Raw genomic sequence first — 107,576 nt, 5'->3', positions numbered from 1 at the left:
TTTAAGTAACTTTGAACATGGCATGGTTGTTGGTGTCAGACTGGTCTGAGTATTTCAGAAACTGCTGATCTACTGGGATTTTCACACATAACCATCTCTAGGGTTTACAGAGGATGGTCTGAAATAGAGAAAATATCCAGTGAGAAAATGCCTTGTTGATGCCAGAGGTCAGAGGAGAATGGCCAGACTGGTTCAACTGAACAAACAGGTTGGACCCTGAAGCAGATGGGCTACAGCAGCAGAAGACCACACCAGGTGCCACTCCTGTCAGCTAACAACAGGACACTGAGGCTACAGTTCACACAGGCTCAACAAAACTGGACAATAGAAGATTGGAAAAACGTTGCCTGGTCTGATGAGTCTGGATTTCTGCTGCAACATTCAGATAGTAGGGCCAGAATTTAGTGTAAACAAGATAAAAGCATGGATCCATCCTGCCTTGTATCAACGGTTCAGGCTGCTGGTGGTGGTGTAATGGTGTGGGGGATATTTTCTTAGCACACTTTGGGCCCCTTAGTACCAACTGAGCATGGTTTAAACACCACAGACTACCTGAGTATTGTTGCTGACCGTGTCCATCCCTTTATGACCACAGTGTACCCATCTTCTGATGGCTACTTCCAGCAGGATAACGCACCATGTCACAAAGCTCAAATCATCTCAAACTGGTTTCTTGAACATGACAATGAGTTCACTGTACTCCAATGGCCTCCACAGTCACCAGATCTCAATCCAATAGAGCACCTTTGGGATGTGGCGGGACGGGAGATTCACATCATGGATGTGCAGCCGACAAATCTGCAGCAACTGTGTGATGCTATCATGTCAATATGGACCAAAATCTGTGAGGAATGTTTCCAGCACCTTGGTGAATCTGGGACACGAAGAATAAAGGCAGTTTTGAAGGCAAAAGGGGTCCAACTCGGTACTAGCAAGGTGTACAGGGTAAAGTCGGGGCTTTATAAAAAGGTAGCGACCAGGTGCCGGCATCCAGGAGACACAGCACTGAAAAAATGCAAATACAAGGCAAAACACCAGACAAGAGTGAATCTGGGGTTGGCTTTCACTTTCACTTTCTCTAGCGAGCGTGTTTACAAACAGTAACTGACAATTCTGCATAGTATACCTTTAATACTTCATACTTCAGATCATCCTATGATAATATCAATAAACCTGGTTTTGGACTAATGACATGTCTCAGAAGACTGCTGTAGAAAATGACTCCAGCTGTAAAACATGATTATACGACAGCTCTGCTCCTGTCATCATCGTTGACAGGACTTTTTACCACTTTATTCTATGAAGTTATTCATCTCAGAACCACAGCACACATTTTTATGGTTAATTGAAAGCCAAAGCGAAAATAAACCCAAGGTTACTGTGGTGGAATCAGGACAACCACTACGGATTAAAAGCTGCAGAGAGGACTGTCACCTCTGGTTTGTTTAGGTAACTGCTGCCCTGGATGGAGTGTTTGGGTACATTCAGTGGGGCATCATAATATTTATTTAGGCTGTGCATAGCCTGCTCCCTCACTTATACATGAACAGAGCAGTAGTTAAAGTTGGGTATGACAGCCTGCAGCGTCAAAGTTAGCACTCGCTGTATAAAACACTGAAACCTTTTCTGTCTTTTGCTGATTACGTTGATTTCTGTAGCCTCGAATGTGCTAAAATATTCTCAGTCACCATCTCCCTTGAGCGTTACTGTTCAATTGTCTATGACCCAAAGAAAAGGCAAGTGCAAGTGCACACAGAGTTGTGAGAAGAGTACTGCTGCAGACTTTGGACAGTGCTGCACGATTCTTGAATCTGAATAAAAGAGCTTGAAATTATGTATAGTACATGGTGTGCGTCACCGGCTCACACACCTCAAGTAAACGAGGTGTCAAAAGGAAATGGCACAGACTCAGTGAGACACCTGGCATCCTGCAGGGTCTCACACAGCATGATGAACCCAGGGCCAACACATAGAAATGAATTATAAATCGTGCCGTACATTGTGATGATGATTGATATTACTACAGAGTTAATCTATGCTGGTATTTGACTGTTTTTCTAAAACAAAGATTAAAGATTTGCTCAACTGGCAACCCATAAAAGCTGCCAACATTTAATTTGGAAATACTGTGTTTCAACATCAATATTTTGATTTGACTAGAGGGAAATGTGCTAAGAGATTGGGTTTAATACCAGGATTTCTGCAGATGTGAAAACACTTGAGTAATAAATGTCAGACAGAAGTCAGTCTTATATCATGAGCTACTTGCCTGCCAATGGTAAGTCAATAACTGTCATGGCTTCAGTTCTGTGGAAAAAAAAGCAGATAACAATGCCAAATTCATCCTCATTCCTAAAGTGGGTCACTGCACCATTAGGGAGGACCTGTGGACAGTAGCGTGAGGAGGAATTTATACTTCTGCTTTGAATCGATGGTGTAGGCTCTGCGTTGACAAAAAGCCTACGCCGTAGCCTGTCGTGCACCTTCCAAGAAATGTACATGTCGCTATTTACTTTCATTTCACGGATTAGAAACAATAAATTGTGAAGACAATAAAGCCTCCACTAAAATACTCTTCAGGGATTTATCCTGGCTTCATATGAGTAGAGGAAATCTCTGCTCGTCGATAGGCTAATTTATACAACATAAAATGCCATTGGCTTGTGCTAATAACGTTAGCATGTTATATTTGTTTGGAAAGCGTGTGAAAATCCAGTATTTAGTGTAATAAAAGGTAGGAAATATCTCAATTAGCATTGATGAAGGTGAACATGTACAGTGTACACATGTAGCATGTAGACTATATGTAGATATTTCTTCTTATAACAATTGAGAAAAACATCTACAGTATTCAATTTTTAAATGTAGAGTTAAATCAGGTATATTCACTTCTGTGTGCAGTTTTCTCTGATCTCCTTGGTTGGAGGAAAACTTTTTCTTTTAATCATTGGGTGCTTTTTTTCAGCAGCCAAGGCCAAACACACAAACTTGGCAAAGCCACAGAGTTTGGAGACAGAGTGAGTTTTAACTTGGGCGATAAATAACTTCACAATTGGCTGCATGGCACAGACTTCCACCAGGAGAGATATTTTCAACTCATCCGGGACTGTTAGAAGCCTCTTCAAGGGAGCCGCAGTCAGAAACACTCTGCTCTGTGAGTCTAGCTGGGAGCAGCAGGGACTGAGCCGTCATAGCGCAACGTTGACAGTGATGTGGAGAGACGGATGTGGGTGAAGGGCAAGTTCGGAGGAATTAACAACACTGACATGAAGATAGCAAGAGGGGGAGAGAAAAAGCTTTGAGCAATGCAGAGACTGATGCACGGCGATCCTGAGATCAGAGGCCCAGAATCAAATGACATCTCATAACTATCCAGGGTTGTTGTTTTTTTCCCTTTGGCTCTGTTCGCTCTATCCTTCCCAGGCATGACCCCAAAAGGACAAAAATGATCAGCTTGCCTATGAAGTTCACATTCCTGCATTTCATTCAAGTTAAATATGGTTATAATGACTGTAAAAATAGATTAACTGTACATAGCGAAAGGCCTCCAGCGCTTCAGATAGTGCTCTGTTTCTGCATCTGTTGCAGCGAGCACTTCACTGTGGCACTCAAAAAGTCATTCCCCCAGATGTTCACAGTATAATCTCCATAAACCAAAAATAGCAGATTTATGCTACACGAAGTGACCGACGCACACACTCAAGAATAAACAGAACAGATTACTGTCACTATAAATACACATTCACACACTAAACTATGCTACGGACAACAAACACACAGATGATGATGTCAAAGGTGGTGAATTACTAGCAAACCCACACTCATGCTCTGTTTGTCGTATGTGAAGACTCTGAGTGGGATGTAATCTGTCATGATGTGCAGACATTAATCTGGTAGGGGCCATATTAGGTTCATGCAGGCCATCTGCGACTGAGGAGTAAGCAGCCCTGTGTTGATATTTGTTTAAATTAGTGAGGGATAGTCGGGCCTGTGCATCTCTGTGAGTTAAGCTGTAAACTCCAGATGTGTGTGTCTGTCTGTTTATGATCACTCACTCGTGCATCTATTTATCTATTCTGTGTGAGTAGACAGATTGCTGACAAAACTGCCATCGTCTAGCCAGCAGCTGTGCTGTGCTAATGACAATAATCCAGTCAGACACATCTGTAACGTAAAGAAAACCAAAGCTATTTCAGAGGAGAAATAAATGAAGTGCCATCTAACCACTAATGTCACCAATGGACTGGGCATAAAATTACGATAACAGTACTAATACCAGTACCCTTAAAGGTAGGATCTGGAGGATTTTCAAACAAAACAAAATATAGACATATACAAATGAAATCCTGCTTAATTATCACCTATGGGCTTCTACCCATGTGTGGTGGTGACTCTGTTTGCAGAGCTCCTGCCCTTTAACTGTATTTTGATGTTTTTGTGAGCTCGGACCGCTTCTGGGCGGAGATTTCCCCAGCCAATGAGAGAGCACAGGTGCCGTGTCCGAGCGTGTCCGAGCGTGCACCAGAGCGAGCCTTGCCTGAACCTCTTCTGTGAAGCCTTCTTCCGTACCTCCGGGCTCCGTACACCCGGGAGAGTTGAGCCTGATAGGAGGGGCCAAATTTGAATGTGTGTTTACAAACAGCAACTGGAAAATCCTCCAGACCCTACCTTTAAAGTGATACAGATACCAACAGAGTACTTCATTTGACACCTTTTCTTTTCTACTTCATTTGATATCCATTATGCCATAGAAGCATTCAATTGTGTAAAATATCAGCACACACCACAGGCACGTAGTTCAGCCATACTTTTGAACGTTTTGGCAGCATCTCAGCACAATGAACTGCCAACTCTGTGAAATACACCACTTGACTTTACCACCACAGACTGTAAAGGTTGTAGCTGCTGCAGTAATGGGCCAATCACATGTCTTGTTCAATCAAAGAACGCTTGCGGTGATTGGCTGCAAGCAAAACCATAAAAATAGCCATTTTTTTCTAGATCCGAGCACAAAAAATATTGAATGTGGGTATCATTTGACTAAAAAGATAGGATACTAACTGGTGCTGTGTTTTTTTTCAGTCTATACCTTAAAAGGGTAAGTATTGATTCTCAGCTCTACCAGTGGAGTTGCAAGGCTGCGACAACGTAAAGGTTCACAGCATTTTTACACAGTCTTTGGTCTCCCTCTCAAGTGTCTTCATAAACTCCAGTTGGTCCAGAATTCAGAATTCAGCCTCCCATATCATTACCAGAATCCCCTCCATAGATCATATCACTCCTGTTCTCACGCAACTTCATTGGCGTCCTGTTAAATATCGCATCAATTTCAAGATTCTGCTTCTTGCTTTTAAGGCCCTTCATAGTCAAGCCCCTTTCTAACCTGTCTGAACTCCATCATATCTACACGCCCTCCCCTACTCTTAGATCCTCTTATGCAATCCAGCTCACATCACCACCTGCCAGCTTGACTAACATGGGGTCAAGAGCCTTCAGCCGTTCTGCCCCCCGCCTCTGAACTCTCTCCCCCACGATGTTCATTGCGACTCCCTTTCCACTTTCAAATCCCGTCTGAAAACACACCTTTTCAAGCTGGTATATTCGGTCTGATTTAATGGAGACACACATATTGAGGCTTGCACTGATGAAGATTTTATACCTAATATTTATAATTACGATTTTCGTCTAGTCATTTTATTAACTTTATTAACTATAGTACGGTCATAGGAAGTGGTGGTCGTGCTGTCAGTTCAATTTATCAGAAACAAAAATGCATTCACCAAAAGTGTTAATGCATTGCATCCACTAATAAGGCTTAAAGAGTTAATAAAGTGTACCTGCAGGGCGCAGAACCAAGATACAGTCGTTTGTCACTTGTTTACACTTCTCATTTTTGAAGGACATTTCGGAGGGAGACTGAAGCACGGTTCCTGTGCATAAAAAGCTTCACCACATGAATTAAAAAGACGTAATGTAGTTGGGACGCTGAGGACTCAGTCCCATGGGTAAAGTACTTTCCAACAGTCGGCACAGCAGCAGGAGTGGATACCTCACAGTACAGACATCCTGCAGGAGTGGAAGTTTACATACATGAATAGAAATGAGAAAAATGCATAATTTCTGGGAAGGACTTTTCCTCCTTGTTCCCTTCCACTAGTTGGGAGGAGGAATCTGATTGCTGACCTTAGTCTGAATTCTCAGGCTAGCTCTATTAATAGCCCAGACACCAACCAGCGCAAGACTCCTAAGTCAGCAGCCAGAGCTTGCTCGCCAGGCCCTGCTTCAGTCTGGCTCTAGATGGACCAAGCTGTTGATTAGAAAGAAAAACACAGCTCCTGAATCACCTTCTCAGCTCATTCAAGTTAGTCATTCTTCAGTGTTCACAATGAAAAGTACAATGCAGCTAAAAATGTATCACACACAGTCCAAACATAGCAAAGATCTTAAACCTTTTAGTCCCTATTCTAAGATACCAACATCTGCAGCTGCACTGAGATTAAGCCTGTGTCTTTTTAAGCAGAATGGTATGTTTGCGACATGACAATGCACAAGCCTTCAACATCTCTCTCTCTGATGCTAATACTGCAGAGAAGGGGGCACCCCGTTTGGCACCACTCCCAGGGAAACTGGGCAGCGATGTGAGAGAGGCACTGCTACGCCATAACCAGACTGCTCATTCAGAGTGGGGAAACTTTTGTCTCCACAAACTCTGAGGTATTTAGAGAATATTGGTACGCTGCAGCTCCAACACTAACAAAAGCCGGTTGTAAATCAGTCAAAAACTTGCCTAAATCCAGCAGGAGACGAACAACGTTTGACAGGCTTCTGAGCTGTGCTTTTAGGCACGCCAAACTTCCGTCATGCTATAAACTAACTCTCTGTGTTTTATGGTGACAGAAATTTACCGCTCAAGCACCTTTATGTCACACAAGAATTCTCACTGATGCGTGTGTGAGGTTTGCTTTCTTTAAAGCACCGGGGGATTGGTGTACATTGTCTTGTGATGTTGTGCAATACCAAGATGTCTTTTTCTGCGGACCACTCGTGCTGTATCTTTCCCAGCGAAAACAATGTCATAACCAAAGCGGCTGAGTGGAAAAGGCCACAAGTGTCATTTTAGATAAACACGGCCTCTGAGCTGCATCTTACTGTCCGCCTACAAAGTTTCTCTCTGTTGTCTTAGAACCAAAATGACAAGAAAACCACCCCCAGTGTGACTCTGACAATGCCTGAAATACACTCTTTGTCTACTTTAGTCACAGTGACATTTGACACCTCTGAGAGCAGTTTTAACTGCTTAAATGAGACGTTACAGGGTGCCAAGGTCACATATTTTAAACACCAATTTTACAATGTCCTCCATGTGTGTTTTGTAATTTGATCCAATACATCATCAAAGGTTAAACACATTTCCCCTCCTTCAGGGTGCTCTTAAAATATGTCACATTCCCCACAAACATAAATATAACAAACAGGTGGCACAAGACGCCCACTGGCAGTCTGCTGTGGCAGTGGTTAACAGGTGGAGTGGAAGGGCAAGGGCACCAAGGATGTTAATTTACTGCCCTGTGGTCTGCTCTGCGGCGGGAGACTATAAGAGCCTGAAGGGGTCTTTAGAAAGTCTTTAACTCCTGGGCCTGATTTTTAAAATCGAGAGAATTTACTTAAACAGTCAGTACATTCAATAACATTCACTCTGGGTCCCAAAATCAATACCAAGTGCTTGTAAGACAACTTGTAGCACTGAATTAAAACAAGTAATAATCTGGCTACTAGTTAGTAAATGATTCTCCATGGGCACTTTAGTTAACTAGCTCTTTGCTGGTGAGCCAAGAAGCTGACTGTGCATACATAAAGCATTGAAGGCACCTCTAGTTAAACTATTACCCACCATCAGAAGCTCAATTGTGCTTCCATCCCAGTTTCCTCCAGCATCACTGCCAGCATGAAGTGAGTTTGGTTTCTGTTCTTTCCCCTGACATCTCAACAAGACAGACAGTTTCAGGTCAACTTATCTTTTGGTTGAAAAAACTCTTTTGAAGAAATACGTGCGTACATATATAGACTGAGGTATGATATGATAATATCTCTATCACATAGGTGCTGTAGCCTTCATTAAAATCCAATTTAGCATTGTTTTTTGTAAAGTTACCCCCTGCAGGAAGGAACCAGTGATAATGAGTAATGAGACAAAGATCACAGGAACAGCAACAGCCTCTCTATATGAATCTGCACTAATCTACAGTCTAATGAGGTCACTTAAAGAAACAGTTCACCCAAAAATACACCCAAATACAGTATCTGTAGTGCTATTCATGCATCTAGACTGTTTGGTGCGAGTTGTGGAGTGTTGGAGGCATCAGCTGTAGAGGAGTTTGCCTTCTACACTTTAAAAAAATCAATCATCAGGTTAGTGGATAACACTTGAAATAATGACAGCATAAAACATTTTTAGCCAGATTTTTTTAGACATTTTTTAATTTGAGTGGAATCTAAATAAATAAGTTGACCACTAAATATATCACCACAAGTTTCAGATAAATATTAAGTTAGTTCAACCTAATTAATAGTTTTTCAAGGTCAAAGCAAATCATGTGGGCTGTACTAAACTAATGAAAAGACCAAACCAACTAAGAGTTGGAACTACTTAAAAAGATGCATACAAATTGTTACCTTCATTATTTTAAGTTGAGTAAGTGAATTATGTTTTACAGTGTAGTGCAGTGACTAATGATTATTACTATTGTCGATTAATCTTTTGATTATTTCCTTGATTAGTTGATTAGTTGGTCTATTAAATGTCAGAAAATGGTGGAAAATGTTGATCACTGTTTCCCAAAAGCCTGAGATGACGTCCTCAAATGTCTTGTTTTGTCCACAACCCAAAGGTATTCAGGTTACTGACACAGAGGAATAAAGAAACTGAAAATATTCACATTTGAGAAGCTTGAATCAGAAATTTTTTACTTTTTTCTCAAAAAAATTATTCAAACCGATAAATCAGTTATCAAACAAGCTGGCAATTAATTTAATAGTCGATCCCTAATCAATTAATCCATATAGTCATGCTAATTGTACTGTCTTTTCTCAAATATAATGGAACTAGATGTCACTCAGTTTATGGTGCTCAAAGTGCAAAAGCAATACATTTGAAAAACTCAACAGCAATGTCTCTTTCCAGAAATCATGACCCAGTTACTCAAGATAATCCACAGACCTTGGTGTGAGCAGTTTCATGTAGGAACTATTTTTAACTACACCTGCTAATTGTATCACTTTGCAGAAGGAAGCGTGTATCTACTCATGCATGAGAGGCTCGTGACAGTGTGAGATGTAAATATTAATGGAGTCCTCCTCAGCTGAGCTGTAACTTTAGCAAGCTCAGTGGTGCTAGGTGAGGTAGCAGTAGACACACCCTTCCTACCATGCACCGATACATTTGGCAGGTGTAGTTTGGTAGAAAGAAAATAGTTCCTACATGAATCTGCTCAGAACAAGGTCGGTGTATTGTCTTGAGTAACTGGGTCATGATTTCTGGAAAGAGACATTACTGTTGAGTTTTTCAAAAGTATTTTTGGTGCTTTGAGCACCACAAGCCAAGTGCCATCTAGCTCCATTATATATTCAGGAGAAGGCAGACATCTTTACAGCTGATATCTCCAACAATCAGCAACCCACACCAAAACAATCCAGACTGATAAACAGCACTACGGGACTGAGGAAAAAATATATAGTTTTGATTTGGTGGTGAACTGTCCCTTTAAGGACTGATATTGACAATGACTTGCTTGCATCTCTCAAAGTCAAACCTGGGTCAGGTCCAGCAGGTGTGCATGCACAGCAGTTCGCAGATATGTGAGCTATTTGGGAGCTCGTTTGTTGCTGGAAATACAGTTCACATCTAGGGGTAAACATTGGTTTGACCTTGGAGGGCTCCAGATTTTATGGGAAACTGATTTGATTAATTTAGCTGGAAATAAAGCGGTCACCCTCAGCAGCACAGATATTCTGACGTTACAGTTATTTTAAGACAAATACAATGTTTTTTGGCTCTCCGGCCCTCTTCAGTTTCTGCTCTTACATCAGCGACTTAAAAATATCCTCAGAGGTATTTGTGACCCCGTTCTTTGTACAGACTTTTTATGGAAAGCTCTGAGAACAGTGGTCCACCTGCTGTAAAAACCTGGCTTCCTGTGTCATTGATTCATTAAAAACATAATAAAACCAAATACTAGGGATACTGAGGAAAGTCTGAATTAACACTGCCAGTGTGTATCACCCCATAAAGAGTTACCCGTGGCAACCTGTTAATCTGCTGAAACTACCGGATGTTTTTCTTGTTTCCTTTCAATGACCTGGAGTCTAAAAAAGAGACTGGGGGAGGCTTTCCAACAGTAAAAATAAGGAAGTCATTTGCTCCTTATGGAGCTTAAATACTAAGGCCAGCTCCATAAAGCAGTTGGTAATGGGCATCTGAGCTCTGTGTCCTCTTAACCTTTGAAGATGATCATATGTGCGCACACACACCACAAACACACACGTACAGGATAAGAAAGACACCTGTAATTAAAACTACCTCACACAGAGCAGCGTTAAATGAGCGTGTGGTTTCCTGCCTGTGAGAGGTTTTTAAACACTCTATATTTTAGCAATTTTGGTTAAATCTAAATCAATATCATTGTAAATTTATTGTGGATACCCCAGAATTAGGGAATATAAATAGCAGAACACATATACGGGGTGTAACAAGTATTTGTGACTCTTATTTTACTGCAAATGATCAAAATTTAACTGAACAGCTGATGCCTTCATCACTCTTTTCAGCAATTTAAAAAGAGGTGTGTATTTGTCTTATAGTGGATTCAATGGTTTTCAGCACAGCCTTAATTTGGCATTTCCTGTGCATACATCTTTGATAAGCAGTAACTGAGCATGTTAATAGGCCCCTAAATAACAGGGCCAATTCAACAATAACAGATACAATGACACAGCACTGATCACAAAAGGCTCATAAATGAGATTATTATGCAGGTAAAGTGCCAAAAAAATGTCTTTAGTGACTTTCACTATCTGGAAAGAATTCGGAAAACGCCTAACTGATGTTAAGTACATCACATTCATACTGCATGAGTTATGAAGATCTAAATCTGTCTCTTTCCCAGATCTTATACCTATTTCTTTCTGTTTATTTTTTGTGTCAGAAGCTTGGCAGTGAGGGTGGAGCCACATGGACAGAGATGGGTATACAGAGGGATGCCTGTGTGGTTTGAGCTTCTGGACAAATAGGAAGGTCAACAAGCCACAGGTATGTGAGTGTATTTATGTGAAGTGTAAAGAGAGAAAGAGAGTGAATCCTGTGAGTGAGACGGGCTATTTTAAAACAGACGGGGAGCTCCTTCACACACCGGAAGACAAAGAGGAGAAGAAACAAGTTTAGAAAAAAGGGGAGCACATGAAAGGGGAGAGAGGTGAAGGGAAAAAAGGGGGAGCAGGCTCTCTAGGGATTGACGGAGGCAGGAGCCACGTGTCTTCTCTTTGATCCTTCAGAGATGCACATGTTGTGGTGTTCACCCAGTTCGTGTGATCCTAATTCTCACAGGAGCCCATTTCAGACACCTCCGTCCCAAATTCCAACACTGGCAACAGTATCACTTTCAATTCCCCAAACACTTCATATTTCAAAGCATTTACCAGGAAACAGAAGAGTTAGAAATACCTTACAATCCTTTGATCAAGGTTGTAATGCCAGAGAGCAACACCAAACCAATCAATATCCCAAGTACCCAAACATGTCATGAGATGATCAAACACATGAAGACTCTCATCAAAACTGTCCACACACAGAATACTGAAGTAGCCCACGACATCCTGTTAGACTGGGAACATCAAAAACAGCTCGTATTTCTGTCCAACAGCAGTTTAAAAAAAAAAGAAAAGGTCTCGCTGCTGTCAGATTTCAAACATAGTTGTGCAGATATTTTGAAAGAAAACAGACTGAAGTGCCCAGAAAGATGAAACAGATTTTAGCCCATGTAGTAACATCAGTACACAGAAGGAGCAGATCACAACTGATTCTCAGTGAATATTATGTGCTACTTATATGTCTACAAAACACCAGTCACTAGGGGTGTAACGATCCATCGATCTGGACCAATATATCGATTCAATGAACAATCCAATATTATCGATGCAAATTCAAAACATCAACCCATATCACCATCTTTAGGTAACGCTTTTATTTTGAAAGTCCGTGTCACATGTGGCATGTAATTTAAGGTATGAGTAGAGGAAAAAAAAGTCTGCTAGCTGCTAGGCTAATTTATGCATCGTCCACATGCTAATGCTAATGATGGGTGACGAGCAAAAAACAACTGTCTTGTCTCTGAGATGAATTTGATACTTAATGTTAAATGATGTTCTTAATGTTAATCCCTGTTTTATGGCTCCTGGGAGAAGTTTGCCTTCGGAGCTTTGAGGCAGACAGACCTGAAGTTTTAGGAAAAATATGATGGTTTGGGTTAATATGAAAAGATTTCTTCCAGAAAGGACTCTCTGGCAGAAAGGCTTACTTACCCCATGTGCTGTTTTATGTGTGTTGCTGGAGTCAGTATGAAGTAGAATTTACTGCACTCAAGTGGTTACAGTTATTTTCATTATTTATGAGTTGTTTTTAATATCATCTCATATTGATCACAGGCTGTGGGATCTAGTTTCCCAGCGCAGCGTAGGGTGGCGAACCCCGCGCAGAGCTAGTTTCGAGCAGCGCAACCCAAGGCGCGCTCAGTTTGGTAGTTTGGCAGACCGAGGTGCGCTGAGATGGGTGTGGCGGCGCAGCAGGGAGAGGTGTCGACAGATGCAGCTTGGCACAGTGACAGTTTCGTGCCAAAAGGCTTCGCTGAAGGTGCGCTAAAAGCTCGCCAGCTGAAACCAGGTCTACTGTCAGCGCAGGCGGAGTGCAGCCGGTGGAAGTGGAAGTTTGGCTGACCGGTGGACAGTGCACACACACATCACCAAAACCTCACAGGCAGGTTTCCAGAATATCAGGCACATTAACGATGCAATAAATAGCCACAAAAACCACTATTCAATGCAACTATCTGCAATCAGTACATAAATATATCTCTATATCGACTGTCCCATCACATCTGATGTCAGATCAAAGGGGATTGGCACCATTTGGCACGTTTGGCAAGCGTAATGGAAACCCAACCTTATTTGATTAACAGAACTAATGAGTTCACATCCCTCTCAGCCAACCACAAACAGCCACAGCATCAGATAGGGAGTATATATTCAGCATCTGTCATCTTAGAAAAGTCAACAGAAAAGAAACAGAGTGAGACTGCGAGAGAGAAAGAGAGAGCGCGCACGCACGAGAGAAACGCAACACTGATTTACAATTGTGGTGACCTCCTCCCAGGCTACCTTTGCATCATCAGCCCGTGGAGGTCTGCTCGTAGTTCCGTATATTCGGACACTGCGAGCTTGGATCTCCCGGACCAAAACATCAGTTTCCTCCTGGGAGAAGTTTGGCCGTCTGACGCTGCTGCTCTCTTCTGCCATGGCAAATTGAGTAAACTGTCATTACGCCTTCATGCGGCATATTTAAGGGTGAGGAGAGGGGCTCATTTGATTGGTGTGATGTGTGTAAAACCCACTCCACGCCTTCTCTCCTCCCTCTTTCCGACTTGCGCAGGTAGGAGGGACGGAGGTGGGAAAGAGGAGTAGCTGCGCCAGCGTGTACGGTGTGCCAAACTTACAAAATCCGCCTGGCCACACCCAGTTGGCGAAGCGCAGGAGCCCACTGTCTCTAAACCAAACAACAAGATGGTGGTGAGACCAGCGATGTTGTTTGGTTTACAGACAGTGGCACTGAGGAAAAGACAGGAGGCAGAGCTGGAGGTGGCAGAGATGAAGATGTTGAGGTTCTCTTTGGAAGTGACGAAGATGGATAGGATCAGGAATGAGTACATCAGAGGGACAGCTCATGTTAGATATTTTGGAGATAAAGCCAGACAGGCCAGACTGAGATGGTTTGGACATGTTCAGAGGAGGGATAGTGAATATATCGGTAGAAGGATACTGAGGTTGGAACTGCCAGGCAAGAGGCCTAGAGGAAGACCAAAGAGGAGATTTATGAATGTAGTGAGAGAGGACATGAAGTCAGGTGGTGTGAGAGAAGAGGATGCAGAGGATAGGGTTAGATGGAGGCAGATGATTCGCTGTGGCAAGGGAACAGCAGAAAGAAGAAGAAGAAGAAGAAGATCAAAGGCACCTGAATTGCATTGAATCCAAATTGTATCATGGCAGTGTTTGTATTATCTGCAATTATTGTATCTTTGTCCAAAGAATCAATTTAATATCCTATCGGGATGAAACTGGCAATTTACATCACTAAAAGTCACAGGGGAATCATCTGAAGCTCAACACTACTGGACACAGAATCTGTTTCCAGATCGACAAAAGATCACAAAATAGTAGGGTTGTCTGAATACCATTTTGCTGCAGAGCTTCGGTATTAATAACAGCAAATATTCAAAGAGGGGTGCTGAACATCCGTCTCAGGAAGGACTCAACAAGACGTTTCTCAGCTCTCGACTAAGATGGACAGTATTGCACTGCAACACGTGTCCTTCATTTAATTTAAGGCATTCATTGACCTAACCTGCATGTGTCTGGATTGTGGGAGGAAGCCAGAGTACCCAGAGAAAACCCACGCTGACCCGGGGAGAACATGCAAACTCCACACAGAGGGGCTCCCCCACCCTGGGTTCGAACCAGGAACCCTGGATGTGGATGCTAAATTACTTAATAATAAAAATACGTTCCAAAAAAATATATATATTTATTTTGGTCAAAATACAGAATATTTGATTTTGTCTGTATCATTCAGTCCTGTTTTCCGAAAGGTTTGGTGTGTTTCATGCATGTTTTTCCCAAAAGGTTTGTTTGAACCAGGTCCTATAATGCACTTTTTGTGACATAATGACAGCTTGTGACATCTGTATCTTATCATGGATAAATTAAAAGCTCCAAATCTGAGATGACACCTGACAGGAACGACCCCGCCAATCAATTTTGACATTATGGAACTCCAGAAAATATTTGCATAAACCGCTCAAAGAATAGTAAATATTGACTGAATGGTGGTGTGTCAGTACTGTGGTTATTCCGGTGTCTGGTTTCAAAAGGCCTGCAGTGTGGAGTGATAGGGATTACACATGTGCTACCACACACACACACCAAAGAGGAAGGAAACGCATCATGCTCATGGTCAATAAAACTGCACCTGGTCTCTGTCTCACCCTGTTACATCTGCGACACTGTTTACCAACACTAGGTGAGCAGCTACTCTGCGTGTTTGTTTGTGTAGTGCCTATCTGCCCACTGCAGGTTGGGGTCTCCTGTTTATGTTGGCCGCACAGTCCGGAGGTCTGTGATGTTAGGAGAGCAGCAGAATCAAACGGCTCACTCAAATCCACACCAATAAAAAACTGGCTGATTGCTCAACCTTATTTCTTCTTTTACGTCTCTCACTGAACCACTTCCTAAATCGCACTTACAGTAACATTCTCTAAATATTGTGGTTTTGTCTTACGTGTCTTAAACTCCCAGCCTCCTCTCTGCTCCATGCATGTCACAGCATGCTAACACATTCCTTGCTCTACTTGCACCCAAGTGCTTAAATCTTATACCACCATCTGTATCTGTTTTGTCTGAGTGTGTGTGTGGCTGTGTGTGTGTGGCTGCTGGTTGTGTTGGTGCTGATGGTGTGGATAGTGTGCCATTTTGTATTTCAGATGCAGGATTTTCATCACTGCTCACACCTTCCACACATTTCTTTTTGGGTCATCTACAAGCCCTGCAGATTGTCTTCCCTTTTCCTTTTACTCCTCATTGTCTCCGTCTATCCAACATCCCTGCCCTTATATATCTACAGTCCAAATCCTGAAGATAAGGCGCTCATTTTCACTGATATGCTGAATCAAGATAGAGGATTTATGTCCTCCAGGGATGCCAGCCATCCTTTACTACATTCCCTGTCCTTGAGGAGATCTCCACCATCTCTCCTGCTCTTCCTCTTGGCGTCCCTGGCATTTCCTCTTGCTGTCCTGCAGCATGGTGGGAGCATCTGGAAGTGTTTTCTTAAGGGGAGTGGAGGGCGCTGCAGCTGAAGAGCATGCTAGCTTTGGACATGCACAAATGTCATCTCTATGCATTAGCACATATACAGACTTACACTCACATGCAAGAATTTTCACATGCAGACTTCAGCACTCATGGCTACCATCAGAAGATGTCAATATCTAAATCTAGAGTACCAGAAAGGGCTGGAGGCCATGTCTGCTACTGCTGATGGGTTAAACATGTTGGATATGCTGAGGAATAATTATATTAGTTGGTATTTGAAAAACAGAAATGAAGGTCTTGGGGGCTCACATGTGACCTGCAAAACATTATCCACCTAAAAATAAATTCATTCACAATATTTTTTGTACTGCCACCCCACTGGGTATGAAAACAGCTTTCTATTTTTCTGCAGACGTCCCTTTACATTTCAGAAACATCAGCTGCTTTCACATATGACCATCTGTATGTATCTGTTCTGATACCGATGTTCTAAAGACTGTCTTAATTTGTTATCTGCCTGATGGGTAGCCGTGTCTTCACTGCGCCTGCAGTTAAGAGTAAACTCTCTGACTTTGCTCCCAGAAGGACAAAGATTATATCACGGCATCTTGGCTCTCAGCCCAGGCTACTGTCCATTCTAGCCAACATCAGTCTGGTTGATACACCCGCCTGAGCTCTGTGGAACTTCCCTGCAACACTCTGAGTATGGGAAGTTGCAGTGAGTGACATAACTTCACAAGATAAACTGTAGTTCAGAGTTCAGACATTTCCTAAGATTTCTAAAACATCTTTCAACAACACTCACAGAGCATGCTTATTATCTGCCTCATCACACTCTGGGCTTTAACAGCATGACAGAGGCTTTGGAGAAAAAGGTCTTGTGTCTTGAGGGTACTCTTGCCTATTGAGCCTTAAGCCATAGGTTGATATGTTTAGGCCTTGTGCCATGGAATAGTTGCCATGTGCTTGTTAAATGTTGGTAAACAGAAAAAAAAGGGTGTTTACTACTGACATTGTATAAAGCCTTTTTCTTTATTTAGCTCCACAGTAGCTATAGAAGTTATACCTTTCACTTCTTCCACATCTTACCTTGAATAAGTGTGAATAAACCATCAAACAATGGAACATACAAAATGCTTATATTTGTGCTAATGTTTTAGCTGAGCTACAGTGTGTTATGGTGAATTTACCCTTTATAGTATTCCTTGAGTTATGGCTTAATGACTGCATTATCCACACACACACATACATCCCTGCATGCAAATATATTTTTAATTTCAATAGGCTGATCCCAGAAGGATTCGACATGACTACACTCCAAACCACAGATTGAAGAAGAGGAGGAATTTGAGAGCTGTCCCACGGGGTTAGAGGTTAGAAATGGATGCTGCAAATGTGCAAATACTAATTATGCAATGCGAACGTGGAATCTGTGCACACTAAAATTTAAACAGCCACACTGGAGATGTGAATTTAAGTGTGATAACAAAGCATGCAGTCAGCTCCACAGCTACATCATTTATTGTCACCACTGTAGAGGACGTGCAGTTCCTAGATGGATAATTCAAGTCTGTCAAACAAAAAGGAGCAGAAAACAAACGATAAACAGAAATAATTCTTTTCCTTCCTTTAATCATAGCGGCGAGACCGCTTTGATAACCACTGCCATGACCTCAACACCTGCCCCACTTCCTACCAGATAGCTAATCATCCCTGGGTTGGCAGGACAAGTTGGTGTCGCCACCGCATTTCATGCATTGCTAGCTGAGTGCAGGGACCTCGGTGGGGGCCATGGGAACTGGGCTGAGATTATTTATAGCGGGTGGGGGGCTTAGCAGGGGCCACTTCTATGAGGCTTCGGTGGAATGTCTGAGGTCGCCCTCTGACCAAAACTTCTGCAGAGTGCCGAAGCTGGAGGTTGGGAGGCTAGCTCGGGCTGACGTGGGACATCTGCAGAGATGAAGGCACGAGCCAATTAGCTCGAGGGTCTGGTGAGCAGGCCCAGCAGGGACAGGAAGGAAGCAGTGAGCATAGGAAGTTAGGATGTCAGAGGAGAACCAAATAGGGCAATTCAGTGAGCCATTTTAAAGCTTGCCGTTTAGGAAAAGGAGGCAGAGACTATTCAAACAGTCGTCAAGGGGTTATTCCAGAGAGGTTTGCAGAAGAATGCATACAAGCAGAGGGGACGTAAAACATAATATGTGTGGATGAAAAATATGCATTCTGTGGGTTTCTTTACTGCATTTGGCTTAAGTGTTTATGTACTGACTATTTGTGGTTTAACTGAGCATCAACTCTAGATCATTGTAAGGCTTTAGCATGTGGTGTTGTTGTTCAGGTCTTCTAAACAGCAGACACAGCAGGAAAACACCAGGTGTTACTCACAACATTGACGAAGGCTCTGTTCCATTCAAGTGAAGCGGTAAGTCATGACAGCTTGACAGTGAGCCACCATGCACAATACCAGGACCCTGCAACTGTCATTATTTACACCTGTCTTTTTCCTGCTGTGACACCTCAAAATGTCCTCCAAGAAAAGGGTGTATTGCATAAGATTATATTGATTATACTGCATGTTGTTTCTAATAATAATAGTTTCTAATCATTTTCCATAACCGCTTATCCTGTTAGGGGTTGCGGCCTATCCTAGCTGATGTTGGGTGAGAGGCGGGGTACACCCTGGACAGACTGCTAGACTATCACAGGGCTGACACATAGAGACAGGTGACTGTTTACGATCACATTCACACCTACGGGCAATTTAGAGTCACCAATGTGGATGTCTTTGGATTGTGGGAGGAAGCCGGAGTACCTGGAGAAAACCCATGCTGACAAAGGGAGAACATGCAAACTCAGCACAGAAGGGCTCCCCCAACCAGGGGTTCAAACCAAGAACCCTCTTGCTGTGAGGTGAGCGGCAAAGAAGAATTAATTTCTGCCATTTTATCTGGGTGTAAAACTACTTTAAAGTTAACTTATAAATGACATGGTGTTGGTCAGATTGGTGCATAGACCTGTGTACTCACAGATAGTCCATCCAGCATTTGAGGCAGTATTGGAGGTATTTCCCATGCTGGTATTGGTATCAAAACAACTCTAGTATTAAAAGTATTTCCCCTGTGATAGGGTTAGATGATTCCACCCAACATTAACCTACATAATTCATAATGACAGAAAGGTACAATCACCTTACACCACAGCTTCTCTTCCTGTGGAAAAACTAGCCCTTACAAAAGAATACTAAACACACGATGGCATCTAATGTTCACAACAAATCCCTCTTCAAGCACTCATCTTTCACCATCCCTTTATTGTTGTCTCACAGCGGCCTCATATTCAGTCAAGTGTTGTGTGCCTGCTCCCTAACCCGATTGTTTGCCCTTGCATCAAACTCAAAAAGCCCACAGGGCCGCCTGTCAAAGCTGAGCCCATGGGCCAAAACCCAGCCGCTACGGCCTCTGTGTCTGCACCGCTGTGCCATCCCACAGTGAATCTCACTACACGCTCGGAGAGTAAAGCCCACACACTTTACCCAGCGGGGAGTTATACAGAATGATGGGTCAGGTTTCACTGATGAGTGATACGCCACCCTCGCTCACTGAAGGGCTCACAGAGTAGAGTGGCACTATTGTTAGTGTGTGGATTCACTGAGATAATGTAATGGATGATAGGATTACTGCACAGGCAGGAGTATAATGCTAACATTTAATTCTGTATGGACGTTTGCATTCACATGATAACGAATACGACTAGATATATGTGAAGGAGGAGAAGTTTGATTGAGCCTCTGTCAATTCCTCCTCATGTGTTGAACGATGAAGTGAACAAACTGTAACCAAGTGTCATCAGTTCACGTCTCACACCCATTATCTGACATTCACATTAATTACTTGCAATGTTTCCTTCACAATAAAATGTACTGTATGTCTTTTCAACAATGAAATGTCAGTGCACAGACGGGTGTGGTGCAGCATATCTTCACATTCTGTCATTCCAGTTTGCAAATGAATGCAACGAGCGTGCACACACTGGCAGTGACGGCAAATGAGAAAAACAGACGCAGCTACAGGGAAAAGAGAGGAGAGGGGAAAACGGGCATCCACTGCAGTAGCTAGCAAGCTAATGGGCTAATAAAGTCCAAGTATAGACTGCCTACACTTTGGCTGCAGTGGCAAGCAGCAATTGAAGGCACAGGAAGCTAATGGCTAGTTGAGTAAAAGCCACAGAGGAATGCACCATAGTGAATGTGTGCGTTTGTGTGTGTGTGTGTGTGTGTGTGTGTGTGTGAGAGAGAGAGAGAGAGAGAGAGAGAGAGAGAGAGAGAGAGAGAGAGAGAGAGAGAGAGAGAGAGAGAGAGACAACCGTCCCCTCCTCTGCTTCTCTGTCCACAGCTGGCACTGCCCAAGAACAGTGACGCCATTCTGTGTGTGTGCATGTATGTGAGGTTATGTGGCATTTTAAGGCTAACAAAGGGAAGCCACAGCCACCCTCTCGCTCCACCACACCCCAGAACTCTGCGTGGTTTAAGGCCACGGGGTGTGGGCGAAGGGGAAGGGCACTTCAGTTATGTCAACCTGGACTAAATAATGGCTGCCAGAGGAGAGATACACTGTGTTTAATGAGAATCACACAATGGGTGTGGTTTGCAAAGCAGGAACTAAATTTATGTAGACTTGGACATCTGCTTATTTAATCACACACCCAGAGGGAGATGTGCCAAACCATCATAAGCGTAACCAGTGAATGCCGTCACCCAGCCGCCAGCAGCAGCAGCAGCAGCAACAGCTTCAGGGCTGTAGACAGATGTTGAAAGTTTCCTCACAAGGTGTTCCCTCTGTCAGCACACCCTGCAGCTTTGTCACATAGGCTAGGAATGTTGCTGAGGAAGGAACTCGGGTTTGTCACACCCATACAGATCCACTTCTCTCCACCCGGCTTGAAAACAAATAGCCCCCCCTTTCATCCCCACTCAGCTGAGCCAAACACAGCTGCAAGGCTTTGGGATGTACACAGTGACACGGAGAAGTGGAGTAAAGAGGAGGGAGGGGGGCAGTTTTGACACTGAGGTGGCAGGCTACCGGCTACTGGAGAGGCGATAACAGATGAGCACCATCACTCTGACACTACACGCATCAGGAGAGCTGCTGACTCTGCTGAAGGACGGTCCAGCTGTTTGCTGAGAGGAGACTATCAACACTAACACGTAAAGAGTGAAACTCTGCAGGTACACAAACAAAACTGACACACACACACCGCAGACTCTCAGAAGTCACTTTGCGAAACAGGGAACAAGAAAATCTGGGCTTTGAGAACACACCTAGTCTCACATAGCTTGTCCTCTTTGGTATCAAGTTAAACCCTGAAGCACATAAGCTCAGAGGAGTCACACCACTCAGAGTATTCAGGGTAAAATCACATGCTCAGCTTCAAGATCTTGTGAGAAACTACAACAGAAAGCCTGTGACTTCAGCAGAGTTTGAAACTCTAAAACCTATTCAAAAGTAGTGCATAAACTCCTTTTAAATGAACATTCACAACACAAAAACCCGCTTGTAAAGAGGTGGCTATCAGGGGTAAAATGGGCTGACATCAACAAACCACAATGTCCTCATTTTGGTGAGATAATCGAGGCCAAATCTCTCTTCACCACTGACCTACTTCTTCTTCAGTGGCAAATTTCAGGAAAACTCTGGTTTCTTACCTCATCGTCTGGTGAGATGATTGATCGGCAGAAATAATCCAAAATCCACATCCAATGGAGGACACACACATGAGAGAGAAACAGAAGAACAAGACTGTCAACACGCTGAAAACGAGTAAGGTGCACAACATTTATCATGTGAATAACATGCTGGTAATAACCTGAGATACAAGTGATCGATGCTGACATGATTCAAGATGGCATCTGACCTTTTGGTAGTAATCACATAATATTCGACACCTGGATTATCCAGTTTCAGGATCTGCCTGAGTGACATTATTTGTTCCAAGAAAGGGAACCCTACTTGTTTAGACATGTCACATAAAACAAGTCATGCCAGCTACATATTTACTTTATTAGTTGCAAATATGATGCAAAAAACAAACTATCTATCTTACTATACAATGACGAAAACTCTGTCTGTGGGTGTGTGGGTGTGTGTGTGTGTCTGTTCCACGTTTTTCTCCTCACTGACTTGGTCAATCCATGTGAAATTTGGCACAGTGGTAGAGGGTCATGGGAAGATGCGAATGAAGCAATATTACATCAATTGGCCAAAGGGGGGGCGCTATAGCAACCGACTGAAATTGCAAACTTTGAATGGGCATATCTCATGCCCCATATGTCGTAGAGACATGAAACTTTGCACAGAGATGCCTCTCCTCATGAGGAACAAATTTGCCTCAAGAACCCATAACTTCCGGTTATAAAGATTTTCCGCCATTTTGAATTTTTTCAAAAACACTTAAAATCAATCTCTTCCTAGGAAGTTTGACCAATCTGCATGAAGCTCAGTGAACATAATCTAGGGACCAATATCTAAAGTTCCCTCTTGGCGAAAGTTGGAAAACTTACTAAAACTGAGCTTCTATAAGGCAATGAATATTGCAGAGGGCGTGGCTCATCACATAAAGGTGTATAACATCTCAAGGGTTTCACCGATCACCACACAACTTTGTAGGCATATGACCACACATAATCTGAGGGGACCCCTCCATTATTGACCCCATCAAACAAAATGGAGGCGCTAGAGAGCTAATTTCCTATCTAGGCCTAACCGCCATATCGATTTTTACTAAACTTGGTAGATATGTAGAACAGGACGCCTCAAGGTGACTGGAGAAATTTAACTCTAATTGGCAACTGGGTGGCGCTATAACAACAGAAAAATGCTTAAAAATGGCTAAAATGCGACTGATCGCTGTGGCTCCCCCTGTGGCCCAATGTTTTGTTTTTGTTTTTTCTAATTTTTGGTATGACTAAGTCATGGTATGGTATGCTGTACATAATCACAAAAACTGTCAGTCAGTCATTCTGTCTGTCCCACGTTTTTCTACTCACTGACGTGGTCAATCTATGTGAAACTGCACATAAGCATTGAGGATTGGCATAGGTAGAAGGTGACAAAGCTACCAATGGGTATGGACTAGTAATTTATCAATGGCAAGACAGCCAAGTAACATATTTTTACACGAACTGGAGGCGCAGAAATACTTAAATATGCTTAAATAAGCAACTAGATGACGAATCAGACAGCCTACCAATAAATTAAACTTCTGCACGTCTCTAGACTTACTAAACACATGTCTGTAATAAAGCTTGAGTAATGATGTTGCGTAAGTATCCTAGTTTGCACACTTTAAAGACTGCATTAAATTTAGTTTTCAGCAGCTGAATGTGCTCGTGTTCTCCAAATAAATTGGTGCAGGGGCTCCTGGTTTTCAGATTCACACTGCTCGAGGTATTTGGATTTATTAAAGACAAGGACAATGAGTTTCAATGATACTGAAAATAAATTTTTACCAGACAATACATTTGGAGGACTTCCATTTCCACACCCTGCAGGTCATGTGCTTTGCTTCACAGCAGGCATGTGGCATGCTCCGTAATGAAATTGGCACTTGTCTCAAAAGTCTGGCACTTTCAGATCATTTGGCCTCTCCGGTATTTTTTAAGGGAGCAGACGCCACTGCAAATTATTCATGATGTTTGCCATTTAGTGATTCTTTCAGTTCTTAAGAGGCAAAACAAATTTCTTTACTCCACGCCGCCTGTCCCGGGAAACTTACTGGCAGTATTACAAATATTGATTCACTACTTTAAACTCCAGACCATCACTGGCTGTCAGCTCACAGAGCAGACGATGCTGAGACACAGGTCAGGGGATTGAAATATTATTATAGCCTCTACCACCATTTACAATCACTTCAGGAACAGCAGGAATGTTCCAGCTGACAGGCAGCCCTTCAGCAGTCCCTGCATATGGACAATTTATAATGTATGAGCTGCATATTGCTGCTGTTGCTCTTTAAAACAGAATTGGCATCAGTATGCATCACTCCAGATGCACTCTGAGAGGAATCACCGTGGCGGGATGACATGCAAATAAGACTACTGTGCACTGTTGACAAAGCAAACAAATGAACAGATAAATTAAACATCCACAACCGCAGCTCTCCAAAAATGGCTGCAAATTTACAGCTGAAAACATCTTATTACGGAGATGCAGAACATGTGATCAACGTCAAATTCCAGCGCTGTGCTATAAAGGTTGCTCGCTTGACTTGTTCATTTTTCTTGTGGTTTATCTCTTGACCTACATGCTGAGGTCCTCCACCAGTGATGCTGTCAGCGCAGCCACAGACAGCGGCGAGGATGGTAGCATCTCTCCGCAAGGCTTTCCCTGAGGAATGTTAGCTACTGCTGACTGTGCCTCCCATCCACACCACTCACTTTCCCAGTGGGCGCCTTACACAGACTTTGTTTTTAAGTGAGTCTGGCTGATGTCAGGGGTTTGTGTTGTCTTGTGTAGTAAAGGAACGTGTTGCTTTATTTGTTAAGTGGGTCATGGGCTCTCAGTAAAGCAGGCCTAGATCCTAGTTGCACCTACAGCTCCAAGTCAGTTCAGCTAAAAATTGAGTTTTATAAAGATATCATGTCTTTCTTGCAAGGTTTTCAGTTCCCTGAGAATGCTGATGAGATTTTCCAGTAAGCTGAAACAAGGATTAGTAACACATGAACGTCAGACGTGGAAAAAATAACATGTCACCAAGATGTGAAATCTGAAGTGGCTCCACAAAAACAAGAACTGACAGAGATGCTAAAGGTGAATCTCGGGGCAACCAACCAACATAGGAAATAAACTCTGAAACGTGCAATATAGATTTAAAATAGGTCTGTTTCTCATGGTACTTTCATGGTTTCAGGTAATGCAGTAATATATGCTGCTATATTTAGACTGATTCATGTACTTCAGTCATATATGTATGAATACAGGGCTAGTGCGTGAGGAGGAGGGAGCAACTGGACACAAGCATTCAAGCTCTCTCTAAACTTTGGTATATATTTGTTATAAAACACATTCATTACATCTGAGCTGCTGCAAAGATGTGATCAATACGTGCAAAGAAAACATGGAGATTCAGCACTATCTCTGTTTTCCATCTGCACAATAGTTCCTCTTCTTCTTCTTCCCCAACAGAGCAGCACTATACTGTATACCACAAGGCAGCTGCTTCAATGAGCCAGATGTTTCAGTGTGACTGCAGCCTCCAGTGCTCCATATCATGAGACCGATGTGCCTGGTAATAAAGCACTTCCTTTGAACAGACTGAGAGCTCATAAGATGGGGACAGGCTGAGAGCTAACATAGTTTTCAGACATGATAAGATACAGGTGATCTGTGTCTGATATAGTTTAAATTGCTTTGATGCCATCAGACAGGAAGTATGGAGTACAGCTAGCCTGATAGGCCCATACATCAACTGATGATAGTTTAATGCAGTGTACATGTTGGCTGATAAGTAAGAAACGTGACCACTTTTCCACCAGAGAGCACTTTTAATTATTTTACACAGGTAAAAAAATGTCCCATTAAAGGTCCAGCATGCAGGATTTAGGGGGATGTACTGGCAGGAATGGAATACAATATAATACATGTTGTCTTTAGTGTATAGTGCATTAACTGAAAATAAGAATTACATGTTCGTTAGCATAGAATGAGCTGTTTTTTTCTACATACGGAGCAGGCCCCAGGCCTTGAAGCCAATTTTGTAGTGGCCAAACAGTGGTACTGCAATTTCGTGGGGTTCGTCACGTGATGCCCTGCGGCCCAAAAAGACGTTTTCCATTGACTTACATTGAGAAAGAGATGTTTGTAAATCAATGGATACATTTTTTTTGTGTGACAAAACCCCGCAAAATGACTCGTTTTACTATCAAGACTTGATCCATTCAGTCTGATAACATTTCGAAAGTCGAGAAGAGCCTCAAGATTACATAATTTTTTCGTCATTCAAGTAAGCCGAGCGCTAATCGGTAGTCAGCCATTCAGGCAGTGGATGTATAATGCTCGGCTGCACTTGGTCGCGCTCGGCTGCAAGTCTCTAATGCGCCCGCTCTATGGGCTGCACACCGTGATGATCATCCGGGTAATTTTATAGGTGCCCATTGAACCATTTTGGCTTCATGCACCAATGAGCAACTCTCATAGGAAAGAACAGGGCTTTGACACCTATGCTGTATGCTTCTCAAAATACATTCATGGCGGGTCCTTATCCATGAATTCCACCATGTTGCATTGACATGTTTCTACAGTAGCCTGGAATAGACAAACCAACCAGCAGATCTAGATTGGGCCATTTGTGTTTTCACGCTGGCCACCATAGTTAGAAGCCCCTCCAGGACACGCCGAGCAACGCTGGAAAAACACTGATTCGTAACGTAAACTGCTTTATTCAGTGATTGAACCGGTTTAAATGACCAGGGGTCTAATTTATAAAAAATGTGTAGGATCCATACTAAAAATGTACGTACGGACAAAAGCCAAACATGGCAAGCACCAAAAAATATTTGACAATTTTTACAATCGGGCTTCCACCTTGCTATCTGCATCGCCGGTTTCCCTTCTCCAAAATGTTCGTAAGCATGTGTCAAAGTTTCTCTCATCAAATCTGTTTTTATGGATCACAACCTTTGCGTGGGGAAATGAAGTACGACCCTTTCAGCCCTCGTTTTTGCACATGCAGTTTTTAAATCAGACCCCTGGTCCATTTGTTGTGGAGAGGAAGAGACCTCTGCGGATAACTAGCCCTCAGGTAAAAACCACCTGAACATCTGGATCTTAAGGTCTCAGAGAAAAAAGGTGAGCACATATTAGCAGGTGTGGGGCCCATGTGCCAGGAGACAAAGTCAGAAAAACACTGATTTATGAAGTGAAGGTGCTTTATTCATTGTTTTTACCAGTTTTAACCACCAGGTCCATTTGTTTTGGAGAGGAACAGATCTCTGTGAAAGGTTCGGCTTTCGACAAAAACGTCCCAAACAATGAACACTGAAGGAATCCTAATCAGGAGCTCACGCTTGGCACACAGGAGAAGATTCAGCTGGTTGCAATCTGCAATCCTCACCGCTGGATGCCACTAAATCCTACACACTGCTCCTTCAAATAACCAATACATGTGATTGTCTGCACTCTAAAGTATTGATACTGGCATCTGATCCAAAGATCAGGTTTTGCACAGGCTATAGTACGGAGGCAGTGGAAGTGTAAAGCTTCCTGACACAACTAACTGAGCCAGAACAGCTTGTTTTACGACTACTGTAGGGTAAGAAAGCAAACACTGTGGTGATGGGGCGAGTCTGTCATGGAGCCCCATAGTTTGTCAGAGTGCTACCCAGCTAACACTATATCTCCGTGGGCCAGAAATAGTTTATTGTGGCGAGTCTTGGTACCACTCTTGCATAACTGTAGAATTACAGTGCTCTGCTGCTGCTGCCGTGTCCCGTGTGGGGCTCAGACTGCCAGGCTTTTCAGGGATTTTCGTTCAGCAGGACGAAGTGTACCTTCTGGTACAGTGAGTGGTATTTCTCTGCACACATAAACAACCTCTGCTCTTATCATCGGCTCACAAACACGGGTGAAATGTGACTTAAAGGCCCGATATGAGCACTGTGATGGGTTTTAACGGTGCATGCCAACGCTGCAGCTCCGTGTGTCCTTAATGGATAAAAGCAGGATTCACAGGGAGGGTGCAGGCTCAAGTGTGGGTCAGCCCAAATGTGCGACACCGGAGCAGCATCACCGGAGCAACTAATAAAACATCCCGCATGCAGTATGAGATGTGAGGATAGCCTACTCACCGTGGTTGAAGACTGCGGACCGAAACCGGTTGTTACTGGACGAGTGATCCATCTCTTAAAGTTTCAGATAGCGCTGACTGCGACCCTCTTCTTCTTCTTCTTCTTCTTCCTCCTCTTCTTCTTCGGTATTTCCTTAATTTCCTCTCTCAATCCCGACACAGCCGCGGTGAAATGACAGCCCGTGTGTAGTGTTTGACCGGACTAACCCGTCCCCCCTGTGTGTGTGAGTGTGAGTGAGTGAGTGTGTGAGAGTCTGTTTGGTAGCAGCAGCACACACACACACACACACACACACACACACACACACACACACACACACACACACACACACACCGTTTAAAACTGACGAGCCAGCCAGGACGGTGACGTCACGAGCCGTTGCAGCAGCGTCGGAATGAAAACAATCGCACGTGGATGCGATGGGAGAGGGGTCACGTGCACCTGTAAGGGGGAAAAAAAGCGCCATTCATCAGGAAAATGGTGGACAGGTAATTGTTAGCATCAGAGGCGCAAACAGATAGAAGATAAATGTATTTAAATGTCACATAAATACTATCACTGAACCTTCACACTGTGTTTACAAGGTCATTGTGTTTAGTACTATTAAAATGTATAATTTAGAATACAGCAATTAAAAAAACCCTCTTATTTTAATATTATAGCCAAGTTAACTGATATGCTACACTATATTCTTCTTCTTCTTCTTCTTCTTCTGCAGTAATAATAGTAGTAGTAGTAGTAGAAACACTGGTAGCTTAAAGTCAGAGGTTAAATTTGGCAAAGTACAAGATTTTATCTGAGGTATTTCAGTGTTTGGGAGTAACTAGTTACATGTAATTAAATTACATAATAAATGTAACGGTAGTCTGTTACAGCTAGTGAGAAAAATGTAGCCTAATTAAATTAGGCTACTTATACTAATGAAGATGTTGGATATTACAAAGAGGTTACATCCGAATATATTCTTTTTGGTAAACATTTTTTAAATGCAGAATATAACATTTATTCTGTTGCTTTGTATCTTTTCATTGTGGTAGTAGTAGTAGTGGTTGTAGTAATAGAAACCCTAGGCCTAGTGGTTTAAAGTCAGTGGTTGAATTTGGCAAAGTACAAGACTGGAATTTGCACCTGAGGTACTTAAGTGTTGGGAGTAGCAAACTACAAAATAAATGTAATTGTGATCCGTTACTGTTACTGAGAATAAAATGTAATTGAATTACAGATACAATCAAGATGTTGTTCTTGAGGCAAATTTTCTCTGTTGTCGTCAGGATGTCATTCACTTTACCTGCTTGTTGCATGTTTCAGAGTTCAAAATCTTTTAATCCCTCTGCTAGTCATCTTTTAAATTCTCCATAATTGATTTTATAGTTGTTTTTTAAATTTCTTTAATGATAATTTGTCTATTAACTTTTAATTATATTTATTTTAATTTAATTTTAATTTAAGATATTTATATATTCATTTATGCACTCCTTTATTTAACTGAACTCCTTGGCATATTTTTTATTATCATTATTATTATTATCATTATTATTATTATTTTTTTTTTTTTTTTTTACCATTTATTTATGTGTCACCGTGTTACTGTTATGTTATAGTATGTGTGTAAGGCAAGCTGTTCAAACTAATTGCCCCTGGTGGGATTAATAAAGTTGTTGAATCTGAATCTGAACCTGAATTGGAGAATACAAAGGAGGTTATATCCAAATATATTCTTTTTGGTAAAAAGTTTATACAGTATGTTGAAAAATACATTTATTCTGTTGCTTTGCATCTTTTCATCGTGCAAGAATCTCTTCTTTCTGCATAGCTTATTTCTGGACATTTTTTTTAGCTTTATTGCTCAGTTAAAACATTTGGCAAGAAAATGAGAAAATGTAATGACCTACATTACTCTGTTTAAGTTAATTAAATAGTAACATTATTAATTACATTGCTAACAGGGTAACTAGTAATCTGTAATTTATTACATTTGAAGTAACACTCCCAGCATTGCTTGTACTTTACTTGTGTACCTTTATTTTGACTACATTTTACTACATTATACTTATAATCTACCACATTCTAGGGGATAATGTTTTAGTTTAACTCCACTATATTTTTTCTGACAGTTATGAAATTAAGATTCTGCATAGAAAACAAATGATTAGTTTATACAATTATGATGCATTTTAAAGAAAGAAAATGAGCTCTAATAACATAAAATAAGTATTTAAGTAAAGTTAATTTAGCTGATAGTACCTCTGTACAAATAAGGATCACAATTTGAGTTCAAGGCTTTTTCTTGTATTCTTACACTGTGGTGTAGTGCCTTTTAATTCAGTAAAAGATCTAAATACTTTATCCTCCCCTGGCATTATGCAATGTGTGCGTAGTAGTAGAATGAGTGACACTTGATATATACATAGTGTCCACCAGGTGAGGAGATGAGCAGCTATATTTGGGGTTTTTATTACACTGTATGATATTCTTGCCCTTTTATTTTCACCATAGAAATAAACTGTAGAGATAAACAGTGACATCTGGTGGTCAATTTGTGAACACATTTCTAATAAATTTCATTTTTCTTTCCCAAGCAAGTACAAGCACTACTTTTATCACTTTCACCCACACATTTTCTCTGCCAATAACTCAGTGCTCTTCTGATGTGAACTCGGCAGATTCGGCACATATTATTGGAGCTGTCATACTTTCTTCTCTGTGTGCTTCAGTAGTACAAATGGAGAGGAAAGTTAATGATGGAGTGACTATGAATAAGCTAACAGAAAATGCGAGAGACATCATTAATGTACAAAAACACTTTGAGTCTTTCGTTTGTTTTAGAAGCAACAGTTTTATTTTTAGCTGTGACAAAAAGGGGAAAAAAAAAAAACAGTCACCTCCTCAGAGTCTAAATGTTCACGTTCAGGATTAAAGTGCAGAATTGTTTTCACAGCTTGTGTAAAAAAATTAAATAACACACAAAAAAAGAAATATTAAAATATCAAAACTAACAATGGAGATCTGGAAAATATAAATATGATACAGAACAAGATGAAATCTCATACAACATAGTATCAGCAATGATATTCAATCCACTAGAATCAGGCTTGCACTTATGATGCAATAAAAAAAAAGGAAATCAGTTCACGTTTTCGAGTTGTTGGCAAGGCTAGCTTACAACAAAGGCACAGCATTGTTCAGAGGTAACGATCCTTTGCAGAGAAGTGCTGCGGCGACATTCTCATTGATCCTCAACACGTCCTCACAGACACACCTAACATGCTTGACATGGCTCAGACAGGAACGGAGACAGAAACATGGCAAAGCCGCTCATGTACAGTACATGCCCATGGACGAACACACCAACCAGGAGGGGCTTGTTTTACAGAAGCATATTTTGTGTTATCAGCCTGTACACTAACAGAAGGTCACATGCTCTTTGAGTCTCACTATTACTGTTGAATGCTGCTTTCCTATTAAGCTGCTGAATTAACTGAATTGTGAAGAAAGCTCCAGAAAAGTACGGCCCTGAGCCAAAAGAGTGTGATGGGGAGGTGAGAGGTGAGACAGGCCAGTTTAAGTGCTCTACTATCAGAAAGACCAGCAGTGGTTGCAGCCTCTGTGGGCATCACATACGAAACCAAGCAGTCGGAAACAACACAGGACATCATTCACAAAGGACCGGTCTGTAGGCAGCAGGCAGAGCTGGGACATCACATCCTCATGGCAGCAAAGACGTTTCAAAGACTTCTGCCAAAGCTTAAAAAGTAAATTACAGTCATTTTCTCTAAAGATATGCAACTTTAAAATCACAGAGGGACCAAACAGGCTCCTGCCAATATTTAAAAGTTGAACCATGCACAAAAAATGCATCTAAATATTCAGAAACATTTTGCTATCAAGAGGATGCACTTCCCAGATCCCATTTTAACAGTTGAAAGGCTCTATCAGTGTCTTGCATTCATATATCAACCTGAACTGACATAATTTATTTCCTTATCACAAGTAGCCCAAGAGAGGAAATTAACAAACATGGCTACAACCAGCCATTTGGTAATATAGTGCAAATTAAAGTACTCAAATCTATACAAAAAGATTTCAGTGGTTTTATATATATATAAAAAACAGATGCTGTGGGGTTTTTTTTCTCTTTACATTTTTAGCTTGACTGTCTCCGTCAACTTTTTTTGTCTTTCATTCTTTGTTTTCTTATTTAAAATTAAATCATTTAGAGACAAAAAAGAGCTCGGTTTAGAAGCTGAGGAGAACTAGTACATCATGCAGCTCGGGAAACAAAAGCAGGAAATACAAACAGAAAAAAAAAATAGAGACAGAAAATGTATGTTAGAAGGTGCAAGAAGAGAGAAATCTGACAGTGGAAGAGATTATTTCTGAGGAGTGCGCATATTTATGCAATGCACGCAGACAGATGTGAGGACAGATGCTTATTTACAGTGATATTTACAGCTAGCATTTACATGTAAACAAACAGTGGGTCATCCACAGGAGGAGAGACACATATGTGGACAGACAGCTGACATGATGAGGCAGTACCTGGTGATATTATCCCCACACCTGAACTACTGTACAGTACATGAGACGAGAGAAACTAACAACAGATTCATCGCCCTAAAAACTCTCACGTCACACATAATTAGAGTTGATGTGCAGAATTAGCTCAGCACATCTGATGGGATTAAATAATCTAGTATTATTAAATTTACTCCAGCACACTTCTATGGATACATGAAAACTCCAAGATCAAATGTTAAGAAATACTTTTTGGATGGAGGGAAATGACAGGATGTAACATTTACTGAGCTTGAACCGAGGGGAGGAGATATTTTATGGTGATAAGATTCCTCTTATCTCAAATGCTAAAAGCCCCTAACCTGCCACAGTGGTGGAAATGTAGAAAAAAAAACAACAATAAAGCTTTCAGCTGTGCCCTAATGACTGCAGTCAAACTTTAACTCTCAATTTCAACTGGTCGGCCAATAAAAATATGGCAATGTAGCATACGTATATAAAATATGTCTGTACATTTACAATATTTAAAACATTTACAATGTCGCCAGCTACGTACACTGGTATGCGTCTGAAAGTTTAAGATGCCACGTCAATATAAACGAGATACACTCTTAAAATCGGGAGACAACGTACCAAATTTATGCAAAAGATGTGAACCTGTTAAAGTCAGTGCTACACAATAAATGAGGGAGAGGGGCCACAGACGCATGTAGGTAGGTCTCATAGTTTATGACCAAATGAGGTCAGAGCGACACAATGAACCAGGATATGACCTGACAGCATTATTTACACTCATGCATTCTTCAGTGGACTATTTAAAGCTTAAAAGGTTTTGTTTGACTTGTACAAGTGGACAGCAACTTGATCTAAATCTTAGCGTCTTAAAGTGGAGATCAACAAGTTTTTATGCTTTCGCTCATCATTATGAAGTAATGTTAACTGCACAATGTAATGGCTATAGAATAATGACATCATCTGCGTATAGCTTGATTCCCTATAAGCCTCTCTTAGGCTTGATTTACAGCACAAAAGTAGTGCGTTAAACATTGTGCAACCAAAACAGAAAGAGGACAGCACTTTTGTTTTCCCCGGTGGGTATTAGTAGTCATCCCCAGTTACCAAAGAGTATCAGTGTAAGGTCTTTGCAGTTACTGTCTGCAGTAGTGGAAATGGCAAATATTGGAACAACTGAAGTAACTGGGGAGAATAGGCTTGGGCGGTATCACAGCATTATGGTATACCAGGGTATTAAGACATTCTGACAGAATGATTTTCAATACTGTAAAAAAAATACAGTAGCTCCTCTTTTTATTAAACTCATATGGAGAGGCTGTATTGTATGTAGTGCTCATCATGTGCCACCAGAGGTCAGTCAATACTTAGGGAACAGGCGGCTGAGCTTAGGAACATGACAACTGCCAGCGGTGGGGATAACGTTACAGGACTGTCAACAACTGGCTAGCAACTGTAGAGAGACATTAGCGGAAAACAGCATATTTTAAGGGTTTATTCTGACCAAACCAGACTAACTAATGAAATGTCCAACAAGACTGACCAAGATGGTTTTGGTGACTTTTGTTTCTGTCGACTCTGAATGAAGTGTGTTTTACCATCACTTAACAAGGCGATTAAGCTAGTCTTAGTTTAGTGAAAGACAGTAACTTTCATTTAGAAGCTGTATGGTTGTGTTTCTCTGTTCAATAAGGAAAGTAAGTGTAAGAATTTCACCTTTCTTGACATTTTTGTTTGTTAATTTGACTGAAAAACCTAGGACAGCTTGCAGAACTTAGCAAACTTTCTAGTTAGGTTGGGGGGTGAGGGGTTAGGTAGCCGTATACCCTGTTGAAATTTCAGGGAGGTAAGGAGTTATGAAGAAATAGATACTACCCAAGCCTAATGTAAAAATGAAATGTAGTGTGTCCTGTGTTGTTGGTTGTTGCTAGGCTCTGAGGAAAACAGAAGGCGATTCGGTTCTCTTTGTGACAGTGGCGCCAACAATAATGCCAGTTGGAAACACTAGAGGGGGAAAAGTTAAAAAGTTGTCTGTTTCCACTTTAAGCGACAGACGGGCCCCTCTCCTCTGCAAGTCCAGTTTTGATATCCAAATCAAAAAGCAAAATCAAACCAAAGTCACACAGAAACACCTGCAAACACATACTGCACAATGTACTCTGTAGAGGCTGAAGGTCTGCCTTGTTTTTGGGACTTGTTGTCCACATGAATATACACACTACAGTAAGTACAGTAAGTATTCTTGAATGGTTTGACCACTAATGTGAAATCTACATGATTCAAGAGTTGAGTCATGATTTGAATGTTGGGTCTGATTGCATATGATATGTTCTACTTTAGCTTCAGGTGCAGCAGGATCAAGCTATCGTAGTTAATGTCTCTTGATTTGACTTTAAATGTGTGTGTGTGTGTGTGTGTGCGCGCGTCGTGCACAGGTGGCTTTTCAGATCCACGTTTTCCCCCTGAGTCTACTCGTTAAGCCTGAGCCAGCCTACGCCTGCAGCTCCAAACACGGAGGACTATTTACACGACGCCTCCAGCCACTGCACTGCCCGAGGCTGGCGATCGCTGCCCGTGCGGGGTTAACGTTAACTTCCCACTCCCTCCAGTCATGTTAAGCCCTACTCCGGCTGTTCGGGGTGAGTGTGCAGGCCGTTTTCAGGGCGTGTAATGCTGTGGTTCTCCCAGAAGGCCTTGTGCAGTTGGTCCACTTCAGACACCAGCGGCAGACCGATGTCCAAGTGCATCTTTAGGTTCTCCAGCCACTCCTCGAGTTTGGAGAAAGCAGGCCTAAAGATGAAGAAAGTAGACAGGAATCTCAGTTTAGAGTATTGTATCTATATTCACAACCAAAAAACAATAAGACGCACACTCATCCCAAATTCTAGCTATCTCTCCAGATAGTGTCAGTGTGATTTCCAGTGGTTTAACAGTTGCAGGGTGTCTGCAGGTATCAGAAACTTGGATTTGATGCTTTTAAATCCTTTTCAAGATCATTTTTAATCATATGTATGACAAAATATTGGTCAAATTATTGTTTCCCTACTCAAGCGTTTCAGGTTAGTAGTATATATCTGTACATGTGGTCCCATGCAGAGGCTGGTTCTACTGTGGGATCTTCTTTAAAAAAAAAAAGTACTGCTAGGTGCTGTTTTCATTTTTCGTACCGTTCAAACAAACGGGCTGTAAAATCAGACTATGAAACAGTTTAATATGTCGTGCATCATCTCTGTCTGCAGTTGGATCAATAAAAAAATAGAATAAGAAATGTAATCTCGGAAAATAAGACATGCATGGTGCATTCTAGGGGTGGGAATCAGTAGAGGATCCACTAGGGCTGGGCGATATGACCAAAATCTCATATCACGATATAGGTCATTTCATATCCCGATAACGATACATATCCCGATATAGTACATTTTAATCCAATGAATAAAAAGTAAAATTTATTTGCAATTGTAGTAAACTTGAATTGTAGTTAATTTAAATGTATAGATGTCTGACCGTTTGTCTGCATCAAGGTCACAGCACACAGCAGCCATGGGGAAGAAGGCGGGGGGACAATCAGGGGGACAGAAGTGCTCCAGGAAGCCAGACACGTTCAGTCCGAAGTCCATTGCCCTGGGGAGGTAGTCTGGGTCTGCGTTCACCCTGCCAATTATCTGGACACAGCAGGAGAAACAAAGAGACAGAGAAAGAGTTAAACATGGATCCTCCTGTGCCGATCTGCTGAAAAGCACTAAACCTCTAAACTGAGGCTGATCGTTGCCAGCAGACCACAACTACCGTTTGTGTGCCTGTCAGAAGCCACATGAAGACAACTTTGCTTTTCTGCTCCCTCTAATCCCTGAAATATTCTCTGGCTAATGGTGTCCATCTGGGGAAGTCATATCCTGGGGCTTCGCAGTGACTGAACTAAGCTGTTGAGTCCAAATTATGTGGATGGTGTGTGTGGCCAGGCCCAAAGCTCACCACACTTTGGGGCTGGATTTTCATTTGGAAAGCAAATATCTGGAATTTTGGAGGAGCGAGACTTTCCCTCATAAAAGGAAATGGGTGTTTTGCAAATAATGTGAGGAGCTAACATTTTTGACAGGTCACTGAATTTTCCTTAATTTACAGAAAAGTTTAGTTAATGCCAGACTAAGACGTAAAATGGAGAGAGGAGCAGTTTTGCACAAATGAAAGTCTAACTGAATTTGTGCCAGGAAGAGATAATAAAAGAGTTTGTAGGTGATAAACGTTGGTAAAATTCAATGAATATTAAATAAAACAAAGCTTAATTACGTCAGAGTTCAGAGGGTTTGAAAGGATTTAATTTTAAAGTTACAAGGACAGCAACTTTTACAAATGACAGGTTGGCTGAATTTTAAGCTTTTGGGACAAAGCTATGAGGTGCTTTAAGTTCTGCTTATCAAACAATTGCCTCTTTCAAGAAATAAAAAAATGAGTTGGGTTATGATGAGTACTGAGAGAGGAAGGTCACTCACCTCACAGAGCATGATACCAAAGGAAAAGATGTCGACTCTCTCATCGTAGCTCTTCCCTGGGAACAGAAATGACAAAATGGGGCTGTTGTTAATTTTTAAAAGGAATGCAATGTAAAGTCAACAGCTGTCACACTGCAGTGAGAGTAGTTTTCTTCATCTCAGTAAAGTGTGACTGGGTTTAAAGGTCCAGTGTGTAGGATTTAGTGGCATTTAGAGTTGAGGTTGCAGGACTAAAACTTTGCCCATGTGCCAAGCGTGTAGGAGAACTATGGTGACCAATGCTAAAATGTGAATGACCCTGTCTAGAGCCAGTGGTTAGTTTGTCCATTTTGAGCTACTGTAAAAACAACAGGTGGACTCTGAGGAAGAGGAAACGTGTGGTATGTACATGTAAATGGCTCATTCTAAGGTAACATTAACATTATAGTTATGAATATTATATGCCATTCTGCCAATAGATGCCCCTAAATCTCACACACTGGATTTACATAAATTAATTGGTCCATATATTATTTAAAACAGCACAAGCATCCCAGTAGATCACCATTTCTCAAACGGGGATATGGGTACCCCTAGGGGTACTTTGGAGTACTACAAAGTGTACTTCAGATTTAAAAAAAACACAAAACAAACAAAAAAAAAAAACAAAGTTAATTAAAAAAATGTATCATGCATAATTCCTTAACTATACTATAATAAGTTCAATAAAAATGTAAATGTAGGTTTGATAAACCACATTTTGTATTCATTCGTTCATTTTCTACAACCGCCTGTCCTGTTGGGGGTCGTGGGGGTGCTGGAGCCTATTCCAGCTGACACTGGGCGAGAGGCAGGGTACACCCTGGACAGGTCACCAGACTATCACAGGGCTGACACATAGAGACAGACAACCATTCACACTCACATTCACACCTACGGACAATTTAGAGTCACCAATTAACCTGCATGTCTTTGGACTGTGGGAGGAAGCCGGAGTACCCAGAGAAAACCCACAATGACACAGAGAGAAGATGCAAACCCCGCACAGAAGGGCTCCCTCACCCTGGGATTTTGTATTCATTATTCCTATTTTCAGTGCAATCCTTAACTGCCGCAACGACCACAATCAGGTTTTAATTTGCTCACTGTGTGTCTCTATTAAAAATGTTTTGCGCTGGCTACAAAAACACATTAAAGGTGGTACAATACACAAAAACGTTTGAGAATCACTGCTGCATATCATACCATGGATCATCTCAGGAGCCATCCAGTAGGGGTTTCCCACTACGGTGTACCTCTTCCTGCGGTCAGGCTTCTTCAGGCCGGGCAGTTTACCCTGCGACAACTTCTCCTCGTGCTTGTCATCCACCATGAGCCGAGCCAGCCCGAAGTCTGCCACCACCACTGTGTTGTTCTACACAAAGGCAATTTAACATAAAATGTTATTAGACTGAAAGGATATATGCTGCTTGATACTGCCAGAGAGAGTGATATAAGGAAGTTTAACATTTTAATTCCTCTTAGTGTGGATTTTCCAAACACTTCAGATGTAGGCTCAACAATACAAACCTTTTGTTTTCATGTGACACATGCACTTCCTCTGTTTGAGTAGCTAGAACTTTCTGCTGCAAGTCAGTGGAGTGTGTTTTAAGAAGGCTTAGTCTCTTATAGCTACTGCTAACAAGGCTCTCCTTTGTTTATTGTCTCTGAAGTGGCCCAGCAAGTGACAGGTGCACTGTGTTGAACTCTTAAAAGAAAACATAGATATATACATAGGTATGTCCACACACACTCACACACACAGAGGAATACACAAGTTCTTACCTCTCGGACTAGACAGTTGTGTGAGTTCAGGTCCCGGTGGATTATGTTCATGGAATGCAGATACGTCTGGATGACAGACAGATAGACAGAGAGGAGAGGACAGAGAGGCATGAAGAATACAAAATAAATAAACAGAAAATGGAAGTGTTTTTGTGATGCCCTACTCTCCATGCCAAGTGGAACAATCCTGCTTTGTTTCATCCCAAACAGCTGTCGTTGTAAATACAATAATTCAGTCATACATGGCATTCATCATTGTACTCATATCAAGGGAAAACATTGGGAACTGATGGCCTAATCTTGCAGGAATTCATGCTCTAATTTCCATAGCGGGGGATAGAAAAGACTGAGCACACATTATTAGTGGAAGTGTTGCAGCTCGCTATTATGACCACTAGAGGGAGACAGCAGACAGGAACAGGAAGCAGTGCACCTTCCTTCACTGCTGCATATTAAGGCAATTTGACTGTCTGAGGAGGTTTCATAGGTGCACTATTTTAATGAAAGAAACTACCAAAGTTAAAAACACTTTTCAGTCTTTGAACTCACCATCCCAGCAGCTATGTCCTTGGCAAAACTGACCCGCTGGTTCCAGGGATAGTTGCTGTCCTGTGAGCAAAAATTACAAATATCTTCAGTGTCACTTTAGCTGCTGATTAATCCAACACAAAGACTCCACCTGAGGCAATGCAAGATCGCACCACTTCCTCAGTTACTTTAAGGTCTACTGAATGCATTTTGAATATAGAACAGGAAGTAGACACACTTGTATGTCCACAGGCACACGCTGCCCTCTCACCATTTTCTTGATGATCTCCCTCAAGGTGCCTCCCTTGATGTACTCTGCGATGAAGTTGAGTCTCTTGTCCTTGTAGAGGACTCCGATGAACTTGAGCACGTTGGGATGATCCAGGCAACGCATGACCTTCACCTGATGAGACAGCGTCAAGACATTTTTACACACTCACACTGAATATTAGCTTTGGACAAGTTGAAGACACTTTGGTAAATACACTTATTCCCTCTATTGCCATTGGATGAGAAGATTGATACCACTCCCATATACAAATAAATACCAAGCTAGCCAGCAGCTGGTTAGTTTAACTTAGCATAAAGACTGGAAATAGGTAATAGCTATCCTGGCTCCGTTTAAAGGTAAAGAAATCTCTAAAGCTCACAATCTAACATGTTACACCTTGGTTGTGTCATCTGTACAAAAACCGAAGTGTAAAAACAACAAGTTGGGTTTTTAAGGGGGGTTATGTGCTGGGTTATGAGCAGTCTTTGGGCTAAACTAAACTTCATATTTACAGTACACACATGAGATCAGTATTTTCATCCTGCTCATTAAGTTATTTCCCAAAATGTCAAACTATTCCTCTAACTTATAATCTAATGATACTATATTGGGTATGAACATTTGAGAGTCATGATTAAGTTAGACGATTTTTTCCAGCTGCAATGAAGTGTACCAGTTAATTTCTGGGAGTCAGGTTGCTTGAGACTTGTCAATTAAATGTGCAGACTAAACTTCAGGGTTTCCCGTGTTCTTAAACATCAAACTCAATGACCTTTAAGGACTTCCCAGGCCCAATTGCCTCAAATTCAAGGACCACACATGTCATAGTTTGAGACACGGATCAATGACAATTACTATCACAACATGAGAATTTTTGTTATGACGACTAGCAGGATTTACATAAGCTGAAGAAACACTGATGCCACTGCGGGAGACGCGTGCAGACAGCAGTACGAAGCCTATTTAATGGAGCGACGCCTGTGAGCTTTTCAACATGCCTCCACAACAAGGTCAAAAACTGTTTGCCTCCCCATCCGACACCGGAGCTTACCTACAGTACATGCCTTTCACACAGAAGTGCTCCACCCTGTGTTCAGTTTAATAACTGCATCTATTTCACATGTAGTCACCAATATTTAAACGTGAAATAAAGCAAATACAAAGATATATGTTGATGTCTTCACAAACTGACATTTTAGTTTCGGTTTCAGTTGAACCAAATCCTAAGATACAAGGTTTGTTCTGGCCTGAGTGAGCACCTTTGCAGATTTCTGCTCTCTTTATTTTGATTTTAAAGGCAACAGAGAAACTTCCTGCATAGTTCAGACTGCTAAATAAATCCAGAGCGCTGAGCAAAGGCAAAGCTTCCCAGCACATGTGGTGTGAGAGGTTACAAGTAGTCCTCACAGCATGATGACAGTATGACACCTCATAAAATATTTCCCTCCTGGAGGGCTGTGAAGGAGGAGGAGGAGGAGGAGGAGGAGGTCACTGCTACACACACATAAACCTGAAATATTACCCTTCAGCCCTCATGATGTCTTTGTCTGACATGTTCGGTGCATTCTTTCCTCAACAAGATCACAAGAGACTCCGTAATGTGAGACTCCGGCCACCTACAAACAAACAGCCAGTGGGAGTAATAATCATGCCTCATTGTGGTCGGGGTTTGTTTTATAGCCGCTCTTTCTACTCTGTCGTTGTCTGCACCAATTACAAAGCAAAGACTCTGTGATATCGTAACCTAAAAATAAATCCAATACTCCACGCATATGGGAACGATTTTCCTGAACTTCAAACATCCCAATTATAAAGCTGTTAGCTGGATGAGCGAGTTTACGACACTGAACATCAAACAGGAACATCAGGAGTAATTTGGATCAGTTCAAGGGTAAAAATAACCCAATAAGTCTTAGAGAAGTCTAAACTTCTGTGCATGAGTCGGTCTCTGTTATCTCTTTAGATTAATGGAAGGATAGGAGAAAGATGAAGCTCTGTGTGGGAGGTGAAATGAACTCTGCTCATCCATCATTCTTGGGAGGAAGGATTGTGTTAACACTCCCTTCTGTCCCATTTCAGAGGTAATTTCATGTATTTTACTTTCATTTATTCAGGCGAGAGAACTCTTTCTTTTTTATTCAGTCATGCCCTACATTCACACAGAGGCGCTGCTAATTTTAACTACATTATTCACCTTCTGGTCGTGTACAAAAAAATGTTTTTCTTTTACTTTCTCAGCACAGATTTGCCCATCTGGTCCTGAATTCAAACCTGCAACAAACTTTCTTCAGCTCTGCGGTACTGACTGCCCTCATTTCACTGACTGTAGCAATGTTTGTATTCAAGGAAATGATTTATGAACACACTGGTTGTTTTATAATCTGAGGTCGACACGTATTGATTGCAGATTTCTGTTTAGGACAACGAGTTGATTCAGGCTTTGAATACACTCCTTAATGACGCCATCTGGGATTGTCCATCTCCACTCACCTCTTTCAGGAATGTTCTCTGAGTCTCGTCATCAAAGCGAATCAGCTCCTTCATCACCATCACCTCCCCCGTCTCCTTATGGGTCACCTATGACACCACACAGTGATGGAAAATACAAACAGAGTTGAGCAACAAACTGGTATTCCACCTTCTATATGTCAGCATGGAAAGCAGACATTTTGAAACTCTGCCATCTGCTGGACAATGTGAGTATGACTACATTTGATGCATGCTGCACATGTACTTTACACACAGACAGGAGTGTCCCTGCCCCCAGCTCTACCTTGATGGCCTGTCCGAAGCAGCCCTTCCCCAGCACCTCTCCATGGATGAGGTCAGACGGGCGGAAGATGCGATGCGTCTGATTGGACACGACGCGAAGCGACTCTGATCGATTGATGTCCTTCCTCTGGGAGATGGGAGACGCCGCATTGCTAGAGCCTGGTGACTTATCAATACTGTAGCTCCTCCTGAAGGGTGAGAGGGGACATGAGAAGAGTTAGAGGAAGAGAAAGAGGAGAAGGAAAGGAGTGCAAGGTGTGAAGTTTCATTGAAGCTTTTATTGATGAAGGACAGGTGCAGTATATTTGGGCAGGAAGAAGCTAAAATACTCTACAACTTCTCCATCATGTTGCTACCTCAGTCTGAGCTGAGCCTAAAGGAATACAATGAATTTTCGGCAATTAAGGGGAGACACCCCAGGTGAAAAACAATATCTCTGTTTCTTACGTGATGATGCGGGACCTCAGACTGTTGATGTCAGGGTGTGGGGGTTGTGTGATGGGCAGGATGGGGCTGGGGCCCTCTGACAGAGGAGTCGATAGGGGGCCATCGCCTTGCTCTTCAGCCCCTGAGGAGCCTCCCTCCTGCTCCTGACTGTGAGGGTCGTGTTCGATGGTGAGCTGCAGCAGCCGGCTTGTCTCCTGGATCAGCAGGTCGATCTAGAGACGAAGAGTTCGGAATTGAGAAGCAAAGATTGTTTTTGTAGCTAGAGAAATGCTCTAATAGATGAATACTTGAATACTTCACAGTGCTGCAATGAGTAAAGAACGGGATCAAGATTTCCATTTGCATATTTACAGTAAGGTGAAATATTTCAGTGTGGTCATTACCTCATCCAGTGGGACATTGTGGATGGGCGTCCCGTTGATTTCTAGGATCCTATCTCCAACATGAATGGAGTTCTTCACATCTGGACTGATGCAGTCTGCGTCCACCCTGGATACAGAAGAGCAATGAGATGAGCAGAAAAAATTAACACCTTTCTGCACACAATGAAACATGTTCGTTCAGACGCAGGCCTCAGATCTGATAAAGCCTCGGCTCATTTGAATAACAGTGACTTAGATTTCTGCTCATTTCCTTTTCCTTCCCCTCTATTATACATCCCAAATGAATCTCATCTATCACACTGTCTGCCCTTCTTCACTCTTTGTCCTCCACCATGCTAACCTCTACTGGAGTCATTGTCTCTTCTCTTCACACAATCCACAAAATATGCATAAACACACACACAGGAACACGGAGAGACGGACTCACTGGGAGACTCTGACGGTGTGTCCATGTTCAGGACTGTAGCCGTTGGTTGGGCTGAGCGGCTGGTCGATGGCAACAGAGAAACCTCGCCCTCTGCGGCCGTTGTTGCCTTCGGCGGAGGCCGGGATGGACACGAGTGTGACCGTGTGAGGGATTCGTGAGCATGGCGAGTCCGGCAGCGACACCGGGGTGACGATGGTCTGGTAGTAACAGTGACCGCTGGAGCCAGAGAGGAAGAGGAGGGAGGATAGAGATATTTTAAGGAGGAGAGAAGTTAAATGGGAATCCTGGTGAGGGGTCTGGCTCTAAAGTTGTCCATGCAGTCATGAGGGGAACATCAAGTTCTCAGTTTTTACGAGGGCTGTACGAAGCTTCTACTGAGGTTTTTGAATGAAGCTGTTGTCACATTTTATGACAGTATCACCCCCCCCCCCCCCCCCCCCCAAAATAAAAAAATCTCAAACAAAATCCTCAGTTTGAATAAAATGATTCATCAGATTAAATGGGTTAGTCTTCTTTAAATCAACTTATATTAATTAATAAATGCCATATGTGGTGCTGTTATATTGCTGCTAGACCACCTTACCTGCGGCAAGCGGGAATACAAACAGTTTTCTGACCTGAGTGAAACTTTTGTTTTTGAAAGGCTAAATGCCAACAAATATGGACTAAAGCAGAATACTTTGATAGTTCAAATGATGATTACATTTATCTTTTTTCAACTAGTTTTGACTTATGGTCTTTACAAAACTTCGGAGCTTAGGGCTGCAAATGAGGTTGGGTATGTGAACTCGATACCTCTTAGGTATCTACCGAAATAACCCAGTGCCAAGTTATATTGAGTCAAACAATACCTACATCTGATCCTTTTTGTACCTGGCGCAATGTATCTGATGGAATTGGCAGCTTGGGGGAATTTTATGCAACTTAATGCTTCTGTTCATATAATGGGTATCAAAGTAGAAAAAATATATCAAATGAAGTGATCTATTGGTACCGGCATCACTTCAAGGGTACTGGTATCATCATTTTTCAAATGATACACAGCCCCAGCTGCAACTATGTAACTAAATTATTTTCATTGTCGATGTATCTATTGATTATTTTGTCGATTAACCCTTTTAAACGTGAGCAAATCAGCTTGATTTCTTTCAAAAACATGGGAAGAAGGCAATGAGCAATGAAAGAAGAAATGAACCCAAAAACTTGCAAGAAATTAGTAAAAAGAAAGAAAGTTAAAAACAAACAAGGAAATGACTTGGAAAAGATGCTTAAAAGTTATTGAAAAAAATTCTGTAACATAATTTCAAAATGTAACACTAATAAATATAGTTTTCCCTAGCTTTTTTTCTTGTTTTTTAAAAATCATTTTCTGACCGCGTTTTTGAAAGAAATCGCACCAGTTTGCTCAGGATTCCAAGGTTTACACACTTGCAAAAGGCATGGCAGAAGACATGATGCTGCTCCTGGTTTTAAAGGGTTAACTGATTAGTTGTTTGCTCTACAAAATGTCAGAACATGCTGACAGATGTTGTTCAGTGTTTCCCAAAGCTGAAGATGCCGTCCTCAAATGTCTTTTTTTCCCCACAACCCAAAGATATTCAGTTTACTGTCACAGAGGAGAAAAGAAACCAGAAAATATTCACATTTAAGAAGCTGGAATCAGAAAATTTTGACTTTTTTTTTACTAACAAAAGTAAAGCAATTAACTGATTAACAGGTATTAGTTATTATTAGTTAATGATCTAATAGCTGAAAACAAATCAATTACTTAATTTATTATTGCAGCTCTGCTGGAGTTATTGGATATATTTGGATCATGAGTCGGAAACATGTAGGCACTACTAAAATCTATTTCTACAAATAGTATATGTAGCTAAATCTTTATCTGCAACTGTCCAAGAATACAACAGAATGAATACAATTTTTTTTAAAAAGCTGCGCAGCTTTCAAATGTTGATTTAAGATTTAAATGTCAGTGTTATGAATGAATTTGCAAAGCTATTCTCTACAGGCCTAGTTTTTACAGCATCACATGATGTTGACAAGATGTTGCTTTAGCTGGGAAAACACTGAGCTGACTCTCACTCCCCAAACACATGAAGAATGATCAGAATGTACGGAGGACTCATGAAATACCTATCAAATGATTCAAAACTAACACACCAGAGCTGAAATTTAATTTGGATGACTTTCTTTTTAAAGCGCACCAATCTGACCCAAACTACTAAACCTCTCAATGAATGTAATGATCTGAGACAATCACACTGTCATCATCCACTTCCACTCAGAGACCAGGACAAAGGCTCTTCTGTCCGAATGTATCTGTTTGTGTAGTGCAGCTTGTTGCACACTGAACTCTCTGTTTTTGAAGCCTGAGGCTTATGACAGTCACACTAACACAACTGCAGAGCCACACGAGTCAAACAATCTGAGCCCCAAACAGACACAAAAAGACCTGAGAGGGAAATTATTTATAATGTACTGGATTTGAATTTGCAGATTTACTATCAGAGCCATTAAAACAGAGACTTTCAGAGCTGTTAATATACAAAAGATCCTCTCTGAATCTTCTTTACCACAGTTCATCTCTGCCACAGCGTCAAACAACTGTACTTTAAGTAGTTTCTTGTACTTTTCCATTTGGAACAAAATGCCAAAAGCACCAAATTTCAAACAAAAAGTCCCAACATGTCTGGTAAAACCGTGATTGCTGTGAATTTCCACCATTCACTCACTCAGTTGTTGCCACAGTTGGTAGTAACATCGAAAAAATCCTTTGAAGCTCAAAATGAGCTGCATAAATTTAAGCTTTTGTCACTCAACTGCAGCTTTGTCTTCTTGTGCGTTTTATGTGGTTTTATTGCACTTCAAAGGGATTTCAAGTGAGAAGAGAAACTGGAAAAATGGACTAAAAAAAGAAAAAATAGTTTGGTGAATTAGCAGGGAATTGGAGCTACCACACCACAAACTGCAGAAGCTTTAATTGTGTTAAAAATGAAGCCAGTTAAAGACTGAGGAATGTAACAACGTCTACATCTCACAGTCTGATTTGACTGTGATATTCAGTGGGTGCAAGTCTTGTAATATTGTGCTTGAGGCTCACCAGTAGAGTTTGGATCTCTCCACCAGAGCATATGTGTCTCCATCTCCGATGAATGCCCTGCAGTTCAGACAGGTGAAGCATTCTGGGTGATATTTCTGTTCCCCTGCGACCTGTTGGGAGAAAACCAACGACACAGTTAACAGGACATTCTGCTTTTTGGTGCTGTGGAAATCTGATGTACAAAGGATGTCAAAGGGATTGTTTTCTCTAGTGGAAACACTGCAGGGCAGGAATTCACAGTGTATTTGATGTGACCAGAGCAACAGGCAGCGTGAGGCTTTAATAACTGGTCGAAGAAGTAGGGCGAGGTCTGGTCGCTGAGGGTAATACTGAGAGCTGGGAGATTGAATTTGCTGCTGCCAGATCCCCCTCTGAGAGCTTAGAGCAGTTTTGCAAACAAGAGGGGGAAATGAGTTATGGCCAAAAAGCAGAGCAGGCAATGAGCAGATTAATCACGCAGGCAGATCTGAGGACGACGCTGCCGCTGGAGCTTTCAGCTCGTGGCGTTCTCCAGACCAACAGCAGGAAACCAAACCCTTAAATGATCCGATAAATCACAAAAAAATGAAAAGATCAACTCCAATCAGCAACAACCCTCTCATTGTCATTGTTGCACATTAAATCTGTTTGTCCTTGCTTGTTGCGACTCTGACCGACGGAGAAATCGATTAAGTGGCCCTCACACATACATCATTATCGACCTCTTTTAACTCCTTCAGGTAATTTAGCGCCCGGCGATGCAAATGACCCGCCCACTCAAATACCTGATGACTTCTATGATTAAACATGAGCAACGATGTTAAGCACCAAAGGTCGAGTTCACCAGAGCTGTTTGCTCCCCGGAGGCTGAGCTTGTGGTTTCATTTTGTGCTTTGAGTGGCAGAAAATTTTTTGGAGGGAGTGGGCCCTCTGACAGCACGTCTCAACTGCAACGATCTGCAATGCAAATGCAGTGTACCAACAGTGAGGAGGGGCATTTCACTGAGGAGCACTGAACAAAGACCAACCACTTAAATGCAAAAGGAGAAAACAGAACATTTGTATTGTTTAGTGTCATTATTTAAGGAGGAAGAAGATATTTGCATAATGTTTCTTTTCAAAAAGGCACATTTAGACTCTATTACGGCACATAATTCAGAGAACATAACAGTTTTACTCATTTATATTTGTAAAGATCAAACCTGCATAACATATGAGCTCATGGACACAGCCACAATTCTGAGACGCACCCTTAAAGGTACAGTGTATAAGATTTAGGGGGGTTAGTGGCATCTAGTGGTGAGGATTGAGGATTGCAAGCAGCTGAAACTTCTCCAGGTTTGATTTCCTTCAGTGGTAATTGTTCAGGAGGGTTTTAGCTAGAACTGAATTACCTGCAGAGGTCTCTTCTTCTCCAAAACAAACAGAACAAGTGAATTAAACCGGGAAAAAAGGTTGATTAAGCAATGTCATGTTAGAAAAATTTGTGTTTTTCAGACACTCTCGTTGCAGAGAGGCCAGTGGCCAATGTAAAACCGTGAATGACCCTATCTAAAGCCTGTGTTTGGTTTGTCCGTTGGGGGCTATGGCAGAAACATGGTGGTGCAACACGGCAATCTCCATAAACAAGGACCTGCTCCCTACGTAGATATAATTAGCTCATTCTAAGGTCACAAAAACACAACAGTTCTTATTTTCAGGTGATTATACATACACAACATACTTGTATTTAATTTCTGTCACTACATCCCCTGAAATCCTTCACACTGGGCCTTTAAAAGTAACTGGAAAATCACAGCAAACCTATCAATTGCCCAAATAAAGATATGTGACTTCTAAATGCTCCGTAAAGCCGAAACAAAACGAGACAAAAAGGAAGAAAATGTGAAGATCAAAGAATCAATAAAATCAATGCATGCAGCCATATGTCTGCTGCCCCACCCTCCTGGGAGAGCAGCAGTGAAACCACGAGTGCACACACACACACAGATAAACACATGCTGACGGCCCTCAGGCTGCAGGGAGGAAGACACTGTACAAGCATATTAATTATCTGCTTTTTAAGTAATTAATCTGAGCAGCAGCCTTCAGCCAAATGTGAGGAAAACATGCCACCACTTGGTTTTCATAAGATAACATCCGGACATTCTTGTATTTTCTGAGTTAATGGTTTTATATCCTCAGTTGGAACAACACAGACTGACCCTGCAATGAATAAAATACACAATATGCAACTTGCTGATTTAGGATTTTCCTCCTTTTGCAGTGTTGTTTCAAAGCTTTCATGCACGACAGCAACACAACATCACCGCAGAGGGACGGAGAGGGAGCGGGAGGAGAGGGCAGATGTAATGATTTTGTAATGGACAAGGGAAGAAAGCGGCTGTAGGGCTTAATGACCGACATAATTTCTTTATTTGTCCTCCTAGCTGCCTCATAAAAAGGAGTCATAAACAATTACTGTCTGACGTTACAGGGGAGTGTAAACAGAACGCATCAGAAAATTGAAAGTACAAAAAGGAGATGAGTTAACAGAAGGATCTAAATTTTAAAATAACCATGTTACCATGATTTATTTGTGGATAGCTGTGAATTTTCTGTTTGTGTGTGTGTGTGTGTGTGTGTGTGTTGGTCTGCGTGTGTGTGTCACTTAGGTGCAGCCCTACAAATGGGAAAGATGGGAAAAGAGGACAGCTGGACGGAGATGAAAAGGGTGTGTGGCTCTGCACAACCTGACACTGTGGCTGCCATTTGCTTGCCAAGCAGGCATGACACACACACATTCACCCACACACACACCCACACACACACACACACACACACACTGCCACCCACACCCTCTTTAAAAGCCCATTTGACAGGCGACAGCTGCTGTGCTCACATTGAGGACATGCTTCCTCTCCAAATTGTAGATACAAAGACAGGCAGGGAGAAATTTCAAAATAAATCTACGTGGTACCGACACCATGTGACTGCTCAACGGTTTTCAGAAGACGGATACAAGAAACATCACATGTATTAACACACCATTAGCTCCACTGTGTGTACATGTGCCCTCCAGCCTCGGAGACTGTATTTAATTTTTTGTGTATTGCCTCATCGTGCTCATGATTGTGTGACTCAGTGTTAGCCGGTCACGTAGCCTCGTGGCTTCTTCTAGTGCAACAAACAAAAGCTGTGTAAACATGTCCGCCCGAGGGAAGAGAGAGTTGACAGGGTCCAGGAGTAAATGGATCAAGTGGCAGCACAATGTTCAGTCGCCATTTGTGATGAGGAGCTCAGTCACAGTAACACTGACTTCAGAAACTGTGAAAAGTGTTCCTGTTTATGGGATAACTGATAGAAACAGAAGAGTACAAGAAGAGACACTATGTTTCTGTAGCTGACATGCTCAAGTTATTATACTTGACTTCTTACTCAAGTATTTCTTCAACATTTTTAATCTATTCCCTCTGTAAGAACAGTTTTTAGTGATAAATGTATTAAAACACTTTAGTTATGACTAGGCTACGTTTGAACTTACGAAGAGCTGGTACAACAGACTCTTAGAGAGTTATACATTATTTACAAGAGAGGAGTCAAAGCTGAGAGAAAAAAGTAGTAGTAGTTTTGTACACCAGTTTCGTACTCTGGTGATCATCCTAAGATCCCTTTGGCCCTGTCTACATGTATACAGATATTTTGTGATTCTGCTAATTCTTGTCCACATGCAGACAGAGATTCAGGTCACTAAACACTAAAACAGAGATTTTTTTTTTTTTTAACAATTCCTTCTAAGGTGTGTATTTTTCAAAACTCTGATAACTGTTTATCTTTGCTTATGTGTAAAACGGAGCATTTGGGAAACAATGACGTCATTTTGTCAACTCGTGCATGTCTTTTGTTGCTTTGCATTGCTTTTAACTACTTTTTTATGTTTTGTTTGCACTTCTTGGACGAATGACTCCCTGACACTTAAACTTAGTACTGCTGCACCCCTTCACAGACGAACGGAGTCATCAGCTGCACCCAATGTTATTTCCTCCACCTCAGCGTCTACGGTTTAAAGTCTGCCAGAGACGACCGTTTTGGATCATCAGGACTGGTTGAACCGCTAAATGGTGGGACACTTTAACAGTGGGATTGTTGTCAGTGAGGAGTGGAAGGAAAACTCAGCATTGCTTGAGCTCCTTGGTCTTTATATTAAAGGGGAATCAACAGTGATGAGATCTGCTGAAGACAGCTAACACTGGCGAGCACATAGATACGTTTTTGCGTTCCAGTGTGGACGGAGACATTTTGTAAAGCTAAGGTCTTGTGGACAAGAGTGCTTTTTCAATCTGAAGCAAAATATTTCCATTTTAAAAAACTTCTGTATACATGAAGACAGAACCTAAGAATCCTCTTTTAACCTCTTATGGGTTCCTGACTACCAGGTTAAAAAGCACCCAATCTTTTATTTAGAGCATGACAACGCTGACGGCGGTCATTCCTCAAGCCCTGAAAAAACTTCAGGCGACAGTCCTCCACAGAGACTGTCGGCTTGGCGTGTCAGGGCCCTTAAGCTTTATTTGTTTTTAATGATTTATATGTGCGACCTGAAGTTAGCTGTGGAATGTGAAAAAACCCTTTTAAGCCATTTGGAGGAATTTATGGTGGTCTGATGCTCTTAAAGACATTAAAGAGCTAAGAAACATGTGGTAGTAAGTCAGGGATGTTGACGACTCATTTTGGTCCTAAGTCACCCATGTTGACTTTTCCTGAGCTGAGGTCACCTCTCTGGACATTATTATTAGTTAGCACCTAATGTTAAATGTTTGGATGTGTTAAAAACTATTTACTCATACCAGCTGAGTCGAAATTCAAACTCACTAATAATACAGAGGTAAATGATCTAATTAAATGTATTTATCTTTTCCTTAAGCAGCTGGTAAAACATGTCTGACCTCTACTTGTTACTTTCTTTTTGGTTTTTAGTTTCTGTTTTGCCCTCATGACATGTTCACCACATTTCAGATTTTCCCTCTGTGACATTTTCCAGTTACATCACATCTTGTCACATTTCCTTTGCTGATTATCTGGTAATGAAAGGAAGATGAATGTGTGTCTGCCAAGCGTCAGTAGTAAAAATCACAGATAAAAAGCAGCAATAGATGCCAACTGTTCAATCACAAATGAAAGAAATTAGTTAAAAAGAAGGCAAGATAATTATCAGATGTAGGCTGAGCGCATCAGGGAGCTGATACATCTGAGGGATCATTCATAAAGAGAGGAGGAGATCACTAATGCCTTTATAATAAACTAATTTCCAAGTGATTACACTGTCATATTTTCAGCGTGGGAATAAAATCACTTGAGTTAGTGCATGCTCCTGTGATCTCAATCATTTGGTGTAAGTTGGTCATAAAATTCAGTCTGAGCTGTTTTGAGTCTTGGGTCTTTTGCTCATCTTGACGTTCTGACAAAATCAAACATGTTTAAAATTATTGTCAGGTTTTTGCTTTGGCTCATGCGAATACCGAAGTTCAGTGCTGTGAATATTGTCAACAACCAATAGGTATGCTCACTCCAGCACCAAACAAGAAGCAGCAAACCAGGTAGACAGTAAACATGGAGGGAGGGAACGGAGGGGAGGCGCAAGAACACATCAGTTCTCTTGGAGAAACTGGTGGAGTTGTGGAGTGAGCAAGGGTCAGTATTTAATTCAGCATGCGTTTGATCCACCAACCAGTACTTATTTTAGTGAGAAATCTTAATTAATGAGATGATTCGCCTCTCTAAATTCCACAGTCTCCTCTCACTAAAATAGCGCACCTAACCAATGGAGGCTGGTAGCGATTCAAGGCAACCAAATTTCAAAATGTGAAATTTGTACGCAAATACAGTTTATTTTTACAGGTCATAATGATGCCGAATTGACAAGAATGCTGTCGACATATGACACCTTTTATCTTGTGTTTCTAGGGTAAGTGTTTTTGCGCACACGTAAGGAACCGTTAATATGTCGTATTTCTTAAAGGGAGTTTGGTGTAACATTGGTGCAATCTCAAAAAGACTTTAGCTGTATATAGTCTTGCAAATATTGACCATGCAAGACCTCGAGTTTTTGCAAAATCTTTGCATGTGTGATTATTAACTAAGAATATCACACTTTAAAATACTTTAGTCTGTAAAAAGTCTTTTCAAAGTGTATTATAGGCATAAGTTGAGCTAAAACCTTTAGTTAATTACCAGTTAGTCAATTCATTTACTATCTTGATTTATAAATCGTTTACAATTCACTGCTTTCAGCCTCTAAACTAGATATTTTTGTGTTTTGGGCATTTTGTGACACTAAAAACAAGTTTAAAACAGTTTAAGGGTCAGGTGGATGCTCTCATTCAACAAAGGGATTGAAAGTGATATAAAACAGTATGTGTCAGGGATGACTTAAGTGTGTTAGTGCACATGTGTTTATACACAGCAGGACCTCATCAGGAACTCCTGCATACCCTCTGGTCTCTTTACCTCAACAAGTCCCACATAAACACCACTTGGACCCTCTGACTTCACTGGCTCTGGCTAAATGTGGAACCATGATCTCATAACAACACTGCTGAAGGTGCTTCTGAATGGCCTCGCTAAATTATGGGAGATCTGGCTCTGCTTAACCTCATGTTTGATGTAATGAACTTCACTTAATAAGCCTCCCTCATTGGCTAAACTCATAAACACAGTCCATGTGTGACTGAGCTCCCAGAATCAACACAGAGCTTGAGGTTTAAAAATTATCTCATGCAGATATTTTGAAGAAATAGTAAAAACATGTGTAGTGGGTATCTGATACTCCCCCACAGAGAGAGCTAGCGCTGGTTCAGATCTCAAAAATGTGTCAAAGGGAATTCTTAAAGCGCCAATAGACAAGATGTTTCACACTGCTGCAGTCGAGGCTGTTGGAGTAGGAATAAAGTCAAAGGACGACATGATCCTGGTTCACTTTTAGACTCTCTACAGCACACATCATTTAGGCAAACACAATTATACTGATAGCCTGAGAGAGAAGACAGAAGGCCACATTGATGCTGTCTGAATGGAAACCCCCCTTCAGCCACAAACAGTACAGTATCACAGTATACACAGGCCTCGGCTTTAGAAATGCTGTTAATGTATTCAGCCTCTTCCCTCCGCTCTGCAACTCGCACTTCCACTGTGGTTTCCAGCAAGTAGGTGGTAAATAAAAATAACATGATGCAGTGACACAGTTATTAGAAATGACAACTGTTGTCCGTCCCTGAATGTGTGCACTCACACACTTTAAATCCTACTTTTATCTGAGGAAGAATGCTCCCTATAAATAGCACACGTGCCATGGCTCATCAGTTTTTCATGACATGAAAAAAAGATAAAGCCAGAGCGCCGGACAGAAAAAGAGGAACAGATCTGTAATTACAAGGCAGTACGCTGACCCAGTTTGAAATGACACACAAAATACTCCAGCGTACAGTGTCATGCTTCAGCTTCAGTTTTAAAAACACAGCCTCATGTTTTCACTCCAGTTTCAAAATTAAAGAGATATAGATGGAAAGAGTCTCTGCAGGAGCAACCGGCAAACCACCTCAGCCAGCTTGAGACAGTCTGCCTCCCTGCCTCCTCACCGGCTCCCTGTTCATCACCCACTGGACCCCCAGTCACCCCGAGCAGCAGCCTCACCTTCTTATCCCTCTTCCACAGCCTGAGACAGCAGAAGCTCCAGAAAAACAAATCTCCCACCATGTCAGCGAGAGCTGGCGACTCTCCTCGCTGTTCTAGTTCATTCTAGTGAGGCAGGCGATTCCCCCGCTGTCACAACAAAACACTGGCAGCAGCCAAACCGGCCGGAGAGCAGAGCTGGCAGGGGGAGGGAGAAGAGAGAGAGAGAGAGAGAGAGAGAGAGAGAGAGAGAGAGAGAGAGAGAGAGAGAGAGAGAGAGAGAGAGAGCAGCCCACGCCTTTGCAGCTGAGCTCATCTCTGAATCAGTGTCACTCCTCCTGGCTCTCCCCCCTCCCACCCTGCCTTCCTCTTCTCTCACACTTTTGCTATGACCTCATCGTTTCCTGTTTGGCCCCGCCCACTCTTGCACACGCGCCACCCGGCTGCTTCAACCACACACAAACACACACACACTGCTCTACCCCCACCCCCTGGTGTCTTCAGTAAATTCCTCGCTCCCCCCTCTTCTCCCCTGCTGCCCCCCATTCCTGCAATCACATTTCTAAACCAGAGAAAGGTGACAGTTACAGGGTTGACTCATGGGACCTTTTGTGAGGATAATAATTTGTTTATGTTTGTGTTGAATGTTATTTTATAAAGGTGAAACAAAGCCATGACAGCATTGTTTTAAGCCTACATAGTAAATAAATACAGTGCTGTACATCATAGGTTGTAGCCACGTGGCCACTTTTGCAAACTGATTGCAAAATGAAACAAATACTGATAATGTGTATAAGTATATAATATATATATTTATGTATAATTATAATAAATAAATTGCCTGTTTTCAATCTTTTGACATTTGCTGTCCTCACTCATCTTTGTCAAGAGGCTTATCCAGTCGCAGCAGCCCTGCACGGCTCAGGTGTGTGCAGGGGCATTTATGGGTTTTGAGGACATTCGTGGCTTAGCCCGGACCTGGGGCATCGTCAACCCGGCACCTTTTTTTGGATAAATAAGCTCTTTTATGATGCTTTTTAAATGCACCCTGGCACCTTATTTACATTCAAAGTCCAAACCCCCCCAGCATGAATCACTTTAGTTTCGTTGTGAATTAGGAAATGGAGCCTTGTGACAGTCTGGTGATCTGTCCTGGGTGTACCCCGCCTCTCGCCCACTGTCAGCTGGGACAGGCTCCAGCCCCTCCGCCACCCTGAGGAGGATAAGTGGTTACAGATGATGGATGGATGGATGGATTAGGAAATGGTCAACGAGCCACCTGGCACCCTGTCTCAACTTGAGTTAAGTATCACTGCTGTATGTAATTCTGTTCTGTTCCTCTGATCACTATAACGTGCTTATTAATGCTACAAAATGATGGTCTTTATCATCAATAAGTCTGTCCATTATTTTGGCAATTAATCGATTAATCATTAAGTCAATAAAATGTCCAAAAATAGTGAACATGTCTGAGAACCACTGGAGTTGTCTCTAAGTTGCTCTTTTTGAGTGCTTGACAATCAAAAACTGAAGGCCCAGACACAGCAAACAGACTTCAGAGAACTTGTGTAAGCATCGTCTCATGTCGCTTGTGTCAGAAAGTTGCACATGAACACACTGCAAAGACAAAAGTTGACAGCCAAGCAGCACATACATTCTGCACCTGCGTGAGAGGAAAGAACTCCATACCAGCAAACGGCAGTCTTCTGAAATCGCCATTCAAAATGGGAAACCGGAGGACCGTCTTGATGCTTGTTAGCCAGTTAGCATATTAACAACACAATCCAATGTTGAAAGAACAAAGTATATTTAAGGTGGGCCAGTGAACAATAACACAAACCATAACAAAACGTTTCTGCTAAAGAGCTCAATGGCTAAAGAAAAATAATCTTACCTTATGTAACAAGTTCATTTTAATCTCATCCTCCCTTGACTTTAGCCATATGTTTACTTTCCTCACTGCCATTTATCTTCTTGTGTACTGAGCTAAACTGCCAATCACAGTGATTTCATTCACCCACAGGCTCCACTGTTGCCAACACTCATTCAACACACTGAATTGTCCAATAAATGAAAAATAAAAAAAAGCCAACAGGGCTGATGAGGGCCAACGATGTGGGGCACACCCGACGACAGCCCAACACCTACTATCGGCTTGGTGTGTCAGGGCCTTTACACTGATGAGAAACCAGGGGAAACTACAAACTTTCAGAGGGTGGAGCCAGGCAGACTGTTCTCATGTATACCTAAACTACTGCACCAGAATTCATATGTAACCCATGTAATCATGAGACATTGATTTGTGTGATCAGATGTAATCACAAAGGCTCCAATCACAAGACTAACATGTTGACCAGAGTCAAGTAGAGCAGTGGTTCCCAAATGGTCCAGCCACGAGGTCCAAATTTCTCCCTAGTCATCAGTTCAAGGTCCACACAGTTTAATGTCATACTTGTGTTTGGCCATGTTGTTGAGCTAGTTTTCTGTCTCTGTCAAGTAGCTGTCCGTTAGTCACCCAATCTACAGTAGGAAACAGCCCTTCAAAATAAAAGCTCTGCGCCACTGTACTTCAAAATACAGTGTGTATTCTACCAACCAGACAGATTCACAAGTCACTTGTGGTCCATTCAGAATGACCCCCGACCCATCAGTTGGGAACCACTGAAGTAGGAAGTTGTATAAAGAGCGAAAGTCTGCATAATGAGGCAGGTTGGGGTGGTGGATAGGTCAAATAAACACACTTCTTTCCCCCAGGAGATTGGTGTTTGTGTCCCATGTGTAAGCAAGTAAACTCTGAGTGATTCAAGGATACATCATCACATAACATTAAATACATAACTTAAGGTAAGGTGATGTCACCCAACCATGATTCTTTTCCTAAATCTAACTCGTAGGGGTGCTCATCTGATAGATATCACACAAACTGTTGTATGAGAATCCATTGAACCAGGACGTGTGTCACATTTATGTCTGATAAGTGATTTAAGTGATTTAATACAATATTGTTGATGATTCAATCTGCGTTTTTACGTCTGGGACCTCCTGTCTACAACGGGCTTGAAGCCTCCATAAGGAATCTGATCCCGTTTGATTCGGGGAACCTCTTGTGACCGCATGCCTTTGCTGACGCCTACCCCAGCAGGATTTGAACCACGGACCTTCCGCATGAGACGAGTGCTCCAACCACTACACTAGGGAGGCCCCACAATATTGTTGAATTGACAAATGATCTAATTTATAAATAGAAGTCCTTGTATGATGTTTTGTTGATTGCTTAATATAAAAACTGTTCCTAGATCTTCTTGTTCCACTTGAAAATAAAACTGAGAAAATGCCAAACATTTCCACTTTCAGGAGGAACACAGTGTTGTGTCTCATGCAGAGTTCATGTAGTATCACTGTGTTCTTTTCAATGTAGAGAACAGATAACATTTATAAAGCATTGAGCACAAATCAAGACATGATGTGCTCCTATGATCTTTATTAATAGCGTTCAGCTGACTTATTACCCTGTCTTGCTCTCTGCTCCCCCTGCCTTGTATAATCTCTTTATCTTGTTGCTGCCTCACTCTTTCTTCCACTCCCCTCTCCCTAGCTCCACGTCTTACTCGCCCTTGTTGTCTCACTTTCTTCATGTCCCCAACACGTCCTGCGTGCCATGTGTCGCCCCCTCAGAGGACCATCTGAGTGGGCGGATATTAATATGCCATCTTCTCTGCACGTAATGTAAGGCTGCAGAGAGAGAGACAGCTGGCACAGAAAACCTGATTAAGTTACTGCATGGGAGCTGCACCGGTAACTGGTCCAGAGAAATCCACACACATCCAGGGGAAAGGTCAACAAACAGAAACAACAACAGTGGTGTTTACGTGCTGTTTGAATCATCAGGTTGTTTACAGAACTTACTGTATGGTAACTGCAGCACTCAGCAGGTATAAATCAGTTGTGACTGTACTGACACACAACTAAAAATATTAAACTGGACATCAGCTTTACAGAGTCTGAAGCAAAAGTCACCAAAAACTTTGACCTTTTATTGTCTTATTAATGACAGTTCCACTATCATATTAAAATCCCTCTACAGACATGTTTTCCTGACACTAATACTGACATTTAATGTATTTTCCCACCTAACAGTTAAAAAAAAGTATCAGAGGAAACATCAGAGATTCAGCCATACATGTTTGAGCCTCAGTCAAACCCAGACTCAGATGAGGAGTCTGTTGTGCACCAAAATTGGCAACTAGCAAATGTGCCAGGATGATGAGGGTAGTTAGCACTGTTTATTTATCTTGTTTATTGGCTTGTTAGATTAACTAGCAATGGCTGACACCACACTACTGTTTGTAAGACACAGAATAATATCTGCTATGGGGTTTTGGTCGAATAATGAAGCTCAAGGGTCCAGTTTCTATCCAAAAACTGCACACTCTACCATGTTTGCTGTTCAGACTCTCACTATGCTAATGCTTACTTCCTCTGTCAATACATGTTTCCTATATTAGACAGTGACTGGGTTTTGTGTTAGTGACATGACTAATCTGGCTTGCCTGGGGTACGTTTGAATTGCAGATTTTAGGGAAGTGCACAGATGTCGGCCCCTTCAGTAGAAGGGGGAAAACAACTTTGCATGTCAGTATAGTCAAGGTCAGATATTTTAGCCCAGTGGTTCCCAACAAGTCCAGCCACAGGGTCCAGATTTCTCCTTCATCATTAATTCAAAGTCCACACAGTTTAATAAATTCAGCGTCATACTTGGATTTGGCTATGGGGTGGAGCTACTTCACTGGATTTGGCTATGGGGTGGAGCTACTTCACTGTATCTGTCAAGTAGCTCATAGCAAGTAGCTGTTAGTGGTAAACTCCCCAAAATGTCTGAATTTCTCAATAGTAATGACACAAGAAGGACAATATTTGTATACAATCTATAAAGTCAGATTAAATTCAAGTCACTGAACCCAAATCTCTCAGCGTTCAACTGCTCTGGTTTCATCTTTTAAGCAGTTTAAACAGAACTCTGCACAACACATACCAAATGTTAGGTGTGTCTGTTATTCGCTCACTCTACAGCAGGAAACGGCACTTCAACATAAAAGCTCTGTGCCATAATGTCACTGTACTTAAAAAGAAGTGTGCTTTTTACAATCTTGACACATTTGTGAGTCACTTGTGGTCCAGTCAGAATGGACCCACAACCCACTTTTGGACCGCGACCCACCAGTTGGGAACCACTGAAGTAGGAAGTCGTATTAGGGAAGTTTTGGGGGACATAAACTGAAGAAAGGCATATTTCTGAGCGGAGAGGGACTGAAACTTTTAAACATTTTCTATTTGATGTTCAGTAAGTTCGTGCATTTTTAAGTATGTTGTTTCATGTGCAAAAAAAAAAGGAACTTGGGAACTTCAAATGTGCCTTTATCTCAGAGCCAACATGTCTGTGATAAACTGGAGCAAATGGTAATATCTTGTAAGTTTTTTCTAACAAGTCTGTCTCCATGCAGCTGATAATTTGTCTCCCATTACCGCTGTTCAGTGGATGCCATTATAAATATCTTGCCATCATCTTTATTTGGCCAGTGATTTCAAGTAAAGAGAAAATACACAAGACAATAAAACAGATCCAAGGATGCAACTCTTATCACCACTGCACCTGTCAAGTATTGACATGGAGTAAATCTCTTTTAAAACAAGACTATTTAACTTCTGAAAGAAAAAACAAGACATTCTTCTTCATATATTCACAAGCAATAACACAAATTCATACTCAAGTCACTACACTCAGGGTTTTTACAGCTTCAGCTTTGTCTGTTCTGACATGACTCATATGTTATGGAGGCTAATTGAGTCATTATGTTGACAACTGTAATGTTATATTTGTGCATTTTATCCTGCAATAACTGAGCTATTGGCTGCTTGGTGGCAGCACAAACAAGCTGTGAACACAACATCGATATTATCATCTTTGGCACCAACAGTAAAAAGTTGTACCACTGACTTCATGTTCACTGAGGTGCGGTTGAGTTTAGTCAGACCTGCTGGCAGTCAGCTCAGAAGTGAAACCCAGCAGCCCACAGCCTTGCCATGGGGGGGATTTCAGCCTACAGGGGCTGCTGCTTTCGTCAGAGCTTCCACTCTGGAAAGAGGAAATGCTACACAAGTTTCAAAACACACTTAAGTCAAGGTTAGGTTATGACCTCTCTAAATCCCAGTGTTAATACTGATTACAATGTTTAAAACATAAAAGAAGATCAGCATAAAGCCTGAAGTTTGACACATCCATCACAAGTGCCCTCGAGCAAATACACTGAGGCCCAGGCAGCTGCATGAAGACCCCTCTCTGTGTGTGACCTCTGACCTCCCTGAGGGGTTTTATTGAAAAGGCAACTCTTATCCTAAATATCATGCAAAACAAGTTTTTACACTGTAACAGAATGCTGTGTTCAGGCTGCGTTCAATGTCACTGATGAGATCATCAACACTTGATCCTGTTGCTAGGAAAACAATGTCCCAACCTGCACGGCTACCACGTCTTAACAGAGAACATTTCCCAACACTTATTACACATGTGTCTGTGTTCACTTAGAGGCAAGACGATCATCAGGCATTTCTAGAAACAATTTACAGATTCCCACTCACCCACAGAGCTAACTCACACCAGTGGGAGGTTATAAAGAACATTTAAAATCTGGGACTTTCCATTGGTGGTTTGATCAACCCCCTAAAATGTCTAAATTTCTCAACACTAATGACATAAGAGGGACAATATTTGTATACCACTCATAAAGTCAGAATAAATTCAAGACACTGAACCCAGATCTCTCAATGTTCCACTGCTCTGGTTTAATCATTTAAAACTCTACACAACACATACCACACGTTGAGTGTGTAATACTGGGAACTTTATGTAATAAATAAAAATTCAGCACTTTTTAAACCAAACAAACTTCCCTAAAACACTCAAACATGTAAGACAATGATGTCCATGTTTTAGTTATTTCATTTCTTTGGTGCTTTTCTTTATGTTTTCCATTTATTACTGGTGAAGAAATGTCTGTTTATTAACAGTGTATAAGGAAAAGACCCAAACACATCTATCAGACTGAAACAGAAAACAATGACTGGTGTAAAGATGTGACGAGGGGAGAAGTGCAGCACATGATGTAACTTTCAAAACACGTGATTTGGATTCATGCTGACAAAAAGTCCCAGACAATCATAAGATCTTGCGATTTCTGGGAAACCTCTTGGATTTCACCTTCAGCTCTCTGAGCAATTCTTGCAAGCTCACAAACAAAGAAAGTACAAAAAACAAAACAAAGAACTTCCCTGAGATTTAGCATAATGCCAGTAAGGCCCAGATCACAGCCACCTGATAGCAGCTTTTCTGGAAACACTAACATGATTGAAATACACAAAACAGCAAATTCATGATTGATCATGACAAAGCACCCGGTGTATAATCAGACAGATGTCTGGCTACAAATGTCCTCCTAGGGAAACTTTCTGAAAATGTGTGCTGTTTACTCCGTATTTAAACAATATTGGGTCCTTTCCTTCTCTGTCGAGTGAGGCAATTTAATACAGCTTTTAACACTTTTGCTTTTCACTGTCTTCTGACAACTAGTTATATGAACTCATGCTTTCTAGCATAACCCGGCCTCTAGAATCAATCAATTGGTTATTAATTTGTCACACAGAAACATAAACGGTACAAGTATCTTCAAATGCGTCTTATCCCTAAAATCTGTACAACCTAAGCTAAACGTTTGTGTAAGTCAATAAACCATAATAACTGATAAAAGTATTGAAATTCTGTCCTAAATACATTTTTTCATCAATTTTACAAAATAAAAGCACACAACATGTTGATCCAAAGTACTTTCAAATGTAGAAATATGAAAACAATATTTCTTAACACTTCACAAGTTATTTGGATAATGTACATTATTTAGTTTTTTAAATATCCTCTTTTTTTTTGAAGATTATTTTTTGGGTGTTTTTGCCATTAATTGATTGGACAGTTAAGTGTAAAAGAGTCAGACAGAGAGGGAGTGACATGCAGCAAAGGGCCGCAGGCTGGAGTCAAACCTGGGCCACTGCAGCAAGAACGAAGCCTGTGTACATGGTGTGCCTGCTCTATCCACTAATCCACTGACATCCCAATATGCTAATTTTTATGAGCAAAGTGCAAAAGGTGCTGAGATGGATGCATAATTCATTCCTTTGGCACTACCGCACGTTTTTGAAACACATGTAAGGCAGCGCAGTGATGTCATTACCAGTGTACAACATGAGAGAGAAGAAGAATGAATGTTGTTGCTATTATGGTTTTTATTTTAGATTGATATATACAGTTTATGCAAACAACAATCTCCTGTGGCCATTACAGGGAAATTCCAGCATAATTACGACAAAACACTGTTTTTACACAGCACGTAAGGTAGGGTACGGTAACATCAGGTGATGACATAGTGATGAAGAAGACAGAAGCCTTAACTTTCTGCTGCTCAAAGAATGAGTGTTCTAGGTGTTATGGTTCTTATTTTAGATCTGCTTAGAGAGAATTATTTACACAACAATCTCTGGCAGCCGTCCACGGGTTGTCTGTTTTTTAAGGGTTAACTTGTGCACTGTAATTTAGTTCTTACTGTATCTTCTTACATTGTTTGCTGCTGCTTTACAATTGTCTGTGTTTTCAGATGGTTCTGGTGATCCATGGTTTCTAATTGTAGAATAATTTAACTGTCCACACATCCCGACCTCAACAAGCTGGCTGCATGGTTCCTCTTGTTGAACATGGGCAGTGTTGCTCTGTAGACACCTCTTAACAGTATACAGCAGTAATCCGAAGTGAGAACGGGACAGCACCTCAACTTCCCGCTGACACACAAATCCTTATTTACCACAAAGCACAGGCCTCCTCCTCCCCTTCTCTTGCCAGAGTCCTCGGCTCTGTCAGATCGGCATATAGAAAAAGAGTCACATGGTTGAATGGTGCTGTCCAGAATTCTGCCAAGTTTCCATGAATCAAAGGATATTACAGCTCCTGAAACTGATTAACATTAAGGTCACCCAGTTTATTATCTGACACCTGTACAATGACTGGCAGGATCCTAGTTCAGCTGGTGCCCATCTTCTCCATCTTGTCCTCGATGTTTAATTATGTTTACATTTGAATCCTCCACCTGGCTAGCTAGGAGGCAGGAGCAGAGTTTAAAGTCTGGTGAGCTGATTATCTCATCCCGATGAGTGACTCAGCCATATGCCACCATAGTCCAAGCCAACCACAAAAAGCACCACCAACAATTGCAAAATAGACGGGGAACGTCATGCCTGTGTCAAACACTTCGACTTTTCTCCAATCAGACTGCTTGTAATGATTGCAGGAGTTAATCTACTTCTCCATCTATTGTTACTCCTGAGTCATTTACAAAACCAATCGTAGTTCCATCTCAAATTCACACAGTATACACAGCCTCCAGGACTTTCACTGGTTTACCTCAGAGATTACACTCTCACACTTTAAAGTTCATAACCTCACCACATAAATTCACCTACATCATCACTCCATCATTAAATCAAAGAAGGTTTGACCAAAGGCCATGGTATTTAATCCTTCAGGTCTTGCTGGTCAACAGTGAACTGACTCTAAAGACATGCAGCAGTGTGGAGAGCAGGCTGGCAAAGAACACTGCGGCAAAGATAACGCAGTGAGAGTGAGAAACCGTGAACTCAGAATCTTCTCTCAAACTCTGGAAGTAAAACAGGCCCAGGTCGATGTCTGGCCCCGCTCCCATCAGCTGGCTCTTGGCCCTGAGTTGTTTGCAGAAAGACAGACTGACTCCAAAGTGAACGTGGAGATGGCCGGGATTACTGCATATTCATCAGTCAGTACCAGGTGTGCCAGACGGACAGAGAGGCAGGAGAGGAAATTAAATTAGATCAGTTAACTAGTACTCAGCACATACATCAGTCTGAGTGGAGAGCAGTAAATAACTGAGGAACAACGTCAGGCTGAATTACAACCAGTTTACTCAAGGCTGCAGGTGCTGACAGGAGCAGAAGCAGCAGATGACACAGCACGCTCAAACACACACACACACACACACACACACACACACACACACCACACACACACACACACACACACACACACACACACACACACACACACACACACACACACCAGCATGCTCATACTGTACAAACTCACAGGAAGTGCTCTCAATACAAGATTATACTCCAAGACACCACATTCAGTTAGGGCAATGGCCCCATCCACAGGGCAGCTGTGGTCACTGACTAAACAATGTAAATAATTTACAATCACACTCTCAAAAAGAGAATTTTGTCTGTGTTCACTGACATGTAAACATGTTATCTGAAGCTTAACAGCTTATCCTTGAGCTTGGAAACAGCAGTCGACAGAACAATTTGCATTCAAGGTCCATTACTTCCTCGCTTGAACTGAACAGTTCCGCAGTTTTGCATTTGGACCAACATGTACAAGAAGTCTGTTTCGAAAAGGATAAGAAAAATGGTTAAATACAGCCCCCATATTTCCAACATCAAACCGTTGCAGGGAGAGGGAGTTTCATATGCAGTTAGATAATCATAATAAGAAAAGCACTTTGAGAAATTCTGAGGCTCTGAGGCTACATGGGCTGCGTCCTGATCCACGAGAGCAACATGACACCCTCAGTTTTATGACCTGAATTTAAATCAACACATCTTCCAATCCATGCCGCCGCATAAATTGTTCCTGCCCTCTGAATACAACTCACAGGATCCTTTTTCTAAATTAGCTCACCTTCTGGTGGACAAATAGCTCGTAAATGACCATTAACGTTCCATGCGCTTAATGTTGTGAAACAGTTGCAGTTACAACTAAACTATATGGTTAAGTTTAGGGAAAAGCCGCAAGGGACCATACTTGGACAAGAGGGTGGAGCTGTGGAGGAGTGAGGGCTGGATCTGACTCATTGAATGGGTCAAGCACAGGACTTTCACACACAAGACTGGGCTTTGGGCTCCATGTTAGTCAACATTGGCTTATTATTTTTAGACTTAGCTGACCTATTATTTTCAGTTGTTAGGATGTATAAAGCTGCTGATTGCACACTGTGTACATAAACTTTAGCAGAATAGCTAAATAGACCGGCTCGTATAAACGTCATATTTCGATGCTGCGAGGACGTCCAGGAATACACACCCGTGTGTAAATAGCATTGTTGGCTACATACACCTTGGTGCTAATAGCATCTACCACTTAAAATTCAATAATCAGTACACTGATTCCTCAGCTTCTGTATCATGACTGTAGTGATGCCTCACAGACAATTATGTGTAACTTTAAGCCTTAATAAAATGTAAACAGGTGAGTCATATAAATATTAACCCCCGTACAGTTGACACTAATGTTGAAATTAGCTGTAGAGACAAAAACAGTTTTGTACCAGGCTGTAAACATGTTTATTTCTGCTGTGAAGTTGGGCATTTTTAACACGGGGGTCTATGGGGATTGACTCGCTTCTGGAGTCAGCCTCAAGTGGCCATTCAAGGAACTGCAGTTTTTGACACTTCAACATTTGCTGGAAATGAACCCAGGACAGTAATGGGGCACGCATGTAACCACTCGGCTACCAAGGTGCTCTACAAAGTGCAGCTGTGAGCAAATGATAAGAAAACTATTTCCAAACGCTGTTATCTTTTTTAAAGAGCAAAGCAAGGCTCATCTTGTCTCGTGGACGTCACTGTGTTAGGAGTGCTGAAATCCCATATCTTACTCATTTATTGTTTCCGTCTGGCTGACCATCAGTTCCATGTGTCTGCCTGCAGACTCTGACTCATCTCTGCATCATGGAGTGTTTTCTCTGACTGTGACAGCAGCATTTTCAGGTGCAGAGGCATCAGAGAATTTTAAAAAATAGGACTGTGTTTCCCTGCTTATGTGCACAGATGTCAGAGTGACTGTGCAGCACTGGAGTACACTTCTTCTTTCTGGGCGTGGCGCTGACGCAGGGAGCTGACCTTCATGCCTACACAGTATTGTCCTGGACATCTTGGCCGCTAAAGGCTGATTGGCAGACGGATCTCAAATTTACTAAAGTAGAGACAGTCAATCAGTGTCTTTGCACTGTAAGAGGAGCAATAAACCAGAGAAGGAGGAAAAGGGAGGATAGGTGGTCTTGCAGTCTCTCCACCTAATTCACTTTAGAGTCTCCTACATGTTTCATTACTGAGATTGCACTGCAAAGGGCAAGCTGTCTGGAGGCAGTGTGAATGATAAAATACAGACAGACACACACACCCACACCCACACACACACGCGCGCGCTCAGAGATGCCGAGAAAGGCCGGGCCATGAATGATTTCTGTTCATTGTGGCCATGACACATGACCTGCCAGAAGCTGCTGGCTGCTGTATCTGACCTGGAGGCAAATGTGTCAGAGAAGATGCTTTATGTGCAGCGAATGAAGTCAGCCTTTTATTTTAACCATCTTCTCTTGATCAAAAGACCACCAACAGCCACTGAATTATTGATTTAGTCAAAAGGCTGGGTTTTGGGTGTTTTTAGAGGCTGTGTATCACCTCTACTGGCCATGATACATATTCTAACAGCTACATTTTTCTTTATTAAAATGATCTAAAAGGAAATCCAACTAAAAATTGCCATTCCTAAAAAATATAATAAGCATAATTGCACACAATTTCAACACAAGTTGAGGTACTTTAAATTAAACACCACTCCAAAAAGCTCTTGAACATTATACTCCCTGGTACTAATGAATCCCTCTAAAATGCAAATGATTAGTCACTGTTTTCTGTGGATAAATTCCCTGTCATACCGGCTTCATGCTAAGTAGACAGGCGGTAGTTTCCTTGAATACAAGGCTCACATATTCCCCCACACAGCTGACATAGTTTACATATCGTCTGCTGCCATGTCTGATAATTCTAATTTTACCTCACTGGGTGGTGTGAACACAACAAGGATTACCAAAACCAACTCTGCAGAGTTTACCAGTGAAGACTGAGCACGGAGGAATATGTTCGCCATAAATCCTGCTGTTGCCCAACATTAATAAACTGTACACACACAAACCACACAAAGCTTCCTTTATCTGGTGGTGAAACTGTTTGGAAAGTGAGCAGCTGCAGGCTTTATAGACAGTCTGACACACAACCTGATAAGTGATTCAAATGCATGAAGGGCCCTGGATTACATTCAGTGACATGTGGAAGACATTAATAGCATTCTAGCCACCATGCAGTCTGGCTTTAGAACTGGCCGTGGGTGTATCTCTGCAACACTTACAGCGTTATATGACGTAATGTGTGCCATCGACAGAAAGGAGTACTGCACGGCCGTTTTTGCACGGATAGGTCAAAAGTCAAATTTGTCAACAGTGACATATCCCATGGTATAAGTTAATTTATAAAACTATCATTTGCAAAAAAAACAAAAAACTCCACATCTCTGCCCACAACTCAATAAACAACAAATTAGACAGTAACCACAATTTACTCTCTGGCAAATTCATACATTCCTAATGTCCGCACCTCCTTCAGTCATCTCTCATTCCACTTTGCCGCTCCTGGTGACTGAAATTAGGTTGAATAAGCTGCTAAACTCCACACCTTCATTTGTTACCTTCCTTTATCATCTCAATACAATCAATAGTTTCTTAACACTGGACCTGTATTTGAATTTGCCTCTCTGAAGCACTGTTGTTGTATATACTGTAAATATTGTGATGTTTTTATTTTGTCCAATGTTTTGCTCCAGGTGTATCTGTGTTTTAATATCTTGTATCAACTTGCCTCCTGCTGATGCCTCTTGGCCAGGTTGTTCGTTTGCAATTGACTTATCTCATTAAATACAGGTAGAATAAAAAATAAAAAGTACGAAGGGCTGCAACTGAGGGTTATTTCTTATATCAGTTTGTTTATTTTTCTCTGAATTAATCAAGTAATTGTTTCACCTTTAATACAGAAAAATGGCCATCACAATTTACTAATGCCCAAGTACGTGTCTTCATTCATCTTATTTTGTCTGACTTACACTCCCAAATACAAATGTATTTTGTGTATTATTACATAAGACAAAGACAAGATGCAAATCCTCACAACTGAGAATTGATTAATTGACTGATTTATATCAAAATATCTGCATTAAAGCTGCATTTTAATGAACATTTCAATCTATAGTACAGGAGAAGGAAAAATATGAAGTAAACTAAAAGAGGCACAACTCAACTCAACATACATACATATATATATCTCTCTCTCTCTACATATATATATATATATATATATATATATATATATATATATATATATATATATATGTGTGTGTGTGTGTGTGTAGGTGAATGCATGTGTGCCTGTGTGTGCCTCTGCAAACTAAAGCCCTGAAAATGTCCTTGCATTTGTGAAGGTGGTTGAAGCAGGCAGAAAAGCAAGCCTGTCTTTGTGCTGAAAAGAGCACCCAAATTACACCGTGCTGCCTCATCAGCATTAACACAGCCTCAGCCGCACCTCTCCAACAACCTCAGCAGGGGTGACTTCATTTGGAGCCAGGAGGTTACCAAACAGGCACAAAATAATACCAAGGGAAAATTGCATTGCACCTACATTTGTGCTGACGCTGGCTTTAGATAAATCACTCGTATAAAGACAACATATCCTATTACACAGACATGCTTTATTAATCAGTTTCTTCGAGCTCTGAATGTGTGTGATTCCATCACTAATCAACAAATAGACACAACTCTCCTTTGATGCTAGTATCTTGTCTTCTCTATAATGCAGCAGCACTTATCAGCGGAGGCTTAATCTATTGTTTATCTGCTTTCCGGTGCTGTGACCACATCTATTCTGCACATGAACCTCTCTGCTCTCCTGTGTCACAACAACAGCTCAGACTTTCGCTGGTGGTCTGTAAGACAATCTGACGAAGCAGCCAAAGGCATCAGGGTCAGTTACAGGTCTGGCACAGGTCCTACGTGCATCTTCGTACGTTGGCGCACACAAACCAGTGACAGAGGCTGTGAATGTATGGACCTGTGTGCGTGCTGTGAGTGTCACGGCTGCAAGCTGTAACTCGAGGTGTATCAGCAAACAAAGCACCAGGGGAGGTGATGAGAGATGAGAGTCAGTGGATGGATTCTCTTACCATGATGAGGCCAGTGGTGATCGGGTCGTTGCAGCCATGGCACAGCTCCCCGAATTTGGCCCAGTAGTCCTTCTTACAGAAGAGCCGTCCATCTTTTTCGTAATACCAGTGGGACAGCGAGGCGCTGCATTCACAACACCTGACAGGAGAGGAGACACAAAGAGAAACATGAATTATTTGATGCTTATTTATAGATAAAATCATGTCATTTCTCCTTTAGATCAACACTGATCATGAGTGGCACATACAAATCCAGACATGTCAGCAGAAACAATACAGAAAATCATAAATAATGCATGATACAACATGATCTACACGTCATATTGTAACTTCAGCAGGTTTGCAACTATGTATATTTTGATTAATGCATAAGTAAAAAATAATAAATACCTATCAAAGGTCCCAGAGCGCACAGTGATGTATTTAAACTGCACAACTAACAGCCCAAAGCCCAAGTTATTAAATGTACAATAAACAATCTCCACATCATCACATTTGGAAAGGTGGGACCATAAAATAATTTGCATTTTTGCTTGAAAAAAATGATACATTTAATTAATAATGAAAATAGTTGATTAATTGTCTTTAAATAAAGTTACCAAATCAGCAACCATTATTTCCAGCACTAATTCGACCACTTTTCTACATTTTAGTGGGCAAAAAAACATCATCAGACCGCCATGAACTTCAGAAAGTGCACACCAAGTGAAGTTGTTATTGTGTTGACAGAACATTATGTTGTACTGCACTCTCTCAACCATATTTTAACCCTTCTAATGACAACCTGCAGGGCCCCAAATTATAGTTTTCATGGTGATAATAAGTCCCTCTGCGGATCTAACACACACCACCTCAACTGAGTTGGAACGGTCAGATGAGATCATACCAAAACACATAACTACTGTATGACTGGGCCTTAGAAAAACAGCAATGGCAAAAGGGATAATGAGTGTGTCTCCGAGCACCACCGACTCTCAGAAGTTAGTCAACCCCCTGGAGGCCTGAAACTTTGGCCCTTTTCCCTTTCAACAGAAACACCTAAAAACCACTCTGGCTTTCATATTTGCTGGGAAAGATTACAACTGGCATTCACTCCTGGGACAAATGACTCTGATGTAGTCACAGGTATTTATCAGCTCCAACACAAATTGGTTCCAGTCAGCAGTGATGGAAATACAACACCCAGGTGGACACCTAATTTTAGCCCCATTTGCCGGTGTGATGCAACAACAGGCTGCTATAAATAACAGTCTGTCTCCGTCCAAGCACGCAAATATTGTTCAACATTTAGTCACCAGATGTAAAAAAGATGTAATCATTATAACATTTTTACTGGGCTCCATGCTGCTTTCTACTGTTTAATAACCTGTTTTCTGGCCAATCCATGAAAGTGAATGGGACATACCAGAAAAAACAAACAAACTAAAACAGGAAGGCATACTCGTCTGCTGCACTACTGGCAATGGTAAAGGAGTTTATCGGCCATTTTAACGAAGTTTCCTGTGTTTAAAAACCCCCACAAATGTATACGGAAAAGGGTATAGATGCTGTTTCTACAAATGGATGTTGCAAAAACGACTCTGTCTTTTCAAAACAGGAAAAATTCTCAGTACCTGTAGTCTGTGTAATAAAGTTGTCTTATTTTCGTACATATAAAGAGCTCCTCCTGTATTCAAATCACAGTACAAGACAGTAAATGGAAAAGGAGATGAAATTAAAATGTAAAAAACGTGCACAGGTCTCAAGGCTCAGACAGCAGCATGATGCGTTTTGCTTCCTGAAAATGAGTCTGTGCTGCTGAGACTGTGTTTTCAATCTACTCGTTGTGCAGACAGTGTAATACTGAGCCCCATCAGACATATTCATCTGTAGAGTCCTGTCTGGTGCATCTATCTGTCACCAGAGTTCAATTGCAAGCCGCTGTAAAGTCCAGAGTGACGTCAGCCTGATAGACATCAGATGCTGACAGAGTGAAGGGCGGATGACAAAGGAGTTGGAGACAGATGAAGAGTGATAATATGATGACAGAGTGTGTGTGTGGGGGATACGACAAACGCACAGTTTTAGTTCACTGACAATGCAAATGAGCAAACACAGACTTCTGCAAAAGCTGGTTTGATATTCAAAATGATGGAAAAATAGGTGAGTAAAGGTTATTTCCTGGTGAGTAATGATAGATGATGGGAACCTCCTGCAACACCAGGAGTAAAAACACACCAAAAATAAACTAGGTGGCATCTTAAAGATCCTCCCACTAAAAAGAAGATGTGTCTTTATGTGTGAATTTTCATTATAAGTTGTATGTAAACACTAAGTCGTCATATGATGTGGCTAAGTATGCAGCTTCTGCTCTGCATGTGGCCATAAATCAAAATGTGCGCTAATCCCTTTACTGATGGTAAAAGCATCTCTGTATGTGAGATAGTGCACTTGCATCTGCGTGCTCGCAGGCTCGTATGCACTTGTTTGTAATCTGTATAAATCTCTGTGTCTAACGGCCATGACTAAGTGAGTGTCTCCACTCCTTCCCAGTGGAGCTTCACTCCCATCAGCCAGCCGTCTGGCCTCGTCCCAGCTCAGGGCAGCTTAAAACCAGGGCTGTTTGCTCCCAAAATATTAAAGAGTGTGCACGGCTTCAAAGGCTGGAGCCGAATAATTCACTTTGTCCCTTGCCTCGTCCTAATTTCCTGATGTTAACATTTACATATGATTTAAATTTCTCAGTTTTAGTGACATTGCTGTGTTCTTAGTGTCTGGCTCTGATATAATGATGACAAAGACGCTGGCTGCCTCATATTCCTACTGTTGTGTCTTGTAGGTTTGGCTCGCTGATTTCGTACATTCCTCAGGCCAAGTTCAAACCTCATAAACATTAGATGTTAAAATTAAGCATTACTTTCAACATAAAATTAATTTTTAAAATTAATCTATAGCCTACACACACCTAGTAAGGCTGGGTAATATATCAATATGATATTAATATCGAGATATGAGACTAGATATCGTCTTTAATTTTGGACGTTTTGTCTTTTCCTGGTTTTAAAGGCTGCATTGCAGTAAAGTGATGTAATTTTCTGTTCTATTATTTGTCTTTACCCACTTAGTCATTATATTCACATAATTCATTCATTCATTTTCCATAACCGCTTATTCTGTGTCTTTAATTTTGTCAAAATAGAGGTCTTTTTCTACTTTCATGTTTTTATTGGGGAGAACAAATGCAGATGTTTCAAGTATTGAGGGGAAATCTACACTTAGGTTTGACACTACATTGAATACATTTTTGGGAACTGTTGGTTGGACAAAACAAGACATTTAAAAATGTCACCTGGATTTTGGAAAATAGAGATCCTCTCTGACATTTAATGGACTAACCGACTGATCCATTAATAGAGAAAATAATCTGCAGATTAATCAGTAATACAATAATCATTAGTTCCAGCCCTACACACACCACTCTGTTGAAGAACTGTTCTGCAAGGGTTTAACTATGACCCAAATCTGTGCAGTCATACGTCTCCTCGTCCTTTCCTCTTCGTCACACAGAGACGAGAAGACACTTTGCTGTTGAACATGTTCGTGCCTGGCTGGTGAAGAAACATCTCATGAAGGACTCATTAATAAATTCAGCAGAAGCAGCAACTCTCCATGACTTTGCCCCAAGGTGTTGCAACTACTGACTGCACGCACACACACACACACACACACACACACATTTAACCTTGCAGCACCTGCAGACACACACGTACAATTTATTTATTAGACAGACAGACACACCCACTCTTCTTCCCAGCATATGCATGCAGAGCTTCACTGCAGCTCAGCAGATTGTGGCAGAGTATGCAGCATGTTTGGGTGAGCGGGGGGGGGTGGGGGGGGGGGGGGGGGACTTGGAAGTGGGTCAAGGCTTTCAGAAGACATCCGCAGCATCGAGCCAGGAGCTACTCAGCTGTCTTGGCTTTCCGCCGTTCAATAAATGCCTTTCAGTGCACACATGCATCTTGCAAACCCCTGCTGGGGCAAACTCATACCTGGGGAGGATACACACAGGCACACATACTGTAGATGTGTTGCACACACGCACACACACATACACAGGGATGTACATGCTCTGAGGTTAAGTTCCTTCGTAGTAAAACCTTTCGGAGCAGAGCTGGGAGTGGCGGCAGAGTATTAAAGATATGAGTGAATACATTAGTGACTCCCAGATGGAGACGCCGAATTCCTGCCTTCAGGACAGGAACCTTATCTCAGAGGTGGAGGAGACAGGCAGCAACGCTCAGTTGAAACCCAAGACTTCCATGAATACCATGATTAAAAAAAAAAAAAAGAAAAGAAAAGAAAAAAAAAATTAAATGCTTTTTCCAGTTAGTGTGTTAACGTGCATTTGTGCTCACATTTTGGCGTTTTTTGTGTGACTGTGTCTGTGTGTTGGCACCAATGTGTAAGAGGATTATCAGTGTGAAGGACTCAGAGAGAGTCTTTGCCCACTCTGCTATGATGCTCCGGAAATCTAGCTCAATACAAAGCTTAGCGGTCTCTCACTCACGCTCTTACTGTGCAAAAATAAAAATCAAACTTAATATCCTGCGTACTTTAGCACAGCAATCAATACTGATGTTCAAGGGCAGAGAAAGAAATGAGTTTGAGAAAATCTGTAAGAGAGAGAAAAGACAATAAAAACTAAATAACATAGGCGTTTGGTTGATTTAAGACATCACATAAAAAAGTTAAAGACAAACAAAAGACAGGATGCTCAGACATAAATAACTCCCATGAACAAGTGAGAGGCAGCAGAGCAGATTTGAGATACCATGAAACCCAGCTGGATCCCCCGAGGGTCAGCAAACAACCAATGACAGAGCGGATGAGAGCGAGGGAGTGGAGTTAGTAAATCTGCAACTGTTCTCCCCTCCTGCTCAAATCCCTGATGGAATTAGCTAAAAGTGTCTGGGAGTAGTAAATTCCTTTTTCCAGGTCAAAAGGAGGCAGCTTTCCTCCGACCTCTCACCTTCCTCTGTCTGTGTTTGCTAACAATGGACTCCAGCTGAGAACTGTCACCATTACTTACTCAGTGTCTGTGACCTGCAAAGACTAGTTTTAATACTCATAGCTGATACGCATGGCTTTAATGAGGAGATTTTTGCCATAGCAAGATTTATAGAAAAGGCCTGGTAACGATCATATGAAGACCTTTTTGTTATGGAATCAACGCTTTTACATGTTTTCTTGTTGGATCTGTGGAACTGTATGTTATGACTGGTCATGTGGCCCACACATGGGGCTCCATTCGGGGAGGGACACTGAAATAAATAAAAACCCTGGGGGATTGGGACCAAGGGTTCACAAGATACTGAGAATCTCAAAGGTTTTGAGATACCTGATAAGACTAAAGGCTCATTTATGCTAAACGTTAGATACCTGTACAGACATGACTAGAGCCTTCTGTCTGTAATCTGCATTCAGGTGGTCCAAATTTGTGCATGTTCTCTAAAAGCTTATGGATACGGACAAAACTGAGCAGTACCACAAAATTGTGGGGACAGTGTGGTGTAATTCAAGCCAGTCATTACCCTAAGACCAAGTCATCACATGTGGCTGCTTTCTCAGTGGCCTTTCACATCCACATATTACGTGTTAGGTTTCCTTCTGCATCTGCTGTTGACGTTCCAGGACGTCGCTACGAACTCCGGGACACGAACAAGGGCACATGGTTAGGTTCAGAAAGAAATATCATGGCTTAGCTCTACATTCATATGGGAAGCTAACACCAGGCTCCCAAGTGAAAGCCAGGGGTTTGTTGGACTTATCCGCCACCCCTCCTACTCGCCATATAGGGAATTTCCAGCTCCTTATACTGTGTTTTTACTGGCAGCGTTGCAAAGAGGCACCATTTGGTGGTATATCATCCCGCCATGACAGGTGCCGTCCGGCTGACTGGCGGCATATCATAACACTGGAAAAGATTACATCCAGCCGCATTACATACTGATGCCGCCTGACTGCATATCATACTGCCACGAAAGGTGCCGTTTGGCAAAATCACCGTCAAAGTGTTGGTATTCGAGATGAGAATGGGCTGAAGGCATTTTTAAAATGGCAGAAAGGAACAAATTGGTAATATAGTGAAAAGAATTCTCCGTCTATCATGATGTATTCAACTGCCTCACAGAGGACCACTTTCTACAACACTGCCTCTGTTTAAAGGTACATTATTACTGTATGACCTCCTCCATCATCACCATGTTTGTCACAGACTTTTGCCAGTGCCCTCTAGTGTTATCGAGTTGATGTATCTATGCCAACATAAAGGACGCATGGAAGTATGTGGCCAGTGACGGTTACATTTGAAATAAGCTTATCTATATTTGGGTGTAAAGGGAGAATAAATGAGCCCGACTCTACAGCCGTGCGAGCATCTCTGTGGGGCTGTACAGCATGCTTTAAGCTAAAAGCTTACATTAACATGCTAACATGCTGATGTTTGGCAAATGTGGTGTTTCCCAGATTCATGTTAATGTTTTCTAGGTAACACCTCACATGTTAGCAAAAGTTATCAAATGCTAACATGAACCACAGAATTGGACAAATGTAACTTTTGTTTGGATGCTGATGCTCAGTGAAAAGTCAGGGCATCCTCTGAGGACCACTAATGTTTGTAAAAGATATTTTGGCAATCTGTCCAATAGCTGTGATATTTCAGTCTGGACAAACTGAATCGAACATCATCTTAGTCTCAAGAGCTATGCTGTTAGCATTCAAATATATTTTTCAAACATTTCACACAATGCTCTAATCATGACTTTTCTTTATTATATATTATCAGATAGTTTTATCTCTTCAAAATATATTCAAATGAAAAAATCAGAGGAGAAAATCACTCTCACAACATACTGTATGTTACATGAGACAAGGTGTCAAGAAGATATTCTTTTTCATTGAAGGGGTCATAATAAGGCAAAAAAAGGTTTATTGTGAATCCCAATATGCAGAGATGGAATCTACCTGAGTTACAAAAAAAAAACAAAAAAAAAAAAACAGTAGTAATTTGAAAAATATGTTTAAGCATGTGTGCCTGTAGGATTAAAATCATTGTATTAAATTATGGTGCAGCAGATGCTGCTTTTTATGAGTCTGCTATTATTCATATTTATTATTCCCAGCGAGATGCCCTCATTGGACAGACTCATGATGTAATATGCTTTTGAATGACTGTGCATCCTATTTATCATGCTGGCAGTCTGACCTGGGTCGATACCTAACATGATTAATTTGTCCCACATTATATGAATGAGCTGAAGTTGAATGAAAACAACATAAGGTCAGAATGACTGAATGACATTAAACTCCCTGAGGGGCTGACCTGCTGAAGGGGATGAAAATGTAAATATACTTAAAGAGAAATGATGACTTACAAATGTCTCATTTCATTCACATACTGTATGTCGCCATTCAACATATACAGCACATATATAGAGTATATATGACATACACAAAAAAAATACATCTATATATATATATATAGCTTTTGTTTGTTTTTTTGCAGGTTTACACAAAAGCTAAAACAAAATAAGTACCTGAAACTATTTTAAAAATCAACTCATAGTTTCAGTCAAAATAGAAAATATGAGTCTACCCTGCAGCTATTCAGCTAAAATGGTACTAAGATGATGCTTTGTCTTCACTTTCGACCACATGTATCTACAGTATAGTAGAGTATACATCTGAACTAGAGAAGTGCTCTCAGTACAGTGCAGAACTCCTGACAGGTAACCCAGCGGTTGCTCGGCTGATCACACCCACTCTAGACAATTCTTGTAATTCCAGCAGACACGGCATGGCGTGTTTAAGAAGCATCCCAGAAATAAACACCTCATATATTTTTGATGAAACTGCGGTGTGTTGCACAGAGCAGATTGAGTTCTGCTGCTAACATGCACTGAATGTGAAATATAGATACCATATGATTATGAGAATGAATGTATTTTTAATAACTAAAACAGGTAGAATTAGTTGATCCATATCGTTTATAACCAGACTTTTAATGAGATTAACTTTGTCTGTAGGCTACAGCACAACAAAGGCGGAATTAATTACACAATAAAAATAAACACAAATAAACAAACCTTTAAACAGCATAGCCTGCTAACTTACTTATGACAGAGGCACAAATAGAGAAGAATAAAAAATTACCAAAATCTGCAAGTCTTCAAAATCAGGCAGGGAAATGCTCTGCTTCTGAAGTGCACCCCGTGTTAAGACATCATGCGGCGAACAGAACTAAAGTGGGTCGCAACTTGCAACCATTTCAGCCGGTACGAGGCGCAGCTCTGCTCGGTGAAGTTGTCCCTCCTGACTCCCTTACAGCGAAGATAACAAGAACAGTTGACTAACTCATCTTGCATCGTGCCTTACTTTAGTAGAGCAAAAGATATCAGGTATGGAATTAATCTGCAGATGCTACCATTCAAAATGAGACCAAATTTTTATATGAATATCTGAGCCATGATGAAGGCCAAAATATGGCCTGCGACAGACTATGCAAGGCTTGTTGTTTTTAGCTGAGCCCATTGCTGGAAAAACTGTGGCCCCTACTGGTCGGTTAAAAGCTGTGAGGAGTCAGCAGTCAATGACGTATTAAACAGTTAATAAAACTGGTTTTTAATGACTATGAATCCCCACGATCTACAAGAAGAGATCCTTAAGCACACAGTCATAAATGTGCACTCAAAATATTACACTGATAGGTCCAGTAGTTTGTCAGATTAGCTGCCAAGAGACATATACACAAAATCATATAGAAGCACGCATGCACTGCTGGAGGAGATAACTAGGGCTGCAACTAACCATAATTTTGTTTAATTTAATTATTATTGAATAACCATGCAATTAATTTTCCAATGAACTAATAAACTGTTAGTCTATAGAGTGTCAAAAAATCTTGGAAAAAAAAATGCCCAGAGACCAAACTGACACCTAAAAATGTTGTTTTGTTCATCAACAACCAAAAAGAAAATCGTCATATTTGGGAACTAAAAATATTTGCCTTTTGTTTTTACTTTTTCCACACTTTAATCTATTAATCAACTAATCATTGAACTCTAATCTGAACAAAGCAGTGTATAAAGCTCCCACATGCAAACATGCAGCTCATGTGTTTCATCTATTCTCTGATTTCAGGGTCACTTCGGTTAAGATGAGTCCTTGAATGACTCGCAGTGAAATAAAACAAAACCAGAGATTAATCTGACTCCCACCCAAACCTTATAACCATTCAGCTCTGGTCAGCATTTATGTTGTGGGTGTGCGTGGGTGTGTGTCTGTGTATGAGTACATGTAGCTACAGGTCATTAAATGACGCGTGGGCTGACACTGCTGCAGGAAGCAGGGGGGGTCCAAAGGAAACGGTGTGTGTGTGTGTTCTGGTGGAGGTGTGAGCAGGTTTGTTACCATCTGACAGATGCAAAGCTGAAAGATTTACGAGGAGCCACACCCCTCAAATACCCTCCCAACACACACACACACGCACACGTGTATGTCCTCATTAATTATTAACTCTTCTATCATCTGCAGCAGGCTCAGAAGGACATCCATCTCCTCTCTATCTGCAAAGACAGCACAAAGGCTTTTGAGTACTGCTGATCAATAAGCCGATACGCTGGTCGGCTCAGCCTTCCAGTAAAATCCAGAAAATTAGACAATAAACGTCTTCAGTGTGAAAAAGTGCACAGCTGTTGGTACTGTACTTGCAGGCTAAGCTGAAATCCTCACAGACAAAGAGAAAATACAACCTCTGGGAAAGAGGCGAGGGGGCTGTGGACACACACACACACACACACACACACAGACGGGTGAAAGTCAAGCTGAGGAAATGGCAGACTGTCTGGGGGAGACCCTCTCTTGCCCCTCAGAGGAGACATAAATAGGCAGACATTCCTGGACCAGTGCCAAGATTTCCACAGCTCATATTTTCCAGAAAAGATTCCCACCTTGAAACGTGGGTGAACGTACCTATGAGTGTGTGTGCGCTGCGTGTGTGTCCACACAAACAAACAAATATACCTATTAGATTAATTTGTTTGAATTTGTTTGGTTTGATTGATTCACTCACCGACAGAGACACACACACACACACACACACACACACACACACACACACACACACACACTCAAGGCCACATTCATCCCGTTCCCACGCGCCCCCTTTTTTGTTCCCCTTATTTCATCACCCCCTCCCTCTCCTCCCCTCCTTCCTCTCCATGGCAACCCAGAATGCCATAGCGATGATGTCACCCCCTCAAAAAACAGAGGCATTACCTCATCACCTCATGTTAACCCCCCTACATCTCTCTGTGCTGGGCGGTTTTAAACTCCACCAGGAAATCCCTCAGCCAATCAGGCTTCAGCTTGTTCCCTTGACCTTAGCAGAAAAAGCTCGGCAGCATTTACCCCAGCATTAACCCCTCGGTTATTTGGTTTTTGCTTCATTTAAAGACCCACAACACAGCACAGGAGAGCAGTCGGTGCATTTTAAACAGTAGCTATAACTGCGCCCTCTGTAGCTTTGACTATAGGAGACAATCTCTTTATTTGTGGCCCGGTGGGTCCATTCAGCTGGTAAACAGGAGCCCTGGCAGAATGTGAGTAAGTGATGTGCACGGCAGCAGTTTCCTTTGTGACTGTTAAGCCGCCCTGACTGACTGATAGTCAGCAGAGTCGGTCCGGGGCCGTATCGCTTGTTCCACTGCGAGGAAATGATAAAAGAGCTTCGGCGAGCTCTGGGAACCACGATGAGTGTTGTTCCGCAGGATTCAGCGGGGACAGCAGAGCTCCTGTTCATATCAGGTTGCTTTTACAAAATAGTTTAGAGTGCAGTCTCTTTCTGCAGTGGCTTAATCATGAACAGAGGGAAGTGATACAGGAAGTGAACCTGCTGGTGGGTGAAATCATCCCAGTGAGTCAGTTCAGGTAGCAGAGTCTCACATAGGGCTGAAGATAATTAAAAAGAAATAATGACAATCTTAAAACTGGGAATTCAGCATCAAACCAGCCTTTTGATTGAGCTCATCACTTCATGAGAACAAAGAAATACAAGTCAGCAGTTTTCATTTTTCATCAGGTATTTACACTGCTACTTTACGAATCCTTAAGTCCCACTAATTAGCAAATGTTTTGTGTTGCTTATTACTTTGAGAATTGAATCAGAAATGATGATACTGTAGACTGGATATATCACAGACTGTATGCAAAGAGTCTATCTGTAATATCTGTATGTTACTGAATGTATTCATCGGCCAGTCACCATCGGCCACTATCAAAGTCCAACTAATAAAATCAGCTTCACAGTTTCAATAAAAGGTCACATTATTTCACCAATATCTCAACCAATTACTTCTGTCGCCTGATTCAAGAGCTTAAATATTACAGTCGGTACAGAGCAACTGTGGCGCCTGGCTCCAAAAACTGCAGCCGCCTTGATCGAGCAAGTAGGGATCAAGTCAGACAGAAATATAACCGGCATACCGCTTCTCCACACACCTGACTCATCTTGAACCAGGCCACTGAAATGTGTTCCAGGAAGTCCGGTCGGAGTAAAAGAAAGGGTTCAAGCAGATCTTTAAACCGTTTTAGAAGGTGCTGAATTCAATAATAAAAAAATTAAGGCCTTAACCCTTTGAATCCAAATTGGCTTGATTTCATTCAAAAACATAAGAAGAAGGCAAAGAGCAACAAAATGACCTGGAAAAATGCTTAAAAATGATAAAAATTTGGTATCATAATTTTAAATATGTAAAAAGAATCATTATAAATATATTTTTCCCCCATTTTTTAATAATAATTTTCCGAATCTAATTTTTTCTTTCTTTTTTTTTTTGCAATTTGTGGGACATTTAATACCAAGTTGCTCATTGCCTTTTTTCCATGTTTCTGAAAGAAATTGCATCAATTTGCTCAGGGGTCATAGGTCTCAATACTTCCGCAAGGTGTCTGAAAGCGGCAAAAGAAAAGTCTCGTTCAAAGGGTTAATTGATATTAAAATGTCATAAATTAACCTTTCAGAAGTTTTAAAGATGCTATGGAATGGGAAGAGGGATTTTATGACTTTTCTCTAATAGTAGTATTTCATTGTAAAATCTCAAAATAATTGGTGTCTACAATTTTTTTTTTTTTTTTAAATAATCTGTCTCTTGCATGAACATCATCACGATCAGGATAGCAGAACCAACAACACATACATTATGTTTCCAGTTGGGATGCTCAGAGCAGAGGATTCACTGTTGGACGACCTGGACGACACGGAGAAATGCAATTTCAACTTGGCTATTTAACCAGGATTTTGAGGCGTGGTTGAAACTACACAAGGCAATGCACATGAGGTTCGGTGTATTTTATGAAAAAGAGATTTTCAAACTCGGCACGATGGGAATCAAGTCGGTGGATTCCCACATGCAGAATGAGAAACACAAAATCAAAGAAACCCCCCAACAAACGCCGGGTATTTCCCAGCTCTGTTCTACCCTCATCTCCATCTCAAGATAAAAAAAAGTTACATCTTATGTTGTCCCTTACCCTAAGTAATTAATGTATGTTTATGTTTTTTTCTTCAGTTATGGTTTTTGTAAAATTGGTCAAGCTGCATTAAAAAAAGGTTTAAATCTAACTTGCAACAAGCTGAAGCAACCCTGAACAGATTAATGTTTCAAGTCTGATCAGATGCCAAGAGACAGCACAACAGTTAGTAATGTGCCACCTAATTATAAAAAGCATCTAAACTAATCTATTCAATAATTCTTTAAAGTCAGAGTGCAGGGGTTTTCATTGGTATGATAAAGTATCTGAAAGTGTCTGAATGCTGACAAAGACACAAACTTTTTATGCAACAGTCAAGGTCGAATATGAAACTGACAGGACTCAGGAGGAAATGAGGGTGTTAATCTTCCTTTCTTTAATCACAGCCAGGGTTTTAGTCTGGAGTTCATCTGGTGCAAATGTGACAAAAATGAATTTTCGAAGTGTGATTAAGGTATTGTAAAGCGAGCCAAAGGTTAGAGCTTGGGAACAGGTGATTAATCAAAACGCGCCGACACACAGGACGACTCCTTTCTCCTCTCTGCAGATGTTATCAGCAGGTATGAACCCTGGTGACGTTACGGCGAGGAGGATGAGGAGTTCTTGGGGGCGATTCAAAGCAGTGTCATTGAATGAGTGCGAAAAGAGAATAGTAATCACACTGTTGAGCTTCAATCAATAATCTAACAGCTTGTAGTGCAACAATGACATTAGATAAAATATTGAATATATATCAGAGTTTATGTGATGGACAGGAGGTGACACAGCAGAGCTCTTTCTCTGACTAAGTTCACTCTTTACTGACTCGGTGAGCCTTTTTTTGATTTAAAAAACCCTACAAGATAAAATTATATTCCTGTAGCTATACAACACATTTTATAGTGTCAAATGCTGAAATATCATTATCATTCCAAGGAAAAAAGAAGGAGAAAGAGACCTCTGCGAAAAAATTGGCTTCTAAAAAACACCTTCTGAACAATAATAAACACTGAAGGAATTCTAACCTGGAGAATTTTCAGCTGGTTGCAATCTGCAGTCCTCAAAACTTGATGCAACAAAATCGCCCTAAATCTTACATGCTGCTCCTTTATTACCTTTATTATGTTGTGCACCATCTCTGTCTACAGTTGGATCAATAATTGGGTGATCACAATGTAAAAAGAGAATAACAAATGCAATCTCAGAAAACAAGACAAACCACATGACACCACAGTTACTGCAAAATGCAATACGAGTTGTGATTTTAGTGGAAATGGTCATTTCTGCATTTCACTTTCACCAAGAGAAAAAAAGTGATTATGTTTTTTTGCTGGGGTCGGTAACAAGCACACATGTTCCCTTACGTCTGGGATATAACTTGTAGGCTGCAGCATCTCTGTGGCACCACAGTGCTTCATTTATAGCGGTGTGTTCCAATTTTTCTTAATCTTTATTGAAAAACTGCATCTCCTGTCATTTGGACATTGCATTTGGCCATACTGAAATTTCAATATCATTCTCAATAAAAAAAAAAATATAATGCCAATTTCATTTATAATATTATTTCTGGTTTCGTTGCTGTAAAATAAAAAGTAAACATCCAGTGAGATGAACAAAAAGAGATTTCCCCTTTGACAGCCTGGCTGTACTGGATAACATGCTTATCCACACACACACACACACACACACACACACACACACACACACACACACACACACACTGCAGAGTCATCCCTCAGTATTATGACTCACATACGTTTGGTTAAAGCTGATGATGTATAATATCACAACGGAAACAGTCAGTGATAATATAGTCCACACACACACACACACACACACACACACACACACACACACACACACACACACACACACACACACACACTGTCAGTCACATGTGCCACAGCAGGGTTTGATTCATTGTTCTGCTCTGACAAAAGAGGAAAGTCCCTAACGAATATGAGTTTTAGGATCCACAGACACAGAAGTGTGAATAGTGAGCGCTGCATCATTGGAGAAGTGAGAGACAATTAAAGGAGAAATAAACAAACATCTAAACCCACAAAGTGACATGTTTCAGTATCTACATCCCCTCTGACACTCTGTACACTACCAGATACTGTACATTTGAACGAGGACATTTTTGGTGTAATTTAAACACTGACTGATGAAGTTTTTGTTCTTTACATTTCTGTCAGTTTTTTCAGAGCTTCTGTGTGAAGACATGAGGGGAAGTGAAACAAGGTGTCAGCTGATCCACCTGACTGATCACACAAACACACAGCACATCATCAGTGCTCATATATTTAGAAGACTTTGGTTACTGCCTGAAACAACAAGGGGGGGATATTGAATATAAAACAGGGTTTATCAGACCACACTTACATTTTTAAGTGGGCTCTTCAATTCAATTAAATTTAATAGAACTTTATTTAACCCGAAGGAAGTTCTTGTGCCAGAGAATGCTTCAGATTACGGTGGCACTAAGTACAGTCCCCCAATTCTAACAATTCACAACCAGACGGCCAGTGGGTTCCCTGGGTCAGGGTCACTCACTGGGCCCAGTTTTAGAACAAGAGTATTAAAGATCTGGTAAAATGTACAAATATACAAGATAGAAGTGTTTTCAAGGAGCAAAAACAAAAACCAGTGCCTAATAGAGTAACAACAGAGGTACGATACACACATATTACTAAAAACGGTAGGAAAAATGTTATAATTGTTTTAGGAATTATGCATGACTGATATTTTATAAAATAACATAGAAAAAGGAATCTCACATATCCCCTGCAGTACTCTAATGTACCCCATGGGGGACTCGTGCCCCCATTTGAGAGACAATATCTTTAATTAATTTATAAATAATTAATTAAAAAAAAAAATTGCAGAAAAATCACTAATGATAAGCAATTGTGAATTATTATCAAAATTTATTCTAGGAAATAAGAAAATACCATTTGATAGAACTTGCTTTACTTTTTTATTTGAGAAATCAAAATAAAATTGTGGAAAAATTCACCATGATCTCAATTTCAAGTGTATTCCCAATAAATTTAACAGCAGAACTTCAACTATTAGTCAGTTCATCGATTAGTCGATTGAAAGAATAAATAATTATCAACTTTTTTAATTGATTAATCTTTTTTTTTTAAGCAAAAATGCAAAAAGTCTGATGGTCTTCAAATTCTGAAATGTGCTACTTTTCTTGCTTTTACACATTACAGGCATGGTCACACAAAGGTCATGTGCTTTATAGTAAATTTTCTGGACTGCTAGTTGGACAAACGAGACATTTGATGACATCACCTCATTTTATAGACCAAACCATTACTCAATTAATCAAGAAATAATTTGTCAGAATACTCAAGAACTAATATAATTGTAATGGCCCTATTCAACAGACTGCAAAATGGACAGAGTTAAAAAAGAGACTAAAAGTCCTAAAAGTGCTCAGAACAATGGAGAATTTGAACATCCATAATTCCATGACACTAAACAAACTCAGTTTCCTGAGGAAGACCATGAGATTTAGACGAAAGTCATGGAACAAGCCGGTAAGTTGACCTTGAGTTAGGACTGTTTAGTTAAAGTTTCACTGTGTGAGGCCTGAGCTGCCCATCCTCACACTATTTACTCAGCAAACATCAAACCACGTACTTTCACTGGTCCACTTACTTTCTGAGTCTCTTCTTGCTGCGTTGGTTCTTTGCTGACATGTCACCCGTGGGAGCGGTGGTCTTGTTTTGACAGTCAGAAGACAGACTCATGTCAGCAGCTCTGACGTTCAACTCGACCAGCCTTGCTGTCACAACCATCACCGACTCTGCCTCTCTGTTCTCTTTCTCTCTCTTCCTCTACTTCCTCTCTCAGTGCAGCTGCACCAAGGGGTCACGGTTCTCCATCAACTATTTCCTGTCCTCTGTCCCTCCCACCTCACGGCTACTTTTTCTATTTAACCTTATTAGAGCCGCCCTTGTAATGTGAACCCCCTCCACTTCCTGCTAAAATTCTGGTGGCACAAATTAAATTTTCCAATGATCCATCATCTATTAAAGCCTTCCATCTCCTCTCAGCTCATTTTATTTACCGACCTCCTCACAGGAGCCCCGAGGTGCTTTGTTTTCTGAGGGTAAGATGACGCTGAGCACCTCACCCCAAATAACACTACAGTTATCACATAAGGTGAGATCTGTGGAGAACTTAAGCCTCATTCAAATCATGCAGCCTCAGACAAACCATCTGAGTCAGATATCGTCTCCACTTCTTTCTGCATCATTGACCAACGGCTCAGGTTAAGTGTGTTGGTATGAGAGTACACTGATGGCAAATAAATAAAAAGAAATTGCAGCACAGTAATGTTAAATATGTTTCAGATAGATTAGACACATTGTCAGTCAGTCCAAACACCTAAGATATTTCAGTTTAATATCATATATGACAAAGAAATCCTCAAATCCTCACATCTGAGGCCTGAAAATGACTAAAATATGTAATCAATAATCCCTTTACAAAATAGTTTACAATAAATAATTAGATTCCCCACTGATCAACAAATTGATGCAGATAAACATCACTCACACTACTTTTTTTTTTTTTTTTTTTTTTTTTTTTTTTAATCAAAGCTCCTAAGCTGTGGTTATTTATTATCCTTCTGTGCTAACAAGCATCCGTAACAGTTTCATAATAACTTTACTGTCTTCAGTCCCACCTCATTAACGTCACTGAACCTCGACGCTGTCAGAGTTTAGCATCGAGGTTTTGCTTTAGGATTTATTTTTATTGACTCAGCTCAGTAAACAATCGACACTCAGGAGCTATGAATCATCCGACGTGTCCCGCAGCTTCTGTCACCAGGCAGAGTTCATCTGTGGGTAGAAACAGCTGAGTCACTGCAGCCCTTTATGCTCACTGTACTCCACTGTATCACAGAGCTGGAAGCAAAGATGTGGTGCAGATGAGCGTTCGCTACACCCACCAATGATTCTGCTTGTTATTATTTTGTGAGCTTTTGTTTGCTTTAATCTTTTAACTCTTCAGACGATGCATCATAAAGAGCAATTTTTCTGGAGACGATGGCAGTAATTTTGCTCCTGCAGACTGAGCCAGGGTGTAAAGGGACAGATGGAGGCAGCGGAGGAGCTGCAGGATTTGTGTCAGCTTGTCCTTGAGAAAAGGCAGCTTTCCCTGAACAGTTTAAACTCATTTTTTCATTAACAGCTGTGTTTGTTGATGTGACTACACCTAATATGACGCCAGAGAAAACACTGCGTATGTTCAAAAAACACATCAGATGAGCACTGGATGTAAAAAAAAAAAGAGGTTGTTAGCTGAAGTCCTAACGAAGCACAAGCCTTTGTAGTCCTTTGGGAGAACCGTTGGGGCAGCAACTGTCAAGCAGAAATAGTTTTATTGGGAAGAGGACAGTGCTGCACTGTACTGCAGAGAGACTGCAGCACAGGTCCAGTTTTCAGAGCCGGAGTGCATTAAACATATTGACGAGACGGTGATTCTCAGTGTTGCTTTAACTCATTTAATGCACATTTTTAAGCTGTTTTATTATTAATAAATGGAAATGAACATTAAGAAATTAATGTGCAATAATCAGGTGATTGTACATTATGTAATTTGATGACTGACAGTAGCAGGACAAGAATATAAAATGCTAGTACAGGAAACCAAAGGGATCACGATGCTAATAAACATCAGACTAGGAATCCCTCTCATTACTCATTCCCACGAGGCAAGAGGGGTTGGGACTGACTCCAGAGTGCTATCATAATGATGTTACACACCTTCTCGCTCCATCTGGTGTCTTTTCTCAAATGTCAAGAGCTACTTTAACTTAATCCCCTCGAATCCACAGTGAATGCAATAAACCTCACCCAGGAGATCCTTGATGAGCGCTCTTACTGGGAAGCACCTAGAGAGCCTTCAGTCTGAGGCCTCTTCTCAGAGACAATGAGTGAATAAATAATATTAAATGGTGAAATACTTTGTAATTCAACAGAGAAGCACATTTTTAGTCACACTGCAGAACTGTCAGGAAGGTAAAGTACAAAGAGACATGACAAGGGTGAGGCAAAGAAAGTAACTTAAGAGCATATGAATGAAGACTTGAGCAAGTGACAAAAAGTGACAGGACAGTAGAAATTAACGACAGCTTTAATCGCACAGGCAATTTACTGATATCCCCTCAGTAGAGGTCTTATCGAGCCTTGTAATAAATCCTGATCCTTATGTGAGGCTGAGACTTTACTAGGTAACAAAAGTCAGGAACTTTAGTAAACCGAACCAATGGTCTTTCTATCAACCTATGGTATGATGTGTTAAGAAAATTACAATTGGAGAAACAGGCAGGGATCTTGAGTTGGGTAGCATTTGACCCAGGATTTGAACCTGCTAAGTTGGATATGAGATTTAAACTGTGGGCCAGAGGTTGTGCACAGAGCCCATTGGTCTTGATTCTCACGCCTTTACCAAGATGTGAACCCTGGCTGTGACAAATGTTCAAGATGTGTCCAAGCCTTGAAAAATACTGGAGGGATGTTTTCCGATCCTTATTCTCTATCCTCAACTTTGACCTGCAACCCAACCCACTGGTTGCCCTCTTTGGCACAACTGGAGAGGATGACGTAGACCTGACTCCGATCCAATGCCGTGAACTATCTTTTGCCTCTCTGCTGGCCAGACAGGCAGTTTTAATCAGATGGAGGGATGCTGCCCTGCCCAGTGGCTCAAGGACAGTATGTCCTGCCTTGATCTTGAAAAGATCCGCTTATCAATTAGTAACTCAAATAAAAAATTCCAGAAGGTTTGGGGCTGCTTTCCGAAGTACTTTCAGAGCTGCCAGTTAAACTGAAGACTGTGTTTGTTTCTTGTTCTTGGTGCTTTATGTCAGTGTACACTCTGATAAAGTTCCCCATCATTCTGTTACTGCCTTTTACATAGACATCCCTCCTCCTATCTTTTAAAATTGAACCTGACCTTCAGCTCATCTGTCTTTTTTTTTTTTTGCACTATTCAGGAGATGGAGGACCGTCCTACTGGCAATATTCCGACTGTTATTAGGGATCAGGGTATGAGGAGGACTGTGATTTGAGTTCAAGCTTTGTTCCCCATTAAACATATGCTTTAAGTTTAATACCTGCTGCGAACATGCTTTGTGTGATCCTGTTAAACTGAATAAAAACATTCTTCTTAAAAAAAAAAAACAACATAAAAAAACAACTGTGGGACAAAGGAGGTATCACGTCTCTCTGTTCGATCACCTCCAATGGAAATTTCAGAGCTATCACAATATATCAAAGACATTTGGACTAGGAAAGAAGGACTTCTACAGATACCTGCAAGTTAGGGACTACTTCAATCAAAAACTCAAAGCTCAAAGATAAATGAACACAACCTTATCACTATATCATCATAATGGGCCTCATTCACAAACAGTGCGTACGCACAAATCTGTGCTTAAACTGTGCGTACGATCGTTTGACGCCCAAATCCGGGATTCATCAATATTTTCTTGCCCGAATTTGTTCTTACTCTGCGAACAAATTTAGAACTGCCTCAGACCATGCGTACGCACAAATGAGGAAGGCCGAACTGACTTAGAAAATGCAAACATACCTTTTAAGTACATGCAGAGTTTATAAAACCACATTCATGAAAGAGATTTAATTAACATTTTTTAAAATAATTAATTTACTAATATATTGGCCAAATGGATTAAATTACCATGAAATTGACACACGTTCACCCTCATCATTGTGACAATTAAAATATTAACAATAACATGAACAGAAAAACTATCACTCCATCAGCGTGCAGATGATCAGTAATGCCGACTGCCATATCCTTAAGGCTGTGGCCCGCTGGCCAGGAGGCACCCACGACTCATTTATTTTGCAAAACAGTACAGTGGGAATGCGTTTGGAGGCAGGGGCTGTGAGAAGTGGATGGCTTGTTGGTGAGCATCTTTTGTTCTAGTCTTTTAGTTCAATTGTTTTAAGTTAGTATTTTCAGTAAGTCTCTATTCCGTTAATGTTAAAATGTTATATTGTTTGGGTGACCGGGCATATGGCCTTAAAACATGGCTGATGACACCATACGCAAACCCTGAAACCCCTCAAGAGGTGCACTATAATAACATACATGCCCACACACGCGCCGTAGAGTGCACTTTTGGCGTGCTTAAGGGCCATTGGATGTGTTTGGATGAGATACAGCCGGTGGCAAACTACTTTATACCCCTGAGAAGGTGTGCAAGATCAGCCTGGCATGCTGTGTCCTCCACAATCTTACAATGACCCATGGCATTCCTGTATGACCCGGCACCATCGCTTCTAACAAACTGTGAAATTTACTACTTCTCTCCTCGCGTAACCGCTTCCTTCATTCATGAATCAACTCTAGGCAAGCGGTTTCCTTATATGGAGAAATAGGGGCGTGGTAGTATGCTGATTGCAGATTGCGGACACACGCCTGTCAATTTAGAATGGTTGTGATTTACTAACATACGCACGGTGGTGAGAACTAAATTGGCCGGTACGCACTTGTCATGAATCCGACGGTGATTTTGCGCAAGTGCTTATTTTTTGCGGAGAGTAAGAACATTTCTGCGCAGATATTAGTGAATGAGGCCCAATGGGAGTAATAGTTAGTTTCGAGATTGTACAGAGGTATCCAAATTTCAAAGAATCAATCTACAACATATATTAACAAATATGGGAGAAGGAATCGGACACACAAATAACAGAGGAAGACTGGACAGAGATATGTGAGACTGCAAACTCAAGGCTCCTTAGGAAGTTTGGTTGGAAAACGTTGTGCGATTCATCACTCCTGGACTAACAGCACTGTGAACAGGCCTACAGAGACAGGGCTTCTGTTGGAGGCAATGCAGAACCTCACTGGCCAATCATTATCATGTTTTCTGGGCATGCCCAAAAACACTGGCTGACTGCAGCTGAGATTCATGAGATAGCTGGGATGGATTTAGTCTACTCATTTGTTAAAATTATACTTAGGAAAAATACCTGAAAGTGTCCCACACAAGGATAAATATTTATTAAAGATACTTTTGGCAAGTAGCAAGAGAGCCGTGACTCGCAAATGGTTGCAGGTTCCTCCTCCCTATACCACAGTTTTTGAAAGTTAAAACAAGATTAAACTGAAGCAGGATGTCAGCCTGTAAACTGCGATGGATGTTTAGGTTTTAATTTCAATGCTCACTAACCTGTGGGTTTGTTCTCTGACTGTCTGAATGTTCCTGTTTCTTGTCCCATCTGTGTCCCGTCTTCTCCTTCTTTGTGATGAAATCTAATTTTCCTCTGAGCAAAGAATCGAGGGCTGTCTCTTGTTGATATTTACACTATTTTGCCACCATCTGTGGTGTTGCTCCAGTCTGGGGGATGTTTTTCCACCACACTTCTCAGAGAGTAGTTCAAAACCACTGCAGAATATTTTCTGGTCATGTTTACTGCTCCGTTCTTCTTCTGTTTATTATAAACAAACCACTGCATCGCAGCCGCAGTAATTGTGCCACTGAATTTTTATCCCAGCAAATTCATCCCTGCACCTCACGACTGTGTGTGTCAACAAATTCAAAATGGAGGTTGTAGTCAGTTCATGCGACACAAGAAAAAAACAAAAGACCAACAAACAAAACTATATTTTGTGGAACACAGAAGATGACTTGAGGAGTCTTATAACCTGAGGAAGACAGGTTCTCTGTAGTCTGCTGGTACGACACTGGATACTTGAATAAAATGGATCCCTTGCCAGACTGCAGCAGGGTGAACACGCTGTTGCTGGGGCGGGTTTTGTCTTCTAGCATCCTTTTGGCTCCACACAGGCACCTCATCTTATCAGTATCACTGATGCTCGGTAGATGGGTACCAGTGATTTTCTGTCCTACATAAACCGTGCCAATGTGTAATTCGGGATGTACCCATTCAGTCCCCCCCCCCCCCCCAATACTGATCAGTGTCAATCAGTACTGATTATCTGCCGATACTGAGCCTAATCTGATACTTCTATTTCTCTGGTAATACAGCTGCAAATTGCTACTTCTGTTGCATCCGAGCTGTTCCTAAATGTTTTATTTCTTATTTTTTACAAAAGTAGGCTATAAAATAACAAACCCTCTCTGTAATCTGTTTCATCTTGTCGCTGCCTTAAGAACATTTCTTTCTCCTTTTAAAGCACCCTCCCTGAGTCACATGAATGAATTGCACTCTGTTGAGTGCTTATTTTGTCGTCTGTACATCTTTTGCGAGGAGTACATTAATAAATTACTCTCATTGACTTTTTGCTTGCTTTTGTTGCACTTTGAGTAGCGTAGTGAGTGTGTCGTCACACAACAGACTGTCAGACTGAGTTGAAATGAAACCAGTGCACATTAATGAGGTGAATAACATGGGTGTAAATCACCAGTTTCATCACGATACGATATTTGGTGATATTGACGAGACAATTTTGATTGACAGAGCAGCTTAAGTTAGTGGAGTGAGATGCTTGTCCAGTGTTTTATTTTATTTAACAGCTTTGTCTGTTGACTGTATTTTTCCACACTGCTGATTTATTCCTGAGTAAATAACGTTATCCTCATTGTCTTTCTCTTGGCACGGAATTTCAAATTAAAGGCATATGCTAAAGATGACGATACGGATCTATGTTTTCACTTTGCATCGATGATACTGGATTGTGATCATTGACTCGATATATCAATCCAGATCAATGGTTACACCCCTAGTAAATCATATAAAAAGTCTCATATTGTGTTTTGCTGTTGTTTATGGCGTGTGGTGTTTTGAGTTCACACCCTGCTCATACACACATGGAGGGCTCAGTGAGTTTAGAAGACGGACAGTGGAGAGTGGGAGAGCTGACCATGGCTGCACTTGTTGCGTTGCTGTGCATTAAAGCTTCATGAGTAAAAACACCTGTGTGACAGCTGAAGCCAAACAAAGATTTGGACTGGGGTCTATACAGCTCAATATGCTGATACTTATGGGTTAAAAAGTGCCTTGATCAGCCCCACTAATGATCTCTGAGATCGGATTGCGACACCCCTATTTGTAATATTTCCACAGGTCAAAGCAAAACTACATCCTATCACAACACCACAAAATTACGAAAATTACTATAAAAGCCAAGTTGGTAGCTCAGCAGTCAGCACTTCAGAGGACACAGTCTCTGTTGTGATCCACAGAGAGCACAGCTGAGCTCTGGGACAAACAGACGTCAGAAAAAAACAGCCAATGTGAAAACAGATCTCAGAGAGAACACGGCCACATTTTCCCATGAAGGCTACTGTACGTACAGAGCTGCTGCTATTTTCTGAGCAGTGTTTTTTTTCCTCCACCCATGGGACACCCTTCAGTTTCAAACAACACTCTAGGCACTTCAATTTTGCATTCCCCTCTGCTATTACCATCTCCACTTCCTTTCACTGGAGTAATGCTCCATGGCAGCATCAGGCCCTGCAGTTGGACATTTTTTGTTTGGATTTAAGCTCCATTCCCCCGTCCCACTAGTCAATTTTCCACCGAAGTCTTGCCTGACTAGCGAAGCCGCCTTAAATCCTCCTTTCTATGACAATCCTGCTCCTCCCTCAGGATTTGGATCTGGGTCAGAAAAAGATTCCCTCTAATTTATAGGCACGGAGTGGTACGCATGGAAAAATCAGGATGATTCCTAAGAGGATGAAACTCTTTCTAGGAGACTACAACTCTCCTTTTCTACAGACTAACTTGCTTCACTCCTCTTAATTAAACAGTTCTGGTGTGTGTTGTGTCACTACATGGTGGGCAGAAGCCTAAGCTGCAGGCTGATATCTGACACCTCAAACAGTGTGTGAGGGAGCTGGCACCAGGCTCAGGTCTGCACCAGATAATGGTACAGTTACAAAGACATGCAAAGTAGTGCTTTTATTTTCAGTCAAATTACAAAGTGCATAAATATGCAAACAAACTAAAAGGCTTGAAATGAATTCACACACATAAGAGAAATGCAAACACTTCAAAAAAGACACCCTGCTGAGACAAACTGCAATCCTTCGTCCATGCTGAGGCAGCCAGATGTAACACACACACACACACACACACACACACACACACACACTACACAGAACTATTGTGGACTCTGCCCCGTGCCCAGATATCCTCCTCAGATTTCCCATTCAGACATCCAGCTGGGGGAAATCATTAATGACACACTATGCGGTGAGTTTTTCCACAGAGCTGCGGTCGATCTGCCGACCAGCTCGGATTAACAGAGTGAAAGGAGGAGTGATGTCGACGATGGGAGTTGGACGTTTATCTCCAAGAAGTGAAGCAAGACGAAACAAAACATCAGCTTATCAAAAGAAATAATAAATAAAACACCACATTTTAACAGCTGCATCTCATGAACATTTCAAAGAGTCACATAAAACTACTAAATGTGCTATCAGTGAAACATGGCTCTTTTGTAACATCTAGTGGCAGCTGCCAACAACAGCAAACTCAAAGCTTAAATCCTGATTTACTGATACAGTACTTTAGAGATCAGATACCCAGAGATGAATGACATAGTCATTGCTATTAATGTGTTGCAATTTTCAGCACTATAAGTCCTAGGTAGTACCCTCAATCCAGCACTGAAATTAAGGCCCTGAAGTTTGAAAAGGAAAAAAAAAATGTTGGTGTGAAGTGAAAAAGAAGTGACCTCTGTACCTCGCTCTACTACCATAACACACCCGAATCTCAGAATGCACTTCTGGCGATCAGGTTGTATTATGGGTGATGAATGCACCAGGTTTTGACTAGGAAGAAAAATATGTGGAATAAAACCAACGATACTGTGGTTCTGCAGTCTACTGTCTATTCATGCACAGAGCTAGTAAAATATTTCTGACTGCACCTTTAAATTATTTATAGCCTTCTCTTTTCAGGAAGTAAAGGTATGAACCACATGCAGGTTGATTTCTGAACCTCCTGCTCGTCTGACACAAAGTCAGCTGGATGAAAGATGTGTGAGACGGAGAGAAAGAGGTGGAGATATTACATAAGATCAACAGTAACAAAAGCTGCAGCAACATCAACAACTGTGTCCTATAAATAATATAAACAACAGCCTGGTAAAAACTGCCCCACTTTCAGAGTAAACATCTCCTCCTGACTCAGCTTAATGAGATTATCAGCACTGATGGGACGCATCGTAAAGCTTGGTAATAATGTTGCTGCAGTGTCATGACATCGTAGAACAACACACAAATACTGGCAGGCAGTGGCATGATGGGAAACAGGAGCCGTCACTGTGTGAGAGAAATACTACCAGTTTCTGGTCATTTAATGTCAATTTCCGTTGTACCGAAGGCTACGTACATGTCATAATAAATATTTGTTTTCATTTAATGAAGCGAAATTCCACCATTAACACTGTTTTTATTCTTAGGGCATCAAAATAATAACTATAAGAATCTAAAATTGCAGTTTGTGTGTTAACGAATCGATGGCCATTAGGGTGCCTCCGCCATCTGTGAATCTCTGTTCATTCATGAGCTCAAATGCATCATGTTATCTGACCTGAGGTGACTGTATTGATCTGGAGATTCAATGACGCCTAAACTTCAACACTTTCTTTTAAGTCCAGGCAGGGCAACAAACATGTAGCACTAACAATCATAGAGACAAATAAGGTGAGAGCTCCTCGTAAAAGATGTTAACAGAGAGAATGTGAGGAGATGTGATAGATTTTAATCTGTGTGGTTATATCTGTGAAAAAATGTTTGTTAATGACTAGGGGTGTAAATCACCAGCTTCATCACGATACGATATTATATCTATTTGTTCGGATGACGATACGATGTTTGCTGATATCACAAAGTCTGTCACAATACGATTTTGATTCGATTCGATTCAGGAGCCTGCGATCGATATGACACCATATCATATGCCCATCTAACACAATCATTTACATCAACCCACAAAAACAACTAGAATATGATTTGACCATTTCATTTCTGAGCTCTGTTTGTTGTTTGAGCGGAGGCGCGCTTGCCCAGAAATGGTGACACAGACATGCTATGTGAATTTCAAAATAAATGTGTATCTTTAAGATGACGATATGGATCAATGTTTTCATTTTGCATCGATGTAATCAATTGTTAATCAATGAATCGATGTGGATCGATGTATCGTTACACCCCTGTTAATGACGCTGTCGGCAAAGCAGTAATGACTGTGCTAAGTGGCTAATGGGCATGTAGCTACTTCCATGTTTCAGATGATACGTCATCTTTGTAGTCGACCAATGAAGATGAGTTTACATATCACCTTGGGTTCGTTCTTCACCTTCTCAAAATGATCCCATACTTTGGATTTCCTGTCCGACATGTTATTAAAGGGCCACTGTGTAAAATGGGTTGAAAACCATTGAAAACAGTGACATCAGTGGTCAAATTCTAGATTGCAGGGCTCACTCGCTCACCCCTCCCGTCGGGTAAATGACGGTGGCCTCGTAGGGACAAAAAGCCTTGCGCAGACACGAGTTTTTCAGGAGTAGGTCTATCTAGCGACAAGGTGAATGTTTATTTAGAAATCTAAGCCACGTTACGATATTGTAATGAATCCCTCACGAGCAGGAGACCAGAGTAGCGTTCAGGAAAAAGGCCAGTTTATTTGAGCCCTCCAAAAACTCCGGTAACACTCCAGGGGGTAAAAGACTCCGTCCCAAACTCTGACTCTTCTAGCGTAACACACACACACTCCATACACACATTCTCGTTTACAATACCAAGCGGGTACCCCCTCCCCTCTCTGCTCCACCAATCTCCAGCCCGCACACTGACTGACAGCGTAGCCTGTAAACAGAGCTCAGCTGTTTATTTAGCCTAGCAATATCTCCGGACTATAGTAGCTGCAATGGACGACTTTGAACGCAATTTTGAAGAGTTTCTTGTAGCGGACACAGACCCAGAGCCATACCTGTTTGAGCCGGAGCATTCAGATGAGGAACTTGGATGCTGAGCAGGCGAGACGAGAGGCTGAATCCTCCGCTCCCATTTGGCTGCACAGAATGGGATTCGGTGCTACTGCTACCATCGCTGGGGAGATATATCACCAGGAGGAAAAGCGCCGCAGAGAGTACATCACACGGAGTGAAGTTGCATCTTCTTTTCCTCGCAGATGATGGTTCGAGTTCATTCTCTCCTGCTGCGTGGTAAGTGTAGTCCATTCGCAAACTTTATAACTAAAAAAACATTTCACTACTCTCTATCGATGAACTACTAACACTCTCTGCTGTTTCCTCCTCCTTCTTCCTTCCTTCCGCTGTCTTCGTTGGTTTATTTATACACGCGAAATGCGTTCTCTGGCTGGCTGGATTGTCCGCTAGGGCTGCCTTACATACATGGTGGCGCAAGATGGCGACCTCTCTAAAGCAAGGCCCTTGCTATATATATATATATATATATATATATATATATATATATATCTATATATATATATATTTATATTGAGAGTTTTATATCGATAACACCCAACATGAGATTCAGTTTTCTGACGATACCTGCTGCCTCTACTTTCCTCTTTATCCAGTTAATGCAGTATATGGATTTATCACTTCCTGTCCTCCATCTGAATTTTGTGTGTCACAATAGTCACATGATTGCAAACAAGCTATTCATTCTCCACGGACAGGGGTCCTTTAATACTGCAGCAATGTGAAATAATTCAATAATGTTAAATCTAACTTTTGGTTTTGCAGCTCCTAAAATTCATCTTCAAATCGCCAGAATGTTGCTTTTTAGTCTTCACAGATCAGATTCATTCATCAGACAAGATTTGTGCTCCATCTTAAAAAAAACAACAATCATGACTCTGGTTAAAATCCAAACCATGTGAATATATTTCTTTCACACAGAGACACATGAAGTCTCACTGCCCACACACACATACACACACACTATGTACTGCAGAACAATTGATCAAAAATCCAACTGAGAAGGAACAGACAACAGTCTCCATATTCACACAGTCACTCTGCAAATAAGCTTTTCCATCTTCAGTCTAAAGTTATTTCCAAACGTGGCACCTCATGAAGAGAGAAACCTGCCTGAGCCTGAAACACAAACCTGTCTATTCTTCTCCTCAAACAAAACCTCTGCAATGTAAAACCAAACACACTGACTGCAGCGGCAACAAATGACACAACAGAAACTACTGTTCATATCTGCTGATAAGGAGAGGAAGTCTTGAATTCAATGTAATTAAAAGTATCCTTGATTGTCTTTGTCCAGGTGGTATCAGGTGTCTATATGTATACGGTTTTTAGAAATGTTAACTGGTTGTCAGGCTGCTCAGGTCTGAGAGATATTGTTAATAAGCTTGAGAGATATTGTTAATAAGCTTCTGTTTCTCTCAAGGACGCTACAGCAACAAAAATGACGGACTAAAGAGGAGAACCAGTCTGAATCTGATCACCCCACGTGACGCCTCTGGTCACAAAGATGAGCGATTTCACTGGTTTGACTTGAACATGTTTGAGAATCACGTCAGCCAGAGATCATCAGTTCACATCTGAACTGAATCCAATATATAAAGGCTTTTCTGAGCTCAGGCCTGACAAGGAAACCCATAAGAGATGACAAAATGACAAACACCAACCACAAAAAGACTCAAAGAAGAAAAGGACAAATTAAAGTAGATTTTCTCACAAAAAGACAAGACAGTGGCAGAGCGTATAGTCATGTTACCAGCAGAGTAAAAGGTCGACTGCCAGAAGAGGGTTTAAACACAGAAGACATTGTGAATTTGTGGACTACTGAAACCTTTACCAATAGCACATGCAGATGCAAATGTTCCTGATGTCATGCAAAAGGAAACCATGGCTCGATACAGCAGCAGAAAAAGTTCCCGATCCATTGAGGAAACGCGATTATTTTCTTTATCAATTCATCGTCCGATTACTTTCTTTATCAGTTCATCAGCTGATTATTTTCTTTATCAATTCATCGGCCGATTACTGTCTTTATCAATTCATCAGCTGATTATTTTCTTTATCAATTCATCGGCCAATTACTGTCTTTATCAATTCATCAGCTGATTATTTTCTTTATCAATTCATCAGCCGATTACTGTCTTTATCAATTCATCAGCTGATTATTTTCTTTATCAATTCATTGGCCAATTACTTTCTTTATCAATTCATCGGCCGATTATTTTCTTTATCAATTCATCTGTCGATTATTTTCTTTATCTATAAACTTATCGTCAAAAAAATTGAAAAAAATAAATAAATAAATGAATAAATAAAACTGATCAGAGGGTGAAATTTTCAAATTGCTCATTTTATCCGACCAACAATTCAAACTTTACTCAATTTGCTTTTAGAAATGGCAAAGAAAAGCATCAAATTCTGACATTTGAGAAGCTGAAAAGAACGAATATTTGGTATAAACGCCTGAAAAAAGATTAAAAAAATATTGATTATTTGCTGAACTAATCAAATTTTAGCAGCCAAACATCACTCAAACTGCCCGGTTTTGTTTATCAATGCTTCTTCTTGATTTGTGATTATTTATAATACTTTCTATTTTCTATAATAATTTTTATGGTCATTTCCTGCCTTTAACGGACAGCTGACCGTATAAAGGTGACAGAGAAAGAGAGGAGAGAGAGAGAGACGAGGAGATGAAGTGCAGCAAAGGGCTGATTAATTTTTCATCCTTTCATTCACTTGGGCAAGGAGACGCTCCATGGCTGCCCTTTAAAGACATGAACTCATGACGTCTGTGTGAACATGTTAAGGCTGGTGAACTGTGAGTCAGGGTCGAACGTACCTGAAGCAGACGGTGTGCCAGTCATTGTTGAGGGCCTGGAGGTACTGCTCATCATAGATCCTCTGTTTGCATCCCGCACAGACGGGCAAACTTCCTCCAGCTGTAACACATGAGACAGAGGTCACAGGACGAACTGATAGCCACTGTTTTATTGTTCATTATGCACAAAATCAATACCAGTTCTTTGAGGGGATGTAATAATTACTGATATGTGTTTTTGCATGTGATGATGATCCTTGTTCTTATCTCGCCTTCAATGCAAATCCACAACTCTGAGGCTCCAGATATCAAACACACATCGTCTCTGAAAATGCTCCATCATTGATGGCAGACAGCATGCAGCGTGAATATCAGCAACAGTTTGTCGGTGTGTCCACAGATGGATGGTTTTAATTAGAGAATCACTGCTGGTGTGTAACAATTCATTTTAAATTACCACATTTAGTCTGCCTCCAGTTCTAGTTTAAACAGCTAAACACTATTACTGCACATTATTTAATGAGTTTAGGTGATGTTTGTTCTACTGGATTGATTTGTTTCTTAATAGTACAGTTAAATCAAAATTGAGAAAGATATATATATATCATTATTACCTAAGTCCAATAGATTTTAAAGGAATTCTTCACCCCCCCAATGATCATTTGCACATCAATTACTCACCCCGTGTTCTGCTGAATTTGTGAGGAGAACTTTGTTTTCTCGCATGCCTCCAGTGAACGAAGAATCCAAAAACAAAGAAAATCCTTGATGAGTTAAAGTTAACAACAGCAAAACTACATTAAAACATCCATTTACAAACTCTCACACAACTAATGCAGTATAATCCAAGTCTTATTAATCCTGTGGTATATTTCCCAATCAGACAGCATGTTCGATGGGCAACTGAACTCAAAGTAAATCTTATCAATGCTCTCTTCCAAGCCAGGCTCCATGGACAAAAACAGTCATTTTACTTTAATTACTTTAATTGTGGGTCTACCACTCCCTCAGTTAGTTTGTTTCTGTTATTGTGTGACTATGATATTTGAAAGGGTTAGTTCAAAGTCACACAATAACACAAACAAACTAACTGATCGAGGCAGTGGTAGACTAGCAGCTACCATGTGCGGCAAGGTAAGATGACTGTTTTTGTCAGTGGGGTCTGGCTTTGAGGAGAGCTTTTAGTTCAGTTCCCTGTTGGAAAAGGTCTCTTTGTTTAAAAAGTACTGAGCATACAACTGGATAAATGAGACTTGGATTATACTGCATGAGTTGTGTGAGATTTTGTAAACTGATGTGTTGATATAGTTTTGCTGTTATTAAAGGTGGACCCCTATGTTCTTCAATTCATCAAGAATATTCTCCATTTGTGGATTTTTCTTTCACTCTGGAGGAATGCACGAAACACAAAGTTGTCTTCACAAATTCAGCGTAACACATTGTGACTAATTGATACACAAATGGTCGTTTGGGGGATGAAGTATTCCTTTAAGCCAGCAATTGAAGTTACTATCAATCATTCGAAAGAATCCTCCTCAGTATTTTTGCATTTCTATGACAATGAACCACATCATTTTTGGCAAAGACTGATATTTTTTGTACAACAGAGAGCAGAATATTCGGATGCATATGTGACACTAAAAGGACTTTGTTGTCATTGGAAACAGAAAGCCCAACACCTGTATATTTAACATACAGACTGCTCTCAAAAGTGCGTCAAAGATTCATGCGTCTTGTGGAAAAACAGAATCTTTTGTTTTCAGTAGATAAGTTTCTTCCTCTGACTCTCAAAGTTTGATTCCTTCCCCCATTCTCTAATGAGGAGAAAGTTAATTATGATTACAAAGTTTCAGGAAAAGAAGCACCTTTGAAGAGCTGGAACAATTAATTAAAGACAGAGAGAGCAGCAGTGTGTGTGTGTGTGTGTGTGTGTGTGTGTGTGTGTGTGTATTTTCTGCAGAGGAAGATCAGTTCAGGCTGAGGTGACAGCAGCAGCAGCAGCAGATAGCAAAGGGTAAGGCTTCATACAGCAGATATTACTGCTGCTGCAGTTCATTTGCCTGAGAACACATCACACGCCCTTCACATCCTGAGTAGGAGGCAGAGAGGCGGCGACACACTGACATGCAAAATAACAACAACTATAAACATGGCCGCTAGTTAAAACATGGTGATCTTTCCATCAGCAGGGATATAATCCATACGAGACAGAGGACAGAGCTGAAGATGAATACTTCAACTTCCTCGAGTAACTCCTGCACTATTCTTTCTGAGCATCCTTGCTGAGTTCCTCTGCTTTCACTGTTGAAATTTGTCAGTGTCTGTAAGTTCACATGCTGCCTGAGAGTCTGAACCTGCAGTGAACTCAAAAATAAAGTCACTCAAAGGCCACTTTGTCACATCAGAGGAACATCAAATGCATGCTGTCACCTTTTAAACATAAAAGATGATATTACTTCAAAATATCACGTCTTTAAGTTGCAACATAAGACTTGGTTTGAAGAGGTGTTAATCATAGGTTATCATTGTTACACAAAGCAGGGCATACTCTGTTACTTCTATAAAAAATACAGCAAAATGATAGGGGTGTAACGGTACACAAAAATCTCGGTTCGGTACGTACCTCAGTACACAAGTCACGGTTCTTTTTTTTTCGGTACAGTAATGAAAAAAACAGACAACTATTAAATATCTTTTACTTATTGGTAACCTTATTAAAACATACCACCACAGCAGTTAACTCTTTTACACAATTTTTGAATGAAACAAATATATATAAAATCCTGCTTTTCACATTGTTTGAATGAAAATAGAAATATAAAAGTGAAAAATAAAATCCTGCTGTTTTTTTAACACATTTTTTGAATGAAAAATCTAAATATACATTTCTGCTTTAACAGTTTTACTCAATTAAAATAAAAAGTATAGTGCAGCTGGTCAGCTTTAAAGCCTGCTCAGATTCAGTTTTACCAGGAACTTACTTAGCTTTCCCACTTTGTTAAAGTGCAGTAAACAAAACATGCTTATATCTAAAGTGCAGCTTAAACAATTTTACTCAACTCCAATGGCGTTGGTTATTTCTTTAGTGCGATGGTCAGGGAAACGCTCTTTCTTTTTAAACGACGACGATATCGCAGTTTGCACCAGATTGCTTTTTCTAGTCGTCCCGGTTAATGTTCAAACTCAGGTGGTGTCGCTTTAGATGCGTTATCATGTTAGAAGTGTTTCCAAGTTACATACCCGACCGCTGTTCTGCAGTGTCGTCACACTGCTTTTGTCTTGTCCACTTGTTTATTTCCATCTTTGTATTTTACCCTGAAACCAAAGTGTTCCCAAACGGAGGACATAAGGTTTGCAGGTGGGTCTTCAGGTTCGTCAGGCTCACTTGCCATGTTGTCAACGTGCGAGAATGCGCTGCACAAAGTGAAAGCGGAGATTTACGGGACTCGGTCCGTCGTTCAATTATGTCTGTCGGGGAACTAGATATTTTAAATGGTTCGGCTCGCAAAAACGGAATTAAAATAAAATAAAATAATATCCTGCGCCCAATAATTCGGTACAGGGTCGTGCCGAACCGAAAGTCGCGTACCGAACGGTTCGACACAAATACACGTACCGTTACGGCCCTACAAAATGATGATTGTCAATAAATCATGTTTCTGCAGTTCTGCACATCCACAGCAATATGCAACTGCATGCCATCTCTCAAATGCAAAACAGAGCTACAACAGCCCAGTTGCCAGAAGAAAGGTTTGGCACTGTACTTTACATTTCTGTAAATAGCAAATATGTTACATTTGCATGTTTCATGTATATCATATCAAAACAAGAGGAGAATGATGACGATGCGGAAAGTACATATGAAGCAGGGGAAGGTTACATAATGTATAAGTTGCCTTTCTGATCGGGAGGTAGAGGTGATGGTGGATGGTGGTGTGTCACCTGGGCAAGACGCCTGCCAGGCTGAAGACCAATGTTTGAGTCACTGTTATGCATCCTGCCTTTTTTAAGCACCAAACATAGGTGCTTTTTTGGGATTCATATCTGTATTTCCTGTGGTCTTTTAACAACCAAACATGGGTACTTTTCAGTAACCTGTGGCTTTTTTTCCAGTGACTTTTCAGCTCCCAAATGTGGGTGTTTTTTTAGGGACTCGTCACTGTGTTTCAAGCGGCTGCAGTGTTTCCCACAGAATTTGAATCTATGTGTGGCAGCAGCTGATGGAGAGGGGTTGCTAACTTGCATTTTTGGATTTTTTGTGTGTAAGGCTGTGCTTCCTCTATAAATTCAGAGGTTTTTTGGGTCCCTGAATGCAGCACAGGTGGAACGGTTCATGTGTTTGAGTCTGTGGAGCTTTGAGTTGCCGGGCGGACAATGGATGAGTCGATCCGATCTGATCAGATCAGATCAGATTAGATCAATGGATGCCAGGAGCAGATGTTTGTGAGTGAAATCAAACTTTTAGACCGATCCAATGAACAGCTAAGTTTCACTTTCACTGCACCTGGTGTTCTGCTGCTCCATCTGTGACCACAGTGCGCCCTGCGCTACAAGAGTGTTAATTAATGAATAACCGAACGGTACCAACAGCGCTCCTAATTAATGGTCAAGTTCCAAAAACGGAAAATTAAAACGTGGCAGCAGATGTTGTAATCGTGGCAGGGCGCCACAAATAAAGGAATGGTGTGAAACCCTGGGCTGTTTAGGCGTGGAGAGCAGTTTGTTTTTGCCAAGACATCGCCACTTTTCCTGCCAGGATTGTGCCTCCTGAATGGGTATTAAGCCAGAACATCTTTTCCTGAACATAACTAAGTGGTTTTGTGTGACCTAACCAGGTGTTAATGACAGTGTTGTTGAAACACAAAGTTTCAATGTATCTGCTACATAATAATATGCAAAGATACCACGTATCCATGGTTTGCAGAAACATACAATGCCAACTTTTTGCGTGGCAACTGGGTTTGTAATTGACAGGTAAGATCAGTCATAGATCAGTTTAGAGTTCAAAGACACATCTGCTCACTGCAGCTCAGCATCTATGTATTGGTATCTGTATATCAATGTTTTCTCATGCGAGAAGTATCCTTGCATCTTTGATTATTCGTACATTAGCAGAGGTTTTATGCGGTCAGCTTGTTACTGTAATGCCTGAGAGAGCCGCCCTGCAGTAGTAGATTTATTGATCATATTGGCTGGTAGGCAGATCTGGTTTGTGCTAATGCCCCCTCTCTGCTCTGCCTTCACCTCAACCTGACTAATGAATATTATTCACCTTGTCTCTTCATCATGGGGCATGTTTCTCCCTGATAATTGTCTCCTCTTGACCTCTGCTGTCTGGACAGGTCTCAGAGAGGACACAAATACCTCAGTAAAGGCACACAAACACACCTCTCTCACACACTAACTAACCTGTGCAGGTGAACAGCTGTGTGTCCAATCCCTCCTAAAACTCATTACTCACAGAGACTCAGCAGCAGTTCCTCATGCAAAGTGAGTCATCGCATAAAAGGACTATTGTCCAGACCAGTGAACCTGACCGACAGCCACAGTGAACTCTGAATGTACAGCAATATCACATTTTATGCAAATATTTACCAAATAGTCACAGTGATACACAAATTATTAGGTCATAACTCGTTCAAGCAACTGTTCCCAACATTTATTCTCTAACCAGTTCAACCATACACTGTTTTCTCCTTGTTTTAAAGTCTAGAGAAGCAACAAAAGTGGAGGCAAAGAATAAAGAGTGATGGAAAATTACTTTGTGTACCATGTGTTTCTGTTACAACCCCTCAAAAATCTGCCCTCCACCTCCCCATCACTACCTAGTCTTTCCGGATTCATCATCCTCATCCGTCTCATCAGCCATCAGCTTCAGAGTCATCAGCCACCACCCAGTCTGCCAGTATCTGGACTCCATGGGGGGGCGGGATTTATCCTGCTGCAGCTCAGATGTCCCTCGATCGCAAGATATTCAGTACAAAAGAATCTGTATCAGACTTCTATCTTAAAACAGTATTAGTGTAACCCTGCTGCTGAGGCACTGACAAAACTTCAGATTGTAAATGGTTTATAAGGCAGCAGATGACTTAACCTGCTTCTTCAACAGCTTCTACTTTAGTGGAAAATTATGAAAAAAGGGCACATGTAATGAAAGTGGGTAGCTGAGTGGCTGAATGTGGAAAAACTGAGACATACTGTTGAATTTGCACATATTTTTCTGATGATATTGCCGGCTGTTCATCATTTGTTTTGTAAATGGATGAATATTTTCAGACTTCTTTAGATTAAAAAGGGGAAAAAATGAAGGAGTTGTTATTTATAGGTTATTATGTAGTGGTTTTACTGATCAAACTGTGCCATATGTGGCCCCTGGACTAAAATTAGTTTGACACCCTGCTTTAGAGGATGTTGGTAAAGATCATAACTTCCAAATTAAACTGTTTAATTTTGCATTAACACCCCAAAGAGTCCCTATTTTACCGTATTAATGTAACAACCAGCTCATGAGCAGAATATATTTGGCTATACTGGGTTAAATGAGCACTGATCATGGCCCGAGGGTGAACACACTGCATCCAAACATGACGGGTACATCAACATGGCTTCAGTTGCAGCACAATATGGACATGCAGCTTGACGCTGCCTGCACACGCACCACTCTGCTGCCTGTGTGTGCCTGACAACACACGACACCCAGAGTAGGAAAAATAGTGCCAAGCATATTGTTTACAGCCAGTTTCTGTGGAGCATCCTCAGTGTTTTCCGCTGTCTCTGCATCTCCCGCCCCGCCGCCGCCGCATGCACCCAGCGGCTCCTGACACCCAGCGGCTCCTTACCTTCCTCCTCTCCCATGCGTTCGTCCTTCCAGGTGCAGCAGAGCAGCATCAACCTCATTCACTCTCCGACACCGAGCTCCGGGAGAGAGCCAGTCGCCTCTGGTCGACAGATAACCGGTGTCCGACCACCACCGCAGCCCGCCCGGCGGTCGTGTTGCTGTGCGTCGGTCCCTCCCTGCGGCGGCCCACACAGCTTCCTCCTGCCTGCTGCACGTTTCTGCGGCGCTTCATTCAAGAGAGCTGCCGACCAATGAAGCTGCAGAGCCGGGGAGAGGAAGACACGGGCCGGCCAACAGGAACACTCCCTGCTTAATTAATGCGCTGCTTTGGGGGCGGGGTGGAGGAGCACAGTGCACTAAACACCACAGTGGGGTCAGTTAGTAGGCTACTGAATAACTACATTACAGGTTAGCCACAAATTTAATTCACAGCTATTTTACAATTTGAACTAGAAAAGGCAACTTTATAAAAAAAAATAATAACTGTGCTCACAATGGAACCATCTGAAATGACAAAGTTTAACATGTTGAGTCTTTAAAGCTCTTAAAACAATACAAATATATTTCTCATTTTCTGCTGAAATGTGAATTACAGCTGAAGATGAAGTACTGAAAGAGTTTAAAGTGCAGATGCTGTAAACAGTGGACTCTTAGCTGTAGTGTAGGGGAGACCGGGGCCAGGAGTGACATTGTTTAATAAAACCATCTTGAACTATCTAAATACAGTTTTTTATGTAGGTAACTTGCATGTGCTGTTCACTTGTTAACAGTCACTAACAGCTTTTACAAGCTACATTAGAGTCACAATACTGATTGAAACATTAAAGTCAGATGGTACATCCTGTATGAGCGATTGTAACA

At 41.3% G+C, this 107,576-nt stretch overlaps 1 protein-coding gene across 3 annotated transcripts; it reads right to left on the bottom strand.

Annotated features, from left to right (window-relative positions):
• Positions 1-34,291: 34,291 nt before the first annotated feature.
• limk1a (LIM domain kinase 1a) lies at positions 34,292-106,968 on the bottom strand. Of its 3 annotated transcripts, XM_033631339.2 has the most exons (16): positions 106,717-106,968; positions 99,899-99,998; positions 69,529-69,667; positions 46,725-46,834; positions 43,622-43,837; positions 43,195-43,300; positions 42,812-43,023; positions 42,366-42,552; positions 42,083-42,169; positions 39,593-39,724; positions 39,343-39,402; positions 38,794-38,859; positions 38,215-38,383; positions 36,991-37,046; positions 36,005-36,162; positions 34,292-35,290 (listed from the first exon to the last, which is right to left on the bottom strand). In XM_033631339.2, the coding sequence occupies exons 1-16, from the start codon at positions 106,772-106,774 to the stop codon at positions 35,122-35,124; spliced, it is 2,025 nt and encodes a 674-aa protein (XP_033487230.1). In that variant the 5' UTR covers positions 106,775-106,968; the 3' UTR covers positions 34,292-35,121. The 3 variants fall into 3 exon arrangements, with proteins under 3 accessions (XP_033487230.1, XP_033487231.1, XP_033487232.1); XM_033631340.2 differs by lacking the exons at positions 99,899-99,998; positions 106,717-106,968 and adding an exon at positions 85,753-85,950; XM_033631341.2 differs by lacking the exons at positions 69,529-69,667; positions 99,899-99,998; positions 106,717-106,968 and adding an exon at positions 54,372-54,533.
• Positions 106,969-107,576: the final 608 nt, after the last annotated feature.

This window comes from Epinephelus lanceolatus, chromosome 4, assembly GCF_041903045.1.
Source record: "Epinephelus lanceolatus isolate andai-2023 chromosome 4, ASM4190304v1, whole genome shotgun sequence".
In the NCBI taxonomy this organism is placed as follows: domain Eukaryota; kingdom Metazoa; phylum Chordata; class Actinopteri; order Perciformes; family Serranidae; genus Epinephelus; species Epinephelus lanceolatus.
This window is presented reverse-complemented; position numbering and strand designations above follow the sequence as displayed.

What these genes read in the sequence shown, in the direction of transcription:
- limk1a (XM_033631339.2), bottom strand. Translation starts at nt 106,774, where the DNA reads ATGAGGTTGATGCTGCTCTGCTGCACCTGGAAGGACGAACGCATGGGA. An exon ending in GAGAGATCCAAACTCTACTG is followed by an intron (nt 43,838 to 46,724) that starts GTGAGCCTCAAG and finishes CTCTGGCTCCAG; the next exon opens with CGGTCACTGTTACTACCAGA. An exon ending in CTGAGGTCCCGCATCATCAC is followed by an intron (nt 42,553 to 42,811) that starts GTAAGAAACAGA and finishes CTCACCCTTCAG; the next exon opens with GAGGAGCTACAGTATTGATA.